The sequence below is a fragment of the Nasonia vitripennis genome, chromosome 2, assembly GCF_009193385.2.
Source record: "Nasonia vitripennis strain AsymCx chromosome 2, Nvit_psr_1.1, whole genome shotgun sequence".
Lineage (NCBI taxonomy): Eukaryota > Metazoa > Arthropoda > Insecta > Hymenoptera > Pteromalidae > Nasonia > Nasonia vitripennis.
In genome coordinates this window covers 21,036,473-21,170,345 of record NC_045758.1, presented here as the reverse complement: position 1 = coordinate 21,170,345, position 133,873 = coordinate 21,036,473, and the positions used below count along the sequence as shown (strand labels likewise).

General features: G+C 46.7%; 5 protein-coding genes and 1 non-coding gene across 9 annotated transcripts; 4 read left to right on the top strand and 2 right to left on the bottom strand.

Moving 5' to 3' along the window:
* The first annotated feature begins 15,451 nt into the window (after nucleotides 1–15,451).
* Nucleotides 15,452–46,356, top strand: LOC116416313. Of its 2 annotated transcripts, XM_031924144.2 has the most exons (3): nucleotides 15,452–15,695; nucleotides 45,854–45,909; nucleotides 45,989–46,356. In XM_031924144.2, exons 1-3 carry the CDS (start codon nucleotides 15,686–15,688, stop codon nucleotides 46,238–46,240), a joined length of 318 nt encoding a protein of 105 aa, XP_031780004.1. In that variant the 5' UTR covers nucleotides 15,452–15,685; the 3' UTR covers nucleotides 46,241–46,356. The 2 variants fall into 2 exon arrangements, with proteins under 2 accessions (XP_031780004.1, XP_031780003.1); XM_031924143.1 differs by lacking the exon at nucleotides 15,452–15,695 and having other exon boundaries at nucleotides 45,756–45,909.
* On the bottom strand, nucleotides 46,256–49,608 carry LOC100116192 (4-coumarate--CoA ligase 1). Its single transcript, XM_016982898.3, has 8 exons — nucleotides 49,268–49,608; nucleotides 49,069–49,194; nucleotides 48,784–48,994; nucleotides 48,225–48,700; nucleotides 47,967–48,144; nucleotides 47,662–47,886; nucleotides 47,351–47,580; nucleotides 46,256–47,260 (listed from the first exon to the last, which is right to left on the bottom strand). Exons 1-8 carry the CDS (start codon nucleotides 49,292–49,294, stop codon nucleotides 47,096–47,098), a joined length of 1,638 nt encoding a protein of 545 aa, XP_016838387.1. The 5' UTR covers nucleotides 49,295–49,608; the 3' UTR covers nucleotides 46,256–47,095.
* Nucleotides 49,609–52,336: 2,728 nt separating this feature from the next.
* On the bottom strand, nucleotides 52,337–58,232 carry LOC107980731 (4-coumarate--CoA ligase 1). Of its 3 annotated transcripts, none has more exons than XM_016982900.3 (9): nucleotides 57,713–57,841; nucleotides 56,149–56,344; nucleotides 55,075–55,200; nucleotides 54,791–55,001; nucleotides 54,221–54,693; nucleotides 53,940–54,117; nucleotides 53,637–53,861; nucleotides 53,314–53,543; nucleotides 52,337–53,178 (listed from the first exon to the last, which is right to left on the bottom strand). In XM_016982900.3, the coding sequence occupies exons 2-9, from the start codon at nucleotides 56,173–56,175 to the stop codon at nucleotides 53,014–53,016; spliced, it is 1,635 nt and encodes a 544-aa protein (XP_016838389.1). In that variant the 5' UTR covers nucleotides 56,176–56,344; nucleotides 57,713–57,841; the 3' UTR covers nucleotides 52,337–53,013. The 3 variants fall into 3 exon arrangements, with proteins under 3 accessions (XP_016838389.1, XP_016838388.1, XP_016838390.1); XM_016982899.3 differs by lacking the exon at nucleotides 57,713–57,841 and adding an exon at nucleotides 58,133–58,232 and having other exon boundaries at nucleotides 52,461–53,178; XM_016982901.3 differs by having other exon boundaries at nucleotides 52,461–53,178; nucleotides 57,000–58,063.
* A 1,026-nt stretch (nucleotides 58,233–59,258) lies between these two features.
* Nucleotides 59,259–59,890, top strand: LOC116416341 (latent-transforming growth factor beta-binding protein 1-like). Its single transcript, XM_031924263.1, has 3 exons — nucleotides 59,259–59,298; nucleotides 59,414–59,659; nucleotides 59,766–59,890. Exons 1-3 carry the CDS (start codon nucleotides 59,259–59,261, stop codon nucleotides 59,888–59,890), a joined length of 411 nt encoding a protein of 136 aa, XP_031780123.1.
* Nucleotides 59,891–60,011: 121 nt separating this feature from the next.
* LOC100116128 lies at nucleotides 60,012–131,422 on the top strand. The gene is given in 123 exon segments (XM_032597509.1): nucleotides 60,012–60,033; nucleotides 60,106–60,239; nucleotides 60,310–60,571; nucleotides 60,630–61,124; nucleotides 61,202–62,155; nucleotides 62,226–62,663; nucleotides 62,954–63,247; nucleotides 63,373–63,621; nucleotides 64,113–65,879; nucleotides 66,343–66,531; nucleotides 66,611–67,408; nucleotides 67,489–67,639; nucleotides 67,720–68,957; nucleotides 69,048–69,236; nucleotides 69,326–69,508; nucleotides 69,595–70,617; nucleotides 70,710–70,978; nucleotides 71,064–71,466; nucleotides 71,925–72,062; nucleotides 76,071–76,214; nucleotides 76,368–76,448; nucleotides 76,896–77,078; nucleotides 77,162–77,482; nucleotides 77,567–77,947; nucleotides 78,035–78,805; nucleotides 78,895–80,493; nucleotides 80,606–80,914; nucleotides 81,001–81,309; nucleotides 81,393–81,716; nucleotides 81,799–83,739; nucleotides 83,858–85,741; nucleotides 85,829–86,143; nucleotides 86,221–86,544; nucleotides 86,628–86,933; nucleotides 87,023–87,328; nucleotides 87,741–88,058; nucleotides 89,222–89,577; nucleotides 89,928–90,222; nucleotides 90,487–90,831; nucleotides 91,039–91,347; nucleotides 91,519–91,853; nucleotides 91,933–92,224; nucleotides 92,499–92,834; nucleotides 93,843–94,154; nucleotides 94,276–94,605; nucleotides 94,719–95,009; nucleotides 95,101–95,403; nucleotides 95,489–95,806; nucleotides 95,884–96,222; nucleotides 96,315–96,605; nucleotides 96,689–97,043; nucleotides 97,101–97,387; nucleotides 97,470–97,775; nucleotides 97,858–98,172; nucleotides 98,252–98,575; nucleotides 98,660–98,959; nucleotides 99,032–99,358; nucleotides 99,440–99,745; nucleotides 99,819–100,121; nucleotides 100,197–100,520; nucleotides 100,617–100,931; nucleotides 101,019–101,336; nucleotides 101,434–101,763; nucleotides 101,847–102,149; nucleotides 102,293–102,598; nucleotides 102,686–103,003; nucleotides 103,090–103,416; nucleotides 103,488–103,802; nucleotides 103,878–104,213; nucleotides 104,296–104,604; nucleotides 104,727–105,026; nucleotides 105,110–105,427; nucleotides 105,521–105,844; nucleotides 105,926–106,240; nucleotides 106,316–106,630; nucleotides 106,720–107,022; nucleotides 107,106–107,411; nucleotides 107,640–107,960; nucleotides 108,240–108,569; nucleotides 109,260–109,565; nucleotides 109,668–109,997; nucleotides 110,077–110,809; nucleotides 110,811–111,121; nucleotides 111,204–111,524; nucleotides 111,594–111,905; nucleotides 111,988–112,311; nucleotides 112,394–112,690; nucleotides 112,780–113,091; nucleotides 113,164–113,478; nucleotides 113,583–114,551; nucleotides 114,634–114,936; nucleotides 115,016–115,327; nucleotides 115,410–116,129; nucleotides 116,208–116,516; nucleotides 116,589–116,912; nucleotides 117,195–117,494; nucleotides 117,570–117,875; nucleotides 117,957–118,274; nucleotides 118,360–118,689; nucleotides 118,791–119,099; nucleotides 119,200–119,517; nucleotides 119,731–120,030; nucleotides 120,354–120,662; nucleotides 120,885–121,220; nucleotides 122,135–122,461; nucleotides 122,540–122,857; nucleotides 123,199–123,468; nucleotides 123,565–123,753; nucleotides 123,876–124,229; nucleotides 124,326–124,535; nucleotides 124,624–125,385; nucleotides 125,468–125,692; nucleotides 125,774–126,358; nucleotides 126,448–127,035; nucleotides 127,127–127,652; nucleotides 127,760–128,181; nucleotides 128,319–128,690; nucleotides 128,774–128,968; nucleotides 129,053–129,196; nucleotides 129,287–129,781; nucleotides 129,859–130,097; nucleotides 130,189–130,372; nucleotides 130,484–131,422. Coding segments are annotated over 123 exon segments (48,588 nt in total). The 3' UTR covers nucleotides 130,723–131,422.
* A 2,139-nt stretch (nucleotides 131,423–133,561) lies between these two features.
* TRNAS-UGA lies at nucleotides 133,562–133,643 on the top strand. Its single transcript has one exon. It is a non-coding gene; the product is annotated as a tRNA-Ser (tRNA).
* Nucleotides 133,644–133,873: the final 230 nt, after the last annotated feature.

The following is a 133,873-nucleotide window of genomic DNA, read 5'->3' as shown; positions in this document are numbered from 1 at the left end:
GTAATGCAACGGCTGCGGTAATTCTGTGTGCTTAAAATGCAATATCGAGCGCGGCCGCGCAAAATTATAACATTCATCCGGGCTTTTTGTTAAACAAAACTCCAATGACCCATGCGTTTTATAACCGGCGATTAGCGAACGAGCAGGTCTAGCGAGTGTTTATGGTTCGCAAAACTGCGAGCGAAAATTGCAGAGAAAGGTAGTCGGGCGAGTTTCGTGGACTTTGGTATACCCTCGCTCGATTTTCAAAATGCGCGTATGCTTTTTCGCCCGTTCGCTCGAGCGAGCCGCTCGTCCCGCAGCGTCAGCGAGTGTATAATCACAGGCGGAATAACTGCGCCGATAGCAAAGAGAGCAATCGGAAAAAGGCGAAAGCCGGACTATCATCCGTCCACTACCCTCTCTGTGTATACCTATACAGGCCGCGCGCATAGCGCATGGGCTGCAGCACACGAAGGGGGGGGGGGAGAGAGAGAGAGAGAGAGAAAATCTCCGCGAAGCAGAAGCAAGAAGCTAGCCGCGCTGCGAGAGAGGTCAGAGACACTTGTTGACGACGACAAGAGCGTATGCACTCGGGGCTGCTGGAGTACCCGCCGCGAGTTTTCCAGCGGCCAAGCGCCTCTCCTACGCCGGCGTCCTGTACGGCACTGCGGCCAGGATGTGCTTACGTCATCCCTGCTATTCCTGTCCGGAGAAGGACGGGAATCTGCTGGCCTCTCTCTCTCTCTCTCTCTCTCTCTCTCTCTCTCCTCAGCTCTTCCTTTTGCCGTTCCTCGCGCGGAAGCGCGCTCCGACCGTATCGCATCGCGGCCGAGCTGCTCTTATGCTTATGCCTGTGACACAAAGGAGGCGAGGGTTTTAGAGCCAGCTCGTCCCTTGCTGTTTTTTCCTCGCGGCGCTGCTCCCGCTGCTCCTTTTGTCGAGAGCTGAGCAGCACACACGTGTGTGTGTGCCATGTATAGGCCGAGGCGGGTCGAGTCATAATTAGGGTTTATTTTTGGGTTAGCGGAGCGAGGATCGTCCTTTTGGCTTCGCAAATGCGAAAACGAAAGTAAAAGTTGTTTCTGCCCGGGACGCGCAGCTCTACAGCCGGAATGAGGATTCTCCTGTTTCTGGAACTGTAAAGTACATCTAATTCCGCGGACGCGCTCCTGAATAAATTGCGCGAGTACGGCTCTCCTTCTTTTTCATGGAACTCGCTCGCCGCCGGATATCACTTTCCATTAGGTCGCCCCCAGAAAAGCTCGATAACTAATCGAACTCGTTAAAGCCCGACGGATACGCCGAGTAGTAACGCGTCGAGTTTGGCAAGACATTGAGTGAGCGCGCACGCAACCAGTTTAATTGCGCGAAACACGTACACAGCCCGCATGAATCAATCCATCCCTACAAATAAAGCCGCACTGCGATTCGTACAGCAACAGGTTATATCCAAAGTTTTCCCGCGTGACTCGCGGCAAAAATCGCCGTCGTCCCGACTTGAAAAACCCGCCGCGGCTCCGCGCTGACCGATCGCTCATTATCGCTGGGTGCACGCCTATCGATCTCCCCCCCCCCCCGATCGTGCAGACCGCGGGGAAAAATCGGCAGCCCCTCCGCATAATGCCCGGATGACCTTGCCGCGAGAGCTCTCCGCGCCGCGGCTAGAGCGGGCAGAGGAGCTGCGCGAACCGCGCGCAAGAATGCGCGGCCTTGGGGAATAGCTCCGAGAGAGAGAGAGAGAGAGAGAGAGAGAGAGAGAGAGAGAGAGAGAATTCGTCGCGCGAGTTCTGGCGCTGCAGCCGCAGATATGGGGTGCTAAGCCGATTTGCTCGCTCGCCAGGCTTGATTAATGGATTCGGGCGGTCGGGTTTTATTGATATTCCTTTGCTCGTAATCGATTAATAAACTAGATTGAGGGTTCGCCTTTTTCTCGCTCTATTTGAAGCAATTACCAGCCCCGATGTGTATGTATAAATGAAAATTAGAAACTCCGCTGCAGGCGGGAGAGAGAGAGAGAGAGAGAGAGAGAGAGAGACAGAGAGGAGGATTTATGGGACGGCGCGGTAGTTTCATACGCGTGTAAGCGCGGCGAAATTTATCCCCTCGTAAAGAAGCGCGAGCACCGAAACCCAAGCCTCGGCCTATGCAGCGTCCATTATTAATAAATTACACGCCGGCGTTATGTCGAGTAAATTCAAGCATTACAATCTCAATCGAGGAGTGTATGCGGCTAGAGAAGAATTTTTACGCATCCACCGCCTCGGCGCCATAACTCACATCTCCTACCACTCACGCAGCTCATTTCGAGCGTAGTCTCTCCGCACGCACGCACAGGGGGAGGCCGCCCGCGCGCGCTCAAAACGAACTAAAAAGCCGAAAGAGAGACGCGAACGACCTTGCAAATATTCAAGGGAGAGAAGAAGATTCCTTCTCCCTCCTCCTTTTTTCCTTTCCTTTTCGACAACTGATGCGCCGGCGAAGCTCTCGCGCGGGCTGCATATAGAATAGCCCAGAGACATAAATCGATCGTATCCCTGAAAACGCCTGACTGCAAAAAACACTCATTGTTTTTTCGCAAGCGCGCGCGCGTGTATGCGCAGTCTCGCGGCGGAAACGAAAAGCCGCGCGATTCTTCGCGAGAGGGAGAGAGAGAGAGAGAGAGAGAGAGATGCAATATACAGCTCTTTTGTCAGGGGGCATTCGATCTTCGCCTTTTTTGGACGGGGCGTTACTCTCTCTCTTTGAGATCGCGCCGCGATGAGCGCGTGTTTGTCGAAGAGATGTTTTTATACGCTGATTCTTCAGGGAATCGACGAGGTTGGCCGTTCGGTAATTTCTATTAAGATTGGGTTTTTACGCGTGATTTTCCGTTATTATCCGGCGAGCATTGCTATGCTTATGATGGATCATCCTGTCCTTCATGGACACGCAGAAAGCAAAAGCTTGTGGGAGGGCTGAATTTTCATTTTCGAAATTCGCTTCGTCTACATGCGAGAAGAACCTTCGCGTTGCGAAGTGGAAAAAAAAGTTTGCCAGATACGATCTCTATCGGCTACAGTCGCTTCGTATACGCATATATCAAGAAAGCACGCGAGACACCGCGCGTCCATCTATAATAAGTAATCGTCGCCTATACGCGTGTGAATCACTGCCGAATAAATTAATTCGACGAAAATAGCTGCGCAGAGCTTCCTCGATAATTCTTAAGTAAATATCACGGAACGAGCTATACCTTGCTATAGCCTTTATTGTTTCTTCCCTAAACACGTGGGGCATCGTCTATGAAAAATCTGGATGACACGTGCTCATCATCTCCGGGAAAACTTTCTATCGATACATACATTGATTTTTATCTGTACCAAATCGTATCATGCATGATTTTGGTACTATAGTTCTATAAAGAAAAGTAAATTTAACCTCAAAGTTAGTAATTTCTTATTATTTTAGTGATTCGCCGTTGGCCAGCGGATCGATGATTTAGCATTAACAGCGCTGATAGAGATGTAATAGAAGAACAGTGGCTGCAATTGGGAATGACCTCTATTCTTGATGTTTGTCCGCATCCAGAATTTCATGAAAATATTGAAACAATGGACATAAATTACTTCTCGGCTTGCGTCTATAACTGCGAAAATGCTCGAGGTAAATAGTCTTATAAAGAATTGGCTCGTTTTGCGTTAAAAGCTTTAACGTTACCGATCAGTAATGCAGATGTTGAGCGAGTGTTCAGCGTTTTAGGCTGTATTAAAATAAGGCACCGAAATAAATTGAAATTGCTTATGCTAGAATCTTTGATGCGACTACGAGTTCATTTAAAAGTAAGTTTCGTTGTGTACGTAATAGTAATAACGTAACAGTTTTCGTTTTAGTATAAACCCATAAATTTTAAAATATTTGCAGGTTGAGAGAAAGTGTTGCAGAAATTTTGTACCAAATAAAGCTACGCTCAATCGTTTCACCGCACAAATGTATATGAAATATCAAGAGGGTAATAAATCACTAGCAGAACTTGATCAAGTTTTTGGTGCAAGTGAAGAGTTAGGGGACCAAGATTATCAAGATATAGACACACTATTCAATCCTGATGGTACAAGATGTATTGATGTTATTTAAATTTATCGCTTTCCGGTCAATCATTCATCTTTTGCTTGTGTATGTGGGGTTTTGGAGGTGCCCTATTAAACGAGCGGAAAAATTTAAAATTTTCAGTGTTGCTGTTAAGTTGAAAATGTTGGTGTATGGGCTTGGCGTAAAGACGGCGCTAACCCACAAGCTACTGCTGTGCATGGCTTAACAAGATAGAATAATAATCCAAGTCTCAGACTATAAAGGGATTAGAAAGTGGGCTACGTCCAAGTGTGCGGAGAATCAGTGTCGCAGTGAATTGTGTGAGTTAGGTTTTAATTTGTTAAACCTCGGTTGATAGAATTAACGGGAACATTTCTTTCCGTTTATTATGATGATTATGATAATTTGATGCTCCGACATTCGTCTAATGTAATAATTTAAACGCTTGCTAAATTTATTTCCAAATTTAAAGGGATGTCGTGTCTAAGAATACGGTTTTTCTACTACACATACATTTTTTAATTCAGCTTACAATGATAAACCGAATCTGCAGCGCCATAATGTTAGGATTAAGAAAAATTCGATCGTGCTTTTTCATTTTCTACTAGTTTGGAACTACAAAAGACCCCGTGGCGGTTTTGCGGAGCTTTAGAGACAACATCCCCTTAAAATAAATTATACATACAAACCGAAAATCAAAAGAAAATATCCAATTTTTTCTGATTGATTATCTGCATTCAAATCTAGCCAAGTAACTTGAAACGATCAAGCGCGGAGAAGCTTCGCGGCAGCGTTCTTACGCCCGTTTATCGGCATTCGTCTCACGTCAGCCGCCGCGAAAAATTAGCACTTCCACTATCGCGCGTCTAGTACTTTCCCCATGTCATAATGCGACTTTTTTTTTAAGAGCTCATCGTTGCTTACGATCATACGACAATCCTCGGTCGAGCGGCTGAAACTCTCAGACTTTGCAGGAGCAAAGAAAAAGTACGGTCGTAGTTCCCCAGCCAACATGTCCTTTACCATCCCTGGCCGACTTGGGATTAGTTTATTCAGGCGGAGAACGTTCCGATTTCCCAAGAAGTTCAACGCCAGCCGCGCCCAACCGAGACAGCCCTTGGAGAAGGTGTACGGATTCAAACCAAACCGAAACTGTTCGTGTCGCCTTTGCGGCCAATACCAGCTGCAAAAAGTCCGTCATTCCGTCAACTTTCGTCGGAAAAAGTAATGAATGACGCTCATTACGATCGCGAGTTAGAACGGAAAGACGTCGCCGTGAGAAGAGCGAAGTTATTACAGCCCCACTCGGAGCATTGCGACGGTAGACTCCATAACTTTCGATAAAAAATCAACTTTTTTATCAATTTTTTGCAAATCTGATCACGCCAATTGACTTTTTCGGTCATTTGTTTGTTCATGTTGTTTCAAGGAAGAACCAAACTACGTAACTACGTAACAAAATTGATCAAAAAAGTGGTTATTCAACATCAGATACAGCAACAACTAAAGAACCGCGACAAGAAATTTTAACACCAGCGACATCAGCAGCACCAATCGAATCACCCACAGTACTCCCACTACTACCACTATTTCCAACACCATTAATAGCACCACTACCAATACGACCTTGGGTACTACCAAGCGAAAGGCCAGTATCGATGATGGATGTAATAACGGGACCATTGGACGATACAGCAGGACTGAGATTCTGTGCCCAAGTACCCTTGGGCATGGCCCTTGAAGAATTTACAAAGATATTTGCAGTATTTGGACCATTGGGCCACATACTCTTTATATTACATAAAATGTAAGAACCCAATGTACCATTCAAAAAGTACCTAGCTTTCGTACAGTACTTCAGCAAGGGAGATGCAAGAAAAGCCATAGATCATTGCAACGACAGAACTCGAATTGAGAAAACAACACAACGTCTGCGGCAAATTTGCAGACTGTAGTAACAAAGAAGACCACGAGATCGTTTGCAAAATTCAAAACGGGGACAAATTATGTAGCCAAGAAATACCATAAGCGAAACTTTAGCTAAATAACCATTTGCATTGTTACCCAGGAGCTTTAGTAAAAGAAAATAATTGAAATTCCAAGTGCTGGTAAAGTTGAGGATTCCCATCTGCGTGCACCCTGTTATTTAATAGGGGGTGGAGTGTATTATTTATCTGAAATGCCAATGAAGCTGTATCGCAAAATGAATTTGCTCAAACTCAACAGAAATGGTGCGTATATTATACCAACATTGACAAAAGCCCGGGAACAGTAAATTTGATTATACAAGCTGTCTGCTACACACAATATTATTACTGATATGGAGCGTGAAACTGGCTTTTATACAAATGTAGAACTATCAATAAAATTTTGCGATGACTTTGGGCAAAAAAACTGCATCCAGCGGTTTCTTATGTAGAAATTCCTTGCCTACTTCTCTAATGGGAGAAGAAGACAAAACTTAACATATTGAGCTTGGCATTCTTTGAACTTATGGTATGGTTACAATAATTAAATTAAGATACAAGAAAGGGTTTTTGTAGCAAACCCATTTATAGTGCAGTGTGTATAATTGACAAGTACACCACTTTTCGCGGTCTCTCTCTCTCTCTCTCTCTTACTTTTAACGCAATCCTATACAGTCTCGTATAGCAGCAATCTCCATAGAAACTTTTCTCTCGCGGAGAGCGACAGTGGACGCGCCGACGATGATTTACAGCTTTCGAGGAAGTTATCGGCAGGCGCAACGAGCCGCTGCTTCGCGCATTGAAAGCACTCTCGCCTCGTCTATTATACAGGATTATAGGCCACGTCGCTGCGCGAATGTGTGCATCGTGCAGTATAGGCGCGATAAATCGTCGTCGCGTTCGTAAAAATACCGGAGCACTTCTTCCGTCGTTGCGTGTACGATATGTAATCGATGGACTCTCGTGCACGGATATGATCGAATCGTTCGTTCGCGGCGGGTCCTTTAATCGAGGGTCGTCGAGGTCAGCTGGAACATAAATCAGCCCTCGTCGCTGTATTTGCAAAAGATTGAATTACACACTTTGTCGATGCTGCCGATGCCCATACAACGTCGTAACGTATTAATCAGCTGCACAAATATACGGGTATGCTGGAAACGCGATTTAGATGCGATGAAACACTCGTCGCATTGTCCAATCGAATAGGGCTGCGGCGATGATGTCTCGGAAGTATGACTCTGTACAGTGTGCACTGTCGGCGGGAAACGTTCATTAGCCGCGAGTGCTTTATCGAATATAATTCTTACGACAATTATAAGCGCGGACCACCATTCCACTTCTTTATCGCCGTGTAATAAAAGGGAACTCGCCGAACGCGTTAGTCCACTGCATGCGTGCAATTCCCCGGCATTACGGGCGTCTTCTCCCTTTATGTCGGCAGAGAGCTCTCGAATTTACCGAGTCACCCCGAAGAGGCCACTTTTTTCGAGAGCGTCTCGTTCCCCGAAGTGCGGCTGCCTCAGGAATTATGATTTAATTGTCTCGCCGCTTTGCAGCGAGGTGTTGCACGCTGATGTGCCGAACACAATGTATACGAGAGAAAGAAAAGTCGGAAAGACCGTTATAAATGCGAGCCCGCAGTAAATCACTCAAACTTCGAAATTCAAAGCATCCCATTTTTACATATATATATAGTACAAGTATATAGTATAGCGTTCGACGCACCGGCGCGGATCCTCTGTAACGTTATGCATACGCGCTGCAGATGAGGAGCTAGACGGCGCTTTGGCTTTACAGTATACTAATACACTCCAGAGCTGCCCGTGTATATACGGCAGTGCGCGCTCTCGAGGTGTATGTACGCGTAGCCGCGCGTCGATGGAGATAAGGAAGGAGCCTCGGCTAAATTGCTCAATAACCCCTTTGCAGCTGCGCTCGAGAGAGCACACTGCCAGCACAGTGCTGCACCGCACATAGGGTTATTGTCCTGCGCTGAACCGTTCAAATTCGTCTATTCCGCGAGAGCTGTGCGTCTATAAAATACATGAGGTATATCGGAGATTATAGGGACTACTATGCTGCGATGATGCGTAACGTATGTCGTCGGGGCTATCCGTTGTGTCTCTACATGTAGGGCTGAGAGTGCAGGATGAGAGGACATAGCGGCTTTTTGAACAGACACGCTATAAGAGGCCGAACGAGATTTTTCTGCGCAAAATCCAGTTCTCCAAAGGTGTTCGCGCTGCAGTAGGCAAGGCTATGCAGAGCTCGTTTCTTTCAAAATGCCCGCGCGCAAGAGCGAGCGAGTAAACACTATATTTATATCTTCCTTCGCACTGTAAATAGCAATTAAACACCGCGCGCGAGCGCTGCTGGCTTTACACTCCCGCGTTATATCTCGCCTCTGTAACGCCGCGACGACTCGACAATGTTTTGCTCATACATCTCTCGGAATAAGGCGCAAGTATAGGTATCCCGCGGAGCGGATAAGGATTATAGGGGAGAGCCGGTTAAATCGTCGTATACACTTTGACTTTCGACATTTATTTCTTGCTTGTACGAAGCAGAATGAACAATCTCGCGCTCGATGACTGACGAATGCATCTTTTTTTCGTCAGGGCCATTTTTGTATGGACATTACAATACAACGTCCATAAATGATATGTTGAAGTCAATTGAGAAGCTTAGTCTCAGAGATGAAAGATTGGAAATCAGCTTACTTGTCGCTAATTACTGCACGAAATTAACTTGCGTGAATCTAAGCGGTAAATAAACTGTGAAACTATATTATGCTATTCTCTAGAAAAAGTATTCAACTTTTGCAGAGCTCCAAGTGGCTGTTATAGAAATGATGAGCATCATGCGATTGCCAAAAATACGAGAACTGTGTTTATGTGATTTGGAGGATATAACGGATTTGATTTTCTTCGATTATGTGTCCCCACTAAAAATATTACGTTGCAGCCAGTGCCCGGACTAACGAATTTTGGCTTTTTACATCTAGCGCAGAATTGAACTGAGAACTTGCAAGTTGTGAAAATACTGATCTGGAAGAGTTGATTCAAGTCGCTGAAATTAGCTGCATGATTTAAATCAAAACATAACTTTATGTGCAAGGATCGAACTTTTAAAATTCCAAGTGCGGATATTTATGTCGTTCGTTATAATTTTAAATTTGTACAGCTGTGTTCACGGTGCATACGCGCTTGAGTATCGTCAAGCTCGTTGTACACAGCGGAACAATTCTCTGGTACAGCTTTCGTTCGCGAGAGCTTATAGTTAGCCGAGAGCGAAAGCTGCCGATGCGGTTTATGCATATAACACATCCCGGCCGTCGAGGGATCGATCGAGAATAGCCGCTCGCGCGTGTCTTCTTCTGTACTGTCACGCTCGGACAATAGGCCTTTTACGCCAACACTCGAGGAATGCCGTGAGATGCCCCGACGCGATTATCCCATACTGCACCACTCGTGTATACAGATATACATTTACGGGGCTGTGCGCGATCTCCGCGGGTTTGCCCGCGCCGAGCATCGATTTTTATGCACCTCTATACGGCTGATGCGCGCCTGATCTCGACTCGCCGCGCATAAACTTATTTCGATCTGACTTGGCTCGTTTCCGGCTGCCGTTGTGCTCACGATGCATCAGCTGTGTAATAGTTGCGCCCGCGGAGGTGGTCCCTCGTGTGTATATGCGTATACTGCGGGCTTTCTCTCTGTCAAGGGTATTATACGCTCTGTGCACGAGATGAACTCGCTCTAGCTCTGATGTACTATATGTATACCATAGGTGTGCGAGACAAGCGCGTTATAATTACGTCTCGATTTTATCGCGCGCGTGCTAGCCGGAAGACGATTTTTTCGGGCCGGATTGCGACTTCGTAAAAGCTCGAGCGTGAAACGCGTCCTGTGTAATTAAAATAACGGGTCATGCGAGCCTTATTTGAAAAATTTAAGGTGGCGGCAAAAAAAGTGTACTGATGTTGCTTTCGAAACCGGATCGTACTCGGGCGTGGGCTTTGAATAATCGTTACTTTTTCGATCCCGATGTGCTCGTATAGCGACGATGAGTCTGCAGAAATTAGCGAGTTCCGCGTTTTGGCACTTTATTATTAAACTATAATCCTCGCAGATCTGCAGCTTCCACAAGCGATCGGTTATCCCAGACAGGCGTGCAAAACATCAGCAGGTTCGTTGCGTAACATTGTCAACGCATACAATGTGCAATAGGGAACAGACGTGATTTTTAAAACCTTTTTTAAAATAAAGTTGAGGATAAATCTTACACAAAAGTACACGATTTTTACTGCGGTATTTGTTAAGTAATATTGTTTTGAAAATTGAGAGCTCACGTGATCAATATGGCGGCGCAAAGGATGAAAATATACATGGATGTATAAACGCACGTAAATTTTAATACTCAAACATTAGAATTTTTAATTATCATATAGGGTCTAGAGGTATTAAATCAGCAAAAAATTGATGCATAACGTATTCTTATGCTATTTTCTACTGATGTATATATAAGTATTTATATGTATATAGCAGATCCATGTCTGTCCCCTATTCCCGATCGTGACGTAAATTCGCCGAATAACGTTTTTTCAATAATCATCTCCCGTTACGCCGCGCGCAAAAATGCCCCCCCCCTCTCTCTCTCTCTCTCTCTTTCGAGCTGAGAACAAAAAATGACGAAGAAAAACATCGCAGCTATCCGTACATCCTTTAAAAGCGCGCGGCGTAGGAGTGCCGGCCCTCTCTCTCTCTCTCCCTCTCTCACATCACGTTCATTTGATATTCTTTTCGTAAGATGCGTCATCTCCGTCGGCGTAGCCGGTCACGATTCTCCGTTGAATTAAGCCTCCTCCCTCTCGAGACGAGCCGGGGAGGAAGAAGAAAAGCCGGCGAGGGTGACCTTTTCAAATTTTTTCCGGTCGATTCTCTTTTTTCCCGTGCGCATAAGAGCGAGAGGGGGGGGGGAAGCGCTGTTCTCTAATGTCGGGGGCTATTAATCAGGCTAGCTTTCTCGTTGCGCTGCGCTCTTTGGCGGCGCGGCGGAGCTGACGGGACTTTTTGTTCCGATTTTTGATCTGATTTTGATGAATACTCGCTGATCAAACTGTATTAGCTCCAAGCTATTTTGGCGAAAAACAAATTCTCCGCAAAACTCTTATAAATGTAGCTTCTTGCCGCGAGGATCACTTTCCCGATTATCCAATTTAATTACAGCCCCGCTAATACAATTAACATTCCCTCGGCGGCGGCTCGGAAATATCTATAGACGGTATAGAGCGTGCTCTCGGCAAAAACTGCCGTTTCCCCAGCTCGCGCCGCCGGAGCGCGCATAAAAATTCTAGCAGTTGAGCAAATGTTTTTCACATATACTCTGCGCGGCCGCAACAGCTGCAACTCACACGCGCGCGCGCGCGCGCGAGCTGAAAATTCTCGTCCTGCGCGCTCACATGCGTGCGATGCGCGCAGCGTCTTCCGCGAATCGGTGCAGCTACGCGGAGACGTACGCTGCCCTCTTCTTCTCGGATATTAAAGCTAATGACGCAGTGGTGTGCATGCGGCTATATACACTGAGTGTACAGCCGGGGAAATGTTGGAGGCGCGCGGGCTTTAAAAATGGGGTAATTTCGCGCGGGTAATTGCGTTATGCGCGCGGCGCGCAAAAAGCTAACTGGATTCTCGCGAATTCCGCGTGCGGCTAGGCGTATCGACACGACATAACTGTCCGTCGGCGGCTGCATCAGACGCTTCAATTGAGAAATTCGTCCTCCGTAGTTTTCTTCGCCGCGAGCGTAAACTGGAAGCTACCGCGCTTTTTGCCGGGGACGAGCGCAATTTGTAGCCGCCTCTCATTCGAGACCCGATGTAATTGCAAGCCGCGGCCTTGCATCGCTCGCGGATCCGTCTAATCGAATCGAGTAAATCGCCACACTGTACGTATACTGCGTATATGATAAGATTGCCGCGCGCACCTGTTGCGTAGGGGGGGGGGGGTAGGGGTGGGGGAGAAGAGCAAAAGGGATGGAAGGGAGAAAAGCTACATGTTTACGGAGGTTTGTCATTAGACGCAGAGCTAGACCTGCGACTACACCGGATGCCACGCGAGAGCGTTGCATTACCGCGGCCATTACGCAGACTGCTCCTGGATTTACGAGCTGTGTATTTACGCACTGACGTCCGCCGCGACGCTATTGAATCGCGAGTACGTGTCTATATTATGCGCCCGTCACTTCTATATAATATAATCTCGGCGCGCGCGCAGCCCGAGCTTGTAATTTCCCGGCTCGAAAAAGCGCTCGCAATGAAGCGCCGCTGTATGTTCGGAAAACCCATCAAAAGCGCAATTAATTGAGCGGCTCTCGGCAGGGTATAAGGTATAGGCAGATAGCCGCTGTGCAGTAGCGCGCGAGTTCAGCGACTTCTCTTGTCCCATCTCTCTCGTGTGCGCGAGCTGAACGAGCGCGTAGAGCCAACAAACCGTATCATTTTCCGTATAGTTATTTATGGCGAATCGCGTGATTTACTGCCTGTATCGACGGGATGTGCGCCGGCTGTTATTAGGCAAGGAGAGGAAGCGCTAAGGGCGTTATCGCTTTTTGGGGAGTTGCACGATTCGAGAAAAAATCCTCGATCGTGGCAAAGATAAGACTCGCGTCTCTCGGGTAATAAGAGCAACGACGACGAGGACGACGGGGAGAAATAAGCGCTGCATCTCGGGCGCGGCTATCTCGGCGGAGGCATCATCCATCGGCAGCTCGTCTGCTGCACCGATGACGCGCGCACACCCCTATACAATATCGATTAGCGCGGCTCTCTCACGAGGAAACATCTCTCCCGGTAAATTCCGCATACCTTCGACATCGCAGAATCGAGCTTATCGGAAATTTATTACCCGTACGTATGAGTCGAGCAGCATCGCGTACTTACACGCGGCAGAAACTGGAAAATCGAAGAGGAGGAGGAGGAGGAGGAGGAGGAGGAGGAGGAGGAGGAGGAGGAGCGGAGCTTGCACGGTAGGTCGGAGCAACGATCCGCGATAAAATCGCAGCGCTCGCCATCTACTCCGCTCCGTGTGGCGGTGCGCGAGCTACGGGTATACGGTGCATGCGTCGGGGAGAGGGACGCGGAAAATCGGAGAGAAAATAAGATATGGGACGGAGATTAATGGGGAGGACGCGGGGCCGGATGTTGTGCATGGAAATATGCATCGAATAATCGCGAAATCCTCGGAGACGGAGAGAGGAAATAACGCGAGTGAAAAGCAAGAAGCCTGCGCGCAGAAAACCCGTCCGGAAGGCACTTGCTCGCGGAAGCGCTCGCCTTCGGCTATCTTTTCTTCTTCTTCTTCGCGCAGTGCGCGCGGCCTTGAGCTCCCCGAGTAGAGTACGCCGGCCGAAGGCTGCGCGCGTTATAGCGAGCTTAGATTTTCATTTGCCGAAGTTGCACTTTTCGCCGCGCGATATCGATTAGTCGCAAACGGCCTGCGCAAATTATTAAAATTATCGGCAACTTTATGCAAATTAAAATCAGCCAGCGCCGAGTATTTACGTCCGTATGCGCGAAGGGGTGAATTTGATTTGATTAATTTGATTAATTTGATTGTTTCTTTGCAAGGTCGCCGCAAAGAGGACGCATAAATACGTTCGCGTGCGCGCGACGCCTCGCAGTCGAGAAATTCCTGTTCCGATAACACGTCCCATTGACAAAACGGCCGTAACAAGTGCGCAGTGCGCGCATTACAGTGTATGCGGGCAGTCGAGCGGCGCGAAATAGTAGTAAATTTCGAGTCTTTCTCGCCTCGCCGAGCTAATTATCTTTTATAGACTCTCTCTCTCTCTCTCTCTCTCTCTCTCTCTCTCTCTCTCTTGGTGTAACCCCTGTTTACGTTGGACGTAATCTATTTCTCAATCGCCGGCGGAATATCAGTAGTTCAGTGTAACCGCGAAGGCACGTGAAAAGTAATGCCGTTTTAATTTCATTTACGGAGAGCCGAAAGTGCGCGCGCGCGAGGATGTTGTTATTCGAGTGAAAGTCGCCGAATCCCAAATATAACCGAGTGAGTCAATCCTTCCGTCCTCCAAACTTTATACGTTACGCAACGAAATTTGATTTACATGCATATATCCTGCACGTGTGTATAAAATAGAGTCGGCTAATTACGCGCTGTGATAATGAAACTGCGCGGGGATAGCACAGCGAGCTACACATTTAATTGCACGTCGGCGGAGGTAAGCTCCATCGAAGGCTGTAGGATCAAAGGCGGCGAGATATACACACTCGTTTTTCACGGCTGCACCCACTCGCGAGTCGCATCTCTCCCGAGGCGCAGTAGGCGATATCGAATTCGCGTCATCGGGAAATCACCAGCTGTCGTTTTCTCTCCGCTCTTCTCGCGGCTCTTCTCGTTTTCGCGAGCGCCGAGGCATTCTTCGCCGCGCAGAGCTGTCACTCGAAGGACATGCGAAAAAGCGCGAGGCGGGTAATTAACTTTGTCTCGTGCGGCTTAATTGGATCGTTAGGGGGGATTTTTTAATTGCCGCGGGCGTTTTATTATTATATATTGCGATGGGCTTGTCCGGAGTGAAATGAATTTTTCCGTAGTTTGCGTGTAAAATGTAGACTAGGTTTCGAATTAACGACTTCTCGGTATAATTTACCCTGTAATACAATGTAAATAAAACGAACGCTCCCATCCTCTCTCCGGCCGCGGCGTTATTTATCGCGCTCGGGAATCTCCCCGCCGCGCGCAGCCCCACACGTCGCTAATTGCGAAGCGGCGCATCACGATCCCCGGAAAAGCGAGAGTACGTTACGCGCACGGGCCGCGGCGAGAATTGATTCGTAAGAGCACAATCGGCGCGATCCATCAGCCTCGAAATCGGCTGCGACTCCCAGAGGAGTGAAAAGAGTCATTTTTCTCTCTCTCTCTCTCTCAGCCCCCTTTGAGCTGCAGGTCCTCTTGTGTACACATCACACGCTGGACCGACGACGAGCAGTATCAGGCAGCGCGCGCGCGCGCGCGCAGTGTATCGCGTTACAATAGGGTGAGCTGCTCAGGTAAAAGGGCTCTCTCTCTCTCTCTCTCTCTGTCGGGCGTCGAGCCCACCTCTCCGCGCGGCCCGTGGGAGTCGCGCGAGCGAGCGCTCTCCTAGCTCGTAATGCGCCGAGTGTATAGGTGTGTGCGTGTAGAGCCGCGGCGGCGGCAACAAGTGCGAGGGAGAAAGGCGCAAGGAGTAGCGGCGGCAGCGAGTCGAGTGGGGAGTCCTAGAGAGAGAGAGAGAGAGAGAGAGAGAGAGAGAGAGAGAGAGAGAGAGAGAGAGAGAGAGAGACAGGTAAAGGTGGAGAGGAGCCAATAGCCGGCTACGTCTCTGACGTAGGAAACCGAGCGTGCAAGACTCTCTCGGTCCCACGAAAACGGCCAGTTAGTCCCGCGCAGTGTTGGGAGGACGGTGTTGTGTGCGCGCGCGCGTGCGGCAGACTTTTTTTATAGTTGAAAATTGTTTTTTACCGACACCCCGCCAGCTATAGGAGGCGAGAGCGCGTGCAGTGTGGTCGATCAGCGGATCGGGAGCGACTTGTTCGATGAGGTCTCGGCACTGGAGCCGCAGACCGGACAAGCGGTGAGGAGTGAGCAAAGATCGGCCGGGTGCCACCATGGGCACGGGTAAGTGTCTATCTCATTAAGAAGAGGAATTATATACGCTAGTGCGACGGCCTTGTGTGCAGTGTGCATGTTCTCCGAAGAGTCAAAAAGTGTCGTTTATATTCTCCCTTAGCAGCAGCTCGACGATGCTATCGGCTCTAGTGGTGCGCCCCTTTCCGATGAAGCCGTGATCTCTGTTTTGGGAATCTCTGCGGCGCGAGAGATGCTATCGCGCGGGCCGCGGTGTATGTGTATCGCCTTTCTCCCGCTGAGAGAGAGAGAGAGGAATTCCTCGTAGAGCCTTTTCGTTATACCGTTTTACAACTCACTCGCGATTATCTAACGCCGTACTGCATACGGTCGATCGCGAGTATCGAAGGTAGTTTTCGCGCAGCGCGGTACCAGCTGTGCCGCGGCGCGCGCTTTACTTTCGAATCCTGAACTTTGAGACCTTGCTGATAATTCGCCGCCGCCTTCGGTCGCTCGACTCTGCGCGCGGATAAAATCATGCCGCGTTACCGGAACTCCAGCCGGCCCCCGCTCGATTGTGAAAGTGCAGTAGCTCGCCTCTATATTGCATGCGGTATCCACGGAGATTCCCGAGCGATTTTGAAAAAGAAAATGAAAAAGAAAAGAGAATCATCAGGCTGTAGGCTCCGGCGAAACGATGAGAATTCGTCGAGCCAAATCGCTTCGGCGAATCGGCCTCGCTCGCTCGCTCCAAAAAGCCAGAGCAATTTCATAGCTCCGCGCGCGCTTTTTCCCCTCGCGCCGCTAAAAACGGCTCCAGACGCGGCAGCGCGTTCCCGACTGACGCGCGTCTACGTGCGCGACCGGGGCCCGCAAGCGAGCCGAGAGCTAGAGAGAGAAGGAGAGATAAGGACTCGTGTAATCGGCCTGACCTTGGCTCGTGTCAATGGACGCGCGCCAGCGAGTCCGTTCCTTCGCTTCTCTCTCTCTCTCTCTCTCTCTCTCTCTCTCTCTCTCAACTAGCTCTCCTTCGCGGATTCTCTATGCGCCTCCTCCTCCTCCTGCTCCTTCGTGACTCGCCTGTTTCTCTCCCTCTCGGCGGATGCGCAGTCCGCGGAGGAAGTCCCTTATTTCCCTTTTCGAAGCGCTCTCTCTCTCTCTCTCTCTCTCGCGGAGCTTCTTCTTTTATTCATTTTTTTCCACGTCTTCTATAGCCCCGTCTCTCTTTTTCGAGCCGAGCTTTTAGCGTCGAAGAGCAAACTATGCGGCTCTTCCTTTTTTAGCCGCTCCGGGGGATTTTTGTTTCGGTTTTTGCGCGCAAGAGAGCCAGGGAGATCAGCTCTCGAGATTTTATCGCCATAGCCATAATACAAGCCGCTGCGCTCTTCCTTTTATTCCTCGCGGAGGCGGCTTTCCGTTTATGCAAAGCGCGTAGAAAGTGCATCGCGCCGCGGCCTCAAGTTCTCTCTCCGGCGTTTAATTGGACGATTCGACGGGCCACGCGACACTTTTCTCTCTCTCTCTCTCTCTCTCTCTCTCTCTCTCTCTACTGCGCTGCAAATCCGCACAAGGCGACGAGCGATGTGTGTGCGTTTCCCAAGCCCGCCGCTTTTCTATTTGGTCAAGGAAAGGGAGATCCGCGAGCGATTTTGCAAGAGACCAGAACGCAGCGCAGTAGCGTCTGCTCCCAGCGGAGATCAACGGCGCGCTTGCGACAGAGGCCCCGATGCTACAAGTGTGGCCGAGAGGGACGATCCTCATTTAAATAGTCGATTTAGCGCTGATCATTCGGCCACTGCAGGTGCTTCCGGCGCCCCGCCGGCCGTGTGCAGCCACCTTAACGGCTTTTAGAAAGTGCACGCGCGCACGTGTGTGTGTGTGTGTGCTCGCTCCCGCCTTCGAGAAATTGGGCCAACGATTCGCCGAAAACTTTTACTCTTCTCGCGCCAACATTTTACTATACGATTGCTCATTCGATCTCACGAGAGAGTACGAGAAGTGATGAAATCACCCGCCCCGCCGTACGGGTACACACCGATTAGCGTTAACTCGGAATCGATAAAACGATCGAAATCGTATAACAGTACACAAGTCGCAACGTAGAGTGTACGAGGGTTCCAAAAGCCACGAGATTCGACTCTCGTAAAAAGCGCGTTATGACGCTCGCTGACGTTTTCGCAACAATGTCGTCTCTCGAATCCTCGTGATCTTGGCCGATGACAAAAGCCGCTCGACCGAAATAACCTCAATACGACACGCGGCCGCAAGCGGCACGAGAGATTTGACGTAACAAGGATTATTGCACAGTGGAATAGTACTTAGCTAGGTAGGTAGTACATCTTCCAGCTGGAGCTTCGGAAAAGTCCGTTCGAGGCGCCACTCGCGCTTCCGCTCTCCCCGCGGCGATAAACAACGGTTGACGCACTTATTCGAGATTTCGAGAACACGCAGAAACCGGCATCCTCGCGCGCAGTTACGTAAACAAACAGTCCTCGAATACTCGCGCTGATAAGTACACTGCAGGATGATCGTACGGCAAAAATTGAATGTCGCAAGGCCGCGTGAAAGGATCGGGACTCGGGAGAAAGAGATTCGGCGAAAGGAGGACGAACGACGAAAGAGAGGTTAACAACTTTTACTCCAGAAAGCCCAGAGCCGCGGGCGGCAAACCGCGGGGCAAACTGTGTGCGCGAGCGACTTTTTCGGCGAAAGCATCGCCAATACGTACCTACATGTGTATGTACACTCGGAGACAATAGTATATCTCACATGAGTGAGCAGTTCAAACGACGATTATTCAAGAGTATGTATGCACAGCTTTGTCGGCTGTATACGTTATATACGATATACAGCAATAGCACTGGTCGAAGGCTGCTGCGGTCGTCGCAGCTCTCGCGACGCGTGTGCATCTCGTCGCGACGAGGTAACGTTTGGAAATTGTTTTCAGAGAGCGAAAAGTATATCCTATATATACTTACGACTGCACTCTTTCTCGCGGCGTTGTCTCATTCTCCCGTCTCCTCCTGCAGTTGCGCTGCTTCTTTTTCGGACTCGCCGGAGAGAGTCGGACTCGGCGATCATCTTTGCGACATTTGTGTTCTTTGTGATTTATGGCCCCGAGCGAAGAAACGATAATAGCCGCGTGCGCGGCGTTCGTTCGTTTCTCTCTCTCTCTCTCTCTCTCTCTCGAATTCTCCGCGGGCTCAATTTACAATTTACATTATTGTCGACGACGACGTGCGCGTTTTGAAGCGCCGAAACGCCGAACGCGTGTGTAGAGCCACCGGGAGAGGCTAGTTTTTTGACTAGTTTACCGCGCGAGCAATCATACAGCGGCGGCCGGGATGAGTTTTCGGCTGCGGTTGGGAAACTCCCTCAATGAGCGAATTTTTATTAATCTATTCGAATTTTTGCTGACTTCAATCAGCCCGTTTGGTGATGAATAACCCGACGCGCCACGTTAATATGCCATATAATGGCCGAATCCTATGCACAAACGGTAATGGCCCTGTTGAATGAGATAAGCTTAAATAGTCTTAAAAAACGAAGGGAAAAAACGTTTTTTCATCCACCCGGCGTAATAACAGAGAATTACACAATGCGAATCGAGCAAATGACAGTCTTTCTTAAGCTCCTCGTAGAAGCGTAATGTCGCTCCTTTAAAAGAACGCACACCGCACGCGGCGCAGACGACTGTCGCTGTATTATAGAAAGGAAAACGCGCGCAAGTAAAGCGAAACCGCGCCGATTTGACGGAGTCCGTTGTGCTTGCTCTCTCGCGCGATTACGCGCTCGCTCGATATGTAAACACGAGAGGCTTTTTTTACGGCGGATTCAAGCGCTTCCCTTTATGCCGGCCGGACAATGAATTTCAGGTATATACGTACAGTCAATTATCGGGCCATTATACGCGAGCAACAGAAATGAAAATAAGCATAATACCGCGTCTAAAGAGCAGAAAAGCCGCGCATTAAGAATTTTTGTGAATCGCTCTCGAAACACACAACGACTCGCTGGAAATTACATACATACATACAGCGTTGGGGAATTAATAGTCGTAAAAGAGGAGCGATTCACGGGCTCGATAATTTTGAAACCGCAGCGACTCGCCGCTCTTTGTTCTTGCGCGCGTCCGAAACAAAAAGAGCTCGATTGATGCTCCTCCCTATGCATGCGCGTATAATGTATACCCGCAATAACGTTTTTCGCACGCGCGCATGTACGCCGCGGATTAAATTCGAGTCTCTCCTTGCGCAATTTCGGCCAGCAGCAGCAGCAGCGCGGAGTGATTAGCCATTCTTTTCACAGATGCGCGAGCGCGAGATACGCATCGATTGCGGCATCGCGCACTGGTCACTACTACTCGCTCACTATATACACACACCGATGCAGGCTATATAGGCGTGTACAGTTGCGCGCGCTTTTTTCCTCGTGACGAAACGCGCGGCCGGTACGGGGTCCTCACCGCCGAGCGAGAAACTTGATTTTCGCTCGCGCGCGGAGAAAAGTGGGTGCGATGTTTTCGTTTTTTTCTCGGCGCTCTCGATGTTGACGTTGTCGTCGCTCTTCCTGGCGTGTGCCTATTGTCTGTACCAGAATTTTATTTTTAGTCCAAGCGAACGTAATAAGTGTGCAGCGTTACTAAGTTTCAGTACATAAACGAAACGTATACCTGCAGTATATTCGCATGCAAAAGTGCGGCGTTGCGCAAGGCGCGCGATTAGTCAGTCGTTGATTTCTAGAGCGTACAATTAGAAAAATGTTCGATTGGCTCGTTATTAATTGTGTATCAAAATTGCGATAGTGTTTCGAGCTTATGGTTAAATACAGTTATAACCGAATGCAAAAATTCGGATTAATTATATCACAGACAGAGGCCGGTTGTAATAATCCGCAAAGTGTATCGCGTTCGTTGCTGAATCGACAAAAATTACCGCGATCGATGCTATCGCCGGGGAATCAATTAAAAGCAACTGCCGCATCACGAGCGCCTGTACTTCCTGATCCTCGAGAGAGCTCTTCTCAAAAATCGAAAGCCGATCCTTGACTGCCCCATGTACCGCCGTGTAATATAAATATAGATTCTGATATGATATCATAGCTGCGAGAGATAAAAGAACGCCTGCAAATCCACACTGCACGGCAGTCACCGCAACGCACGTATCCGCCCTCTCTCTCTCTCTCTCTCTCTCCCCCGCGGCAAAAAAGCCCGCATAAAAAACAATCCCCTCTGCACTCGATCTTTCACCGCACGAGAGCGCATTATACGCGCTATAAGCGATATCGCACCTTCGCCGAAGGTAAAAGTCGTAAAAACGCCCTCTGGCGGCGCGGAAAAGCGGACACACTCGCAGCGGCGAAAGGGTCCAGGATCTCTGCGGGCTGGCGAGGTCAGCCCGATACTGCAGTAGTTTTGCGCGAGTACAATGCAGCAGCGCATGTATAATGCAATCCTAGAATTCGCGCGTGGGCGAGAGCTCGGCAGCAGCTGATTTATCGGTATCTTCGCCGTGGGCTGGCTTTTTTTACGCGTACGCTCGCGCGCGAGGCTTGTCAGCTGATTATCATCAGCTGATTATACATTTGGCTTGTTTCTCCCCGAGAACTGAGAGAGAGAGAGGGCTTGACTGAGGCTGAAATATACGACACACGCGGGCGCGCACACGTGTAATCAAGCCGTAGCTCGTAGTTTTCAATTATGCGCCGCTGCAGAGAGTTAGTGCCTTTTTGCGGCTGTGCCGAGTGGGCTCTTAATCGATGGCAATTAAGCTCTTCGCATGAATATTTACGCAGAAGACCGCAGGCTTTTTTCGCGCGCGCCGGCTATTATTAGAACTTGAACTTTCGCGCGCGAGGGAATTAAGCTATCGTAAAATGAAATCAAACTCCAAGTGTCTGCGCGCGCAAACTAAGTTGGAGCGTCGTAACGGTGCAGCAGGTGCGTTTATTATTACACTTCTCCCTCGGCCCGAGTGATTTACTCGCGTCTACTAGCTGCAGTGGAGGGAAATTTATCGCTCGCTTCTAATTGTGCCTTATCCTTGATGACACCCCCTCGATGCGCCACTCGATAACTCAGCTGTCGTCGTTCAGCAATTTGCTTGAGACGATCGTAGATGCAGCCTCGATATTCAACGCAGCGACCAATGCCAGTCTCGGTAAATCTGGAAACTCGCAGGATCGAGAGTCCTCCAAGAGCGAGATACATAACAGTGCGTGCAGTCTAGCGTCGACGAGCGCAAATTTCGCCCGCTCTTACTGTCGGCCAGCCGAGTAATAACCGTACACATCGCGCTTACTCGTATTACCGATTGCCTTGCGCTCGAGAGCGTCACCTTGCGCCGAACGCCAACTCGTCGCTCTGATCTATGCTACGTTTCATACACACACACACACACACAGGGACTCTCTCACAGCTCTCTCGCGGTCGTTATAATAAAACTTGGACACACAGACATGCGCGCACCCAAAGCCGCCTTGTGGCTATACACACATATGTCTCTCTCGGCGCTCTTTTTTTCGCCGTCTTACCTTCGCGCGACGGAACTTTATCTTCGCGATCTTTCATTCCAGGCGCGAGTCTTCTGTATCCATAGAGAGGCAGAAGATGCGTCGGGATTTGTTGTCGCGTGTACAATCGGTTTTGACAAAGTGTCGGCTTTCCAGACCTTTTTGCGCGCATGCAGCCTTGGCGCTGCCTCGCGAAAATATACTGCGCGCGTGTATAGACCGTGAATAGGCCCCCCTCGCGGCCATTAGTCTCGCACGATTCGAGAATTATGCTTCCGAGAAATAAAGGGCTTGATTGCAGCACGTATACAAAAAAAGAACCTGTCGGTGATAACATTTATTCGCGCAGCCAGTCGAATGCGCAGTTTCTTATTCTCTAATCATAAAATCAGTCTGGGCTCTGTAATTAAAAGTGCCGTTATAGCTGTAGAGGTGCTTGCGCGCGAGCACTCCATACGCCGCTGCACAATAACAGGACGCGTTATGGCTGCTGCTCGACTTGAGAGAAAGATCGTTACGACGGCTGACTCTCTTAAAATTCAAGGGCTTCCTCTCGCGGTGCGTCTTCCTATATGGAAAAAAAAATCAACGCGCAGTCTTTAAATACTCGTTAACAGTAAATCCGGAATCGCGTATAATACGTATAGTACTCCCTTCGCGCGTATTTGCTCAAAATCGACGGAGCGAGACCGGAGTGGCTCGTAAATATGAATATTTTAATGAAGATCCTGTGTACATAATAGTCTTCTTTTCTTTTTTCCCTCTCGCTTTTATAGGCGCCGCCGCCGAGGAGACAAAACGACGACGACGCGGGATGTGCGTGTGTATACGAAGAGCGTCGGTCGATGAGCATGAAAATTCGATACTTTGTTAGCCTAAACGATCTCCTTCTTCCTCACTCGAGCGCAAGCGCGACACGTGTTTCGTTATATACTTTTTATATACTCCGCCTCTATGCGCGAGTATATATAGAACTGCTGTGGGGCTCGTTTTCTTCTCCTTTTTCTCTCGGCGCTCTTTTACGGCGCGGATAAATAAGGGTTTATAGGCCGTAAATCGCGCTGAAACTTTCGGCTTTGCGAATTGTCAGCGTGTACAACGCGTCGAGCGTCTTAATAATCGCGTTTTTCCGCGCAGGCGCGATCATTGACCTTAATTGGCCTCAATGCCTGGACGTCAGTGATTAGAATATTCGCTGGAAGCAATTTTTCAAACATCAATTTTCATTTGCATCTCACACGGTGTTCCGACGAGTCTATTAGAATATTGACAAACGACGAATTAAATCGGCGTTTATCAACGATGCGCGTTGTATATGGAAGAAAGTAAGCGCTTCTGTGACACATAACTCTGCCTGGAGGTGTATTCTTAGCCGCGCGCAAAAAGCGATGGATCGTAATGAAGGTGGGAACAAAAAACAAACCGACAACGGCGTCAGCTGTTTCTTGTACACGCGTAATTTAAAGAGCCACTATTAATACATCCTTTGGTTCGTTTTCCTCGATATACTCGAGGCTTCGGTGCGAGTTTATAATGCTCCCCGAAGCCGGCCGTATACTATTTTACGCGTAACGAGTCCGCAGTACGACTCTCGTAAAGCCGCGCGCGAGGCGCACTCGTTCGGAAAAACAAATATCGAGACCCTAACGGCGCCGTATACAAGTCGGCTGAGCCGAAATCGGCTCTAAAAGCCCTGTCGGCTGCAGCGATGAGCGTAAACAACCCGATGCGTATAATGGAAAGTCTTGAAAAGTCGGAGATTGGAAGACCGCACACAAGCTTACACGCGATATAACGCGGCAGTATAATAAAGCCCTGGCTGCGCTCTCCGCATCAGCTGTATCCTCCGGATACGCTCGCGCGCGTATAATTGATTACCAGCAGCGCAGCGCTGCAACAACACAGTAGTCCTTGACACTTAATTGCCCCCTAGCGGTCCCTCTCTTTTCCGCGGCCGCGCGAACGACAGCTACGGCTCTCGCGCATCGCGTATGCTAATGCCCCTCTCGAGCTCCGGGCGATGCGACGAGACGCGCCTTCTTCCTCCTCTTCCCGATGGACGTGCTAATTTCTCCCCGAGACAGAGAGAGAGAGAGAGAGAGAGAGAGAGAGAGAGAGAGAGAGAGAGAGAGAGAGATGATGCGCCTAGGCCTTACTGACTCTCGCGACCTGCGAGGTTGTTTACGCACACACACACGCGCGCGCGTCAACCCATTTTCTCGCGAGAGTTACGCAACGCGATCCCTCTACATCCTCGGAATTCCTCCCGAGAGCTGCGCCGCGGAGGGTGAGTTTCCCGAGAATTATTCAGTAATAAGCGTGAGTAATGCGCTCCTCGCGTGATAGAGCGTCGCTTCGTCTGGTATAGTGCGAGTATGGAGAGGCGCCGATGCGCGTTTTGGCTAAAAATCCGAGAGGACGTGCGGTTGCGGCAAACTGGTTGGCCGAGACGCGAAAAGCGAAAAGTCTCTCAGCCGCGTCCAGCGGCCGATAAATCCTTTCGTAACCTCAACGTTTTCCAGCAGGAAGCGCGCGAGCCGTTCGGTGTAATTTGAATAAATAACGCGTTAACGCACTGAAAATCATCCATAACACGTCGGCGCGCGATTTTAAGCCTAACTTCGTGTCCTGCATCGCTGGACGTTCGAGTGCATCCTGTAATGAGCGGCGAAGAAAAATTAGCGGACAATTAATTATCGGGTGTGTTGCAGCTGATAAAGTAAATCCGTGACGCAATCTAGGCAAAAGCCCGTACGGAGGTGTCGATATCGGCGAGCTCCGCCAAGTGCCCGAGCTATTAAAAATCCACGAGCGCATTTACGATCCTCGCGCGTGCGCGAGTCTGACGGGGAAAAGAAACAGCTACGGAGTGTTTATTATCAATTACCACGTGAGAAAGCGCGATAAACAAAATCGAGCGCGGCGAGATGCAGCGATTTACGGCCGTATGGAAAATTAACAATCATTCCTTGTGCGGGAAAATTCCTTGTTTTCGTTTCGTAGCCTTTTATAGAGGATCGCGGCTTTGAAGGTCGAGATGGGGAGAGCAAATAATAACAAAGACGGTCGATTCCCAGATCGATCGGCGATCGGTTATACGAGTCAATTACACTGCAGACATCTAAAATTCAATCAGCCTCGCGACCCGGATTCGGCTTCGCTTTCGCGTGTCGCAACGAAATTTGCAATATCTTCTGTTACAATCACTAAGCTCGATAAACTTTTGTGTAACACGGGAGGCGCCTAAGTGATTATAGACACTCGTACAATGTTGTTTGTCTTCGTAATCTCTCAGGCAATTAGCAGATGAATATACGAGTCACTCTTAATTTATGAATTTACCGCGCAATTAATTGCAATCGGTAAACACAATCTGGGATCTGCGAAGAGAGAGAGAGAGAGAAGCTCTCTTTTAATTGATGCGCGCGGGTTATACACACGCGGCCGCGGCTTCCATGTAAAATATATGAATCCTTCCGACAACTGCTCATTATTATGCACTCGTTTAACCTATGGGGGGGAGGGGGAAAGTCATATTCTCTCGCGCGCGCATTTGCACTTTCCAATCTCTCTGCTTGCAATCAACGCTCTGCTATACTATCATCATTTTCCCGCGCGTTATTAAACGCCGCGCGCGGCGGTCGATCCCTTCGGCGCAATTAGGACAAAAGTATAATAACAATAATCGCCCATCACCGGCGCATATCCTACACATCCGCGTTTATTGCTATCGGAGGGATTTCTCGAATTTTTTACGACTCATTCGGTTAGACGACATGTTTAAAACATTTAATACGCGCGAGCGCAGCCGCGTTATAACGTCCGATCCGAGTAAATCGCATTGTATGCTAATGCGAACGCTTGTCTCTCTCGCTCTGCACTCTATATCCGAGGGACACGACGCGAGAGAGCGAAATCCAGTAGTGCAGGCCGCCGCGTAGTAAGCTCTCGTTCCTTTTTGCATCGCTGCAGTGGCATTTCTGGTCCGATGCTACCGTACGGCGCTCGAGGGGGCTTTTAACTATGCTGGAAATAGCTCGTAGAAAACTACTCGGGGCGCAACTGGTTTCAAAATAGAATCCACCGATACTCGTTATACCACAGCCGCGCGCACCACTATTATTACGCGGGCTGCGTATGTACACGCCTCGATTACACGGCTTTCCTTCTCGTTGCGGAGCGCGAAATTGCCGCGCGCGGCCATTGTGCCTTCGCTTCTTGTTTGAATTCCTCTCTCTCTCTCTCTCTCTCTCTATCGCCACCAGGCTCGAAAAGTAAGGATGGAGTATTCGAATGAATCAAGCTCATCGTAAATCTCGATGGAAGGGTGATCCTCCTCGCCATTTCTCACAGAGCCGAGGACGTCCTTCGGGGAAGATGGGATGAATTCGCAACGATGAGCTTTGAGGTCAGTGCGGTCGTCCGTTTGAAAGAGAGTCGCTCGATGGTGTTATCGCGCGTAAACATCTTCTGCGGAGTTACGCGCGTTCGGAGCCGATCGTCATATAGGAGAGTGTGGGAATGAGGATATTCGATGATGATTTTGAGCGCTGCAGCCTTGCCGATGCGCATTGCGTAAAAGATCGAAAGTCGCTTTTACACTTGAGAGTGCGCTGCAGAGCGACGCAGGCTCGTTAAGAGTTTCTTTTTTCTCTCCCTCTCTCACTCGCGCAAGTAACGAAGTAAATTCCGCAAAATCATAACAGCGAGATTTTCCTGGCGCATCGAAGCTCTAAAAAGCGCGGATCCCGATCCGTGCCGATGCAATCCGCAGAAATTCTCCCTCGAGCTCGGGGAAGAGAAAATTATCAATACGCGTCATCTCTCTCTCTCTCTCGGCGCAAAATAGCAGCGAGGCGAGATCGGCAAGATAAGCCCGGAATAGGAATCGCGCTTTAATAAGAAGCTGATGCCGTTTCCTGCGCGTGGAAAAATGTCCCTCGCGCGCAACTTTTCATTAGTGCGCACGACGCTCTTCGTAAACAGCCGCTCTCGCGGAGACGAGGCGGGAATCACGTTGGGCGCGAGAAAATAGTCGATATATATCCCCCTTCGACTTACGGCGATCGCGGGGTACTTTGCCGATTTTTGCGCGAAAGGATTATACGAATTTTACGACGTATTTGCGGGCTCCCGCTCGAAAAATTACAGCCGCGCGTTAATTCGAGTACACGGGCAACGTTTCAGCCTTTCGTTTTTCGATCCGGCGCGATTTTTCCGATGGGCAATGAGAGAAAAGTCAGGGATGTTATCACGCTCGCGGGAAAGTGTACACGCACGGCGGAGGAGGCGCGGTCGTTCGCATTGCCGATTATAGGCATCCTCTGCGCGCCGGCCGAGACTTTTCCTTCCTCTCGCTGCCGCCGCCGCTGCTGCTGCTGCTGCTGCTGCGTCCTTCTCGAGGTTTCTCTTTCCTTTGCTCTCGCGCTCTCTGCTTATCTCGGACACGGGAGAGCAGTGTCGCTCCTTTTCGGTTACACGTGCGCCGAATTTCGCGCGGTGAGAAACCTGCGCGCGTAAGAAAGTCGGAGCGATAAATTTTGGTTGTTTCGGCATGCATAAGGACGAAATTTGCAAGGGATACGCGGGGGAAGAGCTCCTTAACACGTCCAGTATATCTCTTCTGTAGCCGGGGCCGAGTATGTATAGTGTGTAGCACATCCGTCCCTCTCTAGCACTGCACACATAGTAGAGCCGAGCGTGTATACACGTACACAGAGAGAAAGAGAGAGAGAGAGAGAGAGAGAGCTCTGTCCGCTCATGCCTTAGGCGCCATTACCTCCTCCTCCTCCTTCTCGTCTCCTTGCCCTTCCAGTTTTCCCTCCTCTTTTCCACTCCGACTACTCCAATTTCTCATCTCTCTCGCTCTCGGCTCGCGGATTTTTTTCCGCGCGGCGCTGCTCCCTCCTCCCGCGCGCTCTTGTTCTTCCTCTTCTGCAGAGCGAGCAAGAGAGCGAGCAAGAGAGAGAGAGAGAGAGAGAGAGAGGCTCTTATCTGCAGGAGGGAGCCGCGGCTGCCTAGCCAAGAGTCAAGGACCGTTCTCAAGGAGGTCGCGAGCGCGTTCAGCGGACTCGAGGCTCGCGCTCGACGTACTGCCTGGCCGAGAGGAGGGAAGGAGAATAGCGCTGCGCCGGAGAACCGAGAAAGGAGGAAGGGACGACGGTGTAGGGGTATCGATGTAGATACTTTATAGTTCTTGTACCTCTATCGTTCTTCTTGTGGCAGAATTCTCAAACGTTCGCACTTCTACTGCACTTAGTACAAAGACAATCAATTATTTTATCGAGCGATAATACCCAGCATTGTCTAGTCCAGCGAGAATATGACTCTGTTAATATGCGCCGCTCTCAATTAGACGGACAGTTAAACTCTCCGTCGCGAGTTTATACACAGGCTGTGCGCGTTTTAGAACGCGCTTACGGTCTCGCTGCGTAAAGTTATTCAACGAGTGCATAATTTGCGCTCGCTATTTTCTCTCTTTCTCTCATACACGCAGCCTGCGTGTCTCTACGACATTATTTTTCCTAACGGAAATTGCCCGCCTGCTCACAAACGCGCACGAATATTTCATATCTCTCAATCCCCTCGCGGCTGCTGGAGGGAACAAAGAGCGCCGATTTCTTAATTATATTTGCCCGCCGCGCTTTCTTACAAAACGCGATCTTCCCTCCTGCAGTCGAAGAAGAAGAAGAATGTCGCGTCGATGCGGTGTATAGTGTCTGCCTCGCGAATGCTTTTCCAAATAGCAGCCGGGAGACAGGAAAACATACGGCGACGAAGAGAGAGAGAGAGAGAGAGAGAGAGAAACGAAGGCCCGACTGTATACACACACATGCAGGCACGCACCTTGACTCTTTGTTCCTCTCTTCTCGGCTCGTTTCTTTTGATACTCGCTCGCGAGCTGCTCTATCCTCCTGCTATGCAGCGATGCCTCTCCCCGCCGCGCGCGTATAACAGAGCACATCACGGATCACCATTATCTGCATTCCCCGGGACCAGCGGAGAGAGAGAGAGAGAGAGAGAGAGAGAGAGAGAGAGAGAGACTCCCTTCGAGCCGATCTCCTTCTGCGGATTTATCGCCGCGAATGTTGTTTTTCTTGCTCGGTGCGCGCCGCCCTCTTTCCCGATGCCTGCATCGGAGTATGTATACGCACATTTGTGGAGGGTACACGAGCATTTCCACGGGAAGTGTGCGACAGCAATTGTCTTCATCTCCTGTTACTAAGTTAAGTTGAACTTCGCAATGGTAGCATGAGCGGCCGAAGCAAGGCAGTTTTAGCATTGGTGGCACATCGCTATATCTAGACTCGGCGCGCAGATTGTTGTGCGGGAAAAGTGTCGGCGCGCCACCTATTTTCGCCCGCCGCAGACACTGATAGGTTATAGGCGGTGACGAGTAAAGGCCAGTCCAAAACTGCTTCTTTTACTAAGTTCAATTTAGACTTACACAACGGTGTTTTTAGATTAAAAAATTCAGAATTTAAATTTTAAAACAAAAGCTGTCAAGTATCTGAAAACGTTTTTTCATTCCACCTGGAAATGCTCATGTACGTGTACTTGGCGGCATTCCAATACAAATGCCGCGCGTTTTATCGTATTAGACGCATACTTTTAGCGGCCGCCCTCGAGATATCGCTCCTCTCGCCGCATTTTCGCGCGGATAATGACGATACGCCGCGGGATACACAAAGCGAGTGTATACACCGCAGCAGTAAAGCCTTTCGTTAATGTTTCCTATGGCAATGAGCGCGACAATAGGATATGGCACAGTTGTCTGTCGGATCCCGGTCGTTACTACTATACTGCAACCGCGTAGCAAAAAAAAAATACATCTAATCGCGCTAACTCGCCAAGCCGGAGGTCTCGAGTTTGCTTTGCGATCCTCGGCTCCACTTTTCACTTTTGAATTCCTCTGCGTGATTATTCGAAAAAAAACGGTGCTCTCTCTCTCTCTCTCTCTCTCTCTCCCGACCGTGTAAAATCTAGAGCAAAACCCGAGTGTTTACAATACACGGGTACACAGAACGATCGATTACTACTCCCGAATAGCAATCGAGCACGGAAAATTCGAATTACAATTCCATTCATAAAGCCGCGCGCGAGAGACCTCACGCATTCGAGAGCGCGACAATCAATGAAATTCAAAGTAGGCTATAAAGCCTGCGCGGAGCTGCAGCGGTGCGGGTATTTCAAAACACGTCGTCTGTGCGTCTACAAGGAGACATGGCCTTTTAAAGACTCGCGCCGCGATATACCTACGGAGAGAGAGAGAAAGAGAGGAGAGCATGCGAAGAGGATACTTTCCAAATGTCGGCCGCTGACCCGGTAATCGCGCCGGCGCGCGACAGCCCACGCAGCCCGCTGCCCGGCTACAGTATACGTCGACCTGGTTTTGCACTTTTGGAGCGTGCGCGCGTCGTCATCTTTCTCTCCCGCGAGGAATTCCCTCACTTTTCTCTCTTTCCGCATCGGCATCAGCTTTCTTTCGCGCTCGCCGCGAGGCTTGTATTGTATATACGATTTTCGATTCTTTTCACCGATCAGATCGGACTCGGAGATTGCGCCGGCTCTCGGCGAATCGGCGCGGACTGGATTTTGATTGGATTCTTTTTCCTTCATCGAGGCTTATTATTGTAAATGCGCGTGTCTCGATCTCGACTGTTACAACTCAGCTTTTTGCGCTGTATTGAAATATCTTCGTAACGAAGTGCCGATAGAGCAAAGCACTCGATTAGCGACGCTCAAATTATCCGGATAACCGAGTGGCCATTAGCGCGCTTTTCATCGTAAAAAAGAAGAAACAACCTAACGGTTCTCTCAAAATCAGCAAAGACAATCGCGCGCGCGACAATTAAAAGCCTCTTTGCGCAGCGCCGCGTTTACCGCGAGTGCGCCTATTATTTTCAAATTACATTCAAATCGCACGGCCTTCCTTTTTTTTCTTCTTCGAGCAATCATAGTACGCGCGCGTCCAAGAATAAACGCAGCAGGCTTATTTTAGAAGCTTGTCGAAAAAAAGCCATAATAAATTTCTTCTTGTCATCTTCCGTTGCCCGAGCACACACACACACACACACACACAGAAACGGCCAACTCGACTCTCGGCTACTACGATAATAAAGGACAAAAGGAAAAAAACAAGATTCGAAAAAACTTAACGCGGCGGGTAATCACGTCCCATCGATAAATCAAAGAGCGACTGGGCCGAGAGCGGCCGCGCAAAAACGGCTGTACAGCGAGAGGAGGAGAGAAGATGATGGAACTAGAGGATGAGAAAAAAAGGACGAGCGAGCTGCAGCAGCGCGAAAGATGCGAATCTGATGTCGCCGCGGTTGAGGAGGCCGGAAGTCGCGTTATTACGTTTCGTCCCTCTTCTCTCTCTCTCTCTTTCTCTCTTCCTAGCTCGCGCGCGTCTCGCTTTGCCGAGCAAAGCGCCTGGAACAACACGGCGTAATTGAGCGCAGACACCGCGCGCGTATAGTGTATATTGTCGCAATATCGCCGGTAGCGTGGGTTTTATTAGTTCAAGGTAACATACGGAACACATGCTCGCATGTGTCTCGCTTTTTAGCGGATTTTTTTTTTTTTTAATTACGATGCAGCACTATAGCTCGTGCCAGTTACACAAATTTCGAGTTCTCCGTCGGCGTGTACGCCAGTCCAGGGGATTTCAATTATAATGCGCGCATGACTATCGGCTTTCTTATTGTGCTATAATGACTCTGGGGGTATTGCGAGAGAGGTTCGAGTGACTTTGATGCGTGTACGGTGTGTATAGGGTTCGAATTAATTGAAAGTAATTGACGCGGCTGTGTGTTGTGACAATCGCTGAGAAGGTTCGCTTTTCAGGCTCGAGCAGATTCGATTTGCGCAACGGCCGATGCGTTCTCGATTGAAACGTTGTACGCGCGCGTTCTCGCGTTAATTATGCAAGACGGGCCTTCCGGGCTCGCCGTTTACAGCTGCTGTAAAGTTGGATGATAATCGTTACACGAGATGCGTCGTGTCGAGGGGGAGGAGGGGGGGGGGGATTAATAAAATCCGTTCGCACTTGGTCAGGCCTTGGTATAGATGATTTACGACGTACGTAGCCTCGTACATCAGTCGTATATACAAAAGATTTTTTTCAATCGGCTCTCGTCAGCTCGTTACATCCTCGCAAAAATACACGCGGCTTGTGCGCGCCTCGGCATTATCATCGAAATCACTTTCCCGAGCAGCAATTTACAGTATACACAGTTGCGCAACTTATCCCGAATATATCCCGCATGTTAGACCCGGCCATTCAGCCGAAACTCGTTCAGTTTCATCGAAAATTAAAAGCGCGCTCTAATCACGCCGGCGACCATGATCTTTCGTCACACGCGCGCAGCTCTCTCTCTCTCTCTCACTCCTTAAACGGAAGCGCTATATCTCCCTCCCTGTTGCCCCGATACACACCGTCCCTCTGCATCATCAGTATTACCTTACGTTGCGCCACTGATCGGAAGCGACGAAAGGCTGCGATGCTCTCGGTGCAGACGAATCAGGACGAGCATCAGCGATCCGTGCGTCCGAGGAAAGTAATCGTTTTGACACGCGTCGCGCTCGGGAATTCCGTTAGAGCCGCGCGTCGCGGGAGTGGTGCGTGCGTTATAGCCATGCAGAGCCGCCAAATAAGGCGAGGCCGCTGCTGCTCGCGCACATAATGTCTGTGTAGACGAGAGAGTCGTCGTCTGACCGCGCTCTGTTGCAAGCATTGAACTCACCGATGCCGCTGCAGCTGCAAGACGTGATGTCAGCCGTCGATTCTAGGAGACTTGAGAGCCGGATCGGGAGAGACACGCGAGATAGTGTTATGGGCGGGGCTGCCGACGTGTATGATCTCGCTGTGCTCCGGATTCCTCGATTTTCTTTTCTCCTACAGCTGTACGCAAAACGAGGAGCGCCCGCCTCATCGGGTTGTTATTCGCAAAAAAATCAATGAAAGTTTAGTGCTGCAGCCTTCCCGCGGCCCTAATTCTTCTGCAAACGTTAATAACGCTAAAAGTCCAGAAAGAAGACGATCCCCGCTGATTATACTCAGGGGAAGAGAGGAGAAGAGACCACCGCCGCTTATACACATGCCTCGACGTCAATCATATTCGCCAGGAGCCATGGCAGCTCAGCTCTCGCGCGAGAGAGCAATAATTCCCAGCGATTGCGCAGAAAGAGCCGCATAGAGAGAGAGAGAGAGAGAGAGAGAGAGGTGGAGCCTGCATGCACTACTCGCTTACGCGGATGAACTCGTTCCTCTCTCTCTCTCTCTCTCTCTCTCTCTCATCTCCCGTGTACTCGCGCGGCTCTTTTACACTCGCGGCACGCCCCGGTAACTCAATTCGCTTTCAAACTCGGCTGCCATTAGCAAACATTTCTCTGATTTCACTGCGTCCTTTATTATGCACCCAGTAAATCGCAGTATCGCCGATCGATCGCTGCTGATTCATTATTATTGCAAACGCGCACACACTTCGACGTTAATTCACGTTCAAGTTCATATTCTAAATGCAAATTCGCCGCGTCGCGGCATTATGCATACTTAGGGCGGATTCTTTTTTCAATTTCCTCTCTTTCTCTCCCTCTCTCCGAGCGCGCATATGTAAATGTAAATGGAAATTCCTCGCGCTCAACCGTCGGAGAAGAAGAGGAGAGCTACCCCCTCGAGTTGTGTGCAGAGACGGACGCGGTTGCAGCTTTCATTATCGGTAGTCACCGGCGCGCCGGTGTAAAATACCAAATTACCGCGGGTGAAAATTGCGTAATCACAGCGCATCCAGTGTAAAGTGTAAGAATCGACTTCTATCCTCTGTTCTCCCGAGTTTTTTTATAGCTCTCCCCAAGAGATATGCAGCAGCTTCAATCTTCTCTGCGCTCGCGCGCGATTTGAAATTATAAACAAAGTGTGCTGTGGGTTTTTTCACTCTCTCTCTCTCTCTCTCCCGTGTGTATCCTATAATAAAACGCGCCTGCATGCACCTGATTTGAATAGGCAAGTGTGTCAAAGTCAGTATGGAAATTCGAATTTGTGCAACACTGATTCATCTGAAAACGCGAGAGGCCTACACTGGCTGAATCGTAGTGTATCGATTTCGTAAATATTGTCGCGATCGCGATTTCGTCGGTGCGAAGATGCAGGCCTCTCTCCGTAAGCTAGCAAACGATGATAAAATTCGCAGCAGCCCATCAGCTCACGTATAATACTCCCGCGCGCATAAATTCTCCGGTGCAGCCGTAATTGTATTGAAAAATTTAACGATTCTCCACGCGATATTAGACACACCCTACACACAGCGTTCCTTTCTCGACCGATCGAGCGCGGCAGGTATTACAGAGTCGAACTGCGCGACACTACACACCGCGCGCGAACCAGTTGCACATACAGATGAGCTTCTGTGCAGTAGTGTATCGTAGCAGTTCTCGAGCGCCAGTTTCAGTTTTCCCATGGCTCGCTACAGCCTCTCGCGGTGCAATTATAAAATCGCCCCAGCGGAACGGCCGCACGTAGTTCTCCTTTTTTCCTTAGCTCCTTTCCCCTTTCGACGTTGCGGATTTTTGTGTCTCTCTCTCTCTCTCTCGCGCGCGCGCGCGAGAGAGAGAGAGAGAGAGAATATAACAACAGTCGCGCTTTGCTGGCGCGACGGACTGCGGAACTGTATATACACAAGTGGCGTTATGTTGCTGGTGTTGCCGGGTTGCTTCAGGCATTCATTAGCCGCCAGACGTTGCCACCTACTATGCACTGCGCGCGCGAGTTCTCTGTGTTTATCATACGCCGTGTAATGACTTGCACCGGCGTTTATTCCTCTTTTTGCTCGGCTGCTGAAAAAAGGGGGTGGCGTAGCGGGAGCTTTTTGCCAATCGACTATTCTAATTCGCGGGACGTTTAAGCGCCGTCGCGCCTTTTAATATTCGTATCTCGCGAGGATTCAACCCACGCGAATCGTTGATGGCCGCGGCGAGATTATCGTTTGCATATTTTATTCTTCTTTAACTAGCATACGCACGATGCTAAATTATCGCTTGACTCGCGTTATAAGCATAATCCTTCTCTGAAACTCTGTGTTTAAACGTTAGCGGTAATGATAACGACGAGAGAAAATCACTGCAGTTTATATGCGCTATAATATGCTGCAGAAATTAAATGCACAGAGCCACACACGCGGGTGTATTAAAAAATGCTCAAACTCGGAAATGACGGACGAAACGTAGAACACAGCGAAGGACGACGATCGCGCCATACTTTTAATCCGGACACGCCATCAGCATAGAGCTGAAAAAGTTCTCACGGCGAAGATTTCCGCTCTCGCGGCTTTATCGATCGCGGATCGACCGGATGAGCGAGCGGCGCGTCTAAATAAAGGATATGACGAAGGATATGTAGATTACTTATCTTATTCACGCAGTGTTTTCGGACGACTTTTATTGGCCTCGCGAATATTCGCATGATTGTTTTCGAAAAGACGACTTTTCTGCGTATTGAAAACCAGCGTCCCGTGTAAAACTTGCCGATACCCGAAGAACCTATAGAGCTGTACTAAAGTTTCCCAGAATGTACATAGCAGATCGCGGGGGCATCGTGGGAATATCGCGAATGCGTGCCGCCGCCGTCGCGGAAAGAATCTGCTCCTCTCGTATTTTGCCGGCGGTAGTCCCGCGCCGAGCTGCATCAGCCTCTGATGTTCGCCTGAGAGAAGATCGAGGAGAACGGCAGACGTCAATCGGCTGAGCAAACTCGGCTCTGCGGTGTCGAATTGTTGACACAGAAGCTACTCACTCTCCGCATCAGCCAACTATTTTCGTCGTTTAGTGATGCTCGAGGAATTCTGGCCAACAGACAAAGTCGTTTTTCCACTTTTACTCTCGCACACAAGGTTATCTGAAATTTAAAAAATTGAAAAAACTTAGGAGGGGGAAAGACGCGTCCTCTCGCGATTTGGCGCACAGGAATCAATAAAAAGCCGTAACTGTGGAGGCTCCGTTATAGAGTCGCAGTCGCGCGCAATTATTCCTCCATCGATCACTCGCGCGGAGAATCGTCATAATCGCGAATAAGCACGTACGCGGCGTGAAGCGTAATTTATGGTAGTTTTTTAAGAGCCTCATCGCGTCAACGACACATGTCGCGTAAGTGGTCGATCGTCAGCGCGCGCTTAGCGAGTATATTAAAAGCCGGCGCGTCAGGAGTTGAACGCTTACCGCAAAACAATTAATCCTGCCGCAAATTGCGCCCCGCGACGACGCGACCATACGGCGACTAATGGCTTTGTCCGTGAGTCGCGCGCGTCTAGCTCTCTCTCTCTCGCTCTCTCTCACTGCTGATTCCGCGATTATACAAGCCGAGCCGAGCTGGAGAGAGATTTTAATGCCTGCGTGCACGCACTCTGCTCTACCAGATGTTTCGTCCAGCGAGAGAGTCCGGGCGTGTATTTAAAATAACTCCGCAACGCCCGCGCGTACAGCAACGAGGAAGTACATCGTAATAGAGCGCGAATTTCCCGAGCGGATTTTCACGCAAAGTGTAACTCCCGCATTCCCCGCGGGCCGATCAACGCCCCAGAGCCGCGCGAGAATAAAAATCCCGCTAAGGCAGGGCAGCAGCGGTAAACAAACATAAAGGCCAACAGCCGCTAGAGAGGAGGAACCCTCGCTAGCCTTCGGCCAGGACGTGTGCAGCTCTTCGCGGCGCACGACTCGAAACTCCCGCGAGGAGAGAGATTACAGGCCGTTACGTCGCGCAGATTGTTTCTGCGCAAAAAGTCGTAATGCAATATGATTAAATGGGGGGAGGCTGCTGCTGCCGGCCGATAACGGGACGCCCGCGCGCGTGTGTTTATGGGCGCGCGTGGATTAATGGCCGCTCCGAGTGCGGGAGGGCAAAGGTGCGCCCGGCACGTGTGGTTTGGAGAAAACCGGCTTTCTATTTACACAGTGCGTAATGCGCGTGGAAAGGGCTGGCGCTTAATTATAACGCGAGATATAACGATTGTGCAGTAGGTATCCGCAGTGAAAGTACTTATATATATAGCAATAACGAACCGAAATCGCCGCACCACTTGAGCGAATTATTGCGAATTATTGCATAAGGCTATAGAGGAGTGAGCTCTCTCGGCGCAAGACGCCTTACACCCGTTAGCACGTCGTGCCGTACATCTACCTACGGCATTACGACAGTTGTTCATCGCGTCGTATACTCTGGCATTGTTGCATCTCCGTAGAACAGCTGGACGATGCCCCAAGTGCGTCCATGTTTACTGTTAGACTCTCCGAAGGGGCGATAGTCTAGAGCTTCCCGGACACGCGATATATTGAAAAGAGCTCGTGCGCCGCTGTATGCAGCGCGCTCATTGATTCTTCGGGCGTCTTGGACGATTTCGATTGGGTGTATATAAGACGAGCATTACAATGTACGAAGCTGTTGTTTTTTACGATTCGCTATGAGCACTGCGTATATGATTTATTGGGATCCTCAAACAGAGCTATTCTGAATCGAAACGAGTGCGAAATATCGCAGCGATGCATAAAGTGTGTACAATATGTGCGCTCGTACGCGCAGTCTTCGTCTTTTTGCAGCGGATTACTCAATCCGCTTGATACGCTTAAAGGATCTTGGCGGCGGGGCGATTAGCATCGATACGTAAAACCCCGAGCGTTAATTACAAGCTGAGGCGCTTAGGGAAACAGAAAAAGAATCGAAAAAGGAAGCGGCGAAGGTTAACGATCGCGAGTGTGTGCGCAAGGAGGATGAGTCGCACATCAGCGGCATAGGTCTATCCCCCGGCGAGCGATTGTATTTAAATAGTAGACTTTCCAGCCGCTGAAATCCGACCGGTATATATAATGCGGGACTGATCGCGGCCGTCCTTTGCGCAAGGTTATGTGACGCAAGATGTGTGTACCAGTGGACGGCCGGATAGAGAGTGCCGTGGTAGCCGAGCGCGACGCTTTGGATTATTCGGATAGTCGCGCTGCGGAGAAAGGGTGATCACGGCTTGGAGCTTAATTTCCATTTCGGGTCAGAGCGTCCTCTCCGAGAGCCGGAGAAAGAGAGAGAGAGAGAGAGAGAGAGAGAGAGAGCGATAACGGCACACGTGAAAAATCTCGCCGCCGCGTCCTCGCCATGTACGGATCGGGACACGCGAGTGTAGCGCGTGGGTGGCTGTCGCGGCGCCGAAATTCGGGCGACCCACGCGACGCCGGCACTTTCACTCGACGAATTTCATATAGCCGAAGAGAGTTCGAGCTATGCGGGGCGAAAAGTAATCGGCAGCGCTCACGCCCTTCTCTTTTGTCCGGCCCCCACTCCTCGCGTTCCAGCTCGAGTGGGCGGCCGTACGCGGCTCTCTCGCAGGCTCTCTCGCACGCGTGCGCGCGCTATTCCGCTTTGTTGATTCATGCCGGATGTTGCCACAGGTATATGCCGTATACCTGCGGGCCTCGGGAGAGCGTTTCTTCTTCTCTTCTCTCATTATCCCCTCGTCTTTCATTGCGGCTCCTCGTACAGTGCCGGCGCGACACTTGCAGCTGAGCTGCATTTTTATGAGGCGCGACGGGATAGACGCCGGCCCCGGGCCCTGAGCTGACTATCTTATGAGCGTAGTTTCTTCGCTGCGCCTCTTTCGATTTCTGTATACGGGGGAGTTTTCGGTTTCGAGATCCTTATCGATAGCTTTCGATGCGCGCGCCGGGGAGAGGAGTTGCTTCAGGCTCTTGAAAAATTATATTCTCCGTCGGTGTATCGGATTCCCCGGTAATGGCACAGAGGGAATTAGGCGTAGGAAATTGCACGCTGGCGACGCGATTACTAAACGCCCGCCATAGTGGAAATGGCGAGGAGTTGTACAGCGCAAATGAATGCCGACGATAATCAATTTATGTACCGATACCGTTATCTGACGCACGCATCTTCTAACAATAGATCTCGAGTGTCTATGTCTCAAGTGAACCTGACGGCGCGATGATCTATGGCCGGGAAATAGTCTGTGTGTTATACCGATACGTGTCGGAATTTGGATAAGCTCGCCACGTCGCATCGATCAAGCGATAATTCGGCTGATTAGGGTGCGGAATCTGGACATGTCTGGCGACGCTATAGCCAGCGGCCACCGCGCCGAGATGCTTATTAGAAATTTCAACGCGATCGCATACACTATAAATCAATCGATGTGATGTCGTTTCTAAAAGGGAACTATTATTCGATATACTCTCACAGCCGCTGTCGGGATTTTGAGCGACGCGTACAAGCGCTCGGCACACACGCCGGACGATCTGTTCATCTCCTCTCGCACATTCGCCAACTTCGGAAATCGAATCCTCAAAAAGCTCGTACATTCCCGTTATCCGCGATTACGATCGATTGTTCGCCGCGGAGGAAGCGCAAAAAGCTTACACACTCGACGACTCGCTCGGCGCAAAAAATAAAAAATAAAAGACAGCGCACGAGTCACACCTGCGCGCGAAGCGGTCCTTGACTCCTCGTGTCGCGCTGCGAGCAGAGGAGAATAATTAAATGCGCGAAGGACGATCGCACGCGCTGGCGACTCTTTCTTTTTGCTCACTGCTGCTGCTGCTGGTCTTATCTAGCCTCCTGTGCGTGTACCGTCTGGCTTTATTCCTGTCTGCGGGCCGAGCACGTACAGCGCGTGGAATTCGTCGCTATGTGTGATATGACGGAGTTCTCCAAAAATGATCTGCACCTGCGGGTGTTACGCGTACCGCCGGTGAGGTAATTCCAATTGATACATCCGAGCGCGACGTGATCGAGTATGTTGACCCTTGTGCGTCTCCCCCCCCCTTCTCTCTCTCTCTCTCTCTCTCTTATTCTTATTATTACGTGTGTGTATCCGCGCAGCGCGATGCATCAGCCGAGGCGAATGCACGCGCGCATGCGACACGGACTACCGGCTGCGTAATTAGCCGAGTCCTTATGGCTTTTCTCGTTAAGGCGCAATAAAGCTTCGCTCGCTACACGAGAGAGAGAGAGAGAGAGAGAGAGAGAGAGAGACGACTTCCGCGCTTACGACGACGACCGGTCGCGAGAGACAAGATGCGCGCGCGCTTTTCGATTAGCGCTGGAATTGATTTTCAATGCGCGCGACGACTGATTGAATGAGAGATTATGCTGGGGCTTTTTTTGTGGTAATGAACCGGCTGTGTCGATATGCATCGATTTAGATGCCTTTTACACGTTATTCGTCATCGCTGTACACATCGCAACGAGAAAGATCATCGGTGTATTTTCGGAGACAGCGACGCGCGCCTTTACCTGCGGCAGTCAAATAAAATTTGAATATTTACTCGGAAATTCAGGAAGCCTCCGCATTCAGCGCTTTTATTGTCGTGAGTCAGGCCCGAACACACGCGCGTAGTGTATTGTACGTACGAGCCAAAGAAAAGCCATGTGTAGCCTGCACACATTAGGAATATCATATTTAGTAGAATTGTGTTTTCTCCGCATGCAAATTCCGCCGGCTGTATACCGGAATGTTATTCAAATTTTCACAGGCTCGTTACTGCGCAAAAGTCAGCGTGATGTAAATTCCGTAAAGTCCAAGCGATGCTGCTTCGCTACAAGCTCTCAATTAAAATCTAATGTCGTACCATACTGCATGGATGGCAATTCGATCCAGATGAAGAGGCATCACGGCGCACAGGCTATACACCACAACACACACACACACACACACACACACACACACACACACACCATCTCATCCATATGCATGATCATAGCGCGCGCACTCATTAGCGCTGTAAATAGGCGCGAGCGGACTTTCTCTTAATTCTCTTCGACTCGACTCAACGCGCTACAAAGCAGCCCGAGCTGCAGCCGATAACCGATAACGCCGCGCGGAAAATGGGAAGGAATAAAATTTCGTTCGTTCGTGGAACTGGACGTTGAGAAATTACGCTCCTTTCGGCGCTCCACATGGTCGTCGCGTAACGAAATTTTTACAATTTCCTCACGTCTCCTACGCGAAATACCTCGGCACGTATATGTAAACGGCGAGAGATGTAATAAAAAAAACTCGCGCCTCTATAACTCTCGGCCCGAGTTTTTTGACCCCGGCAACGCCCGCAGATACGTCCATCCCCTGCGCCGAACAGGTGCAGCGCGATCCGACTGCGCGAGTAATGCGTATACCCGTGGCACTCGGTAACGGAGCATGTATAGAGCTGTGTGCACGTATATGCATATGCAGCGCTCCGCTGGAGAGGATCGAGCCGCATCAGAGCCCGGGGAATTCCGTGCGAGGAAAATTGTTTCCAGCCAACGGAACGCGCGCGGCGGAGATCTCGCTGTGTGTAGGTATACACCCGCAACGGGATCCGCGTGGCTACGTTCTGCACCGCCCTGCACGAGAGTCGAGACGCTTTGGTCGCCCTCGTGGGATTTCGCGAAGAGCGGCTTTATGATGATAGTAGGTTACGGCGATGTGCGGGTGTGGAGAATTCAGAGGATCGCCGTCGTGCGAACTTGGGCCGCGATGCTACCAGCCGAGTAGCTGGGGCTGATGAGGGTTTATCCAGCGTTGATTTCTCAGAAACGAAACACCCAGCGCGCCGCGGCTGCCTGTTTCGGCCGTTTGTACGGGAAATCGATGCGGTGCTTTGCATTCCTCCGATGATAGACGCTAATTAGAATCGCTGGGAGCGTATGCTTCGAGTAATGGAAAAATCGCCTGGAGAACAAAGATTCGTTATTCTTTCCCAGAAGGAGAGAGAGAGAGAGAGAGAGAGAGAGAGAGAGAATAGAGCGCGCAACAACGGCCACGGCGGTGCAGCTTTCGGTTCTATGCAGTCCGCGGAGTTTCCAGCACTTCGAGAAAAGCGCCGCGAAACCGTATAAATTATTACGCGCATATCTCGCTGCGTTGATTGCCGTCGTGATTTTCACACTCCCTGGAGGCAACGACGTTCTAACATTTGCCACCGCGATAATGGGCAACGCAATAGCCGTATAATATTAATTAGCGCCTATACCCGTCGAAAAATAAAGCAGGAGGGGGAAAAAGCAATTTTTCATCGAAGAAACCTGGCGCGACCTTGCGGGACCGCGAGCAAAAAATCGCCCCTCAGTGACGTCAGCCGGCGGTCGTTTTGCAAAATGCCCCCAGTGATCTAACGCATATACCCCTCCCTCCTCGTCTCCGTCATCACTTTCGATTTGGCGAACCGACGGCGGCCTCCACTCTCGCGCGCGCTCGCGCGCATGTCCTCGATGTCGTACGCGCAGCTATGCGTACTTGTACCTCACACACGCACACAGACCCGCGTATGTGTACGTATATCTAGGCGTCGATATACTTTCACGCGCGCCGACTTCCTTAAAAAGGCGCCGCGACGTAGGCGGCTCTCTACACACAATCGCTCGCGCTCGCACGAGAAAAAGAAATCTTCAACTCTCGCGAGAGGCGCGCGCGAGAGATGTGCCATATTCATGCCTCCTCTCCGCGAGTACGCGCGTGCTCATTTTTTTCTTTCCTTCCCGCGCGGCGGCGGCGGCGGCGGCGGCGGCGGCGGCGGGCTCGTAAAAAATCGCTCGTTTTAGCGCTCCGTGATTCACGAGATATTGACGGCTTCGAAAACTGCTTGCCGGCCGAAATTATACGGCCAAGTTATATGGGTGTCAAGCGATTGTTAAGCGGCCTGACGAATGGACGCGGCTACTTTCGTGGGCGGCAGTGTGGCTTGAATTTTGTATTCCTCGGGAAAACGTTGTTTTAGTAAAAAGTCGATTAGATACTTGGATTCTCGGAAGCGTAACGACGAGTTTCTTCAAACAATAATTCGTTGCGCTATGAGATATACGGAGAATCGCGGCGACCGCGAGTTGCATCAATTCTAAATGCAGCGAGCAGAGCCACTCGTTCACGCATCACTTATATTGCGTCAGGCAGTGTGTACCGGCCCAAAGAGAGTTCTACACTACAGATGCTCCTTTCGTACGTGGGCATCCGCTGCGAGCGTCGTAAAAACGCGAATAGACGCGCGAGCGAGGAGACGCAGCAGCTGCTCCCAGTCGACGTATTTAAAGTTGTGACACGTATTATGCTAATCCGCGGATCCGCGTCGCGAAAAAAGCGCTAAAATCGTGTCACGGTATCTTCGCCTTGTACGGCGCGCACTGTACACGCCTCTGTATAATATATGTTCTAGCCGGCGCTTCGGATGCGCCGGTTACGTAAATGCGTAGCCAAGTTCGATCGGTTCTATCTTTCGAATTCGTTCTCCACCGCGAGTTCTCCGAAATCATAAAGAGATGCGAGTACGCGCGTATTAATTCACGCGTGAGTAATTCACGGGAATTATTAAAATACGTCTCATTATCAAAGTATCGGGTTATGCGCGCTCTCGAATCCTCGGCCATAAACACCGCCGCCGTACAGCCGGTTAGCATCATCCCCTATGCAAACTCGCCGCAGCCGCTGCCGCTGCGTGTGTAGATAATTGGCCTGAAACCCGTTCGACTTCGGCGCGTATGGGAAAAATAGGCGTTTAAATAATCGCGCGCATCTTTATTGTGCAATTATTCGGGAATCCGGCGAATGATATTTGCATTTCGCATGCGCCGCGCCAATTAAAGGCAGCTCCTCTCGCGGCCGCGCGAAGGCGGAGATGAGTCGATGTTTATAGAAGCGCCTCTGCTCCCTCTCGATCCTTTTCCTTCTTCTTCTTCTTCTTCTTCTTCTTCTGCTCCTCCTTGGTTGAGATGCGCGCAGCACGTGTGCGTTACATAAATTTTCCGCACAAGAGCAACGGTTTTCTCTCTCTCTCTCTCTCTCTCTCTCTCTCTCTCTCGAGATATGTAATTGGGTTGCAGTTGCTCAATCGGGTCTGCGTAATTACTTTTATCGCTCGGCTCTCGAGTCGTGCCGCGGATTCAGGCGAACGTGATGATCGCGTTTTTAGGCTGTGCACTTGGATGCCTCTCCGCGGGGAGAACAGCATCTGTGCGCGGAGACGCGTCGCGTCATGATCGTGACAATTTTTACGAGGAAGAGTTAAGTGCGTAGCTGTTATATTCTCGCGAGTTTTCGCATTCGCCGTATGCCTCTTTTTTCCACTTACTTTCCGACGCTGTCCCCGCGTAGTCCACACTCTGCGCGCGTGCGAGACTTATTTCGCCGAGCTGCGGCATTACACAAGTGAAACGCTTTTTTCCCCCCGCATCCCGACCGCGAACCTAAGCATTATCCCGCCATTTTTTCGCGAGTCGCACGCGCGCGCTATGCAGAGCGCGCCTAATTAAAGGAAATCAAGCTAATACCCGCTGTCCGCGCGCATTATACGCGGAAAGCTATGTGTATGTACTGAAACGGGAGGAAATACCCGCAGCAAAAAAATAATCCCATCTCTCTCTCTCTCTCTCTCGCGCGCGCGCAGCGCGGCGCATCTGACCTTGAATCATTACGTGCAGCCCTGGCTCCTGCGGAGAGTTGTGCTGCTCTAGGGTAATTACGGGTTCTGGCTCAGCAGCAGCAGCAGCCGCCGCCGATCATTACGCGCTGCTGCTCCTGCTGCTGCTAGCTCGCCGCCCCTGACTCTCTCTCTCGCTCTCGCCAATACCTGGGAGTTGGCGACCTTAATTGACGCTCCGACGACTTTGAATTCGTCCGAGTCTGATGCAGCGCCGCCGACGATCATCGGTTGCGACGCCGGCGTGTAATTTACCAGAGCTTGCTGCTCTCCTTTTGTTTCGACAAATTTTTTATATACAATATTTTTTACGCTTGTTTGTTGCAATATGCTCGACAAAGGAATCGTGAGGCTGTAATCGGCTTTCGAGAATTTCCTCGTTTTTTCCCAGTTAAAACAGAGGCGGAAAATTCAACGGACTGATCGTCGTATGCTTATCTCCCGACGATTAACGCCATTGTAAAATCAGGGAAAAATCATTCATTCGTCCGCAGTCGTTATTTTACATCAGCAGCGCGGGAGCGGCCAATTAGGGGTTGGCCGTTGTCCACACAGGTGAAGAGAGCAACAGCAGGTGTTTCGGTATTCACCGCAGGCGCGTCGTCGCGCTTTCCTGCACAAACAAACGTAACGCGCATGAAAAGTGAAAGATAATTTTGTAACAGACCGATCCGCTCTGCTTTATTAAATTCTCCGCGATTGTTACGACCTCCATTGACCGGCCAGTTTTGCGATAATTTTTCCAAGCGGGGCAGCACTTATGATCGAGCGCCGACGTTTACGCCGAGCGTTCGTAAATCATACCCGGCGCGCGGGGAAAACTAGTCCGATACAATCCGGCCTCTAAAAAATTAATAACACCGCCGGGCGACGTTACACGAAGTTGAAAAATCCCTGGCGTGTAAATCAGCGAGCGAAAAATTTACGCGAGTGAAAGCGCTCCGGCCGCACCGCATAACTCTTTGGGCTGATTTTCGTCCCGTCCGCTCGTGCACTTTTTGCCGGCGCGTCTCCTTCTTCTCTCTGTGTATAAAATATACGCGTCTGCGGTCGCGCGCGCGACTTTCATTCAGAGTCGGGAGATTTTCAGGAGTAGACGCCAGCGCGCAAGAGAGAGAGAGAGAGAGAGAGAGAGAAGTCGGGAGGATTGTTATTGATATCGTTGTATGCACTGTACTTGGTCTGCGCGCGTGTGTGTGTTACTTTCCCGAGGTGAAAGCCTTTTTTCCATAAATTTAACATGTTTTTCTCCTCTTCCGTTGCAGCAAAGATGAAACATCTTTGGCCGTTGGTGGCGTGGATACTGTTATCTTCGTATCCAGTGAGTACAGAATTTCATTTCCTCATTTCATGTTATACGATTCGACGAGAGTAAATGTTTCAACTGTCGCGCATTTCAGCAGGCCGAATCTCACAACGGACTCGGCCGAGGAGGACCGAGAAGAGAAGTGTTCTTTCTGAACCTGGAGGATGGCTACTTCGGCTGTCAGGTGAACGCCTCCACGGACGTTCTGCAACTGCTCCAGCTCTCGAAGCTATGCGACAACCACGTCGACTGCTTCCAAGGCAGCGACGAGCATCGAGACAGGCTCAAATGCACAAGTACGTATAACGCTAAGATAAAAAACACAGTGAGACAGAGGATCGAATGAAAATATGGAAGCCTGTACTGGATCAACTTTTTTCAATGTATTATAAAAATTCAAACCTCGAGACCGTATAATGTACTTCTTTTTGCCATTTAATAAAAAATTGAGAAAAATTAAAATTCTGCTATATAGTTTAAATAATGAAAATGGATAGAAACCGCCACAGCGACTGTCATCGAGCAGAAAACAAAACGGAAAAATGATTCACTACCCGCGAGATACGGTACAGCGCGGACCCCTGCACGGCAGCACCCACTCTCGCACACGCGTATAGACAACGGCAGCATCTCGCTTGATTATTGCCTGTCCTCGCGCGCGCGATGATGTATAGGTGTACCGCGCGTGCACGTACGTCCGTACGCGTACTTGACTCGTCGCGCGGTAAATCATTTCCGAGGATACGCGAACGTACGAGCGAGCAGGCTAGCGAGGAACACTAAATAACAGGCTTCGCCTAACTGCCACCGGGAAACGCGCGGCCTTATTACCGCAGCCGCGAGACAAGGGGGAGGAGGTGAAGTCGGAGAGCGCGCGAGGTGCCGTTATGCCCTTCCTCGTGCCTATACATAGCCCAGCCGATCTCCGCGGGTTCGCACCGCCGCCGCGCGCACTCGTCGCGATCTAACGAGCCTCGAGAGCCTGATTTCGTTATACAAATTGAGTGATCCCCGTCCCTTGATCGTCGTCCGCGTCTTTAACGCCAAAGCGCTTTCTTCATTTCTCGACCGGACACGGACTAGCGAATATATTAGGAATTTAATATAGTAACGTACAACATGAGTATATACAATTCGTCGTTTGAAATAATAAAAATACTGCTGAGAAGTTTTTGATAATGACAATAAAAAATTGCGTTTGCTATCGCGCAGCGGCCATGGCCTTTGCCGTTTCTTTCAAAACGGGTCTGTTGATCTTCCCGCTCGCCGTCTTTGGCAGATTTTCCAAGAACTTGACGCCTCCGCGCAGCTTTTTTATTTCCCCCAGGACTGAGGCCGACAAGTTAACGAGCTCGCCCTCGGTTACCTGCGCGTACATAAGAAAATCAATCGGTTTGTAAACGTGCACAATCTCACGAGCATCGGAGCACTATATTTTATAGTGTGCTATAATCACCTGAGAGCCGGGAACTATTTTCACAAAAGCCATCGGCCTATCGATATCTTCGGGGTGAGGGAGAGGTACGACCGCAACCTCCATCACTCCTGGATGCGATGCTAGAACTTCTTCGATTTCTGTCGGCGAAATCTGAAAGTTCTGATACTTCATCATCTCCTTGATTCGCTCTATAATGAAAAATTCTCCGGCTTCGTCGTAAAAGCCTTTGTCCCCCGTATGCAGCCAACCTGTTGTAAACACAAAGGATATCTTGCGCTCAAATGCTTAATCATCGAAAGAGAAGCAATTGAGGATGAATCAGGCCTCACCTTCGTCGTCCAAAACCTCTTTGGTTGCCTCGGGATTATTCAAATAGCCGGTCATCATGATCGGTGATTTTATACAAATTTCGCCTGGTTGATTGGCTCCGAGAGTTTTCCCGCTGTTTATGTCGACTATTTTCGCCTGATTGCACGGTGTAACGAATCCTATTGAATCAACGCTCTTGGCATTCTCAGTTTGAGACATCACAGCACGGCCGGATTCGGACAAGCCTGTGCACACAAAGAAAGGGTAATCGAGAAATCGCTTTACATTTAAATTCTAATTTAGCAATCGATAGAAATAAATGTACCGTATACTTGTAGCACCAAAGTGTTCGGCAAGGCATCTCGAAATCCTTGTAATAACTCGATGCTTACTTTACTGCCACCTGAGCATATCAATTTCAAAGAATGAAGGTCGTACCTTTTAAGGGCATTTGTTTTCAGCATGTGGCCCATCGCTATGTGAGACAGTAGAACACGATTGACCTGGTCATACAATAGTGAAGTTGACACTTTAACTAATTCAGTCGAAAAATGTTCTAATCCATACTGATCGATCATTTTACCTTGTACTTTTCGATAATTCTACACGTTTCCTCGACTTCGAATTGTGTGTGCATAATCCTGGTATTACGTAGCAAAACAGATCGCAAAGTAAAGATTATGCCAGTCACCCAGTCGCATGTCGAGTACCACATAACAACGTCGCCAACAGCACAGTATGGAATAAATGAACCTACAGCGGGCAATAGATTTTTGTATGGGTGCACGACTCCTTTTGGAAAGCCGGTACTTCCTGACGTTTGAACTATTAAACCGTTGTCCTGGGGATTTATTTTTTGAGGACGGAAAGTACGCACCTCTTCGTCCGTTGATAACTTTATGATATCGTGAAAAGATGGGAGACTCGAATGTTTGCCGAATACGACAAATTCTGCCTCAACGTTCTCCAGTTTAGCCGCTTTTTGCAGTGCATCCACCAGATCTTCTCCAGCAAATATGATCTTTGGTTTAAACAACTTCATCAAATGTTGTATCGGTTCTGTAAAAAAAGGACGTCGTTATACTCGACGCATCTCGCGTTATGTTCACTGAGCTTTTAACTGAAAATTTAAACTGTCTTACTTGAGGCTACCATGAACGGGTTCCACCCGGCGAAGGTGCCTCCGGCGTAGAAAGTTGCAAAAAACGGTGCATATACATCTAAATTATTCTTCGAGCAAATCACGACAATATCGTTAGAGCCTACTCCCTGCTTTTTTAGCCATATTCCACAACGAACACTGCGGTCTTTCATTTCGGCAAAAGTCGTTTGCTTTCCTGTCTCAACCTCAATCTGTAAAATTGCGTAAGAGTTTCAACTTTCCGTACACTTTGACACTTAGTAAAGTGAAAGATTTATTTAATCACCTGCGCCACATGCTGTGGTTTGCTACTTAGAGTGGCGAGAAGATGCTCACCAATGCTATGCGTTTCGTCAAAATGCTCATCCACGCCTTTAATGATGTTGTCTTCGATAACAAAGTCTTCTATTTTCTATTGACAAAAAATTTCAATATTAGAGAGTGTATAGCCAAAAATGGTTTCTCTTACATTTTCCAATACATACAATTCTTTTGGGGGCGTTGAAAGACATCTTGATTGTTTTTAAAAATATTGCACAGAATTTTTTTGAACACACTGCACAGACGCTCTGAGAGGCAACTCTGGTAGATCTTTTATCATTAACGCGACGAACCACTACCCTGACGACCTTCTTCTGGCAATCCGCAGCCTTTCAAGCTTTTATAAGTCGTGATACTGCTAACGCTTAGTCACTGTCAATAAGTCCCGGCAGTAGAGAAGAAAAGTGGGGATAGCTAGAAGAATAGCAATCACACTTACTGTATGCAATAACTCTATGTATTTACAGTTACAAATTTAAACACCAATAGAAGCTATACGATACTGTTATTATGTTTTCAAACAGTTCAAGATAAAACGAGATGACGCGTAAGAGTTCCATGGATATGCATTTTATAAAAATTTATAATCGCGCGAGTACGTAGCTGTTTGATGAACATCATTGTATGTCAGTAATACATTTGTGCGAGTCATTATGAGATTATAACGTGTCAAGTCATTGTATGTTTCATTTAACAATTCTTACATTCATGAAGAATTTTTATCGAGGTGTTCATATTATGATATACTGTTTTTTTATAACGATTGTGACACAACATAATATCAATTTAAATTCGTGTATTATTTTTCTTTTTTTTTTTGATAAATTTTATGCTAGATTAGAAAAAAAAAGATAGCTGAGCTGTTATCAAACTAATAGATTAGAATGGCTAATGTCATTTCGTTTCGAAATAAAAATGAGATACGGTTCCAGAAAGAGTGTTTGCAATAGACACGTGTATGTGTATAGCATGTCTAATTCAAACAATCGTATTCGAATATATTTTTTCGTTAAACGAAGATAAGGTTCATATTCATGATCGAGGCCTATTATTTTTTTATAATGTGATATAACCCACCTATAAAACAACGTACTATGAAGGAATTTGATAAGGTCGTCTGAAGGGATATTAAAAACCGCTGCCATTTCATTGGCACGTAGCTTCCTCCAACTAAATTTGTAGTTCCAATAAATAAAATATTGTTTTAATATATCTATATATCTGCTTACTAATGTATGAGGCGGTTTTTGATATATATAATTTAATATAAGTTTTGGATGGTTCATTGTCCAAAAGTTAGCAGACCCCTCTATTTATTTATTATAGAATATGAACACTGTCGTCAATTTTTGTTCACATAAATTCACGCATGCAAAACAACAGGCTATTCATTAGATAGGTCGCTCGCACAATTTTCGAGAAAACGATTTTTACATTTTAGCTCTTTACTTGAAAACCACTCGACAAGATCGTGTAAAATTTCAGCAGCAGATAGCTTTTTTTTTATGGTGAATCACCAAATAAAATTTTGAAGCATTTGAATAAATTGTTTTAGAGATATACGGAATTAAACAATTTTCAAAAAAATTGAAATCTTGATATCTTACGAACCATAGGGGTTTGAAAGCTGTGCAATGAACTTAGCCAAAACACATAAAATATCTACTTTTTCTCGAAATCTCAAGTGCAATAAGGCCTTTTTGCGTCCGTAATTAAGGCAAAAAAAAAACTCATTTTTTCCAGTTTTCGATTTATTACTGAAAAAATAAGTAGTCAAATCACTTGAAATTTTAATGGGATATAGTTTGACATGTGACCCATCGACATAATTTTTTTTGCGAGGTTATGGCGTTTAGTTTCAAAGATATGGATTTTTTTTTAAATCACCATTTTCATTTTATCTGCCGAGAAAAACATATATGCATGTCAAATTTTATTGATATTGACAGAGTAGTTCCAGAAATATCACTGTATACACAAACACACGCACACATCCATACGGACATTTTCTAAAAACACTTGATTTGAACTTCTAACACACCAAATGTGTTTTCTACAAGTTTTGAAGAAACTCCAATGCCTGGTAGCAGCGTTCCCGAGAAAGTACCTGGAAACTACCGAGATTTTTCAAATCTAGCAGGTTTCCAGAGTAGAATCTCGATGAAAACCCCGATAAATCAGATATGATTTCTGGAAGAAATCTCGGTAGAATTTTTTTTCCGCTATGATTTGTTCATATAACCTTACTTTTCACACCAATTATCCTGCTCTTCATTGACATTGTTTGAAAATATTCATAAACTGATATATATATATATATATATATATATATATATATATATATATATACACCCTATAAATTCATCTACAATGGCTTTTAAAGGGGAAATATGATTTTTAAGGTGCATATTAATAGTGAAAACCTAACCCTCCACATGCATGCTCTCATACATGACAGTATGTACAGCATTATGTACTGACTGACTTTGTATTATTCAAGTACAATTACTGTGTCAAAAGTGTCATCGATGCACTCAAAGTCACCAATGATGAGGTTCGCACAGGTATTTCAATATCATCAGTATGCGAACCGGTTACTCTCAACCACCAAATCTCTCATAATCATGGTAAATCCATGATATTAAAGGTGGATGTCTGTTCTTTTGCGTTGAGATTTGTTCAATTATTTAGAAACAGACTGCCATATCAGTTTTTACTTAACAGTCTTGGTTCAGCTTTGCACCCTGAAGCCTATGGCTTTGGCGGCAAAAATACAGGTGGGTATATACATGAAAGTTGAATTCATATCAGCTAGAATGTATTGAACTTAATGTACTGTTTCAACATGCCAATACAAATTAAGTTGCAAAATTTCAGCCCTCTAGATATGATAGTTTTCAAGTGAGAGCAAAATCAAATTTTTATTGATTTCGATTACTTTTTTCACAGTTTTATTTTGGCTCTCATTTGAAAACTATCATATCAGCTGTATAACATAGCAGACAGCCTCTACAATACTTCTAGTATGCCTGTGCCTGGCCTGAACCGTACGCGCATGCGCGAAAAATTGAGAGAACTTCTGCTACTCGGGTTTCAGCGTAGAAACTACGCGAATTCTGGGTTTCATTTCTATCGAGTCGCTAGGGAACGGGCCAGAACTTATCGGCCATTTGCTACCAGGGAAATTTTACTATTACAAAGCTTCCTCTAGGAGGAAGCAAAATTCACAGATATAGTCGTTTGATAGTTATAATTTATTTTTCAATAAAATCAGTTCACTATTTTGTTTACTATTGTGTGGTAGTGTACTATTTTGCGCACTTTAACGCGTGTGCAAAATCGAATTTTATACACAGAGTTAGGAAAAATATTTATTTGCTTAAAAAACAAGAAATGTAACGTGGATTTGTTTCTAGTAAATTTCTAGTTTCTTTGTAATCTTAACAGTTAATGATATAATATTCACCCTGGTAGAAACCTTTTCCAGCCATTCGCCAACGGCAGGCCAATTTTATGAAGTCTGGCCAACAGTTCCAGCAGCCATTGGCCAAAAGACGCGTTTATTTCGACATGTTTTTTATTTACACTATACATCGGGCAACGGTTGTCCAATTTTAAAACTCATACAAAAAGATAATAAATCATCAATGCCTGCTCAAATAATTTAATAAATTATTATTATTATCAAACAATAATATGGTTTTGCCATCGTAGAATTAGATTTTAAATGAGTATAAACTTTTATGAAATTTTGGGGTTATGTGAAAAGGTGTAATACACACAGAGCAGGTTTCTAATAGTTAAATTTGGTTAGGCCAAACGCCTTTGGCCAACCGTTGGTGAATAGGCCATTATGGTTGGTTTATTTTCTTCCAGGGTGATTACAATCTAAAAATTAATATTGCGATATCTATGAATTGACAGACATTGCTTTTGCCATTTCCTTTAGCAAAGATCTGTTGATTTTTCCACTTGGCATCTTGGGCAACTGCTCTACAAATTTTACTCCTCCATGAAGTTTTTTCAATTCTCCAAAAACTGAAATTGATAACTGAACAAGTTCATCTTCAGTTACCTACAAAAGATAATTAGACTGATTTAGATTATAATGAGCTGAGATTCTTATGCAAATTCACTTTTAATTTATAGTTGCTAGTTAAAAATGCTTGCTGTGTTATTAGCGAAGTAATTTTTAAAATCATATAATTACTTGAAATTCGGGAACTTTTTTAACAAAAGCAATTGGCCAATCTCCATCTAAATAGTGAGGGATGGGAATCACTGAAACTTCCATTACTGCAGGATGAGATAGTAGAACTTGTTCAACTTCAGATGGCGAAATTTGATGGTTTCGATACTTCATCATCTCTTTTAATCTCTCAATCACGTGTACTTCTCCATTTTCGTCATAAAATCCCTTATCTCCAGTACTCAGCCAGCCTATTAAAAAAAAAAAAAAATTATACACATATATTTTTTACCACATTCAATGAATTAGTCAAAAAACAAAAGGATTAATTAAATACACCATACCGTCATTGTCCAAAACTTTTTTAGTTTCCTCAGGATTGTTGAAATACCCAGTCATCATTGTTGGCGACCTGATACAAATTTCGCCAGGTTTATTAGGCCCAAGTGATTCACCATTATCTATGTCGACAATCTTTAATTGATTGCATGATATAACGAATCCTGCTGAACCTATGCTTTTGCTATTCTCAGTTTGGGATGCAATACATCGCCCTATTTCCGTCATTCCTATGTATAAAAGCGGGTTATTGAATCGTTTCATTACTATTGAATGTATAAGTTAGTGACAGATGTAATTGCACTCACCGTACATTTGAACAATTAAGCCATTTGGCAGAGCATCATGAAATCCTTTTAATGCCAGAGCGTTTGTTTTAGAACCACCCGTGCACACAAATGTTAAGGATTGAAGATTGTACCTTTTAAAAACGTTTAACTTTAGCATGCTAGCCATTATGATGGAAGACGCTAGCATTAGATTGACCTGGATACAGAAAAAAAAATATTTTTTTCAAGAGATTTTTAATTTACTTATTTTAAAAAATATTTTCATCTATTCTCATACAGTTAATCACCGTTTATAATACCTTATACTTTTCAATGACCTTACAAGTCTCCTCTACATCGAATTGCGTGTGCATAATTCTGGTACCAATCAGTAATGCAGATTGCAATGCAAAGGTAACACCAGTTACCCAGTCGCAAGTTGAGTACCACAGAGCTACACCAGCCATTGGATACGGAGTTAACCCAACTATAATTTTAAATAAATTTTCGTAGTTGTGCTGGACACCTTTTGAGAAACCAGTACTGCCAGATGTTAAGATTATCACAGCATTGTCTTTGAGATTTACTTTTTCAGGACGAAAATCATGCACATCTTCCTCAGATGGTATCTTTATAATGTCGTGAAAAGTTTTAAAATTTGAATGTCTGCCAAATACAACGAATTTAGTTTTAACATTTTCAAGTTTAGCTGCTTTATGCAGTATATCGACCACATCTTCTCCCGCAAATACGATCTTTGGTTTGAACAGTTTCATTAGACGTTGCACCGGTTCTATGAAAAAATTGTTATATTTAGATATGTTTACATACCTAACTCAAAATTTATCCGACCTAAACCAGTGGCCAAATAAATGCTCGACGTGACTTACTCGGGGATGCAATAAACGGACTCCATCCGGAAAAGGTGCCACCAGCGTAGAAAGTTCCAAACATTGGAGCATACAAGTCTAAGTTATTTTTCGAGCAAATTACAACAATGTCGTTGGCGCCTATTCCTTGCTTTTTTAACCATATACCACAGCGAACACTGCGATCTTTCATTTCCGCAAAAGTTGTTTGCTTTCCTGTTTCAGCTTCAATCTATACAAGATTTTTTGGTTGATCTTAAATTATTCATGAACGTACCCGAAATTCTATAAAATTATTTAATTACCTGAGCGACATGGTCTGGCTTGCTACTCAAAGTGCTTAGAAGATGTTCGCCAATACCACAACATTCACCGAAATCCTGATTAACACCCCTTATGATGTTGTTTTCAATGACAAAATCTTCTATATTCTATAATTTAAAAAATGTATATACAAAGCGGGTGCATGTAGTAGATTGTTCTTTTTAACACATCTCAGCGCAAGGTGCGTACTTAAATCGCCGCTAATTAATGGGGAAAAATTAAAGAACTAAATTTATTTTCCACAATGAATTTTAAGCTGTTTTTCTCTTTGGCGGCTCTGAGTGTATAATATTAGCCCACTGCGATGGAATAATCTTTTTATATATATATATATATATATATATATATATATATATATATATATATATATATTGCGTGTATATACCAAGGGTGTCAAGTGATTAGACCAAGTGCGTCTGTGAGCCAGAGATGAGTTTTGCAAATTACACGAGGTAAAAAAGTTTACTTAGCCGTTGGTACACACCCTATAGTTTTTTTTACGCATGCATAGGATTAGACATTTCGAAAGACTAAAAAGATGTACGCAAATTTAATCAAAATTTTAAAATTGCGCACTGTTAATATTTACAATAAATACAATGGGTACGAAAATATGAATGAAAACAGTTAAATCATAATCATGTAGGTTACATGTTTTCTAGGTAGCATAGTAAGTATCAATGTAAAATTTCAGTTGTATAGCTTTTTTATAATGCAAACCCACTGACTCTTATACTGAACTTTTCTTCAAATTCACTATTCAAACCAATGATGACGACATTGAGCATTATTAATATATTTATTAAAAAATAGTTTTAAGGGATTTAGTAACATGTTACATGCTTATAAAATATTAGCAGACGTTAGTGTGCCACAACACTTATAATCGATTTTCTACCAGTGTTATTAGACAGAGATAGAATCAAGAGCGCGCGAAGCGCGCCTTCATTCCTAGTTTATAAAAAGAATGTTGATGGACGGACGCGAAGCATAATTAAAACCATCACTTATAAGGCATTTCAGTGTTAATTATTTTTAACCTTGACAATACTCACAACTTTGTCGGGAATGTTCAATGACATCTTAATATTGATTGCGATTACTAAACAACCACAAAACTGCACAATGTAGGGAATGACGATATAGTCCAGTCATTCACGTTTGACGATTCGAGTCGTACTGCTTAGTTTTTATCGTTTTGTGGTAGATACTTCGTAAACATTCGCGTATATTTATCAGTCGTCTTACAATCTAAAATCAAAAAAACTGACACTGAGAGAGAAATATATCAGTAAAAATGATTATTCTTTATATTAGAGAGGATGACAAACTCGACAAATTTAATATTTTAGCATGCGGTATAGTAAAATTTTGGATCATCAAACTTTATTATACAGCATAGCGACTTTTAAAAAAAATTTAGGAACTATTATTTTGTCGCCTGTTGCTTCTTTTCTTGTTTGTGTTTTTATGCTATTGGAGGAAATGATTTTCTTTATCTGTTTGTCATATATATTTATCTTCGTAGTTTAAGAGAGATAGTTCCGTAGAATTTCACGAGGACCTAATTTACATACATCGCAAGCTAATTTATTAGATATATGTCGCAACCTAACAACGCATCGCTACAATAATGGCATTTATATTTATATTTACTGGACTATGAAATTTGAGTACATAGAAAAAGACGAAACTACGCATAAGAAAGCCTGTAGAGCCTTTTGGGAAGTGTTTTCTCAAACTTCTTACTTATAGAGCAGTCGCATTTAACTGACGTGATTTCTTTCTTATACCAGTTCAATGAATAATAGATATTTTGTTTGGCGTACAAATGCTGATTTATTCTTGTAATAGTCACTCGCATTTTCAATATGACAATTTTTCACAATTTTATTCGCACGCTTACAAGGTAACAAATTGAAGTATATTTAATGAAAAAACTCCTTCCCATGGCCAGGAATCGAACCCGCGTCCTTCAGATCCAAAAGTGGAGACTGTCTAGCTAGCGTTGCTATTCGAACGCGTTGAGGGGGTTATAGGTTAAACGTCTTCGGCTCGCGGAAGATGATCTCCCATCTCTAGCCGCACGCGCGGCCTCGTTCGCAGCAGCTTATACACAAGTAGCTAATGGTTCTGTTTACGTTCTTATGTAATTGTCGGAATAGCTGCTGTCAATCTAGCTACAATTGTGTGCATAATCCCGATGCGCATCCGAAAATAATAATGTTCGAAAATCGATTCCAGGCAAATGTAATTTAATGTAATCTTTGAAGCAGACCAAATTTCACAAATTGAAAATTATACATCGTAATAGAGGCGTTTCATTTCAGCGACATTATAAACGAAAAAGAAGATTGAGAAAAGTCTCAACGCGGAAGAACACTGAAAGAGCAGGGCTGCGAGCCGTTTTTAAATATTTATGCAAATAGCCGTCGTAAAGTTCTCGAGTGTACTGTTACACAATAGCCATAAATCCAGTTTATCGTTCGCGCATACGCGTACGGTTATATTCGCGGTCGAGAAATCCGTTCATATTTCGCACCTAGAGCTACGCGTCTCGCGTTTCCGAAAAATGTGCATGCGCGCGAGTCTCGATGAGCCGCAATCACATGTATGTACTAATTGTTTCTATTGTTTCGCCCGTTCGCAGATGACTGCACGAAGGAGGACGGCACCGTGTGCCAGAACGGAGTTTGCCTCGACTCGGTCTGCCACTGCAACGACGGCTTCGGCGGATGCAACTGCCAGGTTCCAGGTTCGTGGATCGCTCTTCCTGTCGGCGGCGCTGAGGCGACGAGCCGAAAGCGTGATGCGCTTCATTGCTTTTCCAGAGGCGATCTCGGCGCGCAGTGACGCAACGCGCTGCGGCTCGCGTCCTTCGTCGTCGTTCATTCTATCTCCGATCTTCGGATAATATCGGATAATAACGCCCCGTCTTCTTTTCTCTGCCCAACAGACGAGAACGAGTGCAAGTACCGGCCCTGTGATATTTTTGCCCACTGTACGAATACTCTCGGCAGTTTTCAATGTTCCTGCTACCCTGGATATCGTGGCGACGGTTTCGAATGCGAAGGTAAGGGGGGCCTTCGAGGAATCGCTGCTGGCGAACGCCCGGCGAATGTCGATGAGTGCGCTATGCGCCGATGCATAACTAAACGCCCGAATGACTTTTCAGACATCAACGAGTGCGAGGATCCGGCACTCGCCGCGCGATGCGTCGAGAATGCCGAGTGCTGCAACCTGCCGGCGAACTTCCTGTGCAAATGCAAGCCGGGCTTCACCGGCGACGGCGAGGAGCATTGCGAGGACGTTGACGAGTGCGCCCAGCCTGACGCCTGTGGCTTGGACGCGCTCTGTCTCAACGTGCCCGGCAACTACACCTGCGCCTGTCCACACGGTTACACCGGAGATCCATTCGAACAAGTACGACACTCGCGATATTGCATTCGAACCTGACTTTGCTCTTACTCGCTTATCTTATCGTTACTTCATGCAACTTTATCTTCATCTTGATCGTTTCCCCTGACTTATGCAATTTTTATTAAGTGACAATTAATAAAAACGCGTGCTTGCTGGAATGGATAACTCGTTCACTGATCTAATTTGAGAGTCAACAGTGCAGTAAATAAAAATTTGTTGATTTACTGTTGTTTACAAAGTTTAACGCTTTCATCGATAATAAATATATTCATAGAATCGATTTCGCGAAAAAGAGATAAATATTTATTAAAAATATTCGAAAAATCGACTTATTTCTTGCAAGAAAAGTCCGAGAAATGATAGAGCCGCCTGTTGCAGTGTATCGACGTGAACGAGTGCAATTACGAGGGAGCCTGCGGACGAGGGGCTCTCTGCGTAAATCTGCCGGGTAACCACAAGTGCGAGTGCCCCGAGGGCTTCGAGGGAAACCCCGAGGACGAGTGCGTCGACGTGAACGAGTGCCTGAGGAGTCCGTGTGGACGAGCGGCCCTCTGTCACAACCTCCAAGGGACCTACCGATGCGCCTGTCCTGAGGGTATGGAAGGCGATCCGATGACCGGCTGCCGAGGTAATTACACCCAGCGGCACTTGTGCTCCCTTGCATATTGCGCATTCTATAATTGTAGATAATTCTGTAAATACCTATGGCAACGGTTCTTAACAAACCAGTCGCAATTGTGGCGCGATGAAAGGCGAGATCGGCGGTACACCTACTACTGATAGCAGTAATCTACGTATAACAAAGAGCAATTAACGAAATCATCGACGCACGCGACCATTATCACTGCGGATTAGCAGGGTGTCGCATAATTTAATCGAGTGCCACTAACACCCTAACAGATATAAACGAGTGCGAGGTAAAGAATCCGTGCGGCGCGGACACGCTGTGCGTGAATACCGAGGGCGGCTACAGGTGCGACTGTCTGCCGGGCTATCAGCTGGACCCGGTGCACGGCTGCGTCGACACGAACGAATGCGCCCAGCCTAACACTTGCGCCACTAACGCCAAATGCATCAACGTGCCAGGATCGTTTAAGTGCATCTGCCTGCAGGGCTTCGTGGGTCAAGGCAACACCTTGTGCGAGAGTCAGTTTCCCTTTTGACATTTTTTTTTTTTTTTTTTTTTCATTCTCTCCATTCTCCCCGCACTCGTCGACGAGCGATTAATCGATTAACTCTATTAACTGCGCAGATGTTAACGAATGCGAGAAAAGCCCCTGCGCTGAGAACGCCGAGTGCACCGACAATGTCGGCAGCTTCGTTTGTAGCTGTAAGACGGATTACACTGGCGATCCGTTCAAGGGATGCACTGGTTAGCAAATAACGTTTAACACATATATCCATAGCACTTATCATATCGCATTAATATACAAGGGCATAACCAATAAGTTGGGCGCATCGCTTAACAATCGCTTCACATACAATCAATTGCACGAATATGCCTTGTGGCGCCCTTGAAAGTAGAGTAGAGCACATGTAGTAGAGCGTCTCGCTGCCCGGGAGTCCGTGGTAACGCTGCTTTGATTTTCAAGATATCGACGAATGCACCGCCTACGAAAGTCCCTGCGGCTCGAACGCGGTGTGCAGGAACACCGAGCCCGGTTACACGTGTGACTGTCCTCCTGGCTACAGCGCCAACCCTAGTCCTAAAGTTGCTTGTGATCAGGTAAGTCCTCGCTCTCGATCTTCCCACTCGATGGGCTTATAATCGTAACAATAATCACAATGTGTCGCAGACGGACGTTACGACTTTGTGCAAGTCGAACTTCGACTGCGTCAACGACGCCGAGTGCATCGAGGGCCAGTGCTTCTGCAAGGACGGCTTCAAGGCCGTCGGCGCGATCTGCGAAGACTTGAACGAGTGTACGACGAGCCCCTGCGGACCGGCCGCCATCTGTACGAATACCAAGGGCGGATTCAGGTGCGACTGCGAGGCTGGATTCATCGGCACCCCGCCACACGTTCCGTGCAAAGGTAATGATCATTGCGATCGTCCAGGTAAATAATCTAATTATCTCGCGACAACGAATCCTCTAAGCTCGTCCTCTCTACTCAGCACCGTGCGACGAGGTGACGTGCAGCGAGCACGCCTACTGCAAGGCGGACGGCCAAGAGGCCTACTGCATCTGCGAGGACGGCTGGACGTTCAACCCGAGCGACATCGCGGCGGGCTGCGTCGACATCAACGAGTGCGACCCGGTGATCAACGGACCCTCGGGCCGCTGCGGCCGGAACGCCGTCTGCACCAACGGCCCCGGCAGCTTCGGCTGCCAGTGCAAGTCCGGCTACTCGGGCAACGCCTTCAAGCAGTGCCTCGACGTCAACGAGTGCGCCCGAGCCGACGCCTGCGGACACGGAGCGACCTGTACGAACACGGACGGCTCGTACTCTTGCTCTTGTCCAGAGGACACGGTGCCCGACCCCGACCCCTACACCAAGTGCGTCGGCATCGTCACCTGCGACGCCGACGCCGACTGCCCCGGCAACGCCGTCTGCGACGCCCAGAAGCGCTGCCTGTGCCCCGAGCCCAACGTCGGCAACGACTGCAGACGTGAGTTGTTGCGCTGATTCAGGAAGGAAAGTCAGTCGTGTAAGTACCTCGAGAATGACGCTCCGCTCTTTCCTCAGATCCCTGCGAAGACCTGTCGTGCGGACCGAACGCCCACTGCATGCTGCTGAACGACGTGGCGAGCTGCCTCTGCAAGGCCGGTTTCACGGGCCGTCCCGGCGCGAAGGACGGCTGCCGCGACATCGACGAGTGCGTGATCAACCCGTGCCCAGCGGGCGCCGTCTGCAACAACGAGGCGGGCTCGTTCTCCTGCCAGTGCCCGAGCGGCATGATCGGCGACCCCTACGACGCCGGCTGCGAGCAGTCTCGGCTGCCCCACGTCTGCGGACCCAACACCCCCTGTCCCCGGGGCGAGCAGTGCGTCAAAGACGAGTTCGTCGGCAGCAGCGTCTGCATCTGCCAGCGGGGCTACACGCGCGACGCCGAGAGCGGCAAGTGCCGCGACGCCAACGAGTGCCTCGAGTCCCGCGACAGGCCCGCCTGCGGCGTCAACGCCATCTGCAAGAACCTGCCCGGCAGCTACGAGTGCCAGTGCCCGCCGGGCTTCAACGGCAACCCCTTCTCGCTCTGCGAGGAGTGCAACAGCATCGAGTGCCAGTGCCAGCCGCCCTACAAGATCGTCGACGGCAAGTGCATCCTGGCGGACTGCTCGAAGGGAGAGAAGTGCCCGCAGGGAGCCGAGTGCATCAAGATCGCCGGCGGCGTCAGCTACTGCGCCTGTCCCAAGGGCTACAGCACCAGGCCCGACGGGGTCTGCGAGGACGTCAACGAGTGCACGGAGGGACGACAGGTCTGCGGCTACGGCGCCGAGTGCATCAACCAGCCGGGATCCTACCAGTGCGTCTGTCCCCACGGCTACGGCGGGGATCCGTACAACGGACTCTGCTCGCCGGCGCAGAAGAGATGCACGCACGACAACGAGTGCAGAGCCAACGAGAAGTGCGTTCAACCCGGGGAGTGCATCTGTCCACCGCCTTTCTACACCGATCCCTACGACGGAAATCTCTGCAAAAGTAAGTATCTTCCGGCTACTACCGATAACTTATGTGCCACCTCTTCAATCTCAAACTCGGCTTTCATTAGATCCGTGCGACCGCTTCCCATGCGGAATGAACGCAAAGTGCACACCGACCGACCCGCCCAAGTGCATGTGCCAAGCGGGCTACGAGGGCGACCCGCAACACGGCTGCACCGACGTCAACGAGTGCGCGAACAACCCGTGCGCTCGAGGCGCCTACTGCTTTAACACCAAGGGTGGCCACGTGTGCGAGTGCCCTCGCGGTAGCTCCGGCGACCCCTACGGCTCGGGCTGCGTCGGCGGAGGTGGACCCATGGCCAAGCAGGAGTGCTCGGCGAACGACGACTGCGACAACTACCTCGCCTGCGTACAGGGCAGCTGCGTCAATCCCTGCGACGACGTGCCCTGCGGACCCAACGCCTACTGCGAGCCCGACAAGCACGCAGCCTGGTGTCGTTGCGTGATCGGCTTCACCGAGGCTCAGAACAATGAATGCGTGTCCCGTGAGTTGAACTTTTATTTTGACTTCGAGCACCCGACGGTAGCGTCAATCTTACTCTCGCCGTGCGTTACACCCCGGACAATAGAATTGCCTTTGAACTTTTTTTATTTTCTAATTGTGTGTTCTGTACGCGATTTCGATCGACCTGCTACAGAGTCTCTCTCGAGTTTAGCTGCGGTTGCCTCATAGCGCTTGACCTCATATTACGAGTGGTCATTATTTTCGCGTGCTCGATTCAAGCTTCATTATTTTTCTATTGGACGGATATTTATAAAATTTTGATGCTCGCAGAATGCGATGGATACGTGTGCGGCGCTGGTGCCCAGTGTATTGTCAGCTACGACGGACCGACCTGCAAGTGTATCGAGGGCTTCATGGGCAACCCCTTCCCGGGTGGCCAGTGTGTGCCTGACGTCTGTTCACCCGACGTTCCTTGCGCCGAACCCAGCGTTTGCATCGGTGGCCGCTGCAAGCGGCGCTGTGAAGGCGTCGTCTGCGGTATCGGTGCCATGTGCGACCCTCAGACCAACAAGTGCGTCTGCAACCCCTACTTCATCGGAAACCCCGATTTCCTCTGCATGCCACGTAAGTACCTCGCCGGTCGAGTATATCTTTCTCTCAAGTGAACCTTCAGCACTGGCAGAAGACCGACAGTGCGTTGAACCCAATAACAGCTCTAACAATCTGCTCTCCCTGAATTCCCCTCGCAGCGATCCAACCACCGAAATGCGAGCCCGCATGCGGCACGAACGCTCACTGCGAGTACGGTGCCACGGAGTCCAAGTGCGTCTGCAATCCCGGCACGAGCGGTAATCCCTACCTGGGCTGCGGCATCCAAGAGAAGTCCGACTGCTCGGGAGCTCACTGCGGCATCGGCGCCCAGTGCAGCGCAGGTCCCAACGCAGTCGAATGCGTTTGCCCAGCAGGTTATGCGGGAAACCCATACATTCAGTGTTACGGCAAGTATACTAATCCGACTAAGACGTCGACTAAGACTGCTTCTTCTTCTTCTCGCTTAGTAACCGAGTGTTTAATTGCAAACCCTAATTTCGTTGAATTGACATTCGCTACTTTTAATACGCTAACCCTGACAACGCTCGGAAGCGCGCAAACGAACTGCTCCGAGGGGGTATGAGTGGGGACGATGCCGCATTAGTTGTTGTTTTTACGAAATCTTTCGCCAGAGTGTGCACAGTTTGGAATATTTATTTTTCACATAACCAGCTTTTTTAACCCAATGTGCATTATACCGTAGTTTTAAGTCAACCAGTAAAATAACTGTTCCGAACGAGCACATATCGCCGTTGTGTGAGCTAGTCCACGAATACTAACCCTCTATAACCCAGTAGTTCGTTTCCTCGCCTCCGAACAGTACACGGGCTCCCACTAAGCAAGCCCAAGAAACCTGACTAATCAAACGTAATTTTTCTCTGTCCCCCATAAATTATAGACATTAACGAGTGTAACGGAAACGCATGCGGCAACAATGCAGTGTGTATTAACACGATCGGCAACTACGATTGCCGTTGCAAAGACGGTTACTTCGGCAATCCGTTCGTGAGCTGTCAGCGCGTGGAACTCGGCGCGTGCAAAGATCCGGACACCTGTCCCTGCAGTCAAGAGCTTCCTTGTCCTCTGGACTACAGCTGCGTGAGCGGCAAGTGCGTCGACAAGTGCACCAACGTCAAGTGCGGCCCGCGCTCCGTCTGTCAGGACGGCGCGTGCGTCTGCCCGCCCGGCTACAGCGGCAATCCTAACGATCTCCGCCGTGGCTGTCAGCAAAAGGGCCACTGCTCGAACGACCTCGACTGTGAGCCCCAGCAGATTTGTTTCCAACTGGGCAAGGGCACGCGAAAGTGCCTCGACGGCTGCAGTAAACTCCAATGCGGCCCTAATGCCCTCTGCGTTACGCAGAACCACGTGTCATCCTGTCTCTGCGTCGACGGTTTCTCCGGAGACCCGAGCAACCTAGTCGAGGGATGCCAGCCCGGCAAGTCTGCGAACGACATCTCATGCCGCGACGACAGCGAGTGCGAACCGGGCTACTTCTGCGTCCCAGGAGCAGCTCATGGGCTCAGGGAGTGCGTAAACCCCTGCAGCGCTGTTGCCTGCGGAGCACACCAGAAGTGCGAGGCCGAACCGAGCGGTCGCGCGGCCTGCAAGTGCCAAGACAACTACGAGTGGAACCCAGTGTCTTCCTCCTGCGAGAAACCTTCCGTACCCGACTGTATTCACGATGCCGACTGTCCCGCAACAGCGGCCTGTAAACCTGACGACCTCGGCGTTCTGAAGTGCGCGCCCATCTGCGAGAGCTTTACCTGCACGGCCAACTCGCAGTGCGTGGCTAGCGACCACCAGGCGCGATGCGAATGTCTGCCCGGCTTCAGCGGCAATCCGAACGACCGCTACGGCTGCCAGAGCGCGCGCAAGGACCAGTGCGTCAGCGACACCGACTGCCCCGAAACCGAGACCTGTAAGTCTACCAGCAGTGGCGCGCTGTCTTGTCAGCCAGTCTGTAACTTCCTCAACTGCGGGCCGAACGCTCTCTGTGTTGTGCGTAACCACGTGGCCAACTGCGAATGCCCACCCGGACTTTATGCCGGCGACCCGAACGACGCGAGCAAGGGCTGCCAGACGGTACCCTGCGTCTACAACATCGACTGTCCGCCGACGCAGCTCTGCAACCTGCAGAAGCACACCTGCTACGAGGCTTGTGATAAAAATGCCTGCGGTCTCAACGCCGTCTGCATCGCTGACGACCACAAGGCTATCTGCCAGTGCCCACCGGGCTTCAAGCCGAATCCCGTTGCCGACATCGAGTGTACAGCGCTCCATACCTGTCAGCCTAATCCCTGCCATCCGTCGGCTGTCTGCGTGGCCGGCGCTTCGGCCAGCCCAATCTGCCAGTGTCCACCTAACCACGTAGGCGATCCTTACGCGGGAGGCAAGGGCTGCCAGCTCGAGGGCCACTGCACCTCGAACAAGGACTGCCCAGTGCACTCGATTTGCCAGGCGCGCAGGTGCGTGAATCCCTGCGAGAACGCGTGTGGACCTAACGCCCTTTGCGAGATCGTAAATGGCGAGCCACTCTGCAAGTGTATGCGTAGATTCGTGCCCTCTACCAAGGGCCTGGAGGACGGCTGCGTCAGACAAACCAGCAAGTGCGCTATTGATTCTGATTGCGAAGACAGTGTTTGCCTCGATGGACAGTGCAGAGGTAGGTGTTGATTTCCGTATTTCTTTTTTTCTTTCATTCCGAGTTGTTGTAGCCTAGTCTGTATGAGAATTCAAGGTGAAGTATATCCGATTTTTATTTATTTATTATCGAACACTAAAATTTGTACTAAAACGTGATGGAACGATTACAGACTGCACTCCATTCTGAGATATCACGATCAAGAGTCAATCCAACTAATATATTTTAATAATAGTCATATCAAGGATATGATTTCAAATATTTTTTTAATACATTCCTTCACTTAAGTTGTTATACGCACTAGTCATAACTCTTCGTAGAGTTCTATTATTTTGTTAATACCACCGTCGATTAAAAATCTCGCGTAGTAACTGAGTTATTAATATTAACAAAATCATAGCAATTTCGAATCTTACTTGTTTATATTCTACAATATAAGCAGTAGCCAAACTTTTCAGAACAATAACAAATCATATTGTTTTAGCTGTGTGTCGATCGGCATCCGATTGCTCCGACGGAGAGAAGTGCATAGACAAAAAATGCGTTGTGTCTTGCATAAGCCACAGTCAATGTCAAAAAGATCAAGCTTGTTCTAATAATATTTGCGTACTGGGATGTCGAAGCAGTAGAGACTGTGCTTCATCCGAATCCTGCATCAACAACAAATGTCAAGGTACCTTTACTTTTTTCAGTATCTTTACTATTTACGATCCTGAGCAATTCCTGTATAATACAATAATTTTTTGCTCTAGATCCCTGTAAAAAGGAAAACGTATGCGGTCCGAATGCAGTTTGCAATTGCATTGACCACTCCACGACTTGCAGTTGCCCGTTGGGCTTCCAGGGTAATCCAACAGCTCAGCAAGGCTGTGTCAGAGTACCCAGTTCTTGTAAAACTTCTCTGGACTGTCCGAACCAACATTCTTGTATTTCCGGACAGTGCCAGTGCCAGTGTAAAGAACAGAGCAATTGTGCCCAGGGCGAGCGCTGTAACAACGGGTTCTGCTACAAGATCTGCTATGGTGACAGCAATTGCTTACCTGGTGAACTTTGTATCGACGGAAACTGCGAAACTGGCTGTACCTCTGATGCTGGCTGCAATGCCGATGAAGTCTGCATTAACAACAAGTGCAGGTGTGCACAAGGCTTCATCGCTGGCCCCGAGAAGTGCCTAGATATCGACGAATGCGAAGATCAACCGTGTCATCCATCTGCGAAGTGCATAAACATTCGCGGAAGCTACCGATGCGTCTGTCCACAAGGCACTGCCGGTGATCCGGTTGGCGCTGGATGCTCTACGCCTAGCCAGTGTAACGTTGATTACGACTGTCCTGAAACTCAAGCATGTATCAAGCACAGTTGCACGGATCCTTGCTCTTTCGCCGATTGCGGAGCGAATGCCATTTGCTCAGTTATAGATCACGCCGCCGCATGCCAGTGTCAACCTGGTTATATCGGTGATGCATCTGGCTGCTTCAAAGTTGAATGTCAATCGAACAATGACTGCCCTGGAGATAAATATTGCAACATCGATACCAACAAGTGTGCAAGTAAGGATCGGAATTTATATCGTTCTATAATAAAGACCTCTCAATCTTTTGCGTCATGTTAACGTGAAATTTTCTTCTAGGTCCTTGCAATCAAATAAATTGTGGATACGGAAACTGTATTGCAACGAATCACGAAGCTGTGTGTAAATGTTACGAAGGATACAATCTTCTTGGAGACACGTGCGTTGACATCAATGAATGTCTACAGAAACCTTGCCACACAACAGCTATGTAAGTCGAACACTACATCTCTTTAAAAACCATTGTTTACGATTGAATCATGGTCTTGAACGTTTTCCTTTTAATTCTAGCTGTCAAAACAACGAAGGCTCGTACACGTGTACTTGCCCACGTGGCTTGGTTGGCGATCCATTTAAACTGGGTTGCAAACAGCCCGGTGACTGCTTTACTGACTCTGATTGCCCTAACACCGCGTCCTGCTTAGACAATACTTGCCGCGACCCATGCTCAATTGCGGGCACGTGTGGTCGCAACGCTGAGTGTCAAATGCGCGACCATGTTCCGATCTGCAAATGTCCTGGACAGACCTCCGGAGATCCACTCGTCGAGTGTATCCAGTACGAGTGCAACCACCACAGCGAGTGCGAGCCCTCGAGCGCTTGCTACGATCATAAGTGCGTCGACCCATGCTCCGTTCCAAACGCTTGCGGAATCGGAGCCGACTGCTCGCCACTCAATCATAGCTACGTATGCACCTGCCAACCTGGTGGTACCGGAGACCCGAATCTCGGATGTACACCCGTTCAGTATTGCAAAGCAGATCATCAATGTCCAACTGGATCGTCTTGCAACGGTGGTATTTGTACGGCGTTATGTACAAGTACCAGAGACTGTATCGGAGACCAACTGTGTATCAAGGGCTTGTGTCAACCGACTTGCAGACACAACTCGAGCTGCCCCGAATTCCAGTATTGCTTGAACAACATTTGCGTACAAGAGCTGCGCTGTCTTTCAGATAACGACTGTGACATCGATGAGAAATGCATCAACAACAACGTAGGCCAAGCACAGTGCCAGAAGGCGTGCGACTCCATTCTGTGTGGAAGAAACGCCGAATGTAGAGCAGATAATCACGTTGCACACTGCTCTTGTAAGAAAGGATTCTTCGGCGATGCCAACAATGACAAAATCGGTTGCCAACCTATCGAATGTACGTCCCACGATGACTGTTCCGAGGAAAAGATCTGCGATCATCACATATGTAGAATTGCTTGTCTCGCACACAATCCTTGCGGACACAATGCCATTTGCTCGACCAAACATCACGCACAAGTGTGCAGTTGTCAACCAGGCTACACGGGAGAAGCCACGATCGGCTGTCAGATGATCGATCATTGCGCTGAATCGCCTTGCGCTCCAGGAGCTACATGCGAAAATCACCGTGGTAGCTATAAATGTAACTGTCAACCGGGAACAGTTGGAGATCCTTACAACAGTGGTTGTCAAACTCCCGGAGAGTGCTCGATCGACGAAGACTGTCCAACTTCTGCCAAATGCGTTAACGTCAACAACCTACCAAAATGTTTCGGTAAGATCCAATTACTATCATAAGAAACGTTATTGTTTATCATTTGTTCTTGAAGCAATAAATTATAAATTACTCTTTTTCTTGCTTTAGATGTCTGCGCTAACTTGCAATGCGGACCGAACTCTGATTGCGTCGCTGACAATCACGTTGGACATTGCCAGTGCAGATCAGATTACGATGGCGATGCTAACGACTTGATCGTTGGTTGCAGACCGAAACCAAAACATTGTACCTCATCCGCTGAATGCGTTGGAAACTGCTACGAAAGTATCTGCAGACGTAAGTATATTGCTAATATTCTTTTTCGTAATTTATTTGTATAAATTTCTTATAATCGGTTTTATATTAAATGTAAAATCTCTTTACAGCTCCATGTACATCCGACGATGAATGCAACTTATCAGACGTTTGCTCGAATGGAGAATGCTTAGATCCATGCAAAATGAGAGCTGCTTGTGGAATCAACGCTTATTGCCAAGTCAGAAATCACATGAAACACTGCAGTTGCCCGCCTAACTTTACCGGAAACTCTGAGGTCGAATGCGTTAGATGTAAGTATACAGCCTTATCTTTAACATCACAAGAATCATTATATTATTTCAGAAAAATAAAACGTGTATAACTGTTCTATGTTTAGTGCCAGTCTCCTGCAGCAGCACAAACGATTGCAACGAGGGCAACACTTGCCGTCACAACGTTTGCCTACCAACTTGCGTCAGCGACACCGAGTGTGCCTTCAACGAGAAATGCATGCGCGGCAACTGCCTGCTGACCTGCAAAGTCAACAACGATTGCTTCCTCGGCGACATCTGCCTCGAGAATATCTGCACAGCCGGCTGTGGTGGCGACGAAGACTGCAATGCCAACGAGGCTTGCGTCTCGAATAAATGCGTCAATCCTTGCGAAGTCACTCCTTGTGGACCAAACGCCAAGTGCTCGGTCACGAATCAACGAGCTACTTGCTCCTGCACACTCGGATTCATACCCAACCCAACTGCGAAGGTCGCCTGCTTAAGAGCACCAGGACCAAGCTGCCTGGCCAACAGAGATTGTTCTCCTGGTAACGCTTGCATCAGCGGAATCTGCAGACCGGTCTGCTCTTCGAACTCCAACTGTCTGAGCAACGAACGCTGCGATTCTGCCGGAGTGTGCAAGGCTCTATGTAGGCAAGACGAGGACTGCCGAAGCGGTGAAATTTGCGAGGGGCTAGTCTGCTCGAGCGGATGCCGATCTGACATCGAGTGTCAAGACAACTTCGGCTGCTCCAACAACCAGTGCACGGACTTATGCTCGCTTCCGAATGCCTGTGGAACGAACGCTCTATGTTCCGTCAGCAATCACGTCAAGCAGTGCAGTTGTCCAGTGCCGCTGATCGGCGACCCAGCGTACGGATGCAGGCAGTCGTTCCTGCCCTGCTCCACTGACTCCGAATGCATACCCGGACAATCGTGCTACGGCAGATCTTGTTACACAACGTGTCGTAGCGACGCCAACTGCCTGAATGACGAGCGGTGCGACGGCGGTCTGTGCAAAGCCATCTGCAACAGCGACGCCGAGTGCTCCTCGAATCAAATCTGCCAGAACCGAATGTGCGACATCGGATGTCGCAGCGATAACTCTTGCCCTAACGACGAATCTTGTATCGGCAACAAATGCAAAAGTATGTGGAGAGGTTTCTTCAGTTATAAAAACTCAGTTATAAAAACTAATTTTTTCCTAGATAGCCGACTAACAAGCAATTTGATTTTTCAGATCCATGCGAAGGTGGCAGAACTTGCGGTGAATGTGCAGGCTGCCGAGTCATCAACCACGCGGCTCAGTGCAGTTGCCCTCCGAATTACTACGGCAATGCTCTTATAAGCTGCACAAAGACAATGATTCCGTGCGATGGAGGCTGCGAGTGCGATGAGACTGGCTTTTGCGTTAACAGCTGCCAAGCGCAAGAACATTGCTCTTGCGGAGAACAATGCCACGAAGGAAAGTGTCGTATCAAGTGTGACATCAACAACGAATGTCCTAAGGTAAGATTAAAATCGGTGCTTACAAATTTTCAAAAATCAAGAAGTGATCAAATGTTTTACGTTTATTCGCTTTGCTTGACTTTAGGGTTACACTTGCGATGGTGGATTGTGCCTGGTCGGTTGCCGAAGTCACTCCGACTGCCCTGCCATTCTGTCCTGCACAAACGGACAGTGCACTGACCCTTGCCTATCTGGCCAATCCCCTTGCGGTATCAATGCTCTGTGCAGAATATCAAATCATCGGGCAGTATGTCTGTGCCCCGACGGTTTCCAGGGCGAACCCAGCAAAGAGTGCTACCAACTCGAGTGTCATCACGACGATGACTGCGAGTCCAATAAACATTGTAGCGAATCCGGAGTTTGTACTAACCCCTGTCTGCAGCATGGCGTGTGCGGCTTCAATGCTCAATGCCGTGTTGTCAACCGTAAAGCTCAATGCTCTTGCCCGCCTGGACATTTCGGCAATCCCAAGGTCAACTGCAAGAAAGGTAGGATTTTTTTATGAATTTTCTAATCAAGGTAGGTAGTTCTACATTTTGAATCACGTAAACCAGCGTAATGTATTTAATCTAGGTGGAGACGAATGTCTGAGAAGGCCATGTGGTCCAAATGCGAAATGCAGAGAAAGCACTAACGGTTTTGAGTGTATCTGCGAACCTGGATGCAGTGGAGATGGTTATCAAGGATGCGCTTGCGACGTCTGCAAAGACGTACAGTGCGGATTGAACGCCTTCTGCCGCGTTTATCAGAACCAATCTCAGTGTTATTGCCCACCTAACTATCCGTCTGGAGACCCTCATCATGCCTGTACGTACTGTAGCATTAGTAACTTGACGATGCTTACAGATGAAAAAGTTGTCATTCTAGAGATCTCCTGTCGCTTTCTTCTTTCTTATCGATGTAGTGAAAATTTAGAGTGTTAAAATTTTGCAAATTCGTTATTCAGGTAAACCAGAAAGAGCCGCACCAGATTGTCGAACAGTCGGCTGCGGTAAGAACGCAGAGTGCATACGCGACGGCACGTTATTCGTGTGCAGATGTCCTCCGGGTACGACCGGATCACCGGACGTCGAGTGCACGACAGGTAAGGCATTTCGACCTACTAACTCCTCGCTGGCGTCGTGCGACATTAGATTAACTTCCATGTGTACAGCAATTGTGACTAGCGAATTGAATATAGATCGAAAGATAAATATATCCAAGCAAATACTGAACGAAAAAGCCAAAAACATGCTCTGTAGAGAAAATAACCATGTATTGTCTCAAGTAGGACCTTGCCATAATACTCTCTATAGAACAAATAATAATGCGTTTATAATACAATTAATCCAGTGAGTCGTTAACAATGAGAGACAGATGTGATTGGAGCGGAGCTAAAGCTAGTGTTCTGCACGATATATGATATATATACTTTCGCACCTTCTGCTCACCAGCAGAGTGTCGTGTCTCAACATTTGTACATATATGTTTCAAAGAAGATTTCTAGGCATATATCATTGCTGATTTCACATAAATAGAAATGTGTATTGTACATAGTCCAATCTAAACAGAACACGCTCATACTCGTTTCACACATTATAACCACATATGTAGAATGTTTATTTCAGTATCCAATCTGTTATTTTTTTCTAACTTTTGCAATGAGGTACACGAAATACACTCAGTGCCACACGAAGAAACTGCTGTCGATTATTAGGCTGTACGATGAGATGAATTTTTTATACGCACACAGATTGGGAACTGCAAAAGGAACATTCTCATATACCCATGCTTGAAAAACTGCTGGAATATATATATATATATATATATATATATATATATATATATATATATATATATATATATATATATATTTATACTGCAGCTCATTGTTTATATACTTCTTTTATGTCTATAAAATCTGTGGGGGCTTCAATGTAAATATCGCTGCTTACAATTGTTTTACTTCTTAAGTTGGGCAACGGCCGGCAAAAAGCGCTCTGCACTTGATATGCTTCTCACGCAATTCGGACAAGATGTAGAGTCCCCTTTGGTCACGTGCAGAACGTTTGCACCCGGCTGGCTAAATTTACGTGTATATCTATACTCAGAGTTTTCGATAGTGCGAGATCTTGCTATAAACTTCTCTCGGTAAATAACGCACAGATCTTCTCTCGAACAAAGCATGTGGTTTACCGTTGACTCGTGAGAACGTTTCTTTTCACAGTTCTTATAAATGCTTTTATTCTTTTTTTTTATCTCCCACGAAATTCCCCACACCCGCAAACCACCACCACCACCACCACCACCACGAACTGATTGCAAATCGAAACGAACAACGAACGTCGAACTGGAAATAACGCATCGATAAACCGAAATCAACGAAATGGATGAAACGATTGTATAATGTGGAAAACGAAGAACAAGAATGCACCAGCGACTCCGAGTGCCCGAACGAGAAAGCCTGCATTAACGCTCAGTGCCTGGACCCGTGCACTCTGCGCGGCGCCTGCGGCATCAACGCTCTCTGCCGCGTCGTGCTGCACAAGCCCCGCTGCTCGTGTCCGCAGTGCTACATCGGCATGCCGCAGACGGCCTGCAACCCAGATCCAAGATGCGACTCGATCGTTCCACGGCCCAGCCAGCCCAGCAGCTGCAGCTCCGACCACGACTGCTCGGCCGGACTCGCCTGCCACTCGCAGACCCGCGAGTGTCGCGATCCCTGCGCCGACTTCAAGCACAGCTGCGAGGTGAACAAACGCTGCCAGGTGCGCAACCACCAGCCCATGTGCGTCTGCAAGCACGGCTTCGTCCTGAACGAGCTCGGCGAGCTGGCCTGCGCCCCGGACACGCCGACCTGCCGGCGCGACTTTGACTGCCCGTCCAACGCGGCCTGCGTCAACGGCAAGTGCCAGAACCCGTGCACGGCCCGCGCCGTCTCGCCCTGTCCCCAGGACAAGAGCTGCGAGGTCCTCGACCACAAGCCCGTCTGCGTCTGCATTCGCAACTGCAATCCGTCGCTGTCCATCTGCCTGCGCGACAACGGCTGCTCGGCCGAGCTCGCCTGCCGGAACTACCGGTGCATCGACCCTTGCGCCCAAGCGGCCTGTCCTGCGGACGCCCCCTGCTACGTCGAGGAGCACAAACCCATCTGCAAGTTCTGTCCCCCCGGCTTCGTGTCCGACACTAAGTACGGATGCTTGAAAGGTAATGACCATCGCAAACAAACAAACCGTCAGCGCAATTATCTCCGCCATCAATCTTTACTTTTCTCTTTTTACTATGCAGCTCTCGCCTTACAGCCCTATTTTTATTATACTTTCAGCATACTCTTGTACTGTGTTTTATGATTTTTTTTTTTTTTTTTTTTTTTTTTTTTTTCATTACTCTTGTTTGTCTCAGTGCTATGATCTACTACTGTTGTTAATGTTTGTACTCCCTATCTGCGCTGCTGTGCATTACTGTATACTCTTGTTTACCGCGTGTGTCGGCTCTGTTGTATACGTACTTTTAGCATACTTCCCTTCCACAGTATACTTCTGTTGTTTGCCGTAAGCATTAGAACCCTTCTACTGGTATTTATAATTGAACGACTGCGAATTCATCCACCTAGATTTTCACTCTCTTATTAATATGGTTGTATTACATATCTGAGTGAATTTCGTTGACGGAGATGAAAATCGTCGCAGTCATTCGGGAGTAGTATTAGAGTATCGGTCTAGTCTAGATAGCAATAATGTAATTTTTACTATACCTATGTTTATTGTGCCTAAGTTACGTTCTGTAGTAAATGCGTTTTATCTAGTGTAATAATATAAGTGCTATACTTTGTCGTCTGGGGTTCTGTCTTTATATAGTTATTGTTGTTTATTTTATTAGATCTTTACGTAATGCTATTTACCTATACAACTTATACCTTTCAAACTTTACCTACGATATCCAGCGAGCCAACGATTACAACACACATACAGATACAACGATTATTCAGTAACACACCGGAGACACTTTAGATCAATCGTTCACGTGTACTTAGTCCTGAGATCCCTGTACTAGTGTTTTGACAGCATACACATACATTCTCCGCTGTACTGGATGATTTTTTCCGTTACATCTGTCTCTGCTGTGATATTCTAATAGACGTGTCTTTTAGACAGCTAATCAACTTTGTGTCATGCCTGGCATGCGATGTATAGTGACGTAGACTTTTTGTTTTTGTAGCCAAGCGTAATCATTCCAAAGTTTAATGTCGGCGCGTGACTCTCGACTCCTTTTTTTCATTTTTGTTTTATTTTGTCGACGAGTCGCGCACTCCGACTCTGAACTTTGGGTCTCGTTTATTTACTCTAACTCAACAGCATCCTTCCTCGTTTCTAGTCTCCGAAAGAAGCCCTTCGCGTGTAAAAATCGGAGGTAATTTTAAGAAATCGTTCCTTGTAAATAAGACCATGATTTACGAAGCATATAAGAAGCACCTCGTTTTGTACATAGTCTTTATGTATATACACTCTTTTTGCCTCACTGTGATACTCGGAGGCCTATTATATGATTCTGGAGAGTGTACAGCCGTAGTAGTCTTTCTGCATTTCTCTGCATTGTTGTGAATAAATTGTAAATATGCTTTCTGTTGCACTAGTAAGAATAGCAGTTTTCTACTGCTACTCGTAACCATTAACACGCCTGCATGCTTATATTTATTTGTATATTACATTAACAGTTTTCGCTTTCACTAACACATTGTACATATATTTTAGTAGTGCATCGCTTGCTTCTTAGTGAACGTCAATGAAGCACGTACTGATTGTAAACACGTCAGCGTGCGTATAACTGTATGTTTAGATGCAATCACTTCAGCTTTTATAATTAATATACCTAACTAACAAAATGAAAAAAAAAAACATTTTTAACGACATAAACAAATTTTTAAATTTAAAATTTTAACAATAAAAAATCATAAACTGATTTCGATTTTTTTTATCGCGCTGAATAATCAATCAAATTTTGATATCAAAGTGTATTTCAACTTATCGAGTTTATCAAGCAAGACGCGTTTGATGTCAAAACAAAACTATGATTGAATTAAGAACCCCGTGCTTAATAACAATTTTATTACTAGATGTGAAATGTACGTCCGACGAGGCGTGTCCAGCACAACTGGCTTGCATAAACCAACAATGTCTGAACCCTTGCACGATCGGCAGCCCTTGTGAATACTCCGACGAATGCATTGTCGAGCATCATCGAGCCGTGTGCTTCAAAGGTGAGTTTTTCGAACAAGAAAAGACTTTTCAAAAGTAGATTCGTAAGAGCAAATCAGTAGTAACTTCGACGTGCAGTCGGACATTTATATTTCGTTGGCGTAGAATAATTGTCACACAATTCGATAACAAATGTTTGTATTTAACGAATGCAGTGACCGAACGCAACAGCACAGGCTGTCCCTACTGTCCCAGCGGAACCGAGTGCGACCCGATCCAGAAGACCTGCGTCAAAGGTTCGTACGACTCATCACGCACACGAAGCACTGTTTTCGTTGAACGAGAAATAAATACACCGTCAGACAAAATTGTTGCCTGCCAATCTGTAAATATTGTACATAAAAACGAGAGTTGTATAATAGACCTATATCGTCTCTGGCGATCCAGAGCACCAATTTAGATGAGTTTTATCGCACGTTTGAATTTTGTATACATTACGACGCCTCTCTTTTTCCAAATTCAAAACAGCACCGATCTGATGATTTTCTCTGAATCAAACATATATATTATACATTCCGATCATGTTTTCGTGTGAAATTCGCGTAGCGCTTTGTATACATAAACGAAGTTATACTATACATACCTCTCGACTCGGTTTATCTCGTCGTCACACTTACACACGAAAATTCGTCTCCTGCACACTTTCTCGGGGCTATATGGGCTTTCTCACTGTCTTCCTCTAGTGGGTTGCACAAGCGACTGGGACTGCCCGCTGAGCCAGGTCTGCGTCGACCGCAGCTGCCAGGAGCCCTGCAAACTGAAAAACCCCTGCACAGCTCACGCTGTTTGCATCAACACCAACCACGGAACTGACTGCAGCTGCGAGGACGGCTACCATGGAAATGGATTCTCCGCTTGTTCTCCAGGTATGCGCTGAATTATAAACTGACGGCGCTGCTTCTGCAATATTGCCTTTTGCAGCTTGAACATTTTATTTGTTTTGTTTCAGTTGAATCACCAAAGAATGTGTGCCAATATAACGAAGACTGCCCACCGAACAAGTTGTGCGACCGTCTGAACAGACGTTGCATTCACGTCTGCTCCGAAGACAGCTGCGGTGACAACGCCGAGTGCTACGTTGAAAACCATCAAGCCCGCTGCAGGTGTCCAGAAGGATACGAAGGCAGACCACAGATTGCCTGCTACGAAGTTTCTCACAGCCCGTGCACGCCGAGCCCTTGCGGTCTGAACGCTCTCTGCGAGGTCGACAATGGAAGCCCAATCTGCTTCTGTCCCAAGGGATTGACCGGAAATCCGTTTGAACAATGCAGTACGTTATTCCCATCCTTTCGCCTATTTTTAAATGTATTTAGAATTGATAGGAAGTAATTGAACGAATTTGCCTTTCGCTTAGTCCCCGAAGGTGACCAGTGCCAACACAATCCGTGCGGTTTCAACTCTGGCTGCCGAGTGGTCGACGGTCAGGTGACCTGCTTCTGCTTGCCAGGTTACGAGGGTCAACCACCACATACACCCTGTGAACTCAAGAACAGTCCGTGCGACCCGTCGCCCTGTGGACCCAATACTCATTGTACTGTCTTGGACAACGGGTTCTCCAAGTGTACGTGTCAACCCGGATACGTCGAGAGTCCCAACACGATCAGAGGATGCATTCCTCAGACCAACCCCTGCGAACCGAATGTCTGTGGAGAAAACGCCGTTTGCGACTCCTACAGAACACCGCCCTGCTACTGTCCTGCTGGAACAGCTGGTAATCCTTACAAGAGCTGTAATGGTATGTATTGCTTTTATTAAACCATAGATTGACCTATAAATAAATATTGAATTAGAATGATAAAATACCGACACATTTATTTTGCAGCTGTGGGAGTGGGACTATGTCAACCTGGACCATGCGGCGTGAATGCCGACTGCTACGTTTCCGATAACCAAGAGCATTGCTACTGCAAGTACGGATATTACGGAGATGCTTACCAAGGTTGTCACGAGCCACCAAGATCGCCTTGCAGTCCAAATCCGTGCGGCCACAATGCCGAGTGCAAGATCACTCCTGATAATCAAGCTCTTTGCGAATGCCACCCAGGCACCTCAGGCGACCCATCCAGTCCGAACGGATGCGATAGGCCGGAGTGTCTGCATGACGATGAATGCTCTTCTAATCAGGCCTGCATGGCGTACAGATGCCAGGACGCCTGTGTCGGCGCTTGCGGTATCAACGCCGACTGTCACGTCGAGGAACATCGACCGCTCTGTAGCTGTCCTGAAGGTCTCGAGGGTAATCCGCTCTACAGGTGCTCTGAGCCCTATGGACCACCACCGGATAGCTCGAAGAATCCATGTGTACCTAGTCCATGTGGACATAATACCCTCTGCCAGGTCATCGGTAGCCGAGCCGTCTGCTCGTGTCTGCCGGACTTCCAGGGCGATCCACAGACCGGCTGCAGACAGGAATGCTCTACCAATTCCGATTGCCCGAGCGACATGGCTTGCTTGGACTACAAGTGCATCAACCCCTGTTCACTCGGCACTGTTTGTGGTGTTAACGCACACTGCAAATGCGCTTATCACACGCCAACTTGCGAATGTAACGACAACTACTTTGGAAATCCTTTTATCAGATGTACACCGAAACGTAAGTACTTCATATACTTTTAAATTAGAATCACTAAATTTAAAGCATGTGTTAATATTTTTTTTTTTTTCTATAAATATTTCCAACAGCGCATATCACTACCGATGGCCGAAATGTCACAAGACCGTGCAAACCATCACCTTGCGGAGATTACAATAGCTGCACAGATTTCACCGGAACCGTTGCTATGTGTGGAACCTGCAACTATCCAGACAACCTGCACAATCCTTTCTGCAGACCAGAGTGTCTTTGCAATGCTGACTGTCCATTCGATCGCGCTTGCATCGGCTGGAAATGCGCCGATCCTTGCCTTGGTTCGTGCGGCGAAAACGCTCATTGCCGAGTAGTTCATCACACTCCAGTATGCAGCTGCCCACTGGGACTCAACGGAGATCCCTACAGAGGCTGCTACCAAGCTGCGGATGAACCTGATCCATGCAGTCTGGCTCAGTGTGGCGCTAATGCAAGATGCATCGAACAGAATGGCGTTACCACCTGCCAGTGCGCACCGGAATACTACGGAAACCCCTATGTTGCCTGCCATTTGGAGTGTCTTCAAAACTCCGACTGTGGTTTGAACCTAGCTTGCTCTAACCACAAGTGTGTCAACCCATGCGAGGGCGCTTGCGGCAAAGACGCGTCTTGCGATGTTATCAACCACTCGCCGGTGTGCTACTGTGACGCTGATTCCACAGGAAATCCATTCCAGTACTGCACGCGATTCCCATATGGACCACCAGCTCCCAAGCCAAGCACTTGCGACCCATCTCCGTGCGGTGCTAACAGTAGGTGCACGCTCTCAGATCAGGGCTACGCAACCTGCTCTTGTCTGCCAGGTTTCAGAGGCATTCCGCCGCTCTGCAGTCCCGAGTGCGTGGTTAGCTCCGACTGTCTTCAGATTCAGACTTGCGTCAACATGAAGTGCGTAAACCCTTGCAATTCGGTTTGCGGACATGGAGCTCTCTGCTCTGTGATCAATCACAATCCCATATGCACTTGTCCACCTGGCCAGCTGGGTGATCCATTCTTCAAGTGTTACACTGACGACGGAAGGGAAGAACCCGAGGCTCCATCGTCGTGCAGTCCCAGCCCGTGTGGACCGCACTCGGTCTGTCAAGTCAAGATGGGTCGACCGGTCTGTTCGTGCCAGAGCAACTTCATTGGTGTGCCGCCTAACTGCAGGCCTGAATGCCTTATAAGCCAGGAATGTCCAACTGACATGGCCTGCGTCTCTTTCAAGTGCGTTCACCCATGCCCGAGCAGTTGTGGATCCAACTCCGAGTGTACGATCATCAACCATACTCCTTACTGCTCTTGCAAGCCTGGTTTCGAAGGTGACGCTTTCGTTGGCTGTACACCAAAGCCAGCGCCGCCAGCTATACCCGTCAACCCGTGCGACACCCTCAACTGTGGAAATAATGCCTTCTGCACCGTCCACGATGGAGTGCCAAGGTGCAACTGTATTCCACCGTACATTGGTAATCCCTACAGCGGTTGCAGACCCGAGTGCATGATGAACTCTGACTGTGTCAGCAATCTGGCCTGTATCAATCAGCATTGCCGCGATCCTTGTCAAGGTGTCTGTGGCGTTAACGCCATTTGCGAGGTCATCAACCACGTCCCCAGCTGCTCTTGCCAACCTGGCTTCACTGGCGAACCCTTCCAGTCCTGTACTCCAGAGAGACAAAGTATGTATTGATCGAGTACTTTCTCAATATATATATATATATATATATATATATATATATTTTTTTTTTTTTAATATACATATTATTAACGTTACTGCTTGTCATTGCACAGATGAAGGAAATCTTCCTGAGCCATGCTCTCCGAGTCCCTGCGGACCGTACAGCATCTGCCGTGTCCAGAGCGATCGTGCTGTCTGCTCCTGCAGCCCTGGTTACCAAGGATCTCCTCCAAGCTGTCGACCAGAGTGTCTCGTTAGCTCGGAGTGTTCTCCACATCTGTCTTGTATCCAACAGAAGTGTAGCGACCCGTGCCGTGACGCGTGCGGTCTGAACGCTCATTGTATTGTCAGCAACCACAACCCGATTTGTAGTTGTCCTAAAGGATTCACTGGAGATCCGTTCTTGCAGTGCGTTAGAGAAAGTGAGTATTATTTAATTATATTGAAATGAACTGATAAAAGGATGCAGCGTAGTAAGCACACTAATGATAAATTTTGTAACTTTTAGTTATAACGAAACCTGAACCATGCGTACCATCCCCATGTGGACCGAACTCCGTGTGTCGAGTCCAAGACGACAGGGCCGTTTGTAGTTGTAACCGCGGCATGATTGGTGCTCCGCCCAACTGCAGACCAGAATGCTTGATCGACCAAGACTGTCCAAGTTATTTAGCTTGTGGCCAAAACAACAAGTGCGCTGATCCATGCGTTGGATCTTGTGGAGTAAACGCTAAATGCTCCGTTCATAATCATCGTGTTGAATGCCAATGCTACGAAGGCTATGAAGGAGATCCGTTCTCTGGCTGCATCGCTAGAGGTAAGAATTATAATTTGACTTCAAAACGCATATTCTTATATACCTTAGGCTCAGACTAACTTTATACAAACATTTTTCTACAGCTCCTGTGACCGAAATGCCATACATGCCTTGCAACCCGTCGCCTTGTGGTGTTAACGCCATTTGTACCGAACGTAATGGCGCTGGTTCTTGTACCTGTCCGAGCGATTACGTTGGCGACCCATACGTCAGCTGTAGACCCGAATGCGTGCAAAACACGGACTGTCCACACTCTAAGGCTTGCATCAACAACAAATGCAAGAACCCATGTACGGGTGCTTGTGGACTTAACGCTGAGTGTCAAGTATTCAATCATCAAGCGACTTGCAGCTGTTTGACAGGCTATACCGGAGATCCACTCAATGCTTGTCACATTCCTGCACCAAGTGAGTATTAATGTTTAGACGAGCTCTTTATTACAATGAGTGCTGTTAGTTGCACTTCTATAAAAATTCATTCATTCCACAGCACCTCCTGAACCTGAGGCGAATCCTTGCAATCCTTCGCCATGCGGACCATACAGTAACTGCCGCGAAGTTGGTGGACACGCGGCTTGTACTTGTCAACAGAACTATATTGGAACCCCGCCCAGTTGCAGACCAGAATGTGTGGTCAGCGCCGATTGCCCGCAGAACAGGGCTTGCATCAATCAACGCTGTGGAGACCCTTGCGTGCAGACTTGCGGTGCTGGTGCCAACTGTCAAGTGATCAATCACAACCCTGTCTGCACCTGTCCTAACGGCTACACTGGAAATCCACTATTCAACTGTATTCTTTTCGAAGGAAAGAATCCACCGCCATACTTACCTCCTGCGGACGAAAATCCATGTGCCACAGCAATCTGCGGACCTAACTCGCAATGCCGAGCGGTTGACGGAGTTCCAGCATGCTCGTGTTTGCCTAACTTCGTTGGCAGAGCACCAAATTGCAGACCAGAGTGTCTCATTAACGAAGAATGTCCAGGAAACCTCGCCTGCCAGAACGAGCGCTGTATCGATCCTTGCCCAGGTTCTTGTGGGGTCAACACTATGTGCAACGTGGTCAAACACAACCCCGTCTGCATATGCGACGAAGGCTACACTGGTGATCCATTCCGCGAGTGCACACCGATCTACACAACACTGACTACGACTGAGCGCCCGACTCCTTGCAACCCGTCTCCGTGCGGTGCAAACGCTGTCTGCAATGAGCGAAATGGAGTTGGTTCCTGTACTTGCATTCCCGAGTACTTTGGCGATCCATACACAGGCTGCAGACCCGAGTGTGTCACTAATTCCGACTGTGATCGCACCTTGGCATGTCTCAACAATAAATGCATCAACCCATGTCAAAATACTTGCGGCTCGAATGCCAGCTGCCGTGTAATCAACCACGCGCCGTCCTGCGCCTGTCTACCAGAGTACACCGGCGATCCTATAACAGGCTGCGTTCCCAAGGGCAGAGTCACCGAAAGGCCAATCATCGATGCCTGTGATCCCTCACCCTGTGGTCCCAATAGCAACTGTAGAACTCTCAACGACCATGCTGTGTGCTCTTGCCAGACCGGCTTCGTTGGCACGCCACCAACCTGCCGACCCGAGTGCACTGGTAGCTCTGAGTGTCCTCAAAACAAGGCTTGCATAGACAACAAATGTGCAGACCCGTGTCCCGGAACTTGCGGCCAAAATACCAAGTGCATGGTCCTAAATCACAATCCGATATGCAGCTGCGCCAACGGCTACAGCGGAGATCCCTTCCGAATCTGTTCGAAGATTGAAGTGACGACACCTGCACCCAGAGGCAACCCCTGTGTACCAAATCCATGTGGACCAAACTCACAGTGCCGAGAAATCAACTTGCAGCCAGCCTGCTCGTGCTTGGCCAACTTCATGGGTAGACCACCAAACTGCCGACCCGAGTGCACGCAAAACTCCGAGTGCCCAAGTACTGCAGCCTGCATCAACCAGCGTTGCAAGAACCCATGTCCTGGAGCTTGTGGCGATTTCGCCCGTTGTTCGGTCCTCAATCATCAGCCGATCTGCACCTGTCCCGACGGTTATGTAGGCGACCCAAGCATTCAGTGCACGTTGCCTCTGATCACGACAACCGAAGAACCTCCACCAAACCCATGTGTGCCCAATCCATGCGGACCTAATGCTCAGTGCCGTGAGAGGAATGGTGCTGGTGCCTGCGCTTGTCAACCAGACTTCTTTGGAGATCCCTACGACAATCAACAAGGGTGTCGTCGCGAGTGCGAGACTAACAACGACTGTCTCTCGCATCTGGCTTGTACCGGCTTCAAGTGCGTCGACCCTTGTGCGGGATCTTGTGGAGTCCTTGCCATCTGCTCTGTACAGAACCACATTCCTACTTGTACTTGCCCCAGCGGTTTCACAGGCGATCCGTATTACGCCTGCGAAGAGGGAAGAAGTAAGTATTATCGAATTTTAAATAGCCATTGTTGTGAATTGATATGCTTCATTCCTACAAATTTTTTTTTTTAGCATAATGAAATGCAATGCCATACTAATAAAAATTATCGTTTCAGCACCTGCGCCACCGACCGATCCATGCTCGCCATCACCCTGTGGACCGAACAGCAAGTGTAGATCGACTAACGGTCAGCCCGTCTGCACATGCCTGCCTAACTACATTGGCGAACCTCCACAGTGCCGACCGGAATGTCGCGTCAGTGCGGAATGCGCTCCTAGTCTCGCCTGCATAAACAACAAATGTGCCGACCCATGCCCCAACACCTGCGGCTTGAGGGCTCAATGCACAGTCAAGAACCACAGCCCTATCTGTACCTGTCCACCAGGATTCACCGGCAATCCGTTCTCACAGTGCTTGGACATGCCAAGAGACGAGATTGCAACGGAACGACCTCCGTCCTGCAACCCATCGCCTTGCGGACCAAACTCGCTCTGCCAACTTATATCCGGTACTCCAGCTTGTTCCTGCCTGCCAAACTACATCGGTATTCCACCCGACTGTCGACCAGAATGTGTTCTAAACTCCGAGTGCAAGAGCGAGCAGGCTTGCCTGCAGAACAAGTGCCAGGACCCGTGCAACGGATCGTGTGGACTTTACGCTCAGTGCCACGTTCTCAATCATATTCCAGTTTGCACGTGTATCGAAGGATTCACGGGAGATCCGTTCTCACAGTGCTCGCCGGTACCAAGCAGCCCACCAACACCACCAAACCCATGCAACCCATCTCCTTGCGGACCCAATGCTGTCTGTAACAATGGAGATTGCGAGTGTCTTCCTGAATACGTGGGAAATCCGTTCGAGGCCTGTCGACCCGAGTGTATACTGAGCTCCGAATGTCCACGAGACAAGATGTGCATCAGAAACAAGTGCAGGAACCCTTGCCCGGGTACTTGTGGCCAGAATGCCCAGTGCGATATGATCAATCACATCCCAGTCTGCTCTTGCCCGCCTGACTACATGGGCGATCCATTCATAGCCTGTCGCTTGAAACCTACTGGCCCACCTCCGAGTGCCGACCCGTGTAATCCATCGCCTTGCGGACCGAACAGCGTCTGCAAGAATACCGATGGACGTGCTGCCTGTTCCTGCATCCCCAGCTACATCGGCACGCCGCCGTCCTGCAGACCCGAGTGTGTCGTTAGCTCGGAGTGCTCGGCCACCAGGTCTTGCGTCAACTACAAGTGCACCGATCCTTGTCTCGGTTCCTGTGGTCTGAACGCGCGTTGCGAAGTCATCAACCACTCGCCCATTTGCAGTTGTTTGCCAGGTCAAACCGGTGATCCTTTCAAGAGTTGCTTTGAAATCCCAGCAACATCAAGACCAGCGATACCCAATGCTCCATGTTCACCGTCACCTTGTGGACCAAAATCCATCTGCAAAGCTGTTGGCGACGAAGCATCCTGCTCCTGTCTGGAGAACTACGTCGGTCAGCCGCCGAACTGCAGACCTGAATGTCTTATCAACCCTGACTGCCACTCCAGCAGGGCCTGCATCAATGAAAAATGCCAAGATCCGTGTGTCGGTTCTTGCGGAGAGAACGCCGAATGCTCTGTCATTAATCATGCGGCTATCTGCACATGTTCTCGAGGATACACCGGCAATCCTTTCGTCCAGTGCTTGCCCTTCGTCGAGTCGGTACCCAACCCTTGCGAACCATCCCCATGTGGTTCTAATGCTGTATGCCAGCGCAAGGATAATGCTGGTTCTTGTACCTGCATTGACGACTATCACGGCAATCCTTATGAAGGATGCCAGCCCGAATGTACTCACAGCTCCGACTGCCAAACCAACAAAGCTTGTCTCAGGAACAAGTGTGTCGATCCTTGCCCAGGCATTTGCGGTACCAACGCACAGTGCTCGGTGATCAACCACATTCCTACCTGCACGTGCCAACCAGGATTCGTCGGCGATCCGTTCAGTGGATGCTCTTTTGAAGCAGGTAAATATCAGTACTAACTTATTAGGAAGAAAAAAGATCAATGATTTTGTGTAAGAATGTAAAATAAATTTTAAACATCTTTTGCAGTTACTGCTCCCACTCCACGCGTTGACCCGTGCAGTCCATCGCCTTGTGGACCTAACAGCATCTGCCGTCAAATCAATGACCAAGCCGTCTGCACGTGTCAAGACAAATTCTTAGGCTCGCCACCAAATTGCAAACCCGAGTGCTTAGTCAACTCGGAGTGTCCTCAGAACAGAGCATGCTATAAGAACAAATGCAACGATCCCTGTCCTGGAACCTGTGGAATCGGCGCGCAGTGCCGAGTTATCAATCATAATCCACTCTGCAGCTGTCCACCTGGAACAACTGGTGATCCATTCTCCAGATGCGAAGAGCATGGTAAATATCTTCAAAATAGGATTTACAAGTAATTCATTTAAATTCTTTGCATGGAATACAACAAATTTTTTTTTCAGCAATAACACCACCACCAACTCCAACACAAGATCCATGCACTCCGAACCCATGTGGACTCTACTCAGAGTGCCGAAAGATTGGTAACCAGGCAGCTTGCAGTTGCAAGACCAATTACATCGGTGCCCCGCCAAACTGCAGGCCAGAGTGTGTCGTCAACACAGACTGCGGTTCCAATCAGGCTTGTATCTTTGAGAAGTGCAGAGATCCGTGCATCGGTTCGTGTGGAACGAACGCTGACTGTCACGTACAGAATCATATTCCGACTTGTCTATGCCAGCCAGACTACACTGGCGATCCGTTTACTCTATGCTCACCAGCTGAAGGTATGCGAAAGAAAACATTAATTCCTTATACCTCTAAAGCGTTGTAATGATCATAATCAATGAAAATTTTTGTTATTTTTCAGTTATGCCACCTCCCGGTAAAAATGACGACGAGTGCCAGTGTGGTAATAATGCCCAATGTGAAAACGGAATCTGCAAGTGCTTGCCAAATTACGTTGGAAATCCGTACACGTCTTGTCGACCAGAATGTACCACAAATTCTGAATGCTCGCGTACAAAATCGTGTATCAATCAACGTTGCAAAGATCCTTGCATCGGCACGTGTGGCAACAATGCCAGGTGCAATGTAGTCAATCACTTGCCGATGTGCAGCTGCCCGCCTGACATGACTGGCAACCCATTCTCGCAATGCAAACCATTCAGCAAAGGTAAGATTTCATTAGTTTCTCGACACTTATAGAAAAATCAGTAATAAAAACTATAACTTTATAAAATAACGAAAAACATTACTTTCTAGTTCCAGCAACTCAGCCTTGCTCACCATCTCCATGTGGACCGAACAGTATTTGTAAGGTTATCGAAAATCACGCAGTCTGCTCTTGTCAGCCATCATTCAGTGGTAGTCCACCAGCCTGCAGACCTGAATGTGTGGTTACGTCAGAATGTCCTCTGGACCAAGCTTGTCTAAACAGCAAGTGTCGAGATCCTTGCCCAGGATCTTGCGGTCAGAATGCCAAATGTCAAGTGATAAGTCATAACCCGATTTGCAGCTGTTATGAAAGATACACCGGTGATCCATTCACTAGTTGTTATCCCATCCCAGGTAAGCTTTGTTCTTGCGATTCTAGCTCTCGACATCTTTATCTTCTACTTCTACTGTACGGGGAATATCCGGGAATATCTTTTTAGTAGTGTCAATTTTACATTGTCTTCAGATGGTTCGTATTGGAATCTGGTATAGTCACTTTAACAAAGTGCATTTGCATTTTAATTTACATACAATTGAGTCACTCAGAATAATTTAAATAAAATAAATCCATCGAACGACATTAACACCGCGAAGTTCATAAACTGTGTGTAAAATGACTGAAATACCTAGACTAGTCAAAACTAATCATTCATTTCAAAACCTCTGTGATAAATCGCATTTCATTGTACAATATCTCCACAAAATGAAGTACTTAAGTCCATCTTCAGCCTCGCGCCGCAATACTAAACCGACATATAATTTTCAGTGGAACCGCCGAAACCAGAGAACCCGTGCTCGCCGTCGCCCTGCGGCCCTAACGCCGAATGCCAGGTGCGCGGCGACACGTTTGCCTGTTCCTGCCTGCAGAACTACATCGGCGTACCGCCCAACTGCAGACCCGAGTGCACGATTAACCCCGAGTGTCCACCGCATCTCGCTTGTATGCAGCAGCGCTGCCGAAACCCGTGCGACGGAATCTGTGGCGTGAATGCCCAGTGCAGTGTAGTTAATCACAACGCAGTATGTTCCTGCAACGAGAACTTCAAGGGAGATCCGTTCTCTCTCTGTCAACCCGTCGGCAAAGGTGAGTACGCTGCTCGATCAGCTATTTTTTGTTACTGTCGTTTTGGTTTTCACGTTATCTGTGATGCATGGTTGTTGTTGTTGTTGTTGTTGTTGTCTTCGTCTTCCGTTTTCTCTTTCGTTCTTCTCCTTGCATGCCTGAGCGTGAGGCAGGTAAGTACCAAGTGTCAACTGTCAACTGTCCGTTACTGTCCTATTATTACTGTTGCTGAGACTCTACTCTATCGCCTGTTGTGGTGTACAGGATGTACTTTTCTATTTTGATTATATTTATGCGATAAGCGCTGCAAAGAGCCGCGCTACGCTGAAAATATGCTGCAACTATATTATGCTGTATTTAATTAGCGATAAGAATCTTGCCATTATGCGTGCGAATTAAGCGATTTACCCGCCCTTGCCTCGCCCTGAATTGACATGGATTTACTTATTAAGCGAATGGTGGCTGATCTACGACAATGGTTTTATACTGCCAGCTACTTTATAACCCCCTTCTGCGTCTACGTAATAATATTTTCAGGAATCACGATTCCTGGAAACGATTTCTGCGATATTTCACTTTTTTAACGTTCCTTTTTTAGCTTTAAATTGTTTGAACGCAAACTGCGTTTCAAACAGTGACTGAAGTAACCCAAAGATTTTTCAAATTACCACCTATTATATGCGGTTCTAATTAACCAAATTAATTTTTTTTTTCAACTATTTTTTATTTCACAACAATTTTTGCTTATAACATACTTTTAAGATGCGAATTAACTCTATGCGAACTAATTAAGAAAAATGCGAATACTCGATACGCCTGGTGAGTTACTGCGACTCAGTATTCAACAAATGCACTCTCGTCTACAGTCTATGCGACTATGCGAATCTGCTCGCAAATGCTTACGTCTGCGCCAAAAAATATAATCAATGCTGAATTCGGCGCGAAATTAAAATATCAAACGCCTTCTCAAACCAAAAAGCCAATTAATAAAATTTTCTTTAAAATAAAATTTTCATTTCCGATCAACAACTAATAAAATAAAGTTAACAACGAAAATTCTTCCGATCGATGCTCAAAAATTAAAACCATACTTACCAAAGACTAATCGATAACATAGCTAAATTCCTAATAAAAAGCAGTGCTGCAAGCCAAAAACAAAAACCAACATCTACTTCCAGTCGAAGATTACCCAGTGGACAATAGGAACCCGTGCGTACCGTCGCCCTGTGGCTCGAACGCAGTCTGCCGCGAGCAGAACGGAGCCGGCTCGTGCACGTGTCTGCCCGACTACCAGGGTGACCCTTACGTGGCCTGTAGGCCCGAGTGCACCAGTAATTCCGACTGTCTCTCCACACTGGCCTGCGTCAATTTCAAGTGCGTGGATCCCTGTCCAGGGGTCTGCGGCTTCAATGCCCAGTGCCATCCTGTCAACCACGTACCCACTTGTTCTTGCCTCCCTGGCCATACTGGCGATGCATTCAGAATTTGCTCGCAGCCTGTCTCATGTAAGAATCCCGTTCAGATTGTGGAACCTTTTCCAGTAGTTTATTCCTATACACGCTATACGCTGTTAATCATTTAATTTTGTAGCATTAATTTTTTAATCGTACTGTATTTGCTTTATTTTATTTCAATAATGTTTTATTTGTATCTACTATAATTTGATCAGTCGATTCCATCAGTAAAACATTAAATCATTACAATGTCACGCTGTGCAAGTAGTACGAGTAAGATACGTGTCAGACATAGCGTGCGTACGAAGAGTACGTTGTCCATGTCGCATACACTGCCGTGATAACTCTAGCCAATTTCCTCAAAATTGAATCATTAACACATCAACACCATTCAAATACAATAAATCCATTATCTGACGCACCAGCAGTACCAAAGAGCCACTGCAATCCATCGCCTTGTGGTCCATGCAGTCAGTGCCGGGTAGTGAACGACCAAGCGGTCTGTTCCTGCCTGAGCACTTGCATAGGAAGTCCTCCGAGCTGCCGTGCCGAGTGCACGGTCAACGATGAGTGCGCCCCGCACTTGGCCTGCGTCAACCAGAAGTGTGTTTCACCTTGTCCAGGCATCTGTGGTCAGAATGCCCAGTGCAAAGCCATCAATCACAGTCCCATTTGCGTCTGTAACCCGGGACTCACTGGTGATCCGTTCACCAGATGCACTCCCAATCCAAGTAAGATTCTGAACTCGTCGAAACTTGCCTCTCCTCTTATTCTTAACCCAATAATATTTCCAGTGCTTCAGATACTGTCGAATAATCGATTTTCCGCGTGTACTACGATCGGCATCGATGCGTAGTAGCGCATTTCATTACTTTTTCTCCATCTTTCTGATACAAAAACTTTCTAATATTTTCCAACTGATTGTTAAAACTCGAATCTCTCTTCGATCTCTCAAACCGTCTCTCAAATCCGAAATCGTTTCCACCGCCCCGCAGTTGGCAACGATTACTACCCGACCACGAAGCCAGTGGTGCCGCAGGAGAACCCCTGTCTGCCCTCTCCTTGCGGGCTCTACTCGAATTGCAACAACAACGGAGGTCTGGCCTCGTGCGCCTGTCTGCCTCACTATCTGGGCACACCGCCCAACTGCCGACCCGAGTGCACCGTCAACTCGGACTGTCCCATGCACCTCGCCTGCAACAACGATCGCTGCCGAGACCCCTGTGCCGGATCCTGCGGCTTCTCCGCCCTCTGCAGCGTGCACAATCACGTGCCCGTCTGCACATGTCCTCCTGGATTCACCGGAGATCCTTTCACCAGTTGTCGACAGGAGCCTATAAGTAAGGAGGATGCATCTCTGGACTTTGATTTTTAACGGACTAACCCTCTGCAGCTTTTTCCAAGAATCGAGATTAACTCGCGATAAAAACGATTCAAAAAGTTAATAATCAGTACAAAACTAACGCATAAACGAGCAATAATGACACGCACTAAACCAATCGATGAAACCCTCGCGTATTAAAAATAATCAAAAACGTTTTCAATAGCCGCCGCGCCGATCGTTCACGACGATCCGTGTCAACCAAATCCGTGTGGATCGAATGCCAGGTGCGACAACGGCAGGTGCACCTGCCTCGCCGGCTATCACGGTGATCCGTACTATCAATGTCGGCCGGAATGTGTCTTGAACTCCGACTGTCCGTCGAACAAGGCCTGTCAGAACCAAAAATGCGTCGATCCCTGTGTGGGAGCCTGCGCGCCTACGGCCGTTTGCAACACTTACAATCACGTTATCATGTGCAGCTGTCCCCAAGGCATGACCGGAAACGCGTTTATCCAATGCACTGTTCTAGCAGGTATCTAAAAAGTCTCGACTCTCGTGATTATGGACGGTAATGAGATCCGCAAAGTTGTGAGCTTCATTAGTATCGTTTACGACAAAATTGTCACTCTTTGCCGCTTTATTACCGTACCGTTGTCACCTTGCCGTGTAAAAATCAAACTAAACGCCGTACTATTCGAATCAGATATCGAGGTGAACGTAAACCCATGCTTGCCATCGCCTTGCGGACCAAACAGCCAGTGTCAAACCATAAACGGCCAAGCAGTGTGTGCTTGCGTCCAGGGCTATCTCGGCAGTCCACCGACATGTCGACCCGAGTGCGTCGTCAACTCGGACTGTTCCAAGGACGAAGCTTGCAGCAATCAGAAGTGCATAGACCCGTGTCTTGGAGCTTGCGGCTTGAGAGCCGAGTGTCGCGTCATCAATCACAACCCCATTTGCTCTTGCCCCGTCAACTTCGTCGGCAGTCCGTTCACTCAGTGTCGACCCGACTTCAAACGTAAGAAAATACGCACCAATAAAAAAACAAACAAAAAATAAATAAATAAATAAATAAAAATAACACTTGTAAATGAATTGATCAGCGAACGATTACGAGCCCGAGCGACCCTCGTGCGGTCCCAACGCCCAGTTGCAAACGGGCGTCAATGGCAATCCAGCTTGTGCCTGCCTGCCGGATTACGTGGGCGAGCCGCCGAACTGTAGACCAGAGTGCATTAACAATGTCGAGTGCCCGACTCACCAGGCTTGCATAAGAAACAAGTGCGCGGATCCGTGCGTTGGATCCTGCGGCCTCAACGCCAACTGCCACGTGGTCAGTCACACGCCCATGTGTGTCTGTCTCGAGGGCCACACTGGCGACCCCTTCACCATGTGCATTTATAGTCCACGTAAGAGACCTGAGAAACCATTTTTTTTTTTTCATTTTCCATTCTCAGACAGATTCTCGTCGTCGTTGTTATTAATTGCTGTGAATATTCACTTTGTGATGAGTGCTATGTCACGCTATACTTACACTTGTTACAGCTTGTTTGTACGAATGACTGCACACTTGTGATATACTATATATATATTATACTATACATATAACATGATGATTTATGATTTTAGCATGTAAGCTCACACGAGACCTTTACTTTACGAACTTTCTTCCGACCTTTCTAGCTCCAACCGACTACCCAGTCGAGGTACTTAGCCCCTGTACGCCATCCCCCTGCGGAACGAATGCCGTTTGCAAAGAGCAGAACGGCGTGGGTTCTTGCCAGTGCCTGCCAGACTATTTCGGAAACCCGTACGAAGGATGCCGCCCCGAGTGTACCCTCAGTTCCGATTGCCTCTCCAATCTGGCCTGCATACGTATGAAATGCCAGAACCCTTGTCCCGGAACCTGCGGCCAAAACGCCGATTGCCAAGTGATTAACCACTCGCCCAGTTGTTCTTGCCCGTCCGGATTTACCGGAGACCCCTTCAGACATTGTCGCCCCTACCAGGCCCCGAACAGTAAGTTGACCATTAGCCCTTCTCTGCCTGGACAAAACACAACGCAAGCACGATTATCTCTCATCATTATCAATAACAATACGATTTGCATCCATCAGTCGGCCTACTCGCAGCAGATAAAACCACGCATAACACTGATTTTATGCCCAAGCTTGATCGTTTGCCCATGAATAACCCAAGTTTTTTTTTAATTACCACCCACACTCACCCAAGCTTGTCGAAATGCGATTGTTTAGCGTCGCAGATCGTATATAACACATGATTCTGCGTCGCGCGATTCCTTCGTATCCCAGTACGCTTCCCAGAGTTCAAGTCGTCGTCACGAAACACCCACAATGATAACGCATCTTCATGTTCACCCATTATTGCCTCGCATTAATTTATAATAACCTAACACAACAGTTTTTAGCACCATAAGACTGAATATATCGCTACCAAAGTTAGTTTACATAGACTGCACCCAATTCAATAACAGACTCTAGACTAATCCCAAGTTATTGTGATCATAATTCACGAACTCCGATGCCATGTGTGCCAATTTACCGTTGGTGCAGAAAATTTCAACATTACGCTGTGTTGTGCTTTGAAATTGTCGTGTTGCGCTTGATTTTCTGTGCGCAGCAGTAGTTGAGCACGATTAGCATCGAGTTCGCGAATTGCACCAAAAACCAATAACCAAATACGTAATTCAAAAAATCCAAATAAATGTCTAACACCCAAAGAAACTCACCACAATTTAATACAATTAAACACGTATTGAGCAATTAATATATTAATACCAAAAATAGTTTTGCAACATAGTTCTCGCAAAACTGCGTAATTGCTTAAGATTCAAGTGCCAAATTTTTAATCAGTGCTTTAATGGAATAAGGAATAATTAATCAACCTACAAAGGTAAATGTAACGTTAATGATTTATTTTTCAAGCAAATCATATTTAATAAGTGCAACGTTTAACTATAATTACCTCAAGGACGAAATTACAGCCATACCTAATGAAAAATTTCAGTTAACGACAGACCGACCGACCCTTGCAATCCTTCGACTTGTGGACCAAATTCCAACTGTCGTGTTGTTAATGGGCAGGCTGTTTGTTCGTGCCAAGCCAGTTACGTAGGAACTCCACCCAGCTGTAGACCGGAGTGTGTTTTGGGTTCAGAATGCCCTTCGAACAAGGCGTGTATTAATCAGAAGTGCGTCAATCCTTGTCCTGGTCCTTGCGGACTCAATGCTATCTGCAGAGTTATTAACCACAGTCCCATATGTTCGTGCAATCCCGGACATACTGGTGATCCATTCAGTAGATGCTTCATGATGGACAGTAAGATCATTTTGTAATATTGAAACAGAAATGCTTTTTGTTAATTTTGATAAATTCGCGTTGATAGATGATTGAGTTTTCATCACGTTATCTTTAAAATATCGTAAAAAATTTTTTTCAGAACCTATTATCGAAGTAGTAGATCCTTGTGTTCCATCTCCTTGTGGACCATACGCAGAATGTCGTAGAGTTGGCAATTTAGCGTCATGCTCTTGCTCGGCTAATTACGTAGGCAGTCCACCTGCTTGTCGACCCGAATGTAGCATAAACTCTGATTGTCCAAGTAATCAAGCTTGCATGAACGAAAAGTGCCGGGATCCATGTCCAGGTTCGTGCGGAATTGGTGCCGTATGCAGTTGCGTGAATCATACGCCCATTTGTTCTTGCCCACCAAGTTATACTGGTGATCCATTCACTTCTTGTCAACCAACACCCCCTGCAACTCAGCCAAGTAAGAATATGTTCATGACTCGATATCAGCATTATGAACTTAGATCACTAACACAATGTACCTCGAGCGGTAACACCTTATCCTTACAAAATTCTGAACTCGGATTATTACAGCCCTCGATGACCCGTGCAATCCTTCTCCATGTGGATCAAATGCACTGTGTAGAAACGGAGTTTGCAGTTGCTTACCTCAATACCAAGGAGACCCGTACGTGGGCTGTCGTCCCGAGTGTGTTCTCAATACCGATTGTCCTTTAAACAAAGCCTGCAGCAATTTCAAATGTATCGATCCTTGTCCTGGTACTTGTGGATCCTCGGCAACGTGCAATGTCTACAATCACATACCTATATGCACTTGCCCAGAAGGAACGAGGGGTAACGCATTCGTTGCTTGTTACCCATACGGTATGATCCAATCAAATTTTAAGAAATCATAGTAATAACATTAGCGCCATTTTTCAAGACTAATCCTTTTATGAAATTATTTCCTAAACAGAAGAACCTATACGAAACCCTTGCAATCCATCGCCTTGTGGACCAAATAGTGTTTGTCGCGAAATCAATCAACAAGCTGTATGTTCATGCCTAAGTGGATATCTTGGTAGTCCACCTTCCTGCAGACCTGAGTGTACTCAAAGCTCAGAATGCCCTCGAGATCGCGCCTGTTCCAATCAAAAGTGTATCGACCCTTGCGTCGGTGCTTGTGGTATTAGGGCTGAATGCCAAGTTATCAATCATAATCCTATATGCAGTTGCCCACAACAGTTTACTGGAAATCCGTTTACTTTGTGCCAAATAAGTACGAAATCTACTATCACGTTTACCTTTCTCTTAACTACATTTCTTAGCCACTCACTAAAATTGACCATATTCATTAGTTCAAGCAGTCGTTGAAGACACTCCGACGAATCCTTGCCAACCATCACCTTGTGGTCCTAATTCTCAGTGTCAAGATATTAACGATTCGCCGTCGTGTTCTTGCTTGCCTGATTTTATCGGATCTCCACCAAATTGCCGACCAGAGTGCATTAGTAACAACGAGTGCGCAAACAACTTAGCATGCATCAATCAAAAGTGTAAAGATCCTTGTGTAGGCTCTTGTGGTCTCAATGCCGAATGTCGCGTAGTAAGTCATACACCTATGTGCATTTGTCCAAATGGATATACTGGAGATCCGTTTTCACAATGTCTTATAAGACCAAGTAAGCAAATTAATCGAATCTTGAATAACCACTAACAATTCTGTAGAACTGTTAAATAATCAAATTTTTTCCATTAGTTGCGAATTATCCTGTTGAAAATGTTGATCCATGCATACCCTCACCATGCGGCAGTAATGCTGTATGCCGGAAACAAAATAATGTTGGATCATGTACTTGCATGGAGGATTACACCGGCAACCCCTATGAAGGATGTCGTCCGGAATGCGTTGTGAGCTCTGATTGTACCGCTAATCTCGCTTGTATTAGAAACAAGTGCAGAGATCCTTGTCCGGGAACTTGTGGACTTAACGCTGAATGCCAAGTAGTGAACCATTTGCCATCGTGCACTTGCATGAATGGCTTCACTGGCGATCCGTTTAGATATTGTAATCGCGTTCAAATGGATAATGGTAATTGCACTGGCAGTACTGATTTAACTTCATTTTCAGGCAACGTTTCTCTGTTTATTAACCTCTTTAATCTACTCCAGCTCCACTTCTACCAGAAGCTTGTAGACCATCCCCTTGTGGACCAAATAGTGTTTGTAGGCCCATTAATGGTCAATCCGTGTGTTCTTGTGCACCTGGATACATAGGTAATCCACCTGGATGCCGACCGGAATGTACGGTTAGCTCAGAATGTGCACCAAATCAAGCATGTCTTAACCAGAAATGTGTCAACCCATGCCCAACTCCTTGTGGTCGAAATACCAACTGCGCTGTTAACAACCACAGCCCATTCTGTACTTGTAAAGACGGGTTCACAGGCGATCCATTCTCGTCGTGTTTCCCGATGCAAAGTAAGATTTTTCTAACTGAAATGTATTCCAAGTTAGAGTTAGACGAAAAAAATACAAATTTCCATTCTTTACAGAACCTATAGATATTCAACCAACACCGGTTAATCCATGCTTACCTTCCCCATGTGGTCAATACTCAGAATGTCGTGACAATGGAGGTTTTCCAGCTTGTTCGTGTCAAACGAATTACATTGGAAGTCCTCCAAATTGTAGACCTGAATGTAGTATACACTCTGATTGTCCTAGTAACCAAGCTTGTATAAACCAGAAATGCCGTGATCCTTGCCCTGGATCTTGTGGCTATGGTGCAGAATGTAGAGTGGTAAATCACGTTCCAACATGTTTGTGTCCTTCTGGGTTTACTGGAGATCCGTTTGTCAGTTGTAGTTACAAACCTCAACCTGGTAAGTTTTTGCTTGGAAATTGCAAATCACCATTGTGTTTGATATGGGAAATCTCAAACGAAAATTTTATTTTAGCGGACGTTGTTGTAAGCGATCCATGTGATCCATCGCCTTGCGGTAGAAATGCGGAATGTCGCAACGGTATTTGTAGTTGTCAACCTGAGTACCAGGGAGACCCTCATATCGAATGTCGCCCTGAATGTGTACTCAATTCTGATTGCGCTTTCAATCAAGCTTGCATTAATAATAAATGCAAAGATCCATGTCCTGGCGTTTGCGGACAAAATGCCGAATGCAACGTTTTCAATCATGTCCCAATGTGTAGTTGCCCACCTAAGACTACAGGCAATGCATTTATTTCATGCACACCTGTTAGAGGTTCGTAAAATGTTCTCTTTGAATTTAGATTCATCCGTCGAACAGTTTAATATCAATGTTATATTTCTATACTTCAAATTAGATCCGATTATTACCGAGCCATGTTCACCATCTCCTTGTGGACCAAACAGCTTATGTCGGCCGATAAACAGTCAACCCGTTTGTTCATGCGTTCCGGGCTACATAGGAAGTCCACCAACTTGTAGACCAGAATGTATTCGTAGCTCAGATTGTAACAGAAATGAAGCTTGTACAAACCAGAAATGTATGGATCCGTGTCCAGGAACATGTGGCATCGGATCACAATGTCAAGTTATTAACCACAGCCCTATTTGTAGTTGCCCTCAAGGCTTTACAGGCGATCCATTCATAAGATGCTTGCCTATGCGTAAGAGAACCTTACTATATTTCATATAAATGTACTAAAATTTTCCCCAACGAATTGACTAAATAATGATATGCTCTTACAGAACCCGAAGATACTCCGGTCACTAATCCTTGTCAACCATCTCCTTGTGGGTTGAACTCTATATGTCAAGTAGTGAATGATCAGGCTTCTTGCACTTGCATGGCTGATTTCATCGGCCAACCTCCAAATTGTCGAGCTGAATGTATCAGCAACAATGACTGTGCTTTCAATTTGGCTTGTAGAAATCGTAAATGTATCGATCCTTGTCCTGGATCCTGCGGTGCAAACGCAGAGTGTTACGTAGTGAGCCATGCTCCCATGTGTTCGTGCTTACAATCTTACACAGGAGATCCGTTCACGCAATGTTACCCACAACGTAAGAGATGTTCTTTTCTTAACATTCAACGTAACTGACAAATTCAAACACTTATTTATTTTCAAACAATTTCTTGTAGCGATAGTTTCTGTTCAAATTTCTACACCTTGTACGCCATCGCCTTGCGGTGCGAATGCAGTTTGCAAGGAACAAAACGGAGCCGGATCGTGTACTTGCTTGACAGATTACATCGGTAATCCATACGAGGGTTGTCGTCCTGAATGCTCAAGTAGTTCAGACTGTCCAGCAAATCTTGCATGTATTAGAAATAAGTGCAAAGACCCTTGTCCTGGAACTTGCGGACAGAACGCCGTTTGTCAAGTAGTTAATCATCTGCCATCTTGTACTTGCCTTCCTAGATATACCGGAGATCCTTTTAGTTACTGCCGTGAAGAAATACAAGGTACATTGACATTAGATGAAATGAAAATTGGCAGTTTGAATCGTGTACTTAATATTGTACCAATTTTTTTTCTAGCTGACGTAGTCCCTAAAGATCCTTGTAGTTCGAGTCCATGCGGACCCAACAGCGATTGCCGAGTTAACAATGGGCAGGCTGTATGCTCTTGCAAGCCCCAATACATTGGAACTCCACCAGGTTGTAGACCTGAATGTACAATCAACTTAGAATGTCCAAGCGATAAAGCTTGCGTTAACCAAAAATGTACCAATCCGTGTAATAATGTTTGCGGTAGAAACGCTAATTGTAGGGTTGTGAATCACAGTCCGATATGCACTTGCTCCAACGGCTTCTCTGGAGACCCATTCACATCTTGTTTCCCTAATGGTTAGTAAAATGAGAAGCAAACATTTTTTCAGTTTCATCAGAACAAAACTGAAACGTAGAACTTTATTTCAGAAATACAAAATATACCACCTTCAATCATTCAACCATGCGTGCCTTCACCTTGTGGTCCTAATTCTGAATGTCGCGAAGTTGGAGGTACTGCAGTTTGTACTTGTCAACAAAATTATATCGGCGTTGCACCCAACTGTCGCCCAGAATGTACAGTGAATACGGATTGTCCTAGCAACTTAGCTTGCATACGCAATAGGTGTGCTGATCCATGTCCGGGATCTTGTGGATTCGAGGCTATTTGTAATGTATTTAACCATATTCCTGTGTGTACTTGCCGAGAAGGATATACTGGTGATCCATTCAGTTCTTGCCAACCAAAGCCTATTCGTAAGAAATCTTTCGACTGCAAATTTAATTCACTTGCTAACATCAACAACAAAAAATATATATTGTCGATTGTTTTTTTAGAATCTGATCCGATTGTAACCGATTTATGCAACCCATCACCATGCGGGCCCAATGCAAACTGTCGCGATGGAATTTGTACATGTCAAAGTGAGTTCACTGGAGATCCGTACATTGGCTGTAGACCAGAATGTGTCGGAAACGAAGAATGCGCTTATAACCAAGCATGCGTTCGCAATAAGTGCGTTGACCCATGCATAGGTACCTGTGGACAGAATGCTCAATGTTTAACGACTAATCATATACCCATTTGCTCTTGTCCACCGGGTACAAGCGGAAACGCTTTTGTCGCGTGCAATCCATATGAAGGTATATTATTACTGAAAAAAATTCACTAACTTCTCAATAAGTTGGAAAATAACGAAAAATTTTACCCCTTTAGTAACAGTGACAAATCCATGCTCACCATCGCCTTGTGGACAAAATAGCCATTGCAGAGAAATTAATGGAATAGCAATATGTAAATGTATAGAAGGATTTATAGGTAGCCCACCAAGTTGTCGGCCAGAATGCGTAGGCAGCTCAGAATGTCCTCAGAATCTAGCCTGTATCAATCAAAAATGCAAAGATCCTTGTCCGGGTACGTGCGGATTAAACACTCAGTGCTTAGTTAAAAATCACAATCCTATTTGTACATGCAGACCTGGATTCGTTGGCAATCCCTTTGTCTCGTGTTCACCGCAAAGTAAGCATTGTTATACGCAAAAAACGCAGTGTAATGTTTTATTTCGAATTCATACTTATACCTAATTTTTTATAGTGGACACACCTACGCCACCTGAACCAGTTAATCCTTGTTACCCATCGCCATGCGGACCTAATTCCCAATGCGAAGTTGTGAACCAATTGTCATCTTGCTCATGTTTACCTGGATTCCAAGGAAACCCGCCTAACTGTCGCCCAGAATGTATCAATAATAATGAATGCTCTAATCAACTTGCTTGCATCCAGCAAAAGTGTAAAAATCCATGCACCGATTCTTGCGGTGCAAATGCTGACTGTAATGTCGCGAATCACGTCGCAATATGTTTGTGCAGAGCAGGATTCACTGGAGATCCATTCACTCAATGTTCTCCCGTTCCAAGTAAGAAAGCTTACCCTTGACAAAACTTGAAAAATTGTTTATTCTTGCTATTTTCTTATCTTTATTCAAATTGCAATTTTTGTTTTCGTATTTTAGTAGTGGAAGTTAATAAACCATGTTCCCCAACACCTTGTGGTGCTAATGCCGTATGTAAAGAACAAGGAAATGCTGGTTCATGTAGTTGTCTACCCGATTATACTGGAAATCCTTATGAAGGATGTCGACCCGAATGTATCATGAATTCCGATTGTCCGGCTAACTTAGTTTGCACGCAAAATAAGTGCAGAGACCCTTGTCCTGGAAGCTGCGGTCAAAATGCGTTATGCCAAGTCGTAAATCACTCTCCTCTGTGCACATGTATTCCAGGATATACAGGAAATCCTTTCAGCCATTGCATAATCCAACAAACTCGTAAGACTGCATTTTAATTTCCCTTTACTTATGACGCCTACTGTTACATTTTTTATTTAATCGCTAAAATATTTATAATTTTTAAAGAACTGGATGAACCTGTCAATGTTAATCCATGTAATCCATCTCCCTGTGGGCCTAACAGCGAATGTCGTGTGAACAATGGCATAGCTATTTGTTCTTGTCGTTCAACATTTGTTGGTTCTCCACCGAATTGTCGACCGGAATGTGTTGTTAACACAGAATGTCCCACAAACCGAGCTTGCATAAATCAAAAATGCGCAGATCCTTGTCCTAATTCGTGTGGCTTGAATGCCAATTGTAAAGTCATCAATCACAGTCCAATTTGTTTCTGCAACAACGGATATACAGGAGATCCTTTCACACAATGTTTCTATGATATCGGTATGTATACGCGTGATCGTTAAGACTCGCTGATCTCAAGGATTAATTTGTTATCTACAAACGGCTTTTTTAAAAAACGAAATTCAACATTTTTTAGTACCAGCAATTCCAACACAACCAACTAAAGATCCTTGCGTTCCTTCACCTTGTGGTGCCAATTCTGTATGCCAGAAAATTGGAGAAACAGCTGCATGCAGTTGTGCTTCTAACTATATTGGCAGTCCACCTAATTGCAGACCAGAATGTACAGTAAACACGGATTGTGCAAGCAACAAAGCTTGTATGCAAGAAAAATGTCAAGATCCTTGTTTGGGATCGTGCGGCTTCGATGCCGTTTGTTCAGTATTCAATCATGTGCCTGTATGTACATGCCGTGATGGCTATACAGGAAATCCTTTCGATCAATGTCGTTCCCAACCTATCTACAGTAAGAGATCAAATTTAAATATTTGTGACATTCATCAGTGTGAGAGAAACAGATTTATTCAAACGTTTTTTTTAATCCTATAGACGAACCCGCTGAAGTAGACTTGTGTAGTTCTAATCCATGTGGATCGAATGCCCAATGCAACAACGGAATATGCACTTGCAATCCCGAGTTTTACGGTGATCCGTACATGGGCTGCAGACCAGAATGCGTACTCAACACGGATTGTCCTCGTGACAAAACTTGTGTTCGTAACAAATGCAAAAATCCTTGCCCAGAACCATGTGCATTTAATGCACAATGCAGTGTTGTGAATCACGTTCCGATATGCAGTTGTCCAACAGGTTTCGAAGGAAATGCATTTATTCAGTGCAATGCGATACGAGGTATTACTTCGCTTCACATAAATTTGTAATAGTCTAAAAAGTTTGAAAAAATAACTAATATTCAGAAACTAACCATTTATTATTCTTACTTACTAAAAGTACTGAATTATCTACATTATATAAAAAAATCCGATTTATTGTAGACCCCACACCAGTTTCTCCATGTGCTCAATCGCCTTGTGGACCAAACAGTCTCTGCAGACCTATTAACGGTCAAGCTGTTTGTACATGTGTGCAAGGCTATATCGGCAGCCCTCCATTATGTCGACCAGAATGTATAAGCAGTTCAGACTGTCCGCTAAATCAAGCTTGCATCAACCAAAAATGCAAAGACCCATGTGTCGGCGCTTGTGGCATTGAAGCTATTTGCAAAATAGTTAATCACAATCCAATATGTCATTGCGCTTCCAAATTCACTGGAGATCCATTTGTTCGATGCGTTCCTATACGTAAGAAATATTTATTTTGGCCTCTTATGACCTCGCCTATTCATCCATTTTGCATTGTAATGCAACACACTCAATGTTTTTCCACAGCGGATACGCCCCCAGTTCCAATAAACCCGTGCCAACCATCGCCTTGCGGTCCAAATGCCCAGTGCCAAGTAAACAACGATTCGCCGTCATGTAGTTGCTTGCCTGATTTTACTGGATCTCCGCCAAATTGTAGACCAGAGTGTATTAGTAATAGTGAATGTCCGAATAATCAGGCTTGTATTAGGAATAAATGTACAGATCCATGCCCCGGTTCATGTGGTACAAATGCAGAATGCCGAACTGTTAGTCATGTTCCTATGTGCTTCTGTCCTAGTCAATACACCGGGGATCCTTTCACTCAATGTATACTCAGACCACGTAAGTTTACTGACTAGGCGTTATTTCAAATTAACTCGTAAGTTGTAAAGACAATTAAAATCAAATATTTATTGAACGTTTCACAGTTGATGTACCAGTCGAAACTTCTAATCCCTGTGTACCTTCACCTTGCGGATCAAACGCAATATGTAAAGAGCAAAACGGAGCAGGTTCTTGCACTTGTATTACGGATTACACTGGCAATCCTTACGAGGGTTGTCGTCCAGAATGCGTAACAAGCTCAGACTGTTCGTTGAATCTTGCTTGCACGAATTTCAAATGTAAAGATCCATGTCCTGGAACCTGCGGTTTGAACGCGCAGTGTCAAGTTATCAATCATTTAGCTACTTGCTCTTGTTACCCTGGCTACAGCGGTGATCCGTACAGATTATGCCAAATTTCAAAACCAAATGGTAGGATTTATTAATATTTTTTTTCGACTTTGTTGAAAGCTCATCGGTACAAGCATTTGTTTTTCTTCTAGACGTTGAACCTGACAAGACAAACCCCTGTTCTACATCGTATTGCGGGCCTAATAGTCAATGCAGAGTTGTAAATAGTATTGCAGTGTGTTCATGTCTGCCTGAATATATAGGCAGTCCACCAGCTTGCAGACCTGAATGCGTTAGTAGTTCGGAATGTCCATCAGACAAGGCATGCGTTAATCAGAAATGTGTTAATCCGTGCCCAGCTGCTTGTGGTAGAAACTCTAATTGCAGAGTCATCAATCATTCTCCGCACTGTACGTGCGTTCAAGGATTTACTGGTGATCCATTTACGACCTGTTTCCCGATAACTCGTAAGTTCATACTGACTAGCGGTATACGTAAATCCTCAGTCTTAGAGCTACAATCAAAACTCTGTAATTTTTCAGCTGCACCATCGTTTGACGAGCCCACTCCGCCAAGAGATCCGTGCTTCCCATCGCCGTGCGGTCCAAACGCAGATTGCCGAAACATCAATGGCGTACCGTCATGTGCTTGCCAACAGAACTATTTCGGTTCCCCACCAAACTGCAAGCCAGAATGTACTATTAATTCCGAATGTTCCAGTAACTTAGCTTGCATTAGACAAAAATGTCAGGATCCTTGCATTGGATCTTGCGGCGTATTAGCCACATGCAATGTAATCAATCACATTCCGACTTGTTTGTGTCCTGACGGTTATACTGGAGATCCATTCAGAATATGCAACATCCAACCTGAAAAACGTAAGAGATTCGTTGCTCGGTTTCCAACCAAATAGTCGTTCTTTGATTGTATAAAAACACATTTTTTTTCTTCAAATTATAGCTCCAGTAGTATCTGAAGACCCCTGCTCTCAAGTACAATGCGGTTCCAATGCGCAATGCAGTAATGGTCAATGTTCATGCTTACCAGAATATCAGGGTGATCCTTACACAGGCTGTCGTCCAGAATGTGTTATGAACAATGACTGTGATTTCAATAAAGCATGTATACGACAAAAATGTATCGACCCATGTCGAAATACATGCGGCCAGAATGCTATTTGTAACGTGTACAATCACATCCCGATATGCAGTTGCCCGTCCGGTATGACTGGCAGCGCATTTTCCATTTGCTCTCCGATTATTGAAACTGGTACGTTGATAAGTTTTTGAAATTTGAAACCGTAAACTTAAATGGCTTAAAGTTTCAAATATTATTAATGTAAACATTGATGATCAATGATTAGAATATTAATAAGTTTTATCCCTCCGTAGTGCAAACTGACCCATGCAATCCATCTCCATGTGGTCCGAACAGCCAATGTAGATCGGTTAACGGACAAGCCGTTTGTTCTTGTGTTATTGGATATCTCGGAACACCTCCATCATGTAGACCAGAATGTACCGTCAGTTCTGATTGTCCACAAAATCAAGCATGTAATAATCAAAAGTGCGTCGATCCTTGTCCGGGTGTATGTGGCATTCGTGCAACATGCAAAGTCGTCAGCCATAACCCGATTTGTAGTTGCCAGCAAGGAATGACAGGAGATCCATTCATTGCATGCACTCCAATTCGTAAGCTTTGTTTTTAATTCAAGTTTTTATTTACAAACTTAAATCGCAACCATTTTTTTAATATAAAACCTTTTACTTTCAAGTGTCGTCACCTCCAGAACCAGTTAATCCTTGTATACCCTCACCTTGTGGACCGAATTCACAATGTCAAGTAACTAACGATTCGCCATCTTGCTCTTGCTTGCCTGAATTTTTGGGTTCGCCGCCGAATTGCAGGCCTGAGTGTACGAGCAATTCGGAGTGTCCAAATAACCTAGCTTGCATCAATAGAAAATGTCAAGACCCGTGTCCGAATTCTTGTGCTCCAAATGCTCAGTGCCGTGTTGTCAGTCACACGCCCACTTGCGTATGTCCTCCTGGATATTCTGGAGATCCGTTCACATACTGTTCTCTTAGCATAGGTAAGACTTTTGTCATCGAAATACACTGAAATCTCCAAACGAAGCTTTCTTAAACTCAGATTTCAACGATTCATTTTTGTCACGTTTGTGTAGCTTCAGATCCAACACCTGTTAATCCATGCGTTCCATCGCCTTGCGGAGCAAACGCCGAATGCAAAGTACAGCAAAATGCTGGATCTTGCACATGCTTGACCGACTACGTTGGTAATCCTTACGAAGGATGTCGACCGGAATGTACTCGAAACTCGGATTGTCCATCAAATCAAGCGTGCATCGGACAAAAATGTAAAGACCCATGTCCTGGAACTTGCGGTCAAAACGCAGAATGCTACGTGCAAAACCATTCTCCTGTTTGTGTATGCTTCGACCGATACACTGGAGATCCGTTTAAATTTTGTCAACCCATTCCACCACCACGTAAGAAAAATGCTTCGACTAACCCAAAAACTATAAAAACTAAACCACTTTTTTCTAATGAAAAATTTCACATTTCAACAGAGAGTGACGTATCAGTGCTTAGTCCGTGTAGGCTTACTCAGTGTGGACCTTATTCCCAGTGTAGAGAAGTCAATGGTCAAGCTGTATGTTCATGTTTGCCAGAATATACTGGAATACCACCAACATGTAAACCTGAATGCACAACCAATTCAGAGTGCCCTTCGAACCGGGTCTGCATAAACCAAAAATGCGTCGATCCATGCACAAATAGGTGCGGCGAACAAACGGTTTGCAGAGTAGTGAATCATAGTCCAATTTGCACCTGCAAACAGGGACTCACCGGTGATCCGTTTTCACGCTGCTACTTCTTAGACCGTAAGGATCATAATCTGTCTTCTAAACGCTATTATATTTCCTTTCAGTCCAACTTATCCATACGTTCTTTTCTAGAAACTCCACCGCCACAATCGAACCCATGTATTCCATCTCCATGTGGTCCAAACTCGCTGTGTCAAAACAACAATGGGTTACCCTCTTGCTCATGCGCAACAAATTATTTCGGAACTCCACCGAACTGTCGGCCAGAATGTACGATCAATTCAGATTGCGCAAGCAACAAAGCTTGCATTAACGAACGCTGCATTGATCCTTGTCCTGGTTCGTGCGGTTTGAATGCTATCTGTAACGTTTTTAACCATGTACCGACATGCAACTGTTTGGAGGGTTACACAGGAGATCCGTTCACTAGTTGCCAATACAAACCACGTAAGCTTAGAACTCTAGTGAATAAAAGATAACAATCAAATCTTTTTTTTACTAACATTCATAATGCATAATTGATTGATTATATTTAGCACCGCAACAACCGATTCAGGATGAAGAGGTCTGCAGTTGCGGGCCCAATGCAGACTGCGTAAACCGAGTATGTAGATGCAGACCTGAGTACTTCGGAGATCCGAATATCGGTTGTAGACCAGAGTGTGTACTCAACACCGACTGTCCCAGCAATAGGGCGTGTATCCGAAACAAATGTCAGGATCCATGCCCTAATACTTGCGGACAAGGTGCTGATTGCTACGTTGCACAGCATTTCGCTATGTGCAACTGCCCAGCAGGCACTAGCGGCAATGCTTTCATTTCGTGTCAACCGATATCAGGTACTATATCCCAAAAAATACTTCTACTGGAATTCCTCGACAAAGACTGACACCTACTCACTAATTTATTATTCTGAACACAGTGCTACCCGATCGAGCACCATGTACTCCTTCTCCTTGCGGCCCGAACAGCATTTGTCGGGAGGTAAATGGCAATGCTGTTTGCACCTGTTCTCCGAATTTCCTTGGAAGTCCACCAGCCTGCAGACCAGAATGTACTCAGAGTTCTGACTGTCCGAGAAATCGTGCTTGCGTAAATCAGAAATGCGTAGACCCTTGTCCTGGAACTTGCGGAGTTCAGGCGGTCTGCCAAGTGATTAACCACAATCCCATTTGCTCGTGTCCGCCCAAGTACACGGGAAATCCCTTCGTCAGATGCATTCCACATCGTAAGACGAAAAGCATTTAAATTATAACCACACAGAGATGGAAACTGAATCGAACATTTGCAATTTTGAATAAGAGAAAAGCCTTTTGCAATGGCGAGCGTAAAATGCGGCTTTATGTTCACCATTTCGAAATCCACGATTTCTTATTCATAATTCGCAAGAATTCAAGTATCCATCTCTTACGATCTTTCAAGCGAAAAGGTATTAATCGAACAATTTTACACGCAGAACCAATCGTCGACGAGTCACCAGTAAATCCATGTCAACCCTCCCCCTGCGGCCCCTACGCGATCTGCCAAGTCGCCAATGAACAGTCCTCGTGCTCTTGCGAGCCTGGCTACATTGGTTCGCCACCTAGCTGTAGACCCGAATGCATTAGCAATTCCGAGTGTCCCACTCAGCAGGCTTGCATCAACAAAAAATGCAAAGACCCTTGCGTGGGCTCGTGCGGAGCCAACGCACTATGCAGTGTGGTTAGCCACACGGCGATTTGCACCTGCGCCAACTCCTACAGCGGCGACCCGTTCACGCAATGTTTCCCAGTTACATGTAAGACCGTCGTTTTAAGATTTACGAGCAGGATGAAACTGCGCTATTATCTGCTCATCTTTTAGCTTTTGACAGTAAGGAGAAGATCGCATTCTTTCTGTTGATCGAACCGCCTGTGCAAGTCTTTTTTTATTTGAAATGTAGAGTAGATCGACGATGACGAGGCTAAAGACAAGGTTTGCACAGTCGATCCCGAGACGAGTTGGAATGGAGATATCTCTGCTTACTCCATGTCAATGATATTCTGTGCCTAATGTCTGTTGCTTTAAAATGTTTTAGCCGATATCCCGATCGATCAATCGGTTAGGCCATGTAACCCCTCGCCCTGTGGCGCCAATGCCGAATGTAAAGAGCAGAACGGCGTTGGATCCTGCACCTGTTTACCCGACTACTTTGGAAACCCGTACGAAAGCTGTAGGCCAGAATGTCTCCATAATTCTGACTGCCCATCCAACTTAAGCTGCGTACAGAAAAAGTGTAGAAACCCTTGTCCCGGTGCTTGTGGTCAAAACGCTGAGTGCACAGCGGTTAACCATTTGCCCTCTTGCTCTTGTCGCACAGGATACACTGGAGATCCATTCAGTTACTGCACGATTAACATGCAGCCCCGTAAGTCTACACATGAAAATATTGTTACGCTGCCCTGCTTCTTCCCCCTCCGACTTATCGTTTGCTGAGAATTTTGCACGTAGTTTGCAAAAGCCTTAGTTCACCTGAGTATCTCGTTATTGCCCTGCTTCGATCAACAAGTCCATATTTTACAACCAGAGAGCACAGAAAAGCTTGAATAACCTTCGCACACCTTTAGCCTTTTTGACCCATTCAGCTTATCATTTTGACTTAGTTGCGCTTTTATACTGTTTTTATCGTAAAATGAATTTATTATTCCCTACAAATTAAACATATGAAACTTGAAGAGTAATAAAATCATTTTACACACATTGCTGACAGTTTTTCCCAAATTGTCTCTTCAAAATTGTTTCAAAATTATGCAAGCTCCAGCAATGCTACTACTACTATTTCGACTAAAAACATCATTACCTACAGCAGTAATTAAACACGCACGTTTGACCCCTAAACCATTATTAACTCTGGTTAATAATCTGAAAAACCTCGTAACAAGCTCAGCCGATATTGCAACTTAACCAGCGCCATCTCCAATACTGCATGAGTTTGAAGTAACGAATTAATCTCCATATATCCCAGCTCATTTTGCCTCACTAATCCTGTTTGCAAATCACATGTGAAATTTTTTATCAATTTTTTTGAATATAAAACAAATAAATGTTTATTCCCCAGCCTTCAAAGAGAACGTTTGCTCTCCATCACCCTGCGGACCGAACAGTCAGTGTAGGGAGGTGAACGGCCAGGCCGTGTGCTCTTGCCTACCCTCCTACATTGGCAGCCCACCTGGATGTAGACCCGAGTGTATTGCCAGTACGGAGTGCCCGTCGAATCTAGCCTGCGAAAACCAAAAATGTGTGGACCCATGCCCGAACCCTTGCGGACTCGGCACCAATTGCAATGTCGTTAACCACAGCCCGATTTGCACTTGTATGCCGGGTTACACAGGCAACCCGTTCACTCGGTGTACACCCGTGCCACGTAAGCAGCCTAATCTAATCTCTAATCTACAGCTCTCATTGTCTTCCGTAAGTTTAGGTGCGATGAACAGTGCGCTCACAATCGCCGCTCCTCCATTTCTAGCTCCTCAAGAATACCCGCCGACTCCACCCGACCCATGTGTACCGTCACCCTGTGGAAGCTATGCCCAGTGTCGAAACGTCAACGGAGTACCTGCCTGCAGCTGCGTCGACAACTACGTCGGCCAGCCGCCCAATTGCCGACCCGAATGCTCCATTAACTCGGAATGTCCCGCCGACAAAGCTTGCATAAATCACAAATGCGTTGACCCGTGTCCTGGCTCTTGCGGAGCCCTCGCTATCTGTTCCATAGTCAATCACGTTCCGGTTTGCGCCTGTCCCCAAGGCTACACCGGGGATCCGTTCACTCAGTGCAACCTGCAACCACCTATAAGTAAGCACTGCCCTGCACTCCTTTTTTGTCAACTTTTTTTCCAGGAAAATTCAAGACCTAACCACATTGACCATTTCAGCATTCGACCCGAACGTAGACCAGCTCGACAGGTGCAACCCGTCGCCCTGCGGCGCGAACGCCGTGTGTAACGAGGGAGTCTGCACGTGTTTGCCGGAATTCAAGGGAGACCCTTACGCGGCCTGCCGACCCGAGTGCGTTCTGAACAACGATTGCCCGCGCGACCGCGCCTGCTTGCAGCGCAAGTGCCAAGACCCGTGTCCCGGAGCTTGCGCCCCGAACGCCCAGTGCACGGTCATCAACCACGTGCCCATGTGCAGCTGTCCCCAGGGAATGGCCGGCAACGCGTTCAGCCAATGCTCGCCCGTACAAGCTCCACCTGAAACGAACCCTTGCAGTCCGTCGCCCTGTGGTCCGAACAGCGAGTGTCGCGCGATCAATGGCCAGGCTGTCTGCACCTGTATCAGGGGATACCTGGGCAGTCCCCCGACCTGTAGACCCGAGTGCGTCGTTAGCACCGATTGCCTCCAGAATCGAGCTTGCAGCAATCAGAAGTGTATCGATCCCTGTCTTGGAAGCTGCGGAGTCGGGGCTGTCTGCGAAGTCGTCAATCACAATCCCATCTGCAGTTGCCCTGCGAGGTTTAGCGGCAATCCGTTTGTCTATTGCAGCCCGTTGTGTAAGCGTTTATTTGTAATTTTTTTTATCCGTCAAACCAAAATACCTCTCTCCTTCTTAATCAACTCTTTTTCATTGTAAATATCAAATTTTTCTCCCATTAGTGCCCGACGAGCCAGCGGTTCCCAAAAACCCTTGCCAACCATCACCTTGTGGCCCGAACGCACAGTGCAATGTCGTGAACGACTCTCCCTCGTGTTCTTGCTTACCCGAGTTTATCGGTTCTCCGCCAAACTGTAGACCTGAATGTATAAGTAACGGAGAGTGTCCCAGCCAGTTAGCCTGCATCAATCAGAGATGCAGAGATCCTTGCATAGGCTCCTGCGGTAGCAATACCGAGTGCTACGTCGTCAGTCACACCCCCATGTGCACTTGCAAGCAGCCTTACAGCGGGGATCCGTTCACACAGTGCAACCTACTGATAAATCGTAAGTAGATGAACAAATGCGAGTTCAACAAACGCGTCTGAATTTTTCACGATCGAATCCTTAAATTTCATATAATTTTTAGCACCAGCACCAGAAAATACGTCTCCATGCGAGCCTAATCCCTGCGGACCAAACGCAGTGTGCCGAGTACAGAATGGAGCAGGCTCTTGCACTTGTAATCCCGATTACTTTGGCAACCCTTACGAGGGCTGCCGACCCGAGTGTATAACAAACTCTGACTGCTCCTCGAACTTGGCTTGTATCAATCAGAAATGCAAAGACCCGTGTCCTGGAACTTGCGGCAGAAACGCCGAATGCCAGGTCATCAATCACAATCCGATTTGCTCTTGCCACCCGGACTACACTGGCGATCCATTCAGATACTGCAGTATCGCGCCTAAAGGTAATTTATTTTATATTACACGTGGAGAAACGTCTGCCGAACAGTTGCTAATCCAACTTACTTTCTCAGATCCAGTGGTCGCGATTAATCCTTGTAGTCAGTCGCCTTGTGGCCCCAATAGCCAATGTCGCGTTGTCAACGATCAGGCCGTTTGCACGTGTCTACCTGAGTACGTGGGCACACCACCCAACTGTAGACCCGAGTGCGTTGTTAGCTCGGAATGCCCCTTGAACAAGGCCTGCTTCAACAGAAAATGCACGGACCCTTGTCCAGGAACATGTGGATTCAATACCAGATGCGAAACCATCAACCACAGTCCCATTTGCTCTTGTCAAACTGGCTACACGGGAGATCCGTTCACGTCATGCTACGAACTACCTAGTAAGTATCTTTGTCATTTTGTTTCTGCACGAATCTAAATTTGTTTGCATGCGTCGTAATACGTTATATTCTTCAATTGTAGAACAAGATCAACCGATAGCAAACCCATGCTTGCCATCGCCGTGTGGACCAAACGCAGAGTGCCGAGTTGTCAATGATCAGGCATCTTGCGCTTGCTCGGCTACTTTCATAGGTTCGCCACCCAATTGCAGACCGGAATGTTCGATAAACCCTGACTGTCCAAGCAACCAAGCTTGTCTTCAGAACAAGTGCCGCGACCCTTGCCCTGGATCTTGCGGACTCAATGCACAGTGCAACGTGCTCAATCACATTCCAGTGTGCAACTGCCCAGAGGGCTATACTGGGGATCCGTTCTCCCGTTGCGATTTAAAACCAGCTGATGAAAGTAAGATATTAAAAACAAAAATATTTGATTCATACTAAATTACTCAATCGAATAAAATACTCTAACGACGTTTGTTTTTTAGCTCCAATAACGAAACCCAACGATCCATGCTTGAACTGCGGATCGAACAGCATGTGCATTAAAAATGCCTGCGTCTGTATGCCTGATTATCACGGCGACCCGTACATCGGTTGCCGACCCGAGTGCGTTATGAACTCTGATTGTCAACGAGACCAGGCTTGTATCAAACAGAAATGTAGAGACCCGTGCACCAACGTTTGCGGCCAGAACGCATTGTGCACAGTTGTGAATCATATACCAACGTGCAGCTGTATCTCAGGAATGGTTGGCAACGCGTTCGTCGCGTGCAACCCACAAGGTAATATATAATTTTAGAACACTCGGGATTGCAAACCAAAGTAAATGAAAGAGAATTTCATTTATTCATAACGACACATTGAATTTCAGATACCCCGCTTGACAACCCAATACCATGCAATCCATCACCATGCGGTTCTAACAGCCAATGCCGCAACGTCAACAATCAAGCAGTCTGTTCTTGTGTTCCTGGATTCTTGGGTACTCCACCAAACTGCAGACCTGAGTGTATCGTGAGCTCAGATTGTCCTCTCAATCAAGCTTGCAGCAATCAGAAATGTATAAACCCCTGTCGAGGTACTTGTGGAATAAACGCTCGGTGTCAAGTTGTGAATCACAGTCCGATTTGTAGCTGCATGGAAGATTTGACGGGCGATCCGTTCACTCTTTGCCGACCAATACGTACGTTTCACAAACCATCGACTTTACATAAAATCCGTTGATTTGTTATTTAATAACATATTGTATTTGCAGCTGCTCAACCAAAACCATCTGAAAATCCTTGTATTCCTTCACCTTGTGGTCCCAACTCTCAGTGCCAAGTAACGAACAATGCACCATCGTGCACGTGTTTGCCTGAGTTTAAGGGATCTCCGCCAAACTGTCGACCGGAATGCAGTAACAACAACGACTGTCCAAATCAATTAGCTTGTATAAATCAGAAATGCCGAGACCCATGCCCGGGATCATGTGGTTCTTTAGCCGAATGTCGCGTTGTGAGCCACACGCCAACTTGCACTTGTCCCTCAGGCTATACTGGAGATCCTTTCTCCTACTGTGTTTTGAATGGTAAGTACACTCTTCCGAAACAGACGCATTCCAAGTCATAGTTTTATAGCAAAGCGCTTCAATTGCCACTGATCGGTGTGTTTAAAAACTAATCTTTATTGCAGTGGCATCAACTGAACAAGAGCCGGTAACGCCATGTGTACCATCCCCATGTGGATCTAATGCCGAATGTCGTGAACAGAACGGAGCTGGAGCTTGCACATGTCTGCAAGATTATATCGGCAATCCTTACGAGGGTTGCAGACCAGAGTGCGTGATTAACTCTGATTGTCCATCCGACAGAGCATGCATACGCTCTAAATGCCAGAACCCATGCCCTGGTACTTGTGGACAGAATGCAATGTGCCACGTGATTAATCATCTACCAACGTGTACTTGTCAAGCGAGCTTCACCGGCGATCCATTCCGTTATTGCGCTCCAGAAATGCAACGTGATCCAGAACCAGTCCAACCGTGCAATCCATCTCCATGTGGTCCAAACAGCCAATGTCGCGAGTCGAACGGACAAGCCGTATGCACATGTTCACCTACGTTCGTCGGTTCTCCGCCGTTCTGTAGGCCCGAATGTACAGTCAGTTCAGAATGCCCAACAAACATGGCATGCATCAACAACAAATGCGCTGACCCTTGCCCGAATTCTTGCGGCATTGCTGCGAAATGCAACGTTATAAATCACAGTCCGATCTGCAGCTGCAATAATGGCTTCACTGGTGATCCATTCACGAGATGTTACGAAATTCCTCCAACTCCAGTGTCGCCACCAGGTCCAGTCGATCCCTGCGTACCTTCGCCATGTGGCCCGTTCGCCATTTGCCGAAACGTTGGTGGTGTACCTGCTTGCAGTTGTTCGAACGACTACATTGGCTCACCACCTAACTGCAGACCGGAATGTACAATCAATCCGGAATGCGTCAGTAATCTGGCTTGCATAAGACAAAAATGTAAAGACCCTTGTCCTGGATCATGCGGTGTTGGAGCTAGATGTACTGTGATCAATCACATACCAGTGTGCACATGTCCTGAAGGATACACTGGTGATCCGTTCACAAGTTGTTCTCCACAACCACAACAAAGTAAGTTTAACTTTGCTATTAAATTTTACGTAATAAGATAAATGTCTGCATTCAAATACTAAACGATGAATATTACTTGCAGTTGAACCAATTCCAACTGATCGTTGCAATCCTTCACCATGTGGATCAAATGCAAACTGCAGAGACGGCATTTGCACTTGCTTACCCGAATATCTGGGAGATCCATACATTGGTTGTCGCCCTGAGTGCGTGCAAAGTTCTGATTGTTCATTCGATAAAGCTTGTATAAGAAGGAAATGCCAAGACCCATGCCCTGGCGTCTGCGCATACAACGCCGAGTGCACCGTTATCAAACATACACCCATGTGTAGTTGTCGAGCGGGCACTACTGGAAATGCATTCTTAACATGCAGTGCATTAAGCAGTACGTATTTTTGAAGTGTAATTTATATTTACCTCGAATTGACAAAGCTTGATTTATTGTAAAATATGAAAATTTTTAGTTCCAGAAACGACACCTCAGAGACCATGCGTACCATCGCCATGTGGTCCAAATAGCAGATGCCAAGAAATAAACGGACAAGCCGTTTGCTCTTGTGCGGCTGGTTTCATAGGCAGTCCACCGACTTGCCGACCAGAATGTTTAGTTAGTTCGGAATGTCCTCTGAATCAAGCTTGTGTTAGTCAGAAATGTAGAGACCCATGTCCTGGTTCTTGCGGTATTTCAGCCCAATGCCAAGTCATCAATCACAACCCTATCTGTAGTTGCCCGTCAACTCTGACTGGCGATCCATTTGTTCGGTGCTTACCGATGCGTAAGTATAATTTTACAAATATCAATGGAACGTTATTAATTAATATAAATAGCAATTCGACTTACGTTGCAAATACTTGCAGCAATGGACGTACCAGAATCATCGAAAAACCCGTGTGTACCATCACCTTGCGGTCCAAATGCACAATGTCAAGTAACAAATGGCGGCAGCAGTTCATGCTCCTGCAATCCAGGATTCTTAGGCTCACCTCCGAACTGCAAACCCGAATGTGTAAACAACGACGAATGTAGCCTGTCATTGAGTTGTATCAATCAGAAATGCACAGATCCTTGCCCGGGCTCTTGCGGAACAAACGCAGAGTGCCGAGTAGTAAATCACATACCGTCATGCACTTGCCTGGAAGGCTACAACGGCGATCCTTTCGTCGAATGTAATCAGAAACAACGTAAGTTTGATAATAATACAAATTATCACAAAGGGAGCCTAAGCGTGCATGAAATAACCTTTAATTTAAAATTTACAGTGGCTTCACTACAACCATGTGTACCATCGCCATGTGGAACAAACGCTGTTTGCAAAGAGTTTAACGGAGCAGGTTCTTGCTCTTGCTTATCCGACTACGTTGGCAATCCTTACGAAGGATGTCGCCCAGAGTGTATATCGGATTCGGACTGCGCATCCGATTTGGCATGTATCAGATCTAAGTGCCAAAATCCTTGCCCTGGCAGGTGCGGATCAAACGCAGTTTGCCAAGTTGTCAATCACTCGCCTCTTTGCACATGTATACCAGGTTTTACTGGAAATCCATACGCGCAATGCAATTTCGATAGACAAGATGAGCGTAAGTATCAATGTAGAGCCTCAAACTTCTATTTGTGTTATTTTTACCAGACTAATAAATATGATAAAAATATTGTAGCTCCAACACCAGTGAACCCATGTAATCCATCGCCTTGCGGTTCGAACAGCATATGCCGTGAAAATAACGGACAAGCTATATGCACATGTCAACCAGAATTTATCGGAAGTGCACCAAATTGCAGACCCGAGTGTTTGTTGAGTTCAGAATGCAGTGCCGCATTGGCTTGTATCAATCAGAAATGTAAAGATCCGTGCGTAGGTGCATGTGGAAACAGCGCGCAGTGCAAGGTTATCAATCACAGTCCGATCTGCGTCTGCCCAAGTGGTATGACTGGAGATCCATTCCGTCAATGCTATCAAGCACCGGGTGAGATTTTTGAAAAACAGAAACGATTTGAGGTTTTACGTAAAATAAAACTAATAATTTTTTATCCTGTAGTTGAATCAGAACCAAGCAAAGATCCTTGCAATCCATCGCCATGTGGACCAAACGCACTGTGCAGAGCTGTTAACGATAGTCCAGTATGCACTTGCATCAACAACTACATTGGCATACCACCTAATTGTAGACCAGAATGCTCGATCCATCCTGACTGTACAAGCGACAAAGCTTGCATAAGAGAAAAGTGCAGAGATCCGTGCCCAGGCTCGTGTGGCTTGAATGCACGCTGCTCTGTTGTCAACCATACACCTGTTTGTGTTTGCGCAGAAGGTTACACGGGTGATCCATTTACCAACTGTAGTCCCAAACCTCTTCCGGAGCGTAAGTTTTTCATCCCAAATATTTTGAAGTCTAGTCAGTTTTTCTATTAATTTTTTTAATTCATTTTTTTAATGATATTCATATGTTGCGATAGATATCGATAAATTTATTGTGATGAAATTACTTATATTTTTAGCTTGTGAGGTAAAAATATGAATGTAGTATTAACCCTATAAAAAATGAAGTATATTATATTTAATAAAAAAGGACAATTTATTGGTATAGATTTATATTATATTTAAATGATGATCAAATTTTAAACAAACATATTTATATTTCTAGCTGTTATTCCTAAAGACAACTGTACACCAAATCCTTGCGGAGCGAACGCTCAATGTAATGACGGAAGATGCTCATGCTTGCCAGAATTCTTCGGAGACCCGTACTCGGGTTGCAGACCAGAGTGTGTACAAAATTCCGACTGCACTCGCGACAAGGCCTGCATACGTAACAAGTGCGCGAACCCATGCGTGGGCGCGTGTGCTTCGAATGCAGAGTGCGTTGTCGTGAATCATCTGCCTATGTGCAGCTGTCCTTCTGGCATGACAGGAAATGCATTCGCTCAATGTATACCCATGCGAGGTACGCTTTACTTTCATGATCATTCGACAGTAGATTTACTGGATGAAATTCACCCTAAACAAAAACTTATTTCAGATGAAACACCTACGGACGTATGCAATCCATCGCCTTGCGGACCGAACAGCGTGTGCCGCCAGAACAACAATCAAGCCGTGTGCTCATGTATACCTGGCTACTCGGGTACTCCTCCTTCCTGCAGGCCAGAGTGCGTCGTAAACTCTGACTGTCCGAAGAACCGAGCTTGCCTCAACTTCAAGTGCTCGGACCCGTGTCCAGGTTCATGTGGCCTTGCGGCTCGATGCAACGTAGTCAATCATTCGCCCATTTGTAGTTGCCCACCCCAGAACACCGGTGATCCATTCATAAGATGCATACCCATACGTAAGAATAAAGAACAACATTCTCGTGTAAAAATTGTTTATTCTGACCTTGCAATTGTAAAACTGACGATTTTAATTTTAGCACCAACACCTCCCCCGCAAGACAAACCCTGCGAGCCATCGCCTTGCGGTCCTAGATCACAATGTCGGGTAGTGAATAACGTGCCCTCGTGCTCTTGTCTGCCAGAGTTCGTCGGCTCGCCCCCGAACTGCAGGCCCGAGTGCGCCAGCAACAGTGAATGTCCTAGTCAATTAGCTTGTATTAATTATAAGTGTAAAGATCCCTGCCCTGGCTCTTGTGGCGTGAATGCGGAATGTAGAGTGATTAGTCACACTCCTAGTTGTAGCTGTGCCAATGGTTACACCGGCGATCCCTTCACTCAGTGTACTCAGGAAATAAGTAAGCATCGAATTTTGGCGAATGAACGACCAATCTTTCAGGAAACAATCGATACTAATGTATATGGTTTTTTTTAATATTCTAGTACCAACTCCGAAACCAAATGATGAACAAGTCTGCCTCCCATCCACTTGCGGACCCAATGCGGTATGTCGCGAGTCTTACGGCGTAGCCACTTGCACTTGCTTCCCAGATTATTACGGAAATCCCTACGAAGGTTGCCGTCCCGAATGTACGGTCGACTCGGATTGTTCGTTGAACTTAGCTTGTAACAGACTGAAATGCCGCGATCCTTGTCCTGGTAGTTGCGGTACAAACGCAATCTGTCAAGTCGTTAACCATCTGCCAATATGCAGTTGTATGCCTGGCTATAGCGGAGATCCATTCCGTTACTGTAGCTTTGTTCCTGCAATACGTAAGCATCGATTCTATTATAATTTTTTTATTTTCCCGCCTTAAATTGCCAGCTGATTATTCAGAAATTTGTTTACTTAAAATGTAATACTTTTATCACAGAAACACCTGAATCGAACCCATGTATACCTTCGCCATGCGGTCCCAACAGTCAATGTCGCAGTGTCAATGGAAAAGCAAGTTGCGTATGTTTACCACCCAACGTAGAAGGCCCGAACGGTTGCAGGCCTGAGTGTGTTGTGAGCTCGGAATGTTCTGCCAACCGAGCTTGCATAAACCAAAAATGCGTTGACCCTTGCCCTGGAGTTTGCGGTCAAAATGCTCGTTGCGAAGCCATCAATCACAGTCCGATCTGTAGTTGTCCACCTGGTCAAACTGGTGATCCATTTGTGCGATGTTTCAGTGCACCTAGTAAGTTTTCCTACCTGCGAAATGTTGTTTTTTTTGTTTTTTTATTGCTTGAATTTTTTGTATAACTAATTCCATTTTACAACTAAAAATCCACTTCTAGCTCCACCGGAAACTGTAAACCCATGTGTACCATCTCCATGTGGTCCGTTCTCGATATGTCAAGACGCTGGCGGATATCCTTCCTGCTCTTGCTCCCAAGATTACATAGGGTCACCACCCAATTGCCGACCAGAGTGTCGAATCAATTCAGAGTGTAATAGCAACCAAGCCTGTATCCGAGAGAAATGTAGGGATCCTTGTCCGGGATCTTGTGGCTTTAATGCCAACTGTCAGGTCGTCAATCACAACCCTGTTTGCTCCTGCATAGAGGGTTACACTGGCGATCCCTTCACGAACTGTTATCCTAAACCACCAATATGTAAGTCCCTCAAACGCACTTTAACTCAACGAAATTCTGTAGTTACGTTTGTTAACTTTTTTTTCTTTATCGATTTAAAAGAAGAGTAAGTGCAAAGTAGCAAATTTTAATCAAAAAAATCTAGTTACTTGTTAAGAATTAGACTAACCAATTATTCCTGTGATGATTTATGCAAGCTTGAAAAACAACCAAAACCTATGACTGATTTTATAGCTGACCCAGTCCCAGTGGACAAATGCAATCCATCGCCATGCGGTCCCAACGCCCTTTGCAATAACGGAATCTGCACATGCATACCCGAATACTCTGGTGACGCATACCAAGGTTGCCGACCCGAGTGTGTCCAGAATTCGGACTGTGTTCGAAGCAAAGCCTGTATTAACTATAAGTGCGTTGATCCCTGCCCTGGAATCTGTGGTCAAAACGCAGAATGCACTGTTGTAAACCACATTCCCACGTGCAGTTGCTTAGACAATTACGAGGGCGATCCGTTCACCCTTTGTAATGTGAAGAGTAAGTTTTTTTTTATTACTTTAAGCCTTTTTCATAATTTTAGTACCCTGTAACTCAATGCATTCTGGTATGCTATATGAGAAAATTTACACTAACATCTCGTATTCATTACCTCTACAACGTCGTCAGTTCGAGTGAAAATGTTTTACAACTAACCACAAGTCCAAGTAGCAGAAGTAGTAAGATCCACGCCTAGTCAGACCTTTCAAAGTTTTACGCTCTCCAGTCCTTGTTCAAATGTCCCTTGTAGTATTTAAAACATCCACCAAATCCTCGAACCAAAGAGTAAAAAAATTCTAAAAAACCATTGCTCCCTATCTCAGAACAAGCGGACAATCCCAAGCCGTGCTCTCCATCGCCCTGTGGCCCGAACAGTGTGTGCCGCGAGTTCGGCTCGCAGGCCTCCTGTTCCTGCGCCCAGGGCTACTTCGGCGTACCACCCAGCTGTAGGCCCGAGTGCTCGACGAGCTCCGACTGCGAACAGACGCGCGCCTGCGTGAACCAGCGCTGCCAGAACCCTTGCGCCAACTCGTGCGCTCCTAATGCCCTGTGCACGGTGCGCAACCACAATCCCATCTGCAGTTGCCCGCCCCAGTACACCGGCGACCCGTTCACCAACTGCATACCCATGAGTAAGTAATCGAATTTCGAGAATCATTGGATCCGGCGATTTTGGTGCGAACAGCGCTTCGGCTCCTGGAATATTTCGGACAATTGTTTTGTTCGAAACGTATACCTACATAGTCTTGGAAATATTCCGTCGAGCGTAACCGAAAGCACTGCAGCGCACCAAAGTCTCCCGAGGCAGAATACGAGAAAGAAGCGAAACTGGAACCTCTGCTGTACGAATCTAGAAGTGCCACCTGGACCCGACCCTCGGCCCACGAATCCGTGCGAGCCGTCGCCCTGCGGCGCCAACAGTCGCTGTAGGCCCTCGGCCGACGGCTCCTCGGCCCTGTGCTCCTGCCTGCCCGACTACCTGGGCACGGGCAACCAAGACTGCCGACCCGAGTGCTACGTCAATAGCGACTGCCCGAACGACCGAGCCTGCTCGGGGCTCAAGTGCCGAGACCCCTGTCCCGGCCAATGTGGCAATAATGCCCTCTGCACTGCCGCCCTCCATCAGGCCCGATGCTTCTGCCCACCCGGATATGAGGGCAACCCCTACGTTGCCTGTGCCCTCGCCAAACGTAAGGATATTTTTCAGCCTCATTAGCGAGGACAGCTCCTCGTATTTTATTATTTCTCCGTATTAATAGTTCTTAAGATTTGTTTATTTGCCATTTATATTGATAAATTTGTGCTGTGTTCATGCGAACCGATACCCGTATTTATTTCTTATTGTTCCAGATTGATGTATTTTAGTTTTGTTATTCGCGCGCACACTTTTCTTCTTTGAGTTTTATCGTTGTACAGAATCTTATTGCATGCCTACGTTCTTTGAAATTGTGTTCTTTCTTGTTTCTTTACGATTATATACATATTATACTCTCAGTTTATTGCATGTTGTTTACTTTTTATACATAATGATTTATTATAAGTATTTATTTGTGTGTAAATATTGTGTACATATTTTGTCTACATTTGCATGTCAAAATTTGTTCGCTTGTATATAATTAGTTTAAGTTGCTTCTTAGTGTTTACATAATCTAGTTTACCAGTATCTTTGGTGTCGTTCTGTGCAGTTCTAGTGCAATGAATGGTAAATTCCAAACGATTCATTGCTGCAAGAAAATTGTTTATGCAATCGAAACATCGTTTACCAATGTGAACATCCTCCTGTCTAAAAAATCTTTTTATTTATATTAGTCTATTTTTGTCTACGATACATCCCACACTGTATGCATTCCACAACATTTGTACCATATATAAATTATTAGTTTTTTTTTTCATTATACTAAAAAATCATTATTACACTGTCAATACAATACACAATTTAAAAAATATCTCCCCACGCAATAAAGTGCACAAAAAAATGAAACGATACGAACCACCTGTACAAAAGCGCAACCAGACCACCAAAGATGCTCGAGCATGCTCGGATTAACCCTCTACCCCCTGATCACAACTCAGATTTCAAATACCGTGCTGCCTCCTTTTGCAGAACCAGATCCGGTGCCACAGCCGCATCGCCCGTGCTCGCCGTCGCCCTGTGGCGTCAACACCTACTGCCGCGAGCGTTTCGAGAGCGCCGTCTGCGAGTGTCTGCCCGACCACCGGGGCGACCCCTACGTCGGCTGCTACCCCGAGTGTCTGGCCAACACCGACTGCCCGAACTCGCAGGCATGTCTCAGGCACAAGTGCCAGGACCCGTGCGCCGGCACCTGCGGTTTGGGGGCTGTCTGCACCGTCTCGAACCACGTGCCCATCTGCTCGTGTCCATATCCGACCGTCGGCGATGCGTTCACCATCTGTAGAGCGCCTATCGAAGGTTTGTCACGAGATCCTTCGAGCATTCATTTTCGTAGATGGGAACTGTTGAAATTAATCTTGGGAAACCTTTCAACAGAACCGAAAGCGAGCCCGTGTCAACCCAACATCTGCGGACCTCAAACGACCTGCGAGAACGTCAACGGCCAGGCGATCTGTCGCTGCCTGCCAGGACTGCTGGGCGACCCAGCGGACGTGGCCGGATGCCATCCCGAGTGCGTGCTCAGCTCCGACTGCGCCGGAGACAAGACCTGCAACAACTACAGATGCAAGGATCCTTGCCAGGAGAACATCTGCGGCCTCAGAGCCGTCTGCCGAGCCATCAACCACAGTCCGCTCTGTAGCTGCCCGACGCCGCTTGTTGGCAATCCGTTCATCGAGTGCTTCGTCAAAGAAGGTAGGCTTTGCTTGACACAATTTTACTAGTTACACGAGTACGTTATTATTAGTTATTTTTAGTTCAAACAGTGATTAATTTGGTCATGTTTTTGATTAGTTTCATTTGAATTCCTAATTGAAAATACAATTGTACAACGTGGTATGTCCTGAAAAGTCTGAGGAGCAATGCCTGGCCATGCCTTACTTATACTACTACTTTGCTTATCATACTCAAATTCATCGTAATATATATTAGGAAATCTCGTTTAAAAAATATTCACTAAAGAAACTATTAGCTCGGTGCGTTTTTCCTCTACAACATCCGAAAATAAAATATATGAAACATCAATTTATTTGCAGAACCTGACCCATGCAATCCGAGCCCCTGCTCGAGCAACGGAGAATGCCGTGTGCGCAACGGTGTGGCCACCTGTATCTATCCCGAGTGCGTGGTCAACGACGATTGCTCACGTGATATGGCCTGCTTCTCGCAGAAATGTCGCGATCCCTGCATCGGCGCTTGCGGTATCAACGCTGTGTGCCGTGCCATCAACCACAAGCCTGTCTGCTCATGTTCCAGCGGTTTCACGGGTAACCCGCATCTCGAGTGCCGAATTGCCAACGAATATCGTGAGTTTTTAGTTCCTCTTGAATTTCATTCGTTTTTTTTTTTCTGGCCAAGAGTAGGAGATAAACTAAATCTTTGCGCTCATTGTAATCTTTTAGTACCGAGACCAGAGTGTACCGACAACTCCGACTGTCCGAACGACAAAACGTGCTTCAATCAGAAGTGCGTCAGTCCTTGCACGCTTGACACTTGCGGTCAGAACAGCCAGTGCCATGTCCAACTTCACCGTGCTATTTGCGTATGTGAGGAAGGATACACTGGAAACCCACATCAGTATTGCCGTGAGCGTAAGTATCTTACAATACACTTATAGTTAACTTATTCGCATTGTTTTTCAAGTTTACTTGTTTCAAAAAAATAAATAAATAAATAAATAAATAATAATCCAACTAACCAAAAATCTTTTCAGTTGGCTGTCGCAGCAACGACGAGTGTCCGCTGACCCAGTCTTGTATCAACAGCGAGTGCATCGACGCTTGCCTGATCACTCAGTGCGGCGTTAACGCGCTTTGCCAAGTCGACGGATACCACAAAGCACGTTGCTACTGCCAAGATGGCTACTTGGGTAATCCCTACGAACGTTGCGAACGACCCGAATGTACCAGCGACAGCGAATGTGCCTACAATCTCGCCTGTCAGAATCAGCGTTGTGTTAGTCCTTGTGACTGTCCAGCCGGAGCGCAATGCCATGTTCTTAATCACCGAGCGACCTGTCGTTGTCCACCTGGATACATCGGCGATCCTTACTTGAAATGTGCCAAAGGTAGGTTTAATTTTCTAGTTTGTGATTGTTTTTTAACTGAGTATTGTATTTATCTAATGAGCGTTTTTCTAAAAAATTATTATTATCTCCTTGCAGAAGACGTTGATTACTCAGAGTGCAAGGTCGATGCAGACTGCCCGAGCAAATTAGCTTGCTTTAACAGCGTTTGCAAAAATCCATGCGTGGTATCGCAGCCGTGCATACCCAACGCTAAGTGCACAGTCATTGATACATTGCCTATGAGAACCATGATTTGCGAATGTCCAAGAGATTTCGTCGGTGACGCTACAAGATCCTGTGTTAGAGGTAATCATCGCTGAAAAAATATTTCTTTTTTCTGACTTATTACGACTACTGTTTTGGGAAATCACTAACTTTATTATATTATATTTAGCCGATACATCCACGGACGTTCTATGTCAGTCGGACTCTGAGTGCCCGTCGAACATGGCCTGCTTGAACAGACGCTGCGTCAGTCCTTGTCTCGCTAACCCGTGCGCGCATACCGCCGAATGCCGAGTGGCAAACCATCGACACATCTGCGAATGCGCTGCTGGATACGTTGGAGATCCTTACATTGACTGCAACCCCGACAGTATACCTCATCCAGAATGTAGATCTAACGCCGAATGTCCAGCTGAAAAGGCCTGCATCAACAACATCTGTCAAAACCCTTGCATGAACAACCGATGCGGTTTGAACGCCGAGTGCATTACCATTCAGCATCATCCAACGTGCCACTGCCAGCAAGGGTTGGCCGGAAATCCGCAAGTACAGTGCTTCGAGACTGAGTGCAAATCTGACAATGACTGCCCGTACGACAAAGCCTGCCGCAACAGCGTCTGCGTGACTCCTTGTCTGGTCGACAACGTCGTCTGCGGGCGAGGCGCCGAGTGCGTCGCGGTGGCTCACCGAGCACAATGCTCGTGTCCACCGGGTACGCAGGGTGACGCCAGGATCGCTTGTACGATGGCGCGATGCCAGTACAATGAGGACTGCGCTGACCACGAGATCTGCGAGCGCTTCAACAGAGTCTGCAGGCCAGCTTGCGACGAGGACAGCTGTGCTGAAGCAGCTATTTGCGAGGCTCGGGGACATCAACCTAGATGCACTTGCAGACCTGGCACCTTCGGCAATCCTTTCGTCGAGTGTGTCGGTAAGTAAAACGACGTGTTTTGATTTATATTTAGAAAAATTTTTTTATTAACTACATTGAAATGCATTTGTTCTTTTTTTAGATTCTGGTAAAAATCCAGCTCCAAAACCAGAGTGTACCGAGGACACGCAATGTCCTTCGCTGGAGGCATGCATCAACGCTATTTGCCAAGACCCTTGCGCGCTTTCCAACATGTGCAGCGAAGAGCAAGAGTGTCGCGTCCTCGCCACTGTGCCCGTTCGCACAATGATCTGCCAGTGCCCACCGGACACTGTGATCGATATCAGCGGCAAATGCAAAAAGATCGGTAAGCAACAAAATACGAGAATACACGATCATTTTCACAGCCGATTCGAACAATTTACCAAATCTCTTGTTCGATTTTTAGTGTACAGCCCACAATGCTCAGCCGACGACGAGTGCAAGGACAACGAAAAATGCTTGAGAGGAACTTGCATCGATGCTTGTCATGTCACTCAGTGCGGATTCAACGCGCAGTGCAGATCGTCGTTCCATAACGGCAACTGCTTGTGTCCTGCCGATTACACCGGAAACCCACACATCGAGTGCTCTCTGGTCCCAATAATTCCAATACCACCACCTCATCCCGAGTGCTACTCCAACGACGAGTGCAGCAATGACAGGCAATGCATCAACTCTCTCTGTACGAACCCGTGCGTCACGAGCGACGTGTGCGGAGTCAACGCTCTGTGTCACGTGGACAAGCACTTTGCCGTCTGCAAGTGTCCCGATCATTACATGGGTGATGCTAAAGTCGAATGCATACCACCTGCAATTGTGGCGGAATGCCGATCCAATAGCGACTGTGCTGGAACGGAATCTTGCTTCAACGGACTCTGTATCAACCCTTGCAACTGCGGACCAAACGCCAAGTGTACGGTGACGAACCATTATCCAGCATGCGTCTGTCAACCTGGCTACTCCGGCAACCCTCAACTTGGATGCGTTAAATGTGAGTACCAAAGCACTCTCTTGAACTTCTTAATAATCTGTTGAATAAATATACAGGATTATTTAAAAATTTATTTTATTCATTAACAGTGGAATGCGAATCGGACACTGACTGTCCGTACACCGACACTTGCTTCAACAACCAGTGTATCAGTCCTTGCATCCTGGATAACCGTTGCGCACTGAACGCAGAATGCCGCGGCCACAACCATCGCGCCAACTGCAAGTGCAATCCTGGCTACTTCGGCAATCCCGAGGTGCTATGTGAGCGCGCCGAGTGTACCTCCGATTACGACTGTCCATCCGACCTGACATGTCAGAACTCGCGCTGCGTCAACCCTTGCGCTATCCAATCGCCCTGTGCTCAAAACGCTATATGTTACGTATCGAACCACGTCGCTGCTTGCCGCTGCCCAGAGAACATGCCACTGGGCAATCCCTTCTCGTACTGTGAGAGGAGAGTGGTCGAGACGGCTGACGAACCTGAGTGCAGGAAGGATTCTGACTGCGCGTCCAGGCTGGCGTGTATCAACGAGAGGTGCCAAGATCCTTGCCCCGCTATCAGGCCGTGCTTGGAAGGTGCTAAGTGTAACGTACTGGACACCGTGCCGGTCAGGACCATGGTGTGCGTATGTCCCACTGGATGGATCACCGACTCCGAAGGAATATGTAGACCAAGTATGCGACGCTTTTATTCATGCTGCAAAATACTTGTATTTATATTTAGTATTAGATTCATTGCTGATCACACTTTTCTTTGCCACCACAGTTCAACTGCACAACCAAGGTGTATGCACGAGTGACGACGACTGCAGCGACAACGAGTCCTGCATCAATCGCCAGTGCCGCGAACCGTGCAGCTGCGGTGCCAATGCCGTCTGCCACGTGAAGAATCATCGCGCAATCTGCTCGTGCGAACCAGGCTACGAGGGTAATCCCGACGTCGGCTGTCACAGCGTCGAGTGCAGGCGCGACTCCGAGTGTGCTTCCGACCGCTCCTGTGTCAATAACAACTGCGTCAACCCGTGTCTGCTCTCGGACGTCTGCGGACCACACGCTGAGTGCTATGTCGCCAACCACGCGGCTGAATGTCGCTGTAGGTCTGGATATCACGGTGACGCTCAGCTCAGCTGCAGAGTTATCGGTTGCTACAGTAACAGCGATTGTCCGGGTGAGCACGCCTGTGTCAATATGCAGTGCGTGAATCCTTGCCTGAGAGACAACGAGTGCTCGCACAGGGCCGAGTGCCACGTCAGGAACCATCTTCCTGTCTGTAGATGTCCACCTCACTACAGGTAAGCAATTTGTTGGGTTTAGTTATGTTCTATTTTCAGTTCAGCTGATTTAAGATTTCGTAAGTTCTACGAATAAATAAATTAACTAATAACCATGAAAATTGCAGAGGCAACCCGTACGAGGCTTGTGTACCGGAAGAAGAGCCCGAGTGTCGCGAAGACGGTGACTGCCCAAGTCAACTGGCTTGTCTGAACCAGCGTTGTCAGGACCCTTGCACCATTATCCAGCCATGCTACGAACCGTCCAAATGCAAGGTTCTACCTAGCTTGCCAGTTCGTACGATGGTCTGCATATGCCCGAGCGGCTACATCAGCAGCGGAAGTGGAACATGTCAAGTCATCAAATCGATCCTTAGGGTCGAGTGCAAGAGCGACAGCGACTGTCCATCTGATCGAGCTTGTGTCAATGCAATCTGCAAAGACCCATGTGCTTGCGGCACTAATGCCATCTGCCACGTTAGAGATCACAAGCCTACATGCTCTTGCATTACTGGCTATGACGGCAATCCTGACATCGAATGTGTACCAGGTATGCATCGTATAATATTTTATAAAGATCTTTATTTTAATTTTAATTCAATAGTAGAGTCTTAAGTATATTTATAAATAAAAAAATTGCAGTCTAACAACATCTGTATACTAAACATATCGTATTTCTCTCCTCAGTGGGCATATGCCGATCGAACAACGAATGCCCAGGCACTCACGTCTGCATTCAGCGGAACTGCGTGCCAGCCTGCTCACCATCGCTCGAGGTCTGTGGTAAGAACGCCGAGTGCTACGGCATTAGTCACAAGGCGATATGCGAGTGTCCTCCGGGCTTCAGCGGCAACCCAACCGTCGCTTGCGCACCAATTGTCGGCTGCCGCCGTGACACCGACTGCCCATCCGATAAGGCTTGCATCAACGAGCGCTGCGAGAACCCGTGCACTGCCAACCCTTGCTCACCGGACTCTGAGTGCAACGTTTACAACCACGTTGTTGAGTGCGCCTGTCCACCGGGCTATGTCGGCACGGAACTGGCCAACTGTATACCAAGTATGTTGTGAACTGACTTGTCGAATGACTTTAAAGAAAAAAAATAAGTCTACATTTACTCATTGCTTTATTTTCGCCTACAGTTGGATGCCGAAGCGATGACGAGTGTCCATCTCAACAAGCCTGCATCAACAGAAAATGCGTAAACCCGTGTGATGAGATTCATCCATGCGGTGTAAACGCCGTATGTAAGGTCTTGGACACACATCCAGTGCGAACAATGACCTGCGATTGTCTACCCGATTATCGCGGAAACGCCGTTGAGATCTGTGAACCAAGTGAGTATTTTTTTGTATTCTTAAAAAACATCATTAGTTTTGCCAGGCTTGACGCTAAATTCGCAAATTTTGTACATTTTTCAGTCTGTCAATTAGAGAAGGGCCAGATTCGTAATGAGTACGGCGAATGCATTTGTCCACCTAATCACGCGAAGAATGACAAGGGAATATGTATACCATGCTACCCAGAGGCTGGAGTTATGATCGACGAGAACGGTATTTGCAGAGGTAGGCATCCTTCTCAAAATTCTAATCATTGCAAAACACTATATTTTTACACCAATAATTATACGAATAACATCGAATCTTCTCTTACAGCTAAGAAATTCGAGGACTTCAAGAAATCGATGAGTGTCAAGTGTCTGTCGGACGGAGTTTTGGTCACTCTATCCGGACAAGGCGAAGCCTTCAATGGCATAATTTACGTGAAGCACTACAGCTCTGATGAACAATGTAGACGTGATCTGACATTTTTGAAAGAACATCCGGTAACAGAAGAGTTCAAGGTATCCTTCGGCACTTGTGGACTGACACACGTCAATGGAGTGGCCAGCTTCACCTTGGTCATTCAGAGGCATAAGAAACTCATGACGTACAACGCCCAAGCCTACAGCATCAAGTGTCTGTACCAGATCGGAGAGCAGAACATCACTCTCGGTTTTAACGTTTCGATGATGACGACTGCCGGTACGATAGCGAACACCGGACCTCCGCCCACTTGTAGAATGAAGATTGTTAGTCAGAGCGGAAACGAAATCAGCCAAGCTGAAATCGGAGATGGTCTGAAGTTGCAAGTTGACGTCAGTCCTACATGTAAGTATACTTACCAACGATGCAATGATGAAAGTTATATTTGACCCTAGATTTTTAACAATGTTGGTTTTTTACAGCGATCTATGGAGGATTTGCTCGTTCTTGCGTTGCTAAAACGACCGAGAACGAGATAGAGAATGAATACGTAGTAACGGATGAAAATGGATGCGCCACAGATCCAACGATCTTTGGCGAATGGGAGCAAGATCCTGAAACGCAAACTCTAATGGCCAATTTCAACGCGTTCAAATTCCCAAGCAGCGACAACATTCGTTTCCAGTGTAACATTCGAGTGTGCTTTGGAAAATGTCAACCGGTAAGAAATGTTTGCATAATGCACTCTTGTATTATAATAGCTCTGTATCCATCAAGGACAAGCTAAACATGTTTTCTGATCGTTTTTACAGGTTAATTGCAGAGGATACAATGCCTTTGGCAGAAGGCGTAGGGATACTTCAAGTTCGAACGACACCGCCCTGAGCTTACCTGATAATGTTATAGGAGACGAGCGAGGAAACATAAACGTCACCTCGAACTCCATCGTGACTATCGAGCGACGAGAAGATAAATATTCGCTTTACCAACCAAACGGTAAGTTAATGGGCCATTGCCATTCATTAATACTTAAATTATTCATTTATTATTTGTTATTAGTTAGCCATCATTCACATTTATAAAAAAAATGTCGCTTTGTCTTTGCAGATCCTGCACCCCGACTGTCCGAGGAAGTTTGTGTTTCCATGGTCGGCTTCATAATCTCGCTTATAATCACGGCACTTTTGGCACTAGTCGCTGTGGCTATTGCTGTGTCATGCTGGCTGATGGCGTATCGACGCCAGCCAAAGACTGCTGGACCACTGCCACACCCGCCAGAGTTCCCCAACCCCCTGTTCACCACTGAATCGGTGGCCGAACCCTCACCTGACTACTACCTTTCATAAGTTAAACATATCTACGAAAAATTAAAAAAAAAACGAAAAAGATATGATCTATAGATTAAGATATACATTTAGATATTAATAATTACTTTATAATTAACATAATTTTATAATAATTATAATTATAGGCGAATGTGGGGAAAATGCGCTGTGGAGCTGGTGGTTACTCGTCCTATAAATCATCAGCTCTGCGGTTCCGGCATTTTCGAGTGCATCTCCTCCAGTGACTTAACTATCCCAAACTCCTTATTCATTTTCTTACAACGCATATAGTAGTACTTCCTCTCACTCAGGGTTACATTTTTATATTTTATATATTATAAATGACGAATGTGAAAAGCTTTCTCTCTATTATATATTGTATGTGTTTGAGTGGTCGGATGTGGACACTCGCTTAGGCGTCAGCGAGAGGTCTGATTTTCGACTTGTTAGTTTGTTTTAATTTCTTCGGGGTGATGGTCTCGAATTAAATTGTCTGTGCGAGAAAACTTTTCTACTCTACTTTTTATACTCATCTCTAAGCTCTTCTATACTGATCCTTTTTATAAATATACTCTAGTCAATGGAGGATTTGTTTTATAAATATATATAATTGTATACCAAGAATATAATTCCTGTGTAAAGACGATTAAACGAAATAGCTTTCTTAAACGTATAGTAGACAATTGTACATTTTATCTAATAAAACATTAATTAAATTAAATGTGTGTTTTTAGTATTCCGCTTTCCTCTCCTATTAGACAATTTGAAAATTGATGAAAACTTGAAGGTAAATATTCGTTATAACAACATAAATAAATGTTTTCTTCAATTTTTATTCAGATTAGCATTTTATACATTCATTAGAATATAAAAGTAGACAGCATACATCATACTTAAATATTATATAATGAAAAAGTAAAGCATACACTGCGAGTTAATGAGCAAATTCAAAGCATAATGGTAGGACCGCGATCGATAAGTAGATATGGTTTAATCGTACTTTAATTTGGAAAATAATTGCCAATCGATTTATCAAAATCATTTAAGTAATTCATTCCGCCAATAACATAGAAAAAAAACAATTTCTTGCACTAAATAGATGATTTAAAAAATATAACTCATTTTTAACTCAGTATGCTTCGCTTATAACGGTTCATACCAAATGTGTTTCTAAAGATGTACTTGTACATACAATAAGTTGTGTAGAAAAATTAAATGCATAATTTCCGAGAAAAGCTGTGTGGATAAGTACGTACCTATCTTTTATCATCAAAATGGGCTAGTTATGGAATTTTTCATAGGGCTGCTGTCGCTAAAAACCCGAATTGTTAATGCTCGACTTGAAATTGGAAAATCTTTTTCATTAAAGTTTGTCTCGATCTCTTTCAATATTCTGATTGTACCGATTGATGACCGAACAAAAGTAGTCAATATCTTGCTTAATCGAGAGTCAAGCGTGAATTTGAATTTTAATAATTAAACATGATCATGCGTGCGTGTGAATATAGGTTCCGGATATCGTTTCGTACATACCTTTTTCTCATTCAAATATGTGATGATTCAGATAATATTTTGTAATGAAGCATATTTAATTTCACAAAGTTAGACAGTAATATGTCAAAATTATTTTCGCATGAAGAACATAAGTAGATAGCGGCAATGTAATTGCTTTTATTCTGATAAATCGCACACGTAAAAAAAGCGTTCTGCAATAACGTAGAATTATAAAGTAGTTTCCACTTTTAGGTCTAAAATGCTGATCAAAAAAAATTATTATCATAAATAAAATTTTATTCATGCCCATATCTTAAATTAATTTAAAAAACATGATATACATATTATTATAACTATAATCAGATTTCTAAAAAATCAAAGTGACACGCTATGGGATATAAATTTATATTTTAATTGAAAATAAAATTCAGGATTTAGTAAGACAAAATAGCATAGGAAATCAACAACTCAATTTTCTAATAAAGCATCTTTTAAAATGTATGCAAAAAATGCTTTACATAAATGAGGCCATCTTAAAATAACACCTTTCGGTTGATAAGTCACAAGAATTGGTGATAATTCTCAACGTTACGAATTAAAATAGTATCACATTACAGATGAATCTTATGTAAGAAATGTAATAAGAAGCAAATGTAAGAAATTAGAAGTGTTGAGCATGCGGATTTTACATTAAAAACAAAATATTAATAATTAAAGTTTAGCCTTGCATCTTATTCTTATCAGTGATTTGCAGTAACAATCCAAAAAGTGCGCAAATTCATAACTGTGCTTACAATATCTGCGAAACTTTAAATATGAAGGAAGCAACAAATTGCCTAGATATTAAAATTGTTAAATGTAATATTATAATTGTGATTCATTGGGTATGTTCCGTTAAACAATGGCTATTTTTCGATGGACTTGAATGGCCGAGAAAACCGTGTCACAAGGCACTTTTTCAATGTTGGAACGAGGTTTTGCATTGTTATAAACATGTGCAGTTAGAAAATAAGTGGTCCGGCCGCGTGTCTCAACAGTTTTTTTCACCGTTTCTGAAGTCAAGAAAGTGTATTTTTCCCGTAGAATTCCTTATATATACTACCGTATATTATTATTATTATTATTATTATTATTATTGTTGTTGTTGTTGTGGTTGTTGTTATTATTATAATTTGTTGTATGTAACTACTGATATTTGAAGGGAAAATTCCTATTTATGAATAAAAAATAAAATAAAATAGTATAAAAATATTAAAGGAAGTTAAAAATGTATCTATAGTAAAATTTTTGTTTAAAATGCAAATTATAGTAGACATCAAAACACCTGTTGGTTAAACAGAGCTATTTCGTCGTGTAGCCCCTATCGGCTGCGGTGTCCGAGCGGTTAAGGAGATGGACTTGAAATCCATTGGGTTCTACCCGCACAGGTTCGAATCCTGTCCGCAGCGAATTTTTTTTACTTTACATTCAGACTACCAATAACAACCTTATAATTTTGTAATAATATTTTATGCATTTTTATATCAATTGCACTCAACCATTATCGATTTCCATGCGCCTCGATCATTAATTATTTTCTTAATATAGCAATTATCACTTTTAAACATTAACTTGCTCTTTTTATTGAAAAGTTCATTAGTTCGGATTATAGAAAACAGTATTAGTAGCATTTATAAAC

Excerpts from the sequence above, each read along its gene's own strand:
- LOC100116192 (XM_016982898.3), bottom strand. The coding sequence starts at position 49,294 with ATGTCTTTCAACGCCCCCAAAAGAATT. Across the intron at positions 48,995-49,068 it reads AACCACAGCATGTGGCGCAG|ATTGAGGTTGAGACAGGAAA; the intron begins GTGATTAAATAA and ends GCAATTTTACAG. Across the intron at positions 48,701-48,783 it reads CCCGTTCATGGTAGCCTCAA|AACCGATACAACATTTGATG; the intron begins GTAAGACAGTTT and ends CTTTTTTTACAG.
- LOC116416341 (XM_031924263.1), top strand. The coding sequence starts at position 59,259 with ATGAAAGGCGAGATCGGCGGTACACCTACTACTGATAGCA. Across the intron at positions 59,299-59,413 it reads TACACCTACTACTGATAGCA|ATATAAACGAGTGCGAGGTA; the intron begins GTAATCTACGTA and ends ACACCCTAACAG. Across the intron at positions 59,660-59,765 it reads AGGCAACACCTTGTGCGAGA|ATGTTAACGAATGCGAGAAA; the intron begins GTCAGTTTCCCT and ends TTAACTGCGCAG.
- LOC107980731 (XM_016982899.3), bottom strand. The coding sequence starts at position 56,175 with ATGTCATTGAACATTCCCGACAAAGTT. Across the intron at positions 54,118-54,220 it reads AGGTCATTGAAAAGTATAAG|GTCAATCTAATGCTAGCGTC; the intron begins GTATTATAAACG and ends TTCTGTATCCAG. Across the intron at positions 53,544-53,636 it reads AAAAGTTTTGGACAATGACG|GCTGGCTGAGTACTGGAGAT; the intron begins GTATGGTGTATT and ends TTTTTTTAATAG.
- LOC116416313 (XM_031924143.1), top strand. The coding sequence starts at position 45,829 with ATGTTTTTCTCCTCTTCCGTTGCAGCAAAGATGAAACATCTTTGGCCG. Across the intron at positions 45,910-45,988 it reads TACTGTTATCTTCGTATCCA|CAGGCCGAATCTCACAACGG; the intron begins GTGAGTACAGAA and ends CGCGCATTTCAG.